Source organism: Grus americana, chromosome 5, assembly GCF_028858705.1.
Source record: "Grus americana isolate bGruAme1 chromosome 5, bGruAme1.mat, whole genome shotgun sequence".
In the NCBI taxonomy this organism is placed as follows: domain Eukaryota; kingdom Metazoa; phylum Chordata; class Aves; order Gruiformes; family Gruidae; genus Grus; species Grus americana.
The window spans coordinates 50349982-50494160 of NC_072856.1; the positions used below are offsets into that span (position 1 = coordinate 50349982).

The 144179-nt window shown below is 37.0% G+C and overlaps 1 long non-coding RNA gene across 3 annotated transcripts; it reads right to left on the reverse strand.

Moving 5' to 3' along the window:
* Window positions 1–990: 990 nt before the first annotated feature.
* On the reverse strand, window positions 991–104340 carry LOC129207013 (uncharacterized). Of its 3 annotated transcripts, none has more exons than XR_008577347.1 (4): window positions 104221–104340; window positions 91892–91976; window positions 66959–67226; window positions 991–2273 (listed from the first exon to the last, which is right to left on the reverse strand). It is a non-coding gene; the product is annotated as an uncharacterized LOC129207013 (long non-coding RNA). The 3 variants fall into 3 exon arrangements; XR_008577346.1 differs by lacking the exon at window positions 991–2273 and adding an exon at window positions 5960–6211; XR_008577345.1 differs by lacking the exons at window positions 991–2273; window positions 66959–67226 and adding an exon at window positions 90070–90851.
* Window positions 104341–144179: the final 39839 nt, after the last annotated feature.

A 144179-nucleotide genomic window follows, 5' to 3' on the forward strand; every position in this document is an offset into this window, starting at 1 on the left:
CAAACCACCTTGCCAGGAATAGGTCCTGATGATTTAAAGATTATATGACTGAATCATCTAAGCTGGTTAGAGTTTATTTTAAAATTAGACTGGATGGTCTCTTGTACATTAGAACTAGAAGAGAGGTGTTAAGATTGGTAAATTAGGAATAAATAGACATTAGAAGACTTTATACCGACATCTTTTATACAAGAAGTGGAATGTATTTCCCAGAGAGGCAGTGGAATTGAGCAGTGCAGTTATTTCAGTAAAAATAATATGACCACAGCATATTTCATTAGGTAAGTTAAATATATACCAGTCTACTTTTTGCTTGGGAACTGCTCTGTTGGAAGCATGTGCAGATTTTTTTTTTAGATTACACCAAGACTGAATATGTTACTGTGGTTTCTTAGATAACTTAAGGGCACTTTTTGCTCCATTTGGCATGGGGGAGGGAGGCGAGAAGCGTAAAAATAAAGCTTAAAAGTTGAAATATAGAGGATAGCATCAAAGAGCACAAGATATTAGAAATGCATTGTTTCCTTCTGGTCTTCTAGAATGGTGCAAATCTGAGCCACTTAAACCAGCTTATCATTTGAATTTAATACATTATAAATGGTATTTTGTCTATGCTCTATATCCTTTTTTCTCACACTGAACACAAAAAATATCGTGTTTTTTAAAAAGGGAGGTGGAATGCTCTGAGAATTACAGTCTGTCCTTCTGTTTTCCAAATGACAATATTAACCAAGTTTATTTTGGTAAAATTCAAACTAAAAAAGTTGTATTTTGTCATGGTTTAAGCCCAACCAGTAACTAAGCACCACCCAGCCACTCGCTCACCCCTCCACGCCAAGGGTATGGGGAGAAGAATGGAAAAAAAACCCTTGTGGGTTGAAATAAAGACAGTTTAATAGGATAACAAAGGGAGATAATAATAATAATAGTAATAATAATAATAATAATGCACAAATGCTCACCACATGCAGAAGGAAAAAAAACCCCAAACAACCCATTGCCCAGCCTGTTTCTGAGCAGCGATCCCACCTCCCAGCTACATTCCCCAGTTGCATACAGGGAGCACGACGTTCTATGGCAGGGAATGTCCCTCTGGCCAGTCTGGGCCAGCTGTCCTGGCTGTGCTCTCCCAGCTTCTTGTGCACCTGGCAGGGCGTGGGAAGCTGAAAAGTCCTTGACTTAGTGCAGACACTACAACTACCTAGCAACGACTGAAACCATCAGTGTGTTATCAACATTATTCTCGTGCTAAATCCAAACCACAGCACTGTACGAACTACTAGAAAGAAAATTAACTCTATCTCAGCCAAAACCAGGACATAGTTAAAGCAGTCTGGGTACATCAATTTAGTCCTCAAGTACATTTCTGAATAAAAAATAAGTTTGGTGGTTTTTTTTTTTTGTTTTGTTTTTTTTTTTTTTAAGCAGAAAACATCCTCTCCCATTCACTGGAACATTCACTCTGGAAGACTAAACCATTAATTTATTTGTGAAATGTCTTCAACTTAAAACTGAATATATTATTTTTCTCAAAAGTTCCATATTGTTATTGAATAAATGGTTAGAATAAGTGATTTGAGTGACTAATTGTAAATTACTTTGAAACATCTATCAATTACCAGGTCAAATACTCACTGTGAACAACATCATAACTTACTTTTGCAGATTGTTTGATTGTTACTGATTTTATGTTAACTACATATAGTGCCATGGATAAGCTGGTCACTGTTATTAAAGGCAATGCAATTTATTTCCTTAAAAATTTGACAAAAACAAAGATTTCATTCTCTTCTGTTCTAGTTATACACTATAGTCTATGTTGTACTGAGATACTCTTTTTACAGCTATCACTACTTCAATGTCTTCATTTTCCAAAACAAGTTATCAATCAGTGAGGTTGTCCCTTTCTCTGTTTTGTAACACAGTGATGGCATAGTTAGGCATAGTGTGTAAGCATTTTACATACGCATGTAAACAATGTGACCACAAAGGACACAAAGAGGGATATAGTTGCACACACAAGTGATGAAAGTTACAGAAAAAAACCCAAACAAGATAAGTCCAAGGAGCTGCAAATAAGTTAAAGGTTGATAACGTTGGTAGGGAAGGGAGAATTTTGAAATATGTTAAACTCCAAGGAAGTGGAGCGATGATAACGATGTGATGCGATATAAAAGCTGATTTATAGTCCAGCTTGTTCTTTCCCTTGAATGTGAGATGTGGAGTATATCAAATTCCTGGCCAAAATGTTTAGCTGAGCAGTGATGAGTCATCTAGAAAGAGGTAGAGATTTGGATGAAATTATTTTGAGATTAGTAGACAAAGTGCAGTTTGATTATGTTTCTTTCACTAATATTTTCATAAACTTTTGCAACTGTTATTATGAAATCTATTTACGTAATTTATTGATTGATTTTGTAAGAATTTTAATGCAACTTAAATAGAGGATGTTTTGGCTGGGAGACATCAAAGCACACCATTCCAGAAAATGACGACAAGCCTAAAATAAGAGTAAAAGTGCACTCTGATACTATCCAGCATCCCATTACATGTTATGAGCTGTGAATAAAAAAGTTAATTAAGCATAAGTAAATAGTAAATGCAAGCGATTGCACACATTTCTCTAAGACAGAAAACAGTGAGTGTCCTTACTATCCTTCCACATTAGAAAAACAATGAATGAGATTCTTTCCATTAACACCTGAAACACTTGATGTTTGGGATGAGGAAAACTCTTCCTAAAAATACAATTAATTTTGCTTTCACTAGGTACTTGTAAATCATGATTGAGACTCCATAAGCTCAGTAAAATGGTACATTAGTAATGTCTGTGTCATAATTCCACTGTGCTTATCTGTTCATCACCAAGGTAGGCCAGTGCTGGAGGTAGCAATACTAAAGGAAGTGTTAAAAAAATAAAAGCATAGCAGCAGTGCACAAAGAAGGGCAGGTTAGTTGTTAGTATATCAGATCTGGAAGAGAGGCCATTTAGAGAATTATCACAGAATTCAGAAGCTAAAGTTTAATTTTGTTCCATGTAAATATATGATTCAAGAAATGCATCTATGCAAAGTGTCATGGTTAAAAATTAATTTATCTGTAATGATAAAATTCACATGCTTTTTTTTTTAACATTGTATTGAAGCTTTTTTTCTGTCACTGAACTGCAGCAATTTTCTGGAAAATAACCATTTTTTTCTGTCTCCACTTGCCTGTATCTATAGGGAAGATTGTTGGGGAAGATAAAATTCAGTGGAATCGTCATTGCCATATAACAACCTGTGCTGTTTTGGGCTGGGATAGAGTTAATTTTCTTCATACTAGCTAGTCTGGGGCTATGGTTTGGATTTGTGCTGGAAACAGTGTTGATGATAACACAGGGATGTTTTCGTTAGTGCTGAGCAGAGCTTACACAGAGCCAAGGCCTTTGCTCCTCACCCCACCGCACCAGTGAGTAGGCTGGGGGTGCACAAGAAGTTGGGAGGGGACATAGCTGGGACTGCTGACCCCAACTGACCAAAGGGATATTCCATACCATATGATGTCATGCTCAGCATATAGAGCTGGGGGACGAAGAAGGGAGGGACGTTTGGAGTGATGGCGTTTGTCTTCCCAAGTAATCATTACGTGTGACAGAGCCCTGCTGTCCTGGGGATGGCTGAACACCTGCCTGCCCATGGGAAGCAGGGAATGAATTCCTTGCTTTGCTTTGCTTGCGTGCGCGGCCTTTGCTTTCCCTATTAAACTGTCTTTATCTCAACCCACGAGTTTTCTCACTTTTACCCTTCCAATTGTCTCCCCCATCTCACCGTGGGGAGGGTGAGCGAGCAGCTGTGTGGTACTTAGTTGCTGGCTGGGGTTAAACCACAACACAACCATAACTATAGCTGGCTGAAAAGTGGAACTTCCAGTTCACTAAAGATAAAGGAAAGGGGTTTTTTTATTGGTTTTCAATATGTCACATTAGTGCCCACAGGATGAAAACTCCAAAATTATAGATCCTCATGAATAGAAGGATTAAAAAACTGTGAATAAACCCGCCAGAACTGTCAGTTTCCAGGAGGTAATGGGCTTGCCAGGCTCTGTAGCTTTTTGGTGAAGCTGTTTTTCTCTTCAGTCTCATGGTTGATGTGCTTTGAAAGTGACAGGCCAATTTCACTGTGCATTAGCATTCCCTTCTTCCCTGCTCCTCTCCCCTATCACCCTGTATGCAATGAAAAGACTGCCACAGGAACTGCTCAGATTTGGATTTTCAGCCCTTCCATGATACCTAGATTTACTGCAGACCCATCTGGCAACTTGTTCTGTGTATCTGCTCTATAGAGGACCCTTGGCTTCCTTCTCCCTCTGTCTGTGGGCTCCATTCCAGACCCGGTGACCTTAGAAAGACTGTGCCCTGGCAGAGATATCAAACCGCTTGGCCTAGACTACCAGGATGGAAAAGAGCGTTTCTTTGGAAATCTACCTGGCAGTGAACATAAACTTTATGGACCCAAGATGTCTGAGTATATAACTTTTCACTTAAACAACTCAGTCTTTTTTCGTGATGGAACTTTGACAGAAAATATGCCACACATTCTAATTACAGTAATGATGCCAAGGTAACAGGCAATTTTCACAACCCATAATAATAATATTTTTTCTTCAGAAAACATCTATGAGTAGATCAGTCAAGCAAAACCCAAGTGGAACTACTCGGCTGGTTCATTTCTCTTTCTATGCTGTTTATTATTTTCTTACAGTAATGTAGTTAATCATTGAAAAATCTCCTCTCCTCTCCTCTCCTCTCCTCTCCTCTCCTCTCCTCTCCTCTTCTTTTTCTCCTTTTCCTACTTATACTGTGTGAATGTATTGTTATATATTCACCCTCACTAGCACCATTTGCTTTTCATTCTTGGAAAAGATGTAGAGTTCAGTTGCAGAGAGTACTACAAAATGCAATATACCCAACTCCTGTTAATTTATGGAGAAACGCAGTCCTTAAGTATGATTACTTGCTATTTTGAGAAGCTTTGATGTGACATTTTGTCACCTCTTAAATATTTCCAAACAACAGTTTGATTATCTTGAAAATTATTAAACTAAGTACCCTTTTATTCAGAAATATGGCTGAATTTTGATTATAGTATAAAATGTTGCTTTACATTATAAGTCCAGATAAAGAGCAGAGCAACTGTAACAATAGATGCAACATAAAATTTCAGCTTACTTTACAAAGATGCTTACCATGTGACTGCATATTTGAATGGCATGTTTATAGAAGATTTATTGTTGGTTTTGTGGGTTGGATAGCTCAGGCAATATAGTAATTTTAAGCTATAGCTAGCCAGGATATGTATATGCTGACCATAATGTACAGGATGACAATATATGTAGGGGCATGTACAGAGAGAAAGAGACAGAGAGAGAAAGGAGGAGGGCACGTATGCTAAGCTGAAACAACCTGGATGGGAAAAAAAGCATTGGAAAAGCAGTAATGAAAAACTTATATAATCCCCCCAGCAGGTTTTCTATTTTTACTAATGTGTTATTTTCATGACATTGTATTTAATGAGCCCTTAATGAGGTCAATGAAGTTACCTTGACATGGCACCACCATTAAATGAGATGAGAATTAGTTTTTTCCAAATGTGGTAAGAAAGGCCCTATTTCTCATAGGTATTTGAAAGCATAAGGTATTTGCTAATTAATGAAGAACTAGACTGAAAGAATTGCCCAAAATCCCTAGTACTGGTTCTAAGTATTTTTATATATTCAGCAAAGTGCTTACTGCATGGATTTTTAAGTGATAATAATATGGAAATATCACTAAAATTCCAGATTTAATTTACTAATCAGCAGTGCCTATTCTCCCAGTTAAAAATCAAGTCTTATGTCACAGAAAAAGGAGAAGCAAAGCTAACATGATAATGAAGGACCCTGAATGCCCACAGCTTAGTGGTCCATCAAACATGTAGTATACCTCAACTCAAATTTGCTAATGGTGTGAAAACAAAATAATTAAATGCTCCATTCTCCAGCCAATTTGCTTCTCTGTGTGATTGATAGCCATTTGAAACAAGCAAATTGCAGCATTTGCACTAGGAAGGAAAAAAAAAAAAAGTATTTCAAGAGTATTTATGAACAGGTTGAAATATCTTCCAGGTGCTCTCTTAGCCGAGGTCATCTCACTGTGGACTTGACAGGTCCATTTATGATCTGCTTCTACTGCCTGAATGAAAGTAGAAAACAGAAGGTTGGTTAGGGTTATGTCTGAGCTTGATGGATCAACTCCTCCCATCCTCACCTCCCCCTAAACTGACACAGTTGAATTCCTGATGAGGCGGCTCATTCTCTCTCCACGGCTGCTCAGGGAATCGAGTACTCAAGTTTAACTCATTGTGACAGGCTGTGTGCCATGTGCCCTTGTGATGTTTACATCTTCATAATTGTACTGCACTAATGTTGAGCAGCCAAGAGTGAAAAGCAAATTATTCAGAAGTTTCAAGGTTAAAAGTCTCCTGCATTCTCATTCATTCCCCACAACACTTTCATTCCAGACCTTCTCCCCCCTAACAAAAAGAAACTAAGAGAACTGTATTGTAATTTGGCTGACAGAGAATATCATATTAGAGCTTGTTCCCAATACACACAATATGCCAATATTTCTGTTCATTCCTTTTTAATTTATCCCATTATCCTGTGTAAGCAGAATTAAATCTATTAAAACAGGTTTCTCCCTTTCTTCTTTAACCCAGGAATTCCAACCATGCAACAGTGAGCTGTATATAAACAGCTGTATTATGTTCTCCTAATTCTTTTACACAACATGTTTGTTATATCTTTTGCTTTCTTCATGTTGGTTCTTCTAGGGGATATTTCATATCCCCTTTCAAGATTGTTTTTCTTTTATCCAGTGATGGCTTAAAAGAAAAGGATTCCATGAACCATCTAGGAAGCATAGCTACAAATTCCACATATACACAACATTACCAAATAATGTCCTAATTCCTAGGGCAGAACCAAGTTTTCCTTTCTTCTGCATGGTCTCATGACTTGAATTTCTGACTGTACAGTGGCTGCATTTTTTTAAAGGGGTCCATCAAATCGTCTTGATCTGATAATAGCTAATACAGAAGCCCTAAAGGTTTCTCTCAGACAGAATTATAAGTAGAATCTGTGTTGTTAACTTTCTGGAGTTTCTAACTCCAAAACTTTATGCAAAAATATGTATGTCATCATCATGACATCATCAGATGTAGTTTTATGTAGGCCCAGCCTTTTATATCATATGGGGTTTTTTTCACATGATTTAAGGAAAATTTGAAGCTGAACAGGATTACAGCAGGGGAAGACTTACACTCATCTCACCTGAATACATATTTTTGTACATGGACAAGCAACTGAAGAACCCAAATTAAATAAAGGGGCACCAGTTGAATGGAGACGCCTACAGAGATGGACGGAGTCATTGTCTTGGTCTTAAGCTAACTTCGAATGTCTAAGTCCCACTTAGGTGATTCTTTATTATGATGTTTTAAATAATGAGACAATCAATGACATGGAAAGAAACGTTCCAGTCACAAAAGCAAAGGGCTGCCAGAACAATGAAGATGTGGATGGTGGAAGACAAGGGAAGGTGCAGACTATTGTTAGTTGAGCAGATAAAACTGTGAGAAGTCTGGTAGAGGAAAACTTTCTTAGCAAGAACAGTATAGAGAATGACATTGAAAAGACAAAACACTGAGAACACATATCTCCAGATTAAGGCTTCCAATACATGTATTATGGCTGCTGCAGCCTCCTCTAGAGCATTAATGTTTGCATTGCTGGTTAATATAACGTCCTAATGATTAGAACAGCTTCTTCTCCTCTATTCCATTCGCTGAGTGTAAGAGAGGAAGTACAATACCTTTCTTTGTTTGCTGTCACTAATCTCAGGGTGGTTTCTTTAACCACTGAATTGGTAAATACCGTAACTAGATTGGAAGGATTACACAGATCATTTGTGCAGATGGATTGGTGTGAGAATGTTTACCACACTGAGCTACCTCTGAGGCAATAGAAAAGCCCCTAATTTGTTGATTGCGATGGGAAATAATTTAAGATAGTCACAATGCTGAGAAGCACTGTGAAAATTCAAGCAAGCGTGACACTTGGTTTATCTACAGGAAAAATGTAGGTGTCTCTAGAGTTTGCATCAGATGAAAAGGTTTCAGAAATCTTACATTTGGACTTAGGTATTTAAATCAGCGCTGAAGCTGTACTTTGGATTCCACGTACTTCATTAGATTTAGCTTGAGAAGGCTATCATATTAATTTACTTTCCAATGTACTAATCATTGGTCAGCTCACAACAAAAAAGGACTACTAATCCTACTTTCAGAATTAGGAGCAAGGAGATAATTAAAAATTATATACAGAAAGAAGGGGAAAAGGCTAGTTTTGTTTTCGTTGGAAAAGGGAAACTTTGTTGTGACTGAAAAGAACATTTCTGAACTCTCAGAGAAGACTGAGGAGATTAACCTCAATAAAATTAGGACACAAATTTAGGAGATGGTAGAGAACTCGTCTAAATAGTATGAAAATGAGTAGCTGAAAAAGAAATGTGAGTAAAAGAAAACATTGAAAGGGAGTCTTTTGCGCATTAAGCTACATATTGATAGTGTAAATTGAAACACCAGCTATTAAGCAGTTTTTGGATCATGACATTGGGCTTCTCCAGCAGAACAAAGGTGTTCTGTGCAATGTTTGCTGAGGAGAGGCTGGCCCTGACCACATCTCAGACAGAATTCAGGACTGATCTATCAGGAAGAATATACAGCATGCCAGAGTTTCTAGTAAGGTGCATCATGTAGACAGTGACTTGCATTGGCTGCTTGCCATTAGTATAGAATTATGTTTCTCTCCACTGGAAGTAAAATTCCATGTGTAAAGCTTGTGTATGTATTCATTTTTGTGTGTGTCTGTAAGAGAGAAAAACTGAGGGGGAAAGTGTGTATGTGCATATGAACAGGTAGATAAACTATGCTATGATTAGCATTAGGCTTGACAGGACTATGATTTGGAAAGTGTCAGCTAAACCACTGAAGATAATGTATTAACATCAGGAAAAAAGAATGGTGACCTTTGGGCCAACGCAAAATGCAGCGAGTTTAGTACATCTTAAAGGCATTCTGATTTACCACTGTAGGTTGCTGCCACCAATACTTTCTAAGTCCTTACTCAGACTTAGCCAAAATGCCTAGTAATATGTTATCATCCTAATGTCATTTTACATATGTAAAAGAGTACTAAATGAACAAATATATTCACATTTTGATTAGTGGACTGACTTTAATCCACTACCACAGGTCTTCTCCAATCACAGTTTGGAAATCTGTAGTGGCAGAGAAGTGTAAGAGCTGTAGTAATCAGATATATCCTACACTAAAAGGGTCAGATTCAGCTTTCCACACTGAGGGATCTTACTAAAATGCTCACTGTGAGATAACAACAGTATCACAATCCCATCTATAATTATATTTTATGGAGTCTAAATATTTCTCTCGTGGACAAAGAGGTATAATTTATGAAAGAACCCAGTGAGGTATGTCTTGCAAAGCCAAGAATTTTCTTATGGGATATTAAGACTTCAGTTTGCAAGAAGAATTGAAAGAACGAATGTTCAGCACTACAATGACAAACTTTTAGATTTCCTAATGGAGAGTGGAATTGCCAACCCCAGGTTAGGCACTTTGTATTTATAAAGTCTTGTATGACATTCAAACTCATGTGCAGCTCAGAATGGCTGCAATCCAGAGGTGCTAAACTGCTGTTGGACACAGTGGAAGGAAATAAATTGCACGTAGTCATTGGTCTGACTGCATGGTCTGTGCTTTCTGTAGATGCGTAAACATGGTTAGGTATTGACTGACAGCACGTGGAGCAGATAGAAGCATGTTCTCTGAGAAATGCTGAGGAAATCGAAGGAAGTACTGTGGGATCATCCCCAAAGGGAATTATCACCTAGCAGAGGGTAGAGAAATGCCTGTCACATTTAGGCTTCACAGTGATGAACAGCATCACAGAATTAGCAACCTATGTGAGGTCATTTCTTTCTTGAAATATCAAAGGCTCCTGGCAGCCTTTTACCAAGCATTTCAGTGGCCAGCACAGTCATCTGGAATACAGGAAATTGGTATCGGTGTCCTCTTTGCAGATATGCAGTAGGGATTTGTGCTCTCCCATCACTCAGGAAAAAGTTTTCACAGCAGGACTATTAAATACTCTCAGGTGGGTCTCTGTCAGTTGGTCCCACTGAAGCTGCTTCGCTTTCTGTAACTGACTGAATGATAACCAGAGAAAGGATTTGAGCCTGACTCTCCCACATGAATGCCTTTACTGCCAAGCTATGCAGCTGGTCGTTCTTTTCTACCACTGACTATTGAATACTAAAAAAAAATTGTGCAAAGCAGAAATTGGGGAAGAAAGAAAGACACTTATTCCAGGATCCCAGCTGCTCAGTTATTCAAGAACTTTATTGAAAAAATGGAAGATCCCAGCTGAAATCCTTCCTTCATATCATATATGGAGAATTTTGATCCTGTATGAACAAAACAAGCTGGGCAAAACAAACTGTTCTTCACCTATTATCAAGTGTTCTCTCAATATGTCTACCAGCTAAGGTCTAGCAGGGAAATACCTGCCTTGCAAATTTTGCTAGGACTTGATGTAATGCAGCTCTTAGCTGTTACACGGTTCTGCATACAGCCAGCAGCAGAAATGCAGGTGCTGAGGGAAGTAGCCCCTTTTTGACATTGTGATGTATTGGGCATTCAGCTTTTAGAGAGATAGTTTGGTGCCTAAGTTCCCTTTGAGCATCTAGCCCAAGCACTGTACTTTTACTCTATTTCAGCATAAGCTTTTCTTATGCTTTCAATAATTGCTGTGGAGAAGTGTGTGCATTTTGTGATTTTTCCTGAAGGGAAGCAGCTTTCTGTGGGGAATAAAGAGGATAAATTTCATGCAACCCTATTACCTGCAGTTCCTGTCACTTCAGTTTCTGCTGAGCAATCTGGCACATTTGCAGTTTGTATTAGCTAGTGACACAATCTTCATTGACAGGCTATGAACGCTGATGGATTTCTCTCTCCCTTATGCAGTGAAATTAAATAGCGTCTCCAACTCCATCAGGAAAGCTGACAATACCATCTACGTAAGAAAACAGGCCAGGCGACAACGTCGAGGTGCCAAATGTTGGCAAAGGTTTGTCATACATTAATGCTTTCTTTGAAGAATGCCTGGGGGCTGCCAGGAGAATTCTCTGAGCAGGACATAGCTATCATCTTCACTTGATTAATGCCCTGTTGTGGACAAGGAGTAAAAGTTCTAATAGCTAAATTACCTCTAACTTCATAAATGAGCTAAAACATAACACAGATTACCCCTGCACAGCCTGAGGTATCACAGCCCGTGTGAGCAAAGTGAAGTGCAATTCTTACTGGCACACCTTAGAGCTGTACAGATAGCCACCCCGATTAGGCATTCCTCTGTCTGTGTAGTGGCCTGGTAGTCTTCACAATCACATCTGCTGAGCTGGTTTTGTGTATGTGTTGGTTTCTGTTCAACAAGGTCAACAGGCAAAAGTATTGATCTCCCAAATGCATTCTTTCTTAAGGGAATGCTGGTGAGAATTTTTAGAATCGTAAGCTCATCAGAGACAGGCTCATCACACTGATAGAATGGCAGATACTGTGCAAGAAGCGTGATCGGTAGTCGTTAACTTTTAAGACTCCTTTAGAGTGTCCTTTCCACCTTGAACAAGGAAAAGAGAGGACTTGTAAGCTCACAAGAAAAAAGTTTGTCAAAAGCAACATGAACTTCTGTAAATAAATTGCAAAAAACTTCATTGTTATTTGATAGTGTTTTTTTCCTCAGCCAATGGCTATAGGAGGAATCAGCTGACTTGAATTTAAGAAACAGCTACTACCCAAAGACAGGAGAAGTTAACACTGAAGAAGAAAAAAAAAAAAAAAAAAGGATTATCCTGATTATCCTTAAATATACACAAGTTTTGAAATTTCTCTCTCCTGTTTAAGAGGATGCTTCTCGGACTTGTCAGACAGATTTATTTTAGTTGTGTCATGTCTCCAGAAAGAGGACTCACTATAAATGTTCATATTATTCTGTAGGTAACTACAGAATACATTTTTTCTGTATGTTGTGTATTTGAATGTGTAAATAGGGTGTGGTGAAGAAGAATCAGGCATCAGGCCTGATGGACACATTCTGGTGGCCACATCAGAATCAAGGGCCACATAATGGAATATGTGGCTGTTGGCAGGAAGTCTACCAGGTGGTAGGAGAAGTTACTGCTACTTCAACCTCCAATCTTTTAAAACCACTCTACTATTTCAGAGATGACTAAAAATATTACTTTTTTGTTGGTTTGGGGTTTTTTTTCTTCTTTTTTGGATAAAGAAGACGCATGGAACTGAGAAGCCTACTGTTGCTCTTGTGTATTGAAGAAATATTATATATTATCTCAGCTAAAATCCTTCTTTACCCATTCTCACTTGTCTATTTCTTTTTCTGCTGCCTTGAGCACTCTCCGAATCCCAGCAACAGGCCCCTGGTTTGTGATACAGAGAGTGAAATTCTCAAGCTGATGAAAAACTCCCATTGAGTTCCACATTGTGATGGTGAGAACATCACATATATCCTTCCAACAATTGTTTTATGTAGAGCTTCAATTTGTTCCTCTTGAATTTAAAACCACTGATATACTTCTTCCGTATTGCTTTGATGCTTCTTTATGCTTTCTTTCTTCACTCAAGTTTCATGCTATCTAAAAACTGCGTTCCCGTGTCTCTCTGCCTCATTGACCTACCATTTCATTGCAATTCTCAACTGAAAATACATAGTTTCTCTGCTACCTAAGCAGGGCCTGATTCTAATCTCTGAGTAATTCTATATCAATGTAAAACATATTGATTTGAGTAGTGTTACTTTCAATTTACACCACTGAAAGAGAGTTGTGACTGTGGACATTATTTCTCTGTTTCCATTATTATTATTATCTTACTCTGGAAGAGTATTATTTACTTCCGTAAAGCCTTTGGGATGCAATTTGTATGAACTACACTATACATAATAAAGTTGAATTGTTATGTTTTGACTTGTTCTAAAGATAAAGCACTAGATTTTCATCCCAGTCTTAACTAGATCTTTCCCTTTGTATTGATTTGTTTAGACAGCCAAGTGTGAAGAATGTGGGAGATGCCTGTAATAGTTTATTAATATTATATGGTCTGTTTGTTTCCCTGATTATGATAGTTGTGTTTTTCCTACAGATTACAAGGTGGTTAATTCAAGCAAAGAGTCCTTTCAGAAGGTGGGTAACAGAGTTTATTTCCAAACTTAAAGAGGCAGCGCAGGTTCTACAAAGCATTAGATTTACCTGTAACTACTCCACATTTAGTAATCTGGTTTATAAATTGAAGACATGTTATAGACAGGAAAGAGAAACTAGAAAATCTCAAGAGGAAGCAGCTGAAGGACAGAAGATAGATAAGGAAACTCTTAAGGAATAAACTGAACACAAATCTGTGTGGTCCTTGGAGAAGTCAGAACTTTGTAAATATTCATGTAGGTTTCATACAAAATTAGAAAGAACACACACTTACCCTTTTTATTTTTACTGTTTTGCTAAAACTGAGCTCAAATAATACCTTATCAAAAAAATTTAGCTTACTACATTTGCTATCACTCTGTTGATGCTTTATATCAGATATAAGACACCTTGTTTCTTGATCATCTCATTTCTATGGACATCTGTCCTACTGTCTGTTCCTGACTCGGCCATATATCAATGGCTACTATTGCTTCTGTTCCTCCTTCCCTACCTTCTTAGGTTCATCCATTACTTGCAGCCACTAGAGAAGGGTTTGGGTTTTTTTCCCCACAATATTATTCTCTTTGTTTTCCACCCTCCCTTGTAATGAAGTGTAAGGCTTATTAGATCATAGGTCCTGGGAAAAAAGTTCTGTAAATGTATGAACCCTGTGGGATTCACTAAATTCTCCCATGTCTCCCTGTACCACTGAGACCACCTGAAAGCAGGACAATCACTCAGTCTTAATTCAGAGTGGAGGAAATAGAGGACTACAGTCAGAGAGAATGGGGATAACAGACTGAAAGCAGCTTTGATTTGTAGGACTGCAAAAGGTAACTAGGAATTTTGAAGTATTTATTATCAGTATTAGCCATTATTAATTTATGTTATGCCATTATTAGTGAATCATTCATGAGCTGATTTGGAGGGATTTTTTTGTATTATCTTTGACGTTCAGAGGTACTCGCTGAGAGGTATGAAAGAATAATTTTCACTGGAGCTTATTTGTAAACTGCTGGCTTTGTTTATTCACTTTTTCGTATTTGCTATTCACAGCATGCAACAGATCATCTAAGCCTAATGGTGTTGTTTCTGCACCCTGACTAGGTGACTGCAAATTTATAAGCAGAAGACTAACCAAGGCTATATAATGAGATTTTCATATCAAGATAAATCAAGCTAAAATTCAAGAAAATTTCAATACATTATCCATGAATATAAGATAGATGTCCAGTTACTCATGAAGGAATGAGAGAGACCTACATAGATACACAGTCAGAAGTATATGCACAACCTCCCCAAATCACACTGTGTTTTATTATCAAAATGGCTTTTAAGTAACTGAAATTGTGTCAGTTAATTCCAGTCCCTATCTACTGATATTAAAGGAACACAGTTTTAAACTATAGCAAAGGCACTGGGAAGTAAAGTTAGTTTTATAATTTACCTAGTGTGTGGTACCTCTACTGATCAATGTTTAATATTTATTTTAATGGCTTTTTGGTTTTAAATAGCTATAAAAGACCAGGTTGAGCTAATATTAGTTTTATTTCTTAAATGTCTGTCCATCCATCTATTCATAGTATTTTACATACAATACAAGAACATCATACTAAAACATAAAACCAGAAAATATAAAATGTAAAATCAGAAAATCAAATTAAAAATATAAAAGCAGAAAATTAAATCAATGCACTATGCACAAAGCTTTTAGAATTGGAAATTTTCAAAAATTCATTTTAAAGGAAAGTTAATCCAATAAACTCAGATTTCTAAATTCAAGAGGGTGGACCTGCTCTAAAAGTAGGCAGAACTAAGATTGTAATGGTATTCTCCTTTCCATATCTCAAAAATTCTTAAGGAGCTCTTACAGTTCAACTCCCTTATTCCAGGCTTAACCAAATGAAGAACCTCATAAATATGAAAAGTCCCTTCCTTTCTACATAAATTTATTTTAGTACATGGCAGGGATGATACATAACAAGATAAGGACTTTGAGCCCTGCTTCACTGAAGTAAATGGAAAATTTTCTGTTTACTTCCACAGTCTCTGACAGTGAGGTGCTGGAACCTTAGCAACAGCACGGAAATGCATAAAATTAAGATTTTGTATGCTACAACTGCAGATGAAAGAACTTTGTGAAAGTTTGCTATTTATAGAGCAGATGATAGAAAAAAAAATCTGCTATTAATATTGCAGGGAGAAGGCTGGAAAAAAGCTGGACTTTATTTAATCTCTGGCAATTGTAATTTGAATTACCAATAAAGACAACAATGAAATAGTTAAGTTTGTATTATATAGTGTGTTTTCAATATTCTTTTTGATGAAGGTAGAAAACTAAACTTGATGACCTAGAGATATTGATATTTCCTCTTAATAACTCTCATGTAGGGAAAAGCTGTAGAGAATATAGATTAAACCAACATAACATTACAAATGTTTATAAAATATTGCAAGAATCATTTATAGAATGCATTTACAGAAAAAAATAAGACCATTTAAATTGAATTTTTGAACCATTCTATAATTTTGGAGTAGGGCTGTCACTTTTACATTAATTTTTTAGGTTTGCTAAAAATTCTTTATTCGGTACTATTTGTGGTGTTTATATTCTACAGAACTATTGAATGATAAGATTTCAGAGCAGAAAGTCTGTCACAAACCACTCATTTACTCCAAACTATTTTTGATTGAGTGTGAGGGTATATTACTTAGAAGCTAATAGGATATCTGCTTTAAGAACAAATAAGCAGTGAGTTAGTGCTGCTTTTAATCAACTTTGGGTGACATGTACAGTATTGTAAGGCATACTATGTCACAGTTACCTGAAGCAGCATGGAGCAGCATCAGAGATTTATGCATGCCTTATTCTTTCTAGGGTGCGTCCCTGCTGTCTACCTATACATGGTTTGACATTTTGATGGATACAGGTCAGGCAGTCACTGCTGGTCAATAATTTCATTTATCCATAGGTGGTTTCAACCATGACTAATTTATTATTTTGCACATCTATGTAGATGCTATTGCCCTCTGCTCTTAGTCCCCTCACAAAAATATCTCTGGGGAAAGTAGGCATTGTAAAAAATACGGACAAGCAAAAAAAAAAAAAAAAGGACATATCTGGTGTCATTGTAATAATCAGCTTTATTGCTCAGTTCAGTTGAGGTTGTTCCTACATGTGAAATAAGTTACAAGGTGCAAGTATCTCTCTTGCTTATAATACCCTTACCACTATAACGAGTGCTCTAATGCATCTAAACTCCCTGCCTCTGTGAGTTGAAGAACTATTGTTACCTTCACCTTGCAAACGAGAAACTCCAGCAAAATCAGATATGAAATCTGCTGCTTAACCAGGAACCATAACTGGAACTCTCATGTCTCGGAACACCATTCAGATACTTGTATGATTGTGTGCCTCTGTTTAGGTATATTACTCTTCTTCTAGCATACATAATTAGTTATTTTGTATTAACTCAAACATGGTTTCTCTGGAGCAAGAATTATGAACGACTTTTTCAAGGAACTCCAGAGATCAATAAGGCTAATGAGATAGGTGCAGATGAGATTCTAATAAGTACTAAGCAGAATGATGGAGAGAAAGCTAAACTCGTAACTGACTTTCAGAAAATATAGCGATGGAGCAGATAGGTTTAACACTTTGATTGTGGACAATTTGGGCCAAAATGAGCAATGGTGAGAGATGTTTTCTCCAATGCTGTCCTTAGAGCCACTGGTCCAATTCCAACCTTGTGCTTTTCAGAAAACATATTCAGCATTGCAAGATTTTGAAGAACATGTGGAAAAAAATTAAAGAAGCAGTTTGTACCTCTCAAACATCATTGATTTTTAAGGTAAAAGGCATAAAGGCTTTCCAAATACATAAGTCACTCCCAAGTAGTAAAAAATCCAAACCTGACACTAAAATTTGCTTTCTTGATAACTAATTTTGAAGTACATCAGGACTAGAATAAGTTATTTAATGGTATAACCCTACAGTAGAATAATGGTATTGACTGCAAAGACTGTAAGTCTTCTGGTTTTCAAGCCCCTACATAAGTTCTCTTCATTCCACCTCTATCTTCTGTTTTTTCATAGTGTTTCCCAGAAATTAATAAAGTAGCTAAAATTTCTTAAATGTGACCAGATGAGGTGCAAGAACATTACTGTCTTTTTAATAACTCATGAACAAGCAGAACTGTGCTCTGGAGGACTAATATCTGATAAGATGCTTTCTCAGATAAGGTAACTTGATGAGATAACTGATTTTCTAAACAAGTGAAATGAAGTAGATCTAATCTTTTTGGACTTCAGGAAAGCATTTGATATGCTTCCTTGCTATTGTAGGCCAAATACCTTCACGCATAGGGAAACTGGACACTGAAAACAAAGTAAAAATCTTCCTTGGACTTCAAAATCTTATTTTGTCTTTAGCCATACTGCCTATCAGTCTGGTAAGACAGAAAATTTCATTTCTTTTCACTGACTTACTCCTTTTTAAACTACTAAACTGCCATTAATTACTTCTGTGGACATAACCAGACTGAGATGGAGAGTTTGTTTTCACTAAGTTCTGATAGATCTATTCCCTCTTAATTAAATCCCTCTTTTACAGAAAAGAAGGCAGTGGACATTTTGCTTGATAAAGTAATAATGTATCACTTTCAGAAATTTTGAATTTAATTAATTTAAATATGTGTAGAAGACACAGGGAAAAATCCTCATCCTAGTTCTACTTTGGAAAATAGGAAGCATGGTTCTGCTCTGGAAGGGAAGGTGAGGTGTGAGCTGAGCATGACAATAGTGCCAGCAGGAGCAGTGACCTCACCAACAAAGATGCAGGTTGCGGAGACACAGATCTGGGTCAGGACCAAGTCCAGAGACTGATCAGAAAATCTACAGCGGTGTGGCAGGTCTAAGGCCAAGCCATGAAGAAAAACCATCAAGTCTGGGTCAGATTCACTGGGGTATGAGACTGGTCACAGACATAGCTGCTCCACAGCTCCAATATAGCTCGGGTTGGGGCAGCACTAAATTCTCAGTTTAAAAGCATCTCCCAAGGGAAAGGAGGGGCAGACCCACACCTCTAGCTTTCTTCACAACAGCTCTTATAAGCAAAAGAGTCGACCTTGGAGTCAGCCAGCTGAACTCTGTAATGTCTCCAACTCAATTCCTAGAAGGGGATGTGCGCCAGGACCTGACAGTTGGAATGCAGGAAGGCTTGGAAACAATCACAAGACAAGTATGAGCCTAACTGACCTCTGGGAAACAAGTTATTTCATCTAAAATTCTGAAAAATGTAGCACTTCCTCCAGAGTATACAGAATTTCCAAATACAGCCTGTGCCAATATTGTAACTGCTTCATTAAGGAAACATTTATTCCATCATATTGAAAGCTTATTGTAAAGAAGGAGAATAATATAAAGGTGACAGATGACAGTGATATATTAGTGGATAAAGGGTTAAATCCCAAGGAAAGGCTGTCAGTTTGCAATGGAAAGATTATGGAACAGAAATTGCAGGAATGCACAAGTGGAACAGGATGCACATGTGAGAGTAAGAACCATGGGCTGGGAGTGTTTGGTTAGCAATTGGCTACCACATACAAGGAAAGAATAGAGAACATACAGTTTTTCCTTTGGGCCATTGTGATTGTTAAGTGGAACAGAATGGCTAATAGTATATGTTTTGCTTAATAGCACTTGAGAGAGTAAGAAAACCCTGGTTACTATTAAATTATAATGGGACCCCCCCCCAAAAAAAAAAAAAAAACCACTTTATGTCACTGCTTAATTGCTTATCTTTAAACTATAATTTGGGTTGATTGCTCCTCCTGAAAAAATACATCCATTCCTCTAATACAGGCTGATGTGATCATTTGCCATCTCAAATTTAGCCTTTCTATACAATGGTGGTTTTCTTCTGACAACTAGAAACAGATTATTTATTCAACAAGTGGGTTTAAATATCTGTTGCCTTCTGCCTAAATCTGCCTTTGGCCATGCAAATTGCTCTTTGTACTGGGACCTCCACAGCCCTCCATCTACACCCTCTCCTGAATTCTTGGAAAGGCAAAGGAGCATATTAGGGATGTCTGCATGTGCTCCTGACTCTCTCCTCCGAACTGCTCAGTGTTAGAAGAAAGCAGTCAGTGCACTTCCTCTTTTGCATTTGTTTTCTCTCTAGGCTCTACTTCTCAGTGAGTCAGAGACAAGACAGAAAAGCCCACCACTATAAAGTTATCATTAGAAGTGAAAGAAAACTCCAACAGGAGTTTTCATCCCCTCCTTTTATCCCTTACAGGTTTTGTTTGCATGGACTTTGTCATGGGGTTTTTTTGAAAGATAGGTGGAAAAAGTAATTCAGTCTCATATCTGCACATGAAAGGAAGCTTTCAAAAGGCTAATGAAATGGAGAAATTTTTTCAGATCAGTCTATTCCTGCAAAAACAGGACCACCTGTAACAGTGCTAAAGCCAGTGAAACTAGGGACCTGCTGCAGAAGTTGGCTGCATTGCTCAAAAACTCTTCATGGTCTGTTTTATTAGGTTTGTATAAGCTAACATTAGATATGCAGTTCACGGCTTATGTTTGGAATTACAGGAACAGTCACATTAAAATGCCACAGACCAGACTGCTCTTCAGGACTGTACTGAAGAATTGAAGTGGTCTTGAAGTACTTTTGTGCCTGCCCAGAAATCTGTCAGCATCAACCTCTCATCCAGGCGGCAGATCCTTTGCACAGTCTCCTTATTGTGGTTTAGAAAATCCATGAAATAAGAAAAGATTTTTTTCAAAATCAACATGCTTGGAGCCTGAGGACTGAAACAATTTCCTTCCCATAGACACATTTTGTCTCTAGCCTTAGGAAAAGGGATTGCTCTGTTCATCACACTAACGAACAGTGTATATGCACAGAGAAAAGCATCAGCACCGTGGCTGGAGTAACATAAACACGGGAAGGTTTCCTGAAGTTCAAAGCATCCTTGTCACTTTGACGCTGTGCCTCTGTGATGGGAAGCCACCCAGTCCCTGCTCTCCATAGCCCCAGTCTAGATGCCTTAGACAGCACCCAAGGGGAGGGTGCCAGGGCTCACTGTTGGCCTCTGTAGGGATCCCCAGGAGGGGGCAGGGCAGGGCCCGGCAGCCAGGGCCCATCCCACCACCCCAGCCAGGAGCAGGGCACCTGGGGACACTGGGGGCAGCCCCAGCCCCGGACATCGGGCACCTCCCTGGGGACAGGGACGGATGAGGCCAGGATGGTCTGCGGGCCCGGCTCAGGGGGGCCCATGGCCGGGCAGGGCAGAGCTGTGGGGAGCTGGAGACCGGGCATTGCTGGAGCAGGGGCTGACGGCCCTGAGGGGCTGACCTGGGGTCCTGGCCGTGGGCAGGGTCGGGGAGATGCTGAGGAGGCTGGCAGGGGCAGCCATCAGTGCCCTCAGCCAGAACCATCAGTGCCCTCAGGGCCCTGGCGAGGGAATGCCAGTTGTGCTCGGCTCTCTGAAATCTCCTCACTCGATTTCTGCACTCTTACTGCTTTATAAAATCTTTGAATCCCATACTCAATGTTTGGTTTTTGTGGTTGATTATTTTATGGCTAGCAAGCTTTTTTCCAGGAATGCTTGTGGGGAACACGCAGAAGGACAGTCAAATAAAACTTCTATGTAAAATTGAGTAAGTATCTGTAGAAAATGTTTTTCAGCATTCACCCTGTCCTAATAAAAGCAAAACCATTTTTTTCCAGAGTTAATTTACTGCAGAAACAGAATTGCACAGAGCCTACACAAAAGGATAGAACAGAATGTGGAGATGAAAGATGATAAAGACAAGATATATATTCTAAGTTTTAAGGTAAATGAACAGAAGTTCAGACAAATGTGATACTTTCAAACACAGAATGTTCAAAAGACATTATATTGAGATATGACACAGTTATGATACTTCAGTTATTCAAATATATCAAATCAAATTTATGAATCTCATATGTATCTTTAGGGCTGACTAGAGACTATCTGCCTACTTTAACAGGTAAGTGCTTCTTAAAGGAACCAGTGTGAGTGAAAGGTAATTAGGAAAAATCACTAGCACAATTAATATTTCTGTAAGCTCCTAATATCTCTGTAAGCTATATACATAGGAATGCATGCATGCTTAACCACACGTACATTTTGCTGTCCTAACAAAACAGCATTTAGGGGTTTGACCTGTTTCAAGGAGACTAGTATGTAAGGGAGTGCTGTAACACAAACCAAATAAACTGATTTATGATGAAAAGTCAGAATACAATGATGCAAAGACCGAAAGATAGAGCCATATGCAAGGAATTTTAGCTGCATCAGACCAGTGGTTGCTGGGTAAGCAACTACAAATTCTTTCATATTTTAAGATAATATTTTTTACATTATTAGATAGCTCATAGGAAAAAGAGTAATGAGCAAACCTGCCAGATACATTAGATACCTATAGTGCAAAGTGTATGGAAAGCAAACAGGAACAACTAGTAATCTTAGTGCACAAACAAAGCTTAATTGGCCTCTTAGAGATTTGATGGCCTAAATCAGAGATACAGAAAGAAAAGTAGGGAGAAAAGAAAGCTTTTTACTGTATGACGAAAATATTTATGTTTTTTCTGAAGCTCAGAAGGAAGTGAGAACCAGGCCTGTTAAAAGCCTTCTAATAAGGATGAAAAGGGGAGTAGAACAAAATAATATCATTGTAAGAGAGAATAAGACTGATGCACCTTATTTCAGGTGTCTAATACCTGAAGGACGTGGCCTTCTGATAAAAGGAAAATGCCTGCTGAAGGAGCATTATAAACAGGCACAGCCTACTAATAAATTATTGAGGACAATACTGAAAAGCTTTTTTTTTTTTTTTTTAATAAACACTAAGAGACTTAGTCTGTCCTATGTGAAAGATGAATCTGAGTAAAGGGAAGGAAACATTTGTAAATAGGTATATGGTTGAAACTCTCAAATAGTGTCAAGTTAATAATTGTCTGCAAATTAATGTAAAAATGATGCAGAATCATAGCAATAGATTAAAAATGCAAACTTCAGCCAGGAAGATGGTCTTCCATAAAGAGGATTTCTAAAGAGAGGAAGCAGACTGCAAATCAGAAGGACTTATTCTACAACTGGGATGTGTTTTTATAACAACAAGCAGATAAACTGGAAAAAGTACAGAGGAGAAAAAACAAGAGTGATGAATGGCTTACAAGTTAGACTTATGAAGAACTGCTGAAAGAAGTTGAATTGTTCCAGAAAAAAATCTGGTAAAGAGTAGTTAAATCTTCAAGTACATAAGTTTTCTCTAAAAAAGGATGTGTGATGAGTTCCTTTTCATGTCTACAAAGGGTAGACTAAAAAGTGACCTGCTTAATTTGTGATGGGAAGATTCAGATAGATGTTAGTTAATCATTTAGGTATTACATGGTAAGACATTAGAGAATGATTTTAACATTTAAGTTTGGGGACAATTTTTCTCACTAGATTGTGTAACCCTAATCACTTCAGGATTAGCGAATAAAATTGATAAATTAATTTTATTATGTCAGGGATAACCTCCCATCTTTTCCTGCATCCGGAAAACAGATGACTTTATATTGTGGGTTTTTTGGTTTGTTTGTTGATTTTGGGGTTTTTTTGGCAATATTTGCTCCATTAAAGCTGGACAGTAGAAGATAAAAATTCTAATTTCTCTGTTGGAAGAGTATAATTTGGTTTGTATCAAAATCAGACATTCTAAGACAGTCTTAGTCAATTCTTGAATTCTGAAATACAAATTTTTGATCTCAGCAGAAAGCCAGATATGAATCACATCTATGGAAAGTGTGATAGCAAAAGGCTTGAAAATGACGGAGTCATTTGAATGGAGATATGAGAAGGATAGTGCAGTTGATTATATTCTCATTTACTGTAAATCAGCGTATTGCCACAGAAGAAAATTTACTCCAAGAATCTGGTTCAGACATACATCCTTATTTTTTGTCAAATTAAAAAATAATAATAATTTAGTAAAGCAAGTCTTTGGTCATAATTCACGTAGAAGATATTCAGATTCTATTTGGATGTGCTTCTAGTAATATATATTTATGTATTATATGATATAAATAAACCCACTGTGCCCCACTCCCTTGCATATCACACCTTTGTTTTCCTTTTCTTTCTATAATCTGCTTTTTCTGTTTCCCTGTCTTTCACATGCACATACACACCTATGCACTCTCTCTCTCTCTGGCTCACTCTCACATGTATATATTTCTGGCATCAAAATTATTTTTGAATGGAAGAAGAAACAACAAGACCCCGAGGGCTGTACCCACACTGCAGCTACCCAGAGAATTATAAATTCCTGAGTCATGACACTGACAATGTTTGCTAGCACCAAATGCACTTAAAATTATTAATAGAAACTGAAAATGTGCCATGGTTGTATTTGGCACAGTCTTTAAGAAGGAGACTTACACAAGTGCTAGCATTTTAGATGAAATCCTGTCTTTCAGTCAGAAGTGTCAGACAGTAGATGAAGACTTGAATGTTGTCACATTTGCCTTTACCTTTGTAAAACTACTGAAGTGTGCAAGCGTTGTAGTATTTCTGCTTGGCTTCTACATGTATAAGCACTGCCTCATTCTCAACACTTAACTGTTCTCAAATAGCTTTTAAGATAGATTTTAACATTATAACTTTGATTGCTTCTTGATTTCCATAGAACATTGTATTTTTATTCCTCATGATTCACAGATCAGAAAGTGATTCACATATCAGAAAATTATTTGTGATGAACCTTTCCCTTGAATCATAGTGAATTAAGATGAATAAAAAATTTTGGATCCCAGAAGGCTCTTCTGAAAATGAAATATTTCTAATTAGATTCATCTCAAGCTGCAGTCTATATTTTAAATTGACATCTTTTGCATACTCATGTGAGCAGTACATTTGAATACAACAGGGATTTAGTAAGCATTCTCACGATTTTCTTTCCCATCTGAAATTCTCTCACTGTTTAATTTTGTATTCCTAGAGAATAATCAACACTAGCAACCTCATTTAAGATTCAAAATACTTTGACTTGCATTATGCTGTAAAAATTAATGAAACTTGGAAACAGAAATGACTGCTAGCCATCATTCTGGTCTGAACTTTAATGTACAACTCAATTCAGTACTAACTGTAGATCTACAAGTAGTATATCCATCATTATGTGCTAGGACTTGTGCTGTTCATGTTGGTTTGTTTCACTTCTGAGAAAAATATAAATCATATTGGGGAAAAATAAAGAATGATTTGTAAGATTGTCACTTCATCTTCAAAGAGTTTTTGAAGAATATGAGATGTGGGTAAGTAGATATTTCTAGTCATCCTACATTTGGTTAATATGAATAACTATCTCAGGTAGAAACTATGTTCCAAAATCTTCCACCGCATATAAAGTCAATGAGATATAGACACCTGACTTTGTCTAGTATTTATGTAATTTTCCCAATGGCAGCCAATCATATATCAAGATGACTTTCAAAAACATTCAGTGTGTGCATAACTCTTGCTTCTCAAAATTTTTCTTAGCTAGTTTAAAATAAGAGGAAATTAGATTTTTTGTTGATGGTTAGTGGTTCATCATCTTTCTGCTCAAATGAAGATATTGCTTCAACTTCTTCATAAATTTTTTCGTTGTCAGCTACAGCATTTCCAAGCCATTTTTTTCTATCTATTTTAAATTAGCTTCAAGTTTTATTAGAGTCCCAGACTAACCATGATTAAGTATTTTGAAAATATATCAAAGATTTGATCACATTCTAAATAATATTAGCCAAGGGAGAGAACTTTTTTCTTGCTTTGTGGTAAACAACTTATCATGGTTCAACCCCAGTGGGTAACTGAGCACCACCCAGTCACTCGCTCACCCCTCCTCCACAAGGGCATGCGGAGGAGAATGGAAAAAAACCCTTGCGGGTTGAGATGAAAGCAGTTCAATAAGATAACAAGGGAAGAGAATAATAACAACAACAACAGTAGTAATAATAATAATAACAATGACGACAACAACAACAACAACAACATCAATAATAAAATCAAGTCACGCACAAATTCAATTGCTTACCACATGCAGGAAATAAACCCAAACCCAGATGCCCAATCTGTTTTCGAGTATCAATCCCACCTCCCCACTATCTTCCCCATGTATATCTGGAGCATGACGTTCTATGGTAGGGAATGTCCCTCTGGCCAGTCTGGGCCAGCTGTCCTGGCTGTGCTCTCCCAGCTTCTTGTGCACCTGGCAGGGCGTGGGAAGCTGAAAAGTCCTTGACTTAGTGCAGACACTGCAACTACCTAGCAACGCTAAAAACGTCAGTGTGTTATCAACATTATTCTCATATTAAATCCAAACCACAGCACTATGCTAGCTACTAGAATGACAATTAACTCTATCTATCTCAGCCAAAACCAGGACACAACTAAACCCTGATTTTTTTTTCCTGAAATCCCTTTGTATGCCATTGTAGAATTGTGTACATAGATGGAGATAGACAGAGAGAAACAGATAATCTTTTCTAAAAGAGAAAGTATTTAAAAAAATTACATTATGACCCTGATTTATATTAGAGTAATAAATAAATTTTAATATGGTAGAATACACTTAGTGGGGTAATTCTGAAGTGAGACTCAACGTTAAGTGAAAGAAAACATTGAGTGAAAGAAAACCATGGAAAAATGCTTCCTTCAAAAATATTCTGGAAAGACAAATCACAAGATTTCTGTTTTTCAACTAGATTAATTTTTTTAAAAACATCTGCCTTTGAAAAAGCTTTTTCTTCTTTAGATTCAAACATGGTTTAGTTTGCAAAAATATCTAATTTGCTAGATTTGAAACTGTATCTAAGGGCAGAACACCAATTATAGTGGTGATGAGGTTATAGTTCAAACTGCTATCTCAAATTCTCAAAGCTACCCACATAATCTAGAAGGCAGTAGAAATGCTAAATGCAAAGTCACAGTTCTTACTATTTATGACACTTGTATATATATATTTTTTTTTCCAAATTGCTATGCAGTATGTAATTCCTTCAGGCAGACTTCCCCTTCTAGATATTTTGATTTGAGCTAGATTAATGTCCTCCTATTTCTGTTGCTGACATTCTATATCACTTATCTTGTATTCAGTGTCAGGTACCTAATTAGTCATCTACCTCCTTCAAAACTTGTCTGAAAACCCTGTTGCATTCCAGATAGACAAAAAAAAAAGACAAAAAAAAAAAAAGACAAAGGGAACGTTCAAAGCACCTTTCCTGAATCAGTTCTGAAGGTACAACCACTTGAGAGGAAAAGTCTTTGTCTGAATCATGGCACAGGAACAATTATTCCATTTGAAGAAGAAATGTTTTTTGAATGAAGTGGCACATATCAAACAAACAATTTCCTTAATCTATGGAGAAAATCATGGCTCCATTTAGTTCTTAAGTGATGAGCTATATAATCTGACAAGACAGTATGTAATAAAATTAAAATTTAAACAAAGGTATGAAGAATTATATGCAGTAGAAAAGAAAGACAACGTTGGAAAAATCTTGTCCGTTCTATCTATTGCTAAAGTCAAAGCTTTAGGAACTAACCAGCCTTGTACAGAACTGATGGAACTAATATGATTTCATACCTATTTTCTGATTTTGTTGTGGCAAGACTAAATTAGATCAAATCTGAGCTGAAAAATTATTTGAGCCAAAAAGTATTTTTGGCTTTGGAAATATCTTTTTAGTAATACTCTTCGCTCATTCTTTTTCTTTAAATTATCCATATGAGTTTGAAGGTGATAAATACTTTGACGTGTATTAAATTGCTAGCCAGTACCACAGTGCCAGAAATCCTGTAAAAGTGCTTTTCAGAGTAGGCTCTCAGCCCAATATTGTCCGTCAAAACAACTAGCATGATTTGATTTTTTTTTTTTCTTTCTGAAATTCAACTTCAAGCCATGCCCGGAAAAAGTATGACTTACGGGTCTCTGGTTGCTCCCTGCTGTTCATCACCCAGTGGTTTGTTTTTTAAAAGATTATTAGTACTTTTTCAATTTAACTCACTTTTTTGTCCCTATATAAGGATTCAGGGTTGAGAAGAAAGTTAGACATGCGTGTCTGACTGTCCATAATAAAAATATGCAGAAAAAAAACCATTGCTCAATGAAACATTACTGGTTTATCAAATAGTTGTATCTGATCGAATTCCAATCAGAAAGAAATGGTCTCCTTGCAACCACAGAAGAGACATGGCTCTCATTTGTTGAGAGAACAAGGAATGTAGCTTTCACTGAGTCAGAACAGAATTTGAATCTGAATTTCTGACACCACTGGTGGACATGATCATTCCTTGGCAATCAGCTACCCTAGGCTATGTGGGTTTTTGTTTTGTTTCTGCTTCCTCAATCTCACTCATGCTGGTTTTCCACAGAAAATACCACAGAGACTGAAAAATGCCATCAGAAAGTTTTAGTGAAACTCATACATTTTCTTTTTTTTTTTTTTAATGAATTTAACTATTTGATCAAGTGTAGGATTTTCTTTGGTTAGAACTAGCATATGTGTTTAAACTATGAAAAATCTAGTCATCTTCTATAAACTGGCAAACTAGTAAGGATCTAGAGCAAAAAACCTCCAAATGGCATTAGCTGTAGTTGTCTAAGAAAGATATGGATCCACAACTTTGGGATATAGTTATAAAGTGAGTGACTGGACAATGTCCTCCATGTCTTTGGAAATATTCAGTTCAAATCCGATTTCTTGGAAGTTTTGCTCCTATATTAAGCAAAAGAAACCCTCTAATCCTTTTGAGAGTTGCATTTTCACTGGTATTAGCTGATCAAGTGCATGTTGACCCATGTAAATGAAAATTCTTGGATACAATGTATACTGCTGTGTAGACATTTATTAAATACACATGCAATGATGAATTTTGCTGCATCATGTTAAGAGGGAAAAAAGAAAGAAAAGTGCTGTCAGCTTTGAGGGGTATTAGGTCCCACAAAGGTGTCTTGAATTTGACAAGAGTAGTGTTGATAAACACAAAAAGATTGGCTCCCAAGTATGTAAAATAGGAAACAGACAAGTACAGAAAGTTGTGGATTGGTTTTTTGTTGCTTTGGTTTGTTGGGTTGTTTTGGTTTTGTTTTTGTTTTTTCCTTAACGTAATGCTCAGCATCACTGGAATATTTTTTGCAAACTCAGAGTAAGATCAGCAACATTCCAGAGGTGTAACATGTCTTTGGGTAAATTGTGATAACCATCCATGGGCATTATTCTGGCTGGAGTAGAACCATGAAACTAGTCACAGTGCTCAGGAAGGACAGCAGCTGCAGAAGGATGCAAATGAGTATAAGGACTTTTCATAAAGGGGTGTCAAAATTTAGTGCTGCTGAACTATTGCTAAGTGTCTGTTCAGAGAGTTGATGTTTATTCCATTCAGTAATCTTATGTCCCAAAGGAGTATACTAAGAGGACAATGGGAAGAAAAGTCTGCATTGTAATTTAGTGGTGAAACAAGATAATTTATTGTTTGAATAACCTCTTATAAAAGTACTACATTTCTCTTCTCCATACAGGTCATGAGGAGGAAAAAGCAGACAGATTTCATGTTCAATAAACAAAATACGTATTGCAGACAGAAAAAAAGTGCTTATTTGCTTTGTTTTTAAACAGATGCCCTTATGAAACCTACACAGGTCCTTTACTGAGATCCCTGAACTGAAACTTTGCTGACGTTCAAAGCCATTTCCATCCATGAGGATTAAAAAAAGCCCTGCTTAGTTCAGTTCATTCACTTCTGCATCTGCTGCTTTCTGCTAACTTCAGAGAAACAATTTTCTGAAACATCAAGAAGTATATCTTTCAGCCTTATCCTAAGATTTTAGTGTATCAGGAACTCTGGACTGATTTTATCTGAAATTGCCCTGCCCTCTGAAATTAAAAGGAAGTTGTTTCAGACTTCCTTTTGCCTAAATTTCTGTACGAAAACTCCCTGTTATAAGGTAACAGGCATTCACCATTCCCTGCTCTGTTCATATATTCAAATGATTCATAATGGGTTTGGCCACATCATCTTTACAAAGCTAGAAAAAGGAGAAAGCTACTGTGGATAAAATTCCTGGTGTAAATCCTCCTGTTGCTTCCTAAAAAAGATCCAGCATTCAGCACTCAGCCTGCCTTGGAGCCAGCTGAACGTCAGCTGCCAGCACTTCTGTCAAAGCACAACTCGAGACGAGCTGGTCTGAAGGCCACACTTGGAATATGCTGCTTTTTTAATAAACGTGACCAGGAACAGAAATCACCTATTTTGGGAGATAATTTATAGAGGCCAGACTTTTATTTTGCATAATGAAGAAAAACTGAATTAAACTTTATTATACTGATTTTTTTTTTTCTTAATTAAAAATGAGGGTGGGAAAAAGAGGAAAAGTTTTAAGCTTTATACACTTTCATATGAAAAATATTTTAGTGTTATTTTCACAGTTCTAATATTAATTCCATGTTGACTGACAAAAACAGACTTAAAATAAAAGATTATTTTTTGTCAAAATTGCATAATCTATAATTAAAATCCACAATTAACCCCCCCATAAATCTTGATGACATACAGTAAAAATAACTTTAGTTTTATATAATATTGATATTGTATTTATATTTATATTATTTTAGCTTTAAAATTGATTTATTTGAGTTTTGATGAGGGGGTTATTGATTGTTTTCTCTCTTTAAAAGAAATGTGGTCTGCATTAGTTACTCCCAGTTTGTGGGAGTTTATTAGGTAGTGCTGTTAGAAATAAACCAATTAATTTTGTATTTTTAATAATACTTTTCTATTCAGTCTCATTTTGTTTATTCAGCTCTGGAAGTTTTAGCCTGTTATCTCATATTTGTTAAAATCCAACTACTTGTTACCTCAGAGAAGGTTTAAGTCATGATTTTCTTGTGAACTGATAGATACGACAATGTGCTTTATGACTAAGACCCTCCTCAAATGGCATCAGAACAGATAATGCTAAAAAAAAATAAAATAGAGCAAACAGCATTATTCATAGAAATGTCATTACTTATTGGTTCTGTTAGTGTAACCGTAATTGTGCCTTTTCTTGAACCTTATTAAATATTTATAATTATTTAAAATTTTATTATGTTTAGTTAATATATTCACATAGCTATAGTTTCATTTTGTTGGTGAGAGCGGAGATGTTTTTTTTGGTACGTTAATTGTTTATTCTAATTATTGAAGTCACTGCTGAATGTTCCTGGAAAATATCTGTTCCTGGTTTCTTTCAAGTATCAAAAGTATCACAGAAGATAACATAAAAAGATATTTATTCATTCAGTGCGTATATATTCAACTTGAAAAATATCTTACAAGCTACTTTTTTCCTTTAGCATTTTTAGCATATTTTTAGCATATTTTTATTCTATGTGTTAAAATGTACATATAAATATTAGTTATATTGATTTTTGTCTTTTATTTAGTATCTTGTAGTAGTCCTTTACTGTAATTTGTAAGAGTACAAATTATACATTGTATATACAAGAACCATTTGATGAAAGGGTAGATAAGCTATGAAAGAGTATTGTGACAATAACTAAATCTCTCTCCTTATACAAGACTAATCGGGTAGTCTTACCTTTGCCAGGTATTTACAATTTCAAAAGGATCTCCTCAATTAAAGGAGTGTAATAAAAGTGGTTTGAGGAAGTGATTTCACAGCTAGAAATTAAATTATCTAATGAATATGCCTTTAGTCTCTTCAAAAAAAAAAAGAAGTAAAAAAAAAAGTAAAAAAAAAGTAAAAAAAAAAAGAGGGGGGAGTCTTTGGTAAAAGCTCACAGAAATATTTCTAAAAATAATCTAATGTCATAATTCTTTCACCACTGATTTTCTATGCCTTGTATTTTACAAGGACAGGGAATATTTTGCTTTTTAAGTGATTTTTGCTCTTTAGGTATACATACTTTCTGTCTATGTGCTGAAGCACTGCAAAATTAATAGCTTGAAATATTTTTATGTGCAAGTATAACAACATTATTTGATACCTGGGAGAGAGTGAACACATGCACCTAAGGAAATATAGGCAGGTGGCTCCAATTAATCCTCATTACTGGAAGAGGATTGTGGCATGAGACATATCGAAGAACACTGAAAACCAGATCCAGCTCTTCCTAGAGGAAGAAGGGGTGTTTTTCCAGATGGAACTATTTTTAAGATATGTGAGACGTTAAATTAAAATCTTGAGAGGAAGGTAATGTACTTGAGGATAAAATGGGTATTGACTGGGGCTTTTCTAGAACACCTTGGAAATGGCGGACAATTAAAAAGAATATGAGTGTGTGGGTGTAAATAAGTGTTTGTGTTGGGAAAACTTGATATTTTGTTAGTTTTATGTCATATCCTGCCTGAAGAAGATTTTGAAGAAAGGAAGCTGTGAGCAGGTGATGATTTTTTGCTTGGTTTCTGTTTGACCAAGATCAAATCCCTTAGTTAAAATCTCTTCTTCGTAACATCACTGGAGAGATTTAAAAAAGAAAACCAAACCCCAAATCTACTAAGGAAGAAAGTAAGCAATTCCCATCCTTAATTTAATTTTAAATTTAGCTTGACCTTTGTCATTGGACTCACACTGTCCAAATCATTAAAATGAATCCACCACTGAGGCCTGAGGCAAATCTATTTACAGTGTCCAGAGCAGTTGGTCTTTTTCTTCCTAATCCACCAAATGTGCCACACATTAGACCAACTCTTGTAGGTTTCATGCATTTAAAAAGGTATAGAACTATTTTTATTTGTGTGGATAAAATGGTAACCAGATGTGTTGTATGTATACTCTAGTTCACAGGCGTCAGCAAATATGAACCAGGTTATCTTTGTCGTCTTTCAGAAAAAAGAACATTTTTCCTTTTTTGTTGTGTTGTTGACTCCAATAAAAGTGGATCCTTCTGCTCTGCCAGCATGTTCAAAAGATCAGAGGTCATAGTGGCAAGGCTATGAACATGTATTTCTGTAACTGAGCATGCCAAGCATATGACATGGAAGCAACGGTTGTTCAAATCCAGAGTAGGGAAGACATTCTTCTCATGAATCCCTGATTTATCCCAGTGCTGTAGCTCTATTATCTCACTTGGGATTCTAGACACCATTCCTATTATCCACTCAGCTTATACAGCCTTGTTAGCGTGCTTCTGCTGTTGTTAGCTGTCACTGAATTGGTGATGTGTAAGTTGCAGAGATTTCACAGCAAATCCTAGACATGAATGTTTAGGTAAACAATTTTGTTTTGTTTTGTTTTGTTTTGTTTTTCCTTAACATGAACACAGAATCTCCCCATTGCATAAGCACCACAGGCTCTGCTCAAACTGCAGATTCTGATGACACTGAAAGAATAATAGATTGCCCCCAGATGTGCTTCTCAATAAATTCCTCACCACCACCACCCCTTTTATGCTTATTGATAGAATATATATCATTGTATGACTGCATTTAGAGCTTGATATAGCATGTTGGTTTTGTGATCAACAGGTTGTTTTCATGTCATCATCTATTTAATGATGTAAAATTGTGAAGACAAGAAGCTATCTGCAACTCAGCATTAAACCATATTCTCATGGGTTGTTTCATTTTTACCTATGACAGGTGTGTCATGATTAAAGATATTCTCCTGAATATGTTAAAACCAACAACTTGAGAATCACAGTTGCAAGTGTGTGTCCTGTTTCTATTTCCCACTTCTGAATGCTTCAGAAGAAAGAACTGGAAGATAACAAACCCTGTCATTTTGATGTTATGTGTGTCCCAAGAATCCACTGAAGAGGAGCAATATTTAATTAGTTTTTCTCCCTCCCTCCATTTTGTTTCTATTTTGGTGTGCCTCTCTAATTATTTGGAACTTTGTTTCTTCAGGCTTACTCTCTAGAAAGAAAGCTAAATTAATTAAACACCAGGTACCTTTAGACTTCTATCTGGATTAATAGAGCAGAATGGATTTTAAACTAAACAGGCATCCCATGTTTCCACTTGGTCAATCACCGAGAATTTGTCTAACAAGCTGTTTAAACAAAAAAAGAAAAAAAAAGCAGTCACAGGATTCTCATTCTGTGCTGATGGCTCTTGTCCAATGTCTTCCTTCTGATTACAAAGAAAGGTCTGTGTGACCATTTCTGGTGATTCTTCTCCTTGTCACATCAGAAAAAGATGTTCCTATCCTCAAATCTCAGAGGTTGACTGTACAGTTGTACGGGGTTTGTGTGGCAAGGTTTTGGTAGCGGGGGGGCTACAGGGGTGGCTTCTGTGAGAAGCTGCCAGAAGCTTCCCCCATGTCTGACAGAGCCAATGCCAGCCGGCTCCAAGACGGACCCGCCACTGGCCAAGGCTGAGGCCATCAGCCACAGTGGCAGTGCCTCTGGGGTAACAGAGTGAAGAAGGGAGGGGGGGAAACCTGCACAAGTGTAGCCAGAAAAAGGAGTGAGAATATGTGAGAGGAACAACTCTGCAGACACCAAGGTCAGTGCAGAAGGAGGGGGAGGAGGTGCTCCAGGCACCAGAGCAGAGATCCCCCTGCAGCCTGTGGTGAAGACCACGGTGAAGCAGGCTGTCCCCCTGCAGCCCATGAGGAAGGATGGGGGGCGTAGAGATTCCACCTGCAGCCCATGGAGGACCCCACGTTGCAGCAGGTGGAGGCACCTGAAGGAGGCTGTGGCCCATGGGAAGCCCACACTGGAGCAAGCTCCTGGCAGGACCTGTGGACCCGTGAAGAGAGGAGCCCACGCCAGAGCAGGTTTGCTGGCAGGACTTGTGACCCTGTGGGGGACCCACGCTGGAGCAGTTTGCTCCTGAAGGTCTGCACCCCGTGAGAGGGACTCCATGTTGGAGAAGGGGAACGATGAGAGGAGTCCTCCCCCTGAGGATGAAGAAGCGGCAGAGACAACGTGTGATGAACTGACGGTAACCCCCATTCCCCGTCCCCCTGTGCCGCTGAGGGGGGGAAGGTTGAAGCCGGGAATGAAGTCGAGCCCGGGAAGATGGGAGGGGTGGGGGGAGGTGTTTTAAGAGTTGATTTTATTTCTCATTGTCCTACTCTGATTTGATTGGTAATAAATTAAACTAATTTCCCCAATTCAAGTCTGGTTTGCCCATGATGGTAATTAGTGAATGATCTCTCCCTGTCCTTATCTCAACCCATGGGCCTTTCATTACATTTTCTCCCCTCCCTGTCCAGCTGAGGAGGGGAATGATAGAGCAGCTTTGGTGGGAACCTAGTGTCCAGCCAGGGTCAACCCATCACAAAACTTTTGCCCCTGATCTCAGCAAACTCCCTGTCTCTCACTGAAGAGAAAATAATATTAGCTTTGGAGAAATGCAGCCTCCATAAATACCTGAATCTGTTTACTTAAAAAGCCTAATCTCCACCAAAATAGTAAAAAAAATCATATATGAGGTGAAGCCACTTTAGATATTAGAGCATTTTACATCTTTACATTTTATGGTATAAATAGCACCATTTATTTCATCCCATGTTTTTCTTGTGGCACTGGCAAGTCATAAGCACTTAATAATCCATCATTCTCCGCTGCTCATTAGAAGTCCCTAAGATTAAGTTTCAGGATTATTGTCCAATCATTTGCAGATAGACATCACACATCAAACTTGGAAAACTGAATAATTTGATAGCACTCATAAAGATGTCTCAGCCATACATTACATGTTTTAAACTAATGCTCGTCCCTGAAGAAGTGAGCCTTCCAGTTTTGGACTGAGCCATTTCATCAGAAGTAGGAGGCTGCTCTGGTGGCAGCAATTCAGAAAATTATTTTGATCTGCAGAACTGTTGTTCTGATATGTCCTACAAACAGGAAACTGCCTTTTAAAAGATTTTCTTAAATGGTTCAACATTTTTGTAACCTTTGAGTAGTTCATATTTCACTTGTACCTGCTGACCAGAAAGAGGAGTGGAGAAAAGTACTGTCTGGGCAGACATTTGAAGCTCTCACACTATAACTCTTTCCATATAATTCAAAATAGTTGATGGCTAGTGATCTTCAAAAAAGCCTCTTCACTACTAACAACTTCAGCTTGGCCAGGCTGTAGTTTTCATGTGGGTCTACCACCTCTTCTATGGCTGACGGGAGCGACTGAGGGTAAAAAGGGAAGACTACAACTGATGTTACATGTTTTTTCCTACCTGACCACCCACTGCAATTCAGCTACAGATTTTCCAAGGCTGATGATAGAAAAAGATTTGGAAACAGATTTAACTGCTGATAAAGAGCCTATCTACATATGGGCCAGGGCATCAATTTTCTGTAATTAGTATGAGGAAGAAACACTGGTTGAAGAGACAGAGATACACCTGAATGACACAGAAGCTGTTACCTTCCCTCATAAAAGGCAATTTATTGAAAGTTTGTGTCAGGTCCTCTGTGCTTTAAGTATAGGCTTGAACTTCATCTGGAGAATGACTGGGGAGAATTTATTAATGGATTTTTGTTTTTTATTTCTTCCCGTTATACACAATATAATTAAGTACCTTTTGGCTGAGGACCACTCCTGCTGTGTTGTTCTGCACAGAGTTTGGAAGTGAGAAGGAAAAAAGTAATCTTTCATAATTGGCTTTTTATAAAGCTTTCCCTCATCAATTTACTGAAGGTAATCTAAATAGATTTTGATGCCTTGATTTACAAGATACATCTACCCTTTGCTTGAGCTTCCAGGAGCTGTCAGTGCCTTGACTGTTGATTTGCAAAACTCGTCTTACAGAAACTGATAAATGTTTAGTGTAAGAGTGGAAGGGGCCACTATTAGAATAGAGAAGGTAGTCAATACTATTACAAAATAAAGATTACTTCAAGGACATTCAGAGTGCAATAAAGATTTATTTTTAAAATCAGTACTAATAAAGCTACAGGCCTGTAAACTACTGATTAGCTCTTATAACTGGTGCAAAGTTACATTTCTTTCCTCAGCTCCTTACTTCTGCAGGTAAAACTTTTTCCCAGAAAGATCACTCTCTAGAGACAGGTCTCCATTTTTACCTTTCCATGAGTGAAATTTTAAAATTTTATTTCTTTTAGACATTTCTAATATTTCAAGGCTTCCCTGCTGAACTGAGGAGGAAAAAGATTGGTATATGAATTTATTTTTTTTTAATAGAAGTAGAAAGTTACTGTTCAGAAATCTTGACAATTTTAATGGTACTAAAATGTCGTATTCCAGCTTGATTTCAGATTGAAGTATTGGCTCATGTTATCCTAGTGCTTTATGGAATCTGGAATAATGGTCCCTCCTCTCCTTATTTCTGATTCAGCCTGTTATATCTCCTAGGATATTTAAAAATCATAGGTTGTTTTTTTTTTATTCAGCTCTTCCATAGGAGAATAAGAACCTGATGATGCACAATAACAGAGACAATGAAAAATCCACTTTTTAAAGTTCTTTGAAGCAACAAGACAACTCAGATATATAGGTTAGTGCCTGATCCATCCCTAACAAAAGATCTCGATTCAACCCACTGTAAGTCTCCTGATGTGAAACAAAATATTTCATTTTTATTTTAGTGCTGAAGATAAATAATAATAATGAAGAAAAAAATGTTTTCCCTGGGGAAGATCTTGTAAAAACTGCATCTTTCATAAGTGAAACCCTTCTAATGCAAATTTTTCAGGCATCTCAAGCCATAATTGGGGGAAAAAAGACAGCAGTCACTTCAGATGAAATGGAATTCTGTTTTTCAGTTTTGTGATGAAGTGTAAAAAAATTCTTGCTTAATAAATTCCATGTTTTATTTTGGATTTCTTCTAAGTATGACTACTTCTAATATTTTGTCTGACAGCTCCTTTAGATAGACATCTGCATTTTCTTGAAGTATGGAAGACTTATTTTCTCTGCATGAGAGTACTTAAACTCACAGCTTCTGCCTCTCAGGAACAGCCCAAAGTTATTGGGTGTGTTTGGAACAAGTGTCCGAGCTACAATGTTTTATACCTGTTTCCCTAGAAGAAACACATAATTAAGTTGGTACTAAAATAAAGTCGTCCCGAGTGAGAATTTTAACCATAAAGGGAGCAATATTTTTTTTTCTTTGTCTACCAAATGACAATTTATAAATTGTGGATTGTGGAGGGGAAAAAAATCAACGGATTAGAATTACCTGAACAGCAAACTCTGATGAGAGACTCCTTCAGGTTGGAAGGGACATCAGGAGGTCTCTAGTTCAGCCTCCTGGTCACAGCAGCAGCAGCACTGAGCCAGACCAGGTTCAGTCACACCAGGATGCTCAGGGCTATGTCCAGCCGTGTATTGAAAACCCCAAGTATGAGGACTGCACCACCTTTCTGTGCAACCTGTTCCAATATTTATGCAGTTATTGATGGTGGTATTTTTTTTTCTCCCTTAATCCTGTCCTGATTTCTATCCTTACCCATCTTCCTTCCATGTCTTATTAAATTTCCTATGGACTGCTGACTGTTACAGTCTTCTATAAAATTAGACATGGGAGTACAAGTTTCTTAAGGTAGAAGAAGCTTTCAGGTGATTTAGGAAAGAATTTAGGCAAATGTTTGACATATGGTATAGAAAGGAATTCCCTTCTCTTCTGAATCCAGAACTGGAAAACTTCTATGTCAAAATGTTCATCAGTTTGACCTGAATATCCAGATGATCAAAACTCACAGCTTTTCACTGAATTAATACAGATCTTCTGTTCTGTGACTGCAGAACAGATTTAAGTTCTCTTTAAAATGTAACATTTTAAAACTTTTTTTCTCTTTTCTGTTTTATTTCCCCTCCACAGAACATCAGGCTTAGCAGAATGACCTGTTATGCAAGTAGATACCTTGGACAGATTTCTGGGAGGAAATAATGCAAGCCATAGATGCTAATGAACATGACATGTAGTGCCTTGCATACCAGAACAAATGGTGGAAGTATTCAGAAATCTGTGACCTTTATTTTGCTCAGGAGATGAAAAAATATAGAAATCATATTCCCAGTGAATATCAGTTGTTGGGTGAAATTTACAACAGGGAGCGGTGGAAATAATCCATACCACTGTCCTTCTCTGCCTAAGTCGTTTGGAAATTATATCCACACCCAAAAGGTCATTTCCCAGCTAGACAAATACAACTTACCTCTACTAATTTCAGAACATAGCTATTGCAGAAGTCATTCATACAGTAGTCATCTTCCACATTATTTTAAGGCTATAATTTATGAACTTCCACGAGTTTTCTGTTTAGGGCTGAGATAGAGTTATTTTTCTTTCTAGTAGCCGGTACAGTCCTGTGGTTTGGATTTAGCATGAGAACAATGTTGATAACACACTGATGGTTTCAGTTGTTGCTAGGTAGTTGCAGTGTCTGCGCTAAGTCAAGGACTTTTCAGCTTCCCACGCCCTGCCAGGTGCACAAGAAGCTGGGAGAGCACAGCCAGGACAGCTGGCCCAGACTGGCCAGAGGGACATTCCCTGCCATAGAACGTCGTGCTCCGTGTGTAACTGGGGAAGGTAGCCGGGAGGTGGGATCGCTGCTCGGAAACAGACCAGGTGTTGGATTTTTTTCTTCCTTCCACATATAGTGAGCAATTGCATGTGTGCATCACTTGTATTATTGTTATTATTATTATTTTGATTACCCTCTTCCTTTGTTATCCTATTAAAGTGTCTTTATATCAATCCACAAGGTTTTTTCTATTGTCCTTCCCATCCCCTTAGGGAGGAGGGGTGAGCGAGCGGCTGCATGGTGCTTAGTTACCAGCTGGGGTTAAACCACAACAGCAAGGAAATGTGAGAGTGACTAGCTCTCTTCTGTCTTCTGCCTCTTAATACTGTCTGTGTAAAAGGATACGTCACAGGCTGTTAAGTTCACAGATGGCAAAAGGCGGTTGGAAAGAGAACAGAATGCATCACTTATGCCACTGGAAGTGCGGCAAGCAATCCTGCTGTAATCCACTGCTGCATTTCCTGTACTTGCCTACAACTGTGTGAAACTATTATGAAAATAACATTCAACTCATGATGGGGATGTATGCATTTTCTCCATCCTTAATTAGAAGTTGCCTAGCAAACTGAAGAGAGGGTAGCTTTGGAAACTACATTTAGATAAATTTCTGCAGTGTTTTAATACAATGTATAGTACATAAACAAATTGTCCCATTGATTCAAATGGATTACTTGTGTGAGTATGTTACTGGTATGACTGTTGTTGACTCACGGCTTTTAGTTTTCTTGTGGCCTCAAGCATGACTCTCTACCTTAATAGCAGAGAATTTGTTCTAAATAACTACTTACCACAACAGAAAATCTGTAGGAAATATTTTGTTACATTTGATTTGCAATAAAAGTAAATCCTTTATGCATACCAATTGCATTCTTATTTTCTCTCATTTCCAGTATTAATTATTAAAACAAAAATTGGGGAAACAAAATCAGACCTAGTTCTTACAGTTTATTTGCTCCTATTTCTTGAACCTCCAGCTAAAATAATTAAGGAAATTATTAAATGCTTTGAGCAAAATTAAAATATTTTAAATATTTGCCTTAAACTGTTTTTTAATTGACATTCACAGAAGAGCAATTATTGTTTTCCCTTGGCACTTGTATTGCAGAACTGCCTGTGCATTTTTAGATTTCTCAACATAGAAGCATGAATATAAAGTACAATACACTAAGAGTGCTGGTGATTTGATTCAAGGCAAAAAATAAATCAGACAAAGAAAGCGTGTGGTAGAGAATGTGTAGAACTGGGTTTGAGGTGACCCATGTTCCAGTCCAAGCTTCCATTTTTTTGCACAATATTCAAGGCAGTCTGTGGGCAATTTCATCATCTTGTGAAAAGGGTGATGAAATTGCCCCCTTTTGTCGCAGTTCATGTATGCTGTTATGGAATGAGGAACATGGAAGCTGTCTACATTTCATTTTTAATAACGAGTTCAAGCACAGTTTGAGGACAAAAATCCCAGTCAGCCTGAATGTTCATTGGCAGATAAGTGTTCAGGCTCAGAGTTCTGCATCAACGCAGATGTTTTACAGGAATCTTATGTCGTTGATGTTTGGGCCCAGAATAGCGAGGAACTGTCTCCATGCCACCTTTCTAAAGGGCTTCATGAACTGCATGTTATTAAATAAGTTTTTATCTTCTGTATTTTCTGGATTGCAGAAGGTAATTGGTAGAGATAAACAATGGAGGGAAAATGATGGAAGGTGTGTTTTAGGTTTTAGATAGTGCTACAGACAGAACAGATATGAACATCTTTAAGAAGTCCGGTCAAATTAAAGGAGCATTACATTGTAGTCTTTCATCTGGACAGATTTACTGTCATCTAATGAATGATGCTTATATAATCTTCCTTATTAGATAGTTTGTATAGCTATTTTTAGAAGAACGATGTTTATGGATAAGGTAATGTTGAAAGAAGCAATGAATGGAGACAACTGGAATAATATACTGCTTAATTACTCAAGTGATTAAAAGACACTCATTTGGACTCTTTGTTTCAAGAGACAATGTCTTAATTCAATAGCAGAAAAGAAATGCACATTTTGTAGGATCTATCCCAAGATTAAATGCAATTATGTAAAATACTTCCTCGCAGATACTGCTTCAGTTTTAAAGCTGGCTTCCTTGAAAAGCCTGAAAGGTGTGATTAATCACCTCACCTCCCATTCTCCTTTCTCTATGCACTTGATTTTCAGTGTGTTTGGTTTTTAATTATTATTATTTTCCTGAAATGAGAAAATTTAAAATACAGAGAATGTAGCTCTTTCATTACCTTCATCCAATTTCTTTTCTCTAGGCTGCATTAGACTCTCCATTAGACTAAACATATTTACAAGTGTTGCCAAAACAAGTTCAGTTCTTTTGGAACAAAGATTTGGGCTGTGTTAGTACACTTTCAGTATATTCCCTTGCTATTATGAGACAACAGTGTCTAAAACCACTTTAGCATCAACAAACACACAATGTCTCTTTTCCTAATTCAGAGCTGACAGGCCTGGTAGACTCAATACTGAAGACTTGTTTTTATTAAGAAGGGCTTTATCTAGTGGGGTCAAGTGATGATATTTGTGCTCATTTCCAGTCTTGTGACAATTTTTCAACGTTATCCTTGAACGTTCACAGTTTTGCACTATGTGTAAACTTTTGAAGACAAACTCAGACATAGCTTTTAAAAAATTTGGAAAAGCAGTGTTTTGAAAATAAATCTTTTGTTAATTATAAAGACTGAGCAGAAAAATTTTGAACCGATGCTGTATTTTGAGTATCCCAAGTATCTGTTGGTTTGACCCCAGGTTTCTCTTTGAATTTGCATGTACCCTATTTTAAGTGAACATAGAAAAGCTATTTCTAAAAGTTCTTACTATTGAAATAACAAAAGCTAAGTAAATGCAGGGGTTGGGCTTTGGTTTTGAGGTTTCTTTGTTCCTTTTTTTTTACTTAGTCACAAAAGTAAAATGTAGAATATTCAAGAAGGTAAATACAGCTGAAAAATAAATGAAAGATGGACATTAAATGAACTGGTAAATGACCTAGTATAAAAGTATCTAGCCAAAAGAATACTGTTCCTAATAACAGTAATAATGAGCTCTTAAATACCACTTGTTATCTATTGACTTCAAAACAGTATCCTGCTCTCTCTACTACAGGTGGAAAAAGTGCCTTTTCATTCTAACTGACAATGCAAGTAAAACAGTCATCAAATCATAACTTTATAAAAATAGATGTATATCCACAATACTGAGTCAGAATGGATGATATCTGGGTACAGATGCAAAGCAAAGGAAAAACACATATCTGTACAGGCATGCTTTATAGCCCTTTCTGCCACCTCCTTCCTAGAGCTCCATAAATTTCTGTTAAACAGTGGTATAATGATAAGGTAGCTGATACTTTACTCTTAAAGAGAAATATTAAAAAAGAAACAATAGAAATGTAGACAGAGTGAATAAATCCACACTTAGCAATGGGAATCTAAGGAGCAAAAAACAACAACAACAAAAAAAAGCTGCCTGTCACAATGGAGCTACTGAGGTGAGCACTGTGTTGGGTGGTGTTTGTTGGGCTTCATTTTTCCTTCATTTTTCCCTTTTGAATTGCGGTGAAGTTAGAAATATTTTGCATTAAAGTGAAACACACAGTCCATTCCCAAGTTCATTAGCAGCAAAATAGCTAGTTGGCTTAGAAATTAAAATTAGGGAACTGCTACACCTCCAAAATACAGCTGGATAAAGATATATTCAGCTTCACAGGCACAGCAGCACCGAAGGCTCTCTTAGGCTGCTGAAACTCCATCGCTGACATAGTAGATGATTGTGATGGTCCTTGAGACTTTAAAAACGTTGACTATTCACTCTGTCTTTTAAAACTGACAGGAGAGGAACTGCTAGGGATGAGAAGGCATTGAGTCTCCATTTATACCCTTCAGCTTAACCCTGTACGCAGTTTTCTTTTTCATGCCACTCAGTAATATTCCTTATTAAGGTTAGAATAAACACTGTTTTCTTCTTGTGCCCCTGTTTTACAGTGTTTACACAAAGACTGAAGACTCATTGTCAATAAGTAAACTGGAAAGGACAATTTAAATAATTTATTCAGAATAAGGGTCCAAATGATTGCAAAAGGATACCAAATATTTCTGAAATATAATGTATAAAATGCAACATTAACATTGAATTTTCTCCTTTTTAAGTACTGAATCTTATCCACAAGGATTTGTTGAGGAGAAAATCAGTATATAAAGAAATTTGGAAAAGCAAATTATTTTTGTCTTTGAATTAAGTGTAATAATACCCCATTTCCCATTACATGTTCTCTACTTTAACTAAGAACTCATGAGCTGATCTTCTGACTCCCAATTATCTCCCAATATTCTCCACTTTTTGTTCATCTTAAGACTTAGTGCTACTTTGTAGGTTTTAATGACTCTACTGTCTGTCATATTTTCTACCAGAAATTTGTCATCCATACTGTCTCATAATACTGAACATTTACATGATTTACAAACAATACCAGTATAAGGCTGAAATGTCCCATCTCAGTGGAAGATGTCATACACAGATAATGAGAAAATGAAGGACCAATCTGAAAAATTCTATGCTCTGGAGACTGAAATTCTGATTTTTTATAATATCATAAGATATATTTAAACAGCAGCTAAGTACATGTGGCCTCAATTTCAACTGTTTTTTTTAAGTGAATCTCTAAAGAAAACAACAAAAAAGGATATTCAGTTTATAGATATTTATAAAGAACACTTTGCAAGAAATTATATGAAAATATTCATCATAAATAATTCTTGTTAGATTTCTTGGGCAAGATTATAATCTAATTATACAAAAAAAGGGTGTTGAGATATGATCGTACTGTGAAAATATAACTTTTCTCTATTCCATTTTATTTAATATCAAAAATCAATCAATTGTGAAATCCTGAATTTAAAACTTGGACTATAGGCACATTTTGCAGGAGATTAAAATTAGCTATAGAGAGATTTTTAGTTAGTGATTAATGATCATTTGGGATTGGGAATACAAAAACCTTCTGTAAAATCAGTTGCTGGGCAATACTATTCGATATTTTATCAGTAATATAAGTGTGAGTATAAGATTTTTTTTTAGGGCTTACAAGGTAGACTGCTCTGAGCATACGTAAGTAGAGTACACAAAGAGGACAGAACTTGAATGATGGAAAACTAAAAGATCACAGCTGAACAAACTTCTCTACTTATATAGCCACAGTCAAAATAGCTCATCTTGGAATAAAAAAAAAAAAAAATAATACCTAACTGCACAGTTTGGGACACTCTGTACTAGAAATCCAGGGCTGAGAGAAGAGGTTCAAGGGCTCTTTTAAGCACATCTTCCTACCCCTAATGCCTGCTTTACGTCTCTACTGATTGTTTGCATGCTGACTGAAGATGGGCTGTGCATGCACTCCTGGCAAAGGTAATCCAGCAGATAGGATTTAGTCCCGCGTGTTTCAGCAAGACCTAAATTTGCACTCTTTGATTCTCCATTTACATGACAGGTTAATCTGACCACATGTTAAATTTTCAGTATAGAACAGGAAGCCCAGTGACATGGGGGCTGGCAGTAAACATTTAATCATAAGCTTTTAAGATAACAGGTAAATTAAGATCACAGGAGATGAGAAAGGAACATATCAGGTAGCAACAGGAAATCAGTTTTCTTCTGTATGTAGCCTTTGATAAGACAGCAACTAGCCCAGTTCTATAAGAATATGAAAATACTAGAATTCACTAAAAGGTCATGAAAATATCTGGGAAAAAATACAACCTTGGAGCATACATATATGTGTGTGTGTATATACGTATATCCATTGTCTGTACAAGTTCACACTTAAAATACAAGTCTTGGAAAAACAGTCTTAAATTTTGGAAATTATGGCATGGCATGTCAGGAACCTGTGGCAGTCGTAGATACTGGAGAGTCATGCTGTGTATTTTCTGTAAGAAATTCTATATTGTCTACATACAGCAAATCAGACTGAAACAGAGTATTAATCAGGTCTTGGCACCTATGAAGGACCAGGAAAACTAATTCTAACTTGCTAGGATTATTTTGTAGCTAACAGAAAGTAATAGCTAGTATCCTATAAAGAAAGGGAGAGGAGAAGAGTTGCTGATTTTAGATCCATATATCTTTTTGTAATTGCCTGATACGCTTTAATATAGTCAACTTTTTTTTTTTTAGTAAAAGCAATATATTTTCTTGCTTGCTTGCTTGCTTGCTTTCCATATTTTAATAAAAGCACCAGATAAATGCATTCGTTTTTTACAAGTTAATATAATAACTGTGGTGTGTCATTCTTGTGCTGCTTTGCTACTATGCCACATTAAACCCTTGAACACAAGAATAAAGTACTATTTCATTAGTAGATACATTAATAATTACTTTACATTAATGTGTATGTTAGTCTTTGCCTAAGCAGACTCTAGTCATCTCTTTTGTAAAATAAGTCTCACTGTGTTTATATCTGGCTGAAAAGAAACATTAAAATGTCATTTGTTAAGGAAGTATATAGTTTTTGTGTACCAGGAATTGCTAAATTGCTACAATCATGCTAGTCAGCTTATTCATTCTTATGTTTTTATTATTAATTTATCAGCTCTTTTTTCCAAGTATTTAACTTGCACATTTTTTTAGTTCAAGCATTAAATTTGAGTTGATGAAAATTTTACCTATTTTATGGATACTGCATAAATTTCAAACTGTATCAAGTGGGCTCATAAATTAAAAATATAAAATTACAGGCAGATATCAGTCTATGAAATATTTTCAGTCAGATTCAATGTATTTCAGGATTCAAACAGATGGGTAACAGCATTCCAAAAGTGCAATGTCAAGCAACACATTTCTAGAGCATGTATCTCTGAAAAAAGTATCTCTGCTGATTTCTCTTTACAACAGAAGTATATCTAATGCTATTTGTGAACAGTCAAAAATAATCTGTCAAAAAATTAAAGCTCACAGCATCACCAGTGAAAGGTCTGCAATTCATTCACTGGAGGAGATCAGTCCACTTTCCATTAATATAATGCTGCCATAAAACCCTTTAATGAACTGGTAATCTAAAAGAGAGAGGTTTAAAATGTCTTATTTTAGGTTGAAGATTCATTTACAGTATTATCTGACAAACAAGTTTCTGCTAAGTAAATCGATGTGAATTTTAATGACTCATTTACTTATAGTGGATTCCCCAGAGAATAATCATAACTTGTGGGAGTCTACTCTCGGTTCAGGGTTGCTGGTATCACAGTGTTAAGACCACGCACACACAGTTGCTACTTTAACTTACTTACATTAACTTTTTTATTTGCCCAAACCCAGATTAGCTCATAATTGCATTTTAGTTCCTATATCTCTAAGCCAGACAAAGCTCTTTTCTTTTTTCCCTTTAGTCTTTATTATTAAAATGGGCATTAATTTTGTACTATACTATTTTTAACTGATTATAATTATTAAAGTAATACCAAAACCTGGAGTTTATGGAATATTCATTTTTTGTACTTGGTCCTGGAGATATAGAATCGTTGTTAGTTCAAGAAGAATAATTTTTATTTAATTACACGTAGTATCTGTAGAAGTAGAGCAAACAAAATGATAAAATCAAATGTCTTGAGTTCCTCGCATATAATGGAGGGGGAGAATGGCAAGACTTAAATTAAATTGCATTAGGGTCAAGAAAAAGCTTGCTTTATTTAAGACTTTCTTTTGGCCATACAGGGTATAACAAAAATGTAAATAAAGATGACATTGTATAATGAATAACTTGCAAAGCTAGCTACAGAAATCTGTTTCTGTGGAACCATATGTCAGCTTCATAGATCTCCTGCCAAGACAGGTAGGATGGAGTCAGTATAGATTTACTCAGAGACTGCTTTTTACTAATGACTGTGTCCTGGCATTACACAGGAGAGCCAGAAAGGTTCTTCACTCTGAAAGTGGTCTCCGAAAAACTGTGACAACTAGGGTTGCCGAGTATCTCAGGTAACGTGAGTTTTCTTTTTCTGTTGCTGTCTTCACACTTCTAAAGTGTCTCCTCAAGGGAGAGAGGATGTAATGTTACAATATGTTTGCTGTGTGACCTCGAATATGGTAGTAGGCTCACAGGGTATTTTTAGGTTTCGTGGCTTGCTAGAGTTGTTCTGAAGGTCTCCGTACAGTAGAAAAAAATTAGACTTGATATGACCTTATCTATGTAGCCTCTTGGAGTTCATCACCCTCTGGATCATGGTTAGCCATCATTGTGGAAGGACAATCCTAGACATGAACTAATAGATATGCGGCCTGGAAATTAATAGATCAGGGAGCAAAGAGGCAAGTTATTTGCCAGTGCAAACTTGAACCGTGTGGTTGGTGCCATATCCTATGTGAAAGGCTGATAGGATACAGCTATGCCTCTGGATTCGTGACGACTGCCTGTTTAAAAAATGCTTAGCAACCAGTAGGAAAAATGGCAGCCGTGCATGAAGAGATAAATGGAGTCTACACAGTTGACTTGCATATGTAGGGAACAATTTCATGTAGCACATTAAGTGAGCTCAGTGCCTTGGATTTCCTGGGTATACAAAAGCTGAGCACGCATGATTTATTTGGCTATGACCATCATAGATATCAACACTTAAAATGAATGCTGGCTATTAATTGCCTATGTATGTAGTATTCCATAATCACTGGTCATTCTCAAATAAGCGTGAAGGAATGTGAAGTCATTTTTACAGAATGCATTATGCCATGCACATGACAGATGACATAATGACTACGAAGGCAGATTTTATAAAGGAATAAGTGCTAATTTCTTCAGGGACAGAGGAAATAATTCATTTTATTAAATGGCTTGTTAAACCTAGTCTGCCAATGCTTTTATCTGTTTCATTGGTTTGGAAGTAGAGTATACTAAAAACACATCTAGACAGGGTTTTAAATAAGAGCTGGATTTTGCTACTTTAATACGTTCAAAGGAATGCCTTCCACTTCAAATACTCCTATTGCTTACACTGACCCTTTTCATGGAGAGACTTGCTACACAGCTCTTGTAAGTAGATTACCATATGGCCTTAAATTAATGAAAAATGGGGACTCTGATAGGAGTGGGTGAAACTCAAATGTTCGGACTTTTGTAAGTACCTAAATCCGACAGTGAGAAGTTAACACTATTCAAATATTGTCTGATTTAAATACTAGAAGAATAAGATTTCTCTGGTTCCTTCTTCCAGTATCAATAACGGTAATATATTTGTCTTTAAGCTGCATAGCAAAGGAAAAACAGACAAGTAAAATTTATCCTTCTCAGGAAAAAATTCACACCTGAAGACATTACTGTGCTAAAAAAATTATTATGCATACATAGGACAATATGAATGCTAAAATGATGTGTTATAGAGATACCTGAATCATTATTTTTTCAATAATGCATACATATTCTAGTGAATATGATCCACTGTAAAATCAAGCTACTGAAGAGTAAAGGTGTGAATGATTCCTAAGCGTAAAAATGTTTACCAGCTTTACAGTTTGGTGGCATTGACCTGATTTTGCATACAGCTCTCCATTTAAAAACACAAAAAAGTCAGCTGCTTTTGGAACCTGGACCTCCTATAAGAAGTAATTTTAAGGATCTTTGGAGAAAATATTCTTATTTCTTCTTTCTCTCTCTCTCCTTTTTTTTTTAAATTTTATTTTTTTACTTTTGGAACAGTAATCCTAAGGAGTATTGATCCACTAAGTGAGGTAATAAATTCGGTTGTGGATACAAGGACTACAGCACTCAGCTGATCAGGTCTGAATCCTGCCAATAGAGTGCAGCAGGTTTCCCACCAACTTGACTGTATTAAGATATTCAATTTGCTCATTCTGAAATTCTTATGCTTATATATGCATGCTTATATAATACTCATTAACCTCAGTAACATCCCGCACAATATTCCTACTTCATGCGCATCTTGAATATGTAATTCATCACAAAATTATCCCTTGCTAGAGCAATATAATCAGATTACAGACAATAGCATCCCAGGAAACACTGCAAAGGTAAAGCTACAAATTGCCACTAAAAATGGCATGTTAGAGTTATCTATTTATAGATATGGGGTTTTCTGAGAATGCAATAAATTTTCATCTCAAGACCTAGTTTTAAGATTCTTATTTCTCATGTCCAAAAGACCAGAATGCCTAAAAAACCTCAAATAGTTTTAATGCACAGGGAATGTCAGTCCTTGATAGAAAACTGTCCTTAGACAAGCTAATCAATCTTCTAATAGGACACCAGTGACTACAGGGTATTTCCTTGTATGTATTAATAATGATATCCATCTTGCCAATACTGATTTTTATGAACAAATATTGAAGTCCTTTGCAAAAGATATCAGTGTCATTAATCCATTTTGCAGGTAAAAAAGTGCTAGCCAATACACTAGAAAAATTATTTGCCATGGCCACAAAGCAACTGCAAAGATACAACTGGAACTTAGTCCTGGTCCACTGCAGAGAGCACTGAACTCTGCTCATTTCTTGTGTTTTCACTGACCTTTCAGCTAGGAGACATGTATGTTTACTGCACTACAGATACTTCTAGAAGGAGAAATTAGTCCAGAAGGAGAAAACATTATCCCAAAGTGGATTCAAGATGACAGCTGGATTGCATTCTTCCAATGCACATTTCCTGATGATAATCAGTTTAGCATGTGGGCACACTGTTTTTCAAATGACTGTGAAGCTAGTTCTCTATGCATGTGTTTCAAGACCGGCTCCATCGGCCAGTCCTGCCCTTCAGTGTTACTTCCAGAAATGCTGAGCCTGAACCATTGGGTTTGAAAATGGCTTATCTGGAAATTATTATTGTGAGGTGAATAGAACTAAATTAATACCATCATCACTGCTTGGAAAGAATGTGGCAGTGCTTAATAACTGCAGTACTGCCTTCCAAATTCTCTCACAAATTGTTCCAACCAGTAGCTGCTACTATTACTATAATTGCAAAATAGGTTCACTGTTCCATTAGTGGTATTTCAATGTCACTTTGGAATGACATGAAATGGCGTAGGATAGAATGAGTCAGTAACACTATATTATTGATTTTAGTACAGCCTTTTTTTCCTTTCAGTAGCATAATAAAGAATTAGGAGACATTGAGTCAGATCGTCTGAATTATATTTAACAGAAAAAAGGTTAGAGATTACAAACATTCTTTAAATACATCACTGTAGCTACTGAATTTCATGCGTATTTACTGACACTCTCAGAATGAGTTGAGTGTAGGTTTGACTTAAATGTATAGTATCAACCCTGAAATAAAAATGAGATGGTAGAAACAGCAGTAGCGTACTGGGAAGGAACAGGGAAATGTAACAGCCACTGGCACAGTTCTAGTTCAGAGTCCTCTTCCTGGAAGCAGTCAGTGTCTTTGAAAGATGTATGTTTGGGGTAACTAGAATCAGATGCATTAGCTCAAGCCTCGTTACTGAACTAAGTAAACTTTCCAGATGTGGCTTGAAGCAGTAATGTTCACGGACATCTCTCCATCAGCAATAGTGTGGGAGAAAGAGAACTTTTCACAGAGGAATGGATAGCAAGCTGAAGGTTGTTAATATCTTCAACCGGAACAGCTGTTTACAGAATGAACCTGCCTATAGCCTCCTCTTCCAAAATTTTACAGTAATGAAGAAACAGTTAACTTGGTTTTAGTGTGATTTTAGACAACAGCAGGAAAAGCAAAGCCCAGCTTCTTTTAAAATCAGGAGGATGAAATTTTTGCTCCAGCTCATGGAGGGCTTTTGGAAAAGATACTGAAATCTTGCATTTAGTTTCTGTAGCTGTGCTGTTCACCTTTTTCACAAGCTGGCTGGTTTAGCAGGTAAACCTGGACTTGTTAGTTTTCTTTCCAATTTATTTGTAGATGAGAACTAATACCAACTGTAAACTACTTCCTATTTATTATCAAATTATGATCACTTTCTTTTTTAATTGCATAATATGTCCTAATTTCAAAGTCTCCCAGAATAACACAGAGTGCTTTTAGAGGGAGCTTTATTTTTATGTGTATTCCAGCCACAGGCACATCATGTAGTATTGATGAGAATAAAAAACATCCTGCACCTTAAAATGTATTAGTCACTTGATTGAAGAAACTGGAATCTGGATGGCAATGATAAAATCTTCCTTAAGAAAATTATCTATCTACAAAGTAAGCAATATCTCATGGAACAGTAGGGTAAATCAATGTCCTTATCCAGTGGGAAAAAGCATCTCATTATTTAATCAGTAAAACAGATGCCTGGTATTTCCAAGCCTACTGAAATCAGAATAGAAGAATGTTTGACTATGTCAACCTTTCATCATGTTGTTGTTGTGAATCAGGGTGTTACTGCTACCTTTCACTGTCCAAAAGTTGCTGAGAAACGTAGATGTTCAAAAGAGATGGGACTCTGTGTTATGCCAAATATTAGCAGTTGACTTTTATTTTCCTTTTTTCTTTTTCTTCTTTTGGGAGGAAGGGGAGGAAAATGGAGATAATTATTTCTTTTTCCTTTAAGCAGATCCTTTATCTGAAAGGAGATCCAGTTCCTTCCATTCAGACCAATGAACTGACATAATCATCTCACTATCATTATGGGTTCTGGCTTTCTTAGTAGTTGTGAAAAAAACATTACTAGCTGCATTCCTTCCTACAAAATAATTCTGGACTGCTTTATTTAAAAAAGTCTTTTAGGACAAGATTTTTTAAAAATTGCTAGTGACGTTGTTGGGTTTTTTTAAGATAATTAATTGGTGGGTTAGCTTGATATGCAATTTTAACTTGTAAAAATACAAAACTACAAACCAGAAGCTGCCTTTAAGTAGCCTGCTTTTAGACTTTCTTTTTCCTTGATTCAAGAATTTTGCCATAGAATCATAGAATGGTTTGGGTTGGAAAGAATCTTAAAGATCATCTAGTTCCAACCCCCCTGCCATGGGCAGGGACACCCTCCACTAGACCTAGAACACTTCCGGGGAGGGCATCCATAACTTTTCTGGGCGACCTGTGCCAGTGCCTCATCACCCTCACAATGAAGAATTTCTTCCCAATATCTAATCTAAATCGACCCTCCTTCAGCTTAAACCCATTACCCCTTGTCCTGTCACTCCATGCCCTTGTAAACAGTCCCTCTCCAGCTTTCCTGTAGGCCCCTTTAGGTACTGGAAGGCTGCTATAAGGTCTCCCCGGAGCCGCCTTTTCTCCAGGCTGAACAACCCCAACTCTCTCAGCCTGTCCTCACAGGAGAGGTGCTCCAGCCCTCTGATCAGCTTCGTGGCCTCCTCTGGACTCGCTCCAGCAATTTTACATTAATGACATTATATTTGCACACCCTCCTTTGAAGAAGTCTCTGATGTTCCTAATTGGGAAGCCCGAGGAGACTCAAACTGTTGTTGTGAGGTCATTCTGGTGCATATTGCTCTTCTGAGGTGGGTAGAATCATTTCAGCCATTCCCTATCGATGCCTTTTGTTTAATATTAATGTTAAGGATCAATTTCTGTATAGCTTCTCTTTTTTCTTCAGTTTTGGCAAACAAAGTGAAGGTTTATGGTACACATGTGAGATCGTTTATGGAGCGTTATAAGAAGCACATTCTGCATGTAATATGACACAGAGGCTACTATGGTAGATACATTTTGATTTAAAGTGGTAAATAAGCATGGTAAAACCCACATAACTTGTCGGTGTGTAAGTTAAGCTGCTTGGGAACTAGACAAGGATCAACACTGGGCTATTCAGGTTTTTTTTTGTATTGAACTGGTAAATTAGCATGTGAAAATCCACATAACCTGTCAGCGTGTGGGTTAAAACTACTTGCGAACTGGTCTATGATACACACTGGGCTATTTAAGTTATTTTTAAAAATTGTGTTGGTAACGGACAACTCTATTTTGTACACTGGAGCTGTTGTCTCCTTATCCTGTTGACTTTGGCTCCTTTCCTCTCGCATTACCCAGCCCAGGCTGTGTGATGAAGGAGCTAGCACTCTCTGAAGGCAAATGAATCATAGGAGGGGTTATTCATGTTATTCAAGACCCCACATTTGAAGTTGAAGGTGACTTAAAGAAGGAACTACATTCAACTTCTTTCTGTGTAAGAAAGCTTGAGTCCATGTATCTTGTTGCTTTCCTTAATTTTCTTTAGAATTTGCTTTATGCATTAATTAAATTACTAAATGAATGTAATGTCCTCATAGTTTTTATCACCCATATCATCAAATAAAATTTCTGTCCTTATGATTATAGGATTGGACTCTGAATACAGCATGACTGCACTTTAATTAGAGATTTAACTACCTTTAACTGGGCTTTGAGTTTTTAACTCCTTTCATCCTCCTATGAAGCAGCTATTTCCCTTTATTATTTTTTTTTCCTCTTTTCTGTTTTATAGCAGATTTATGATTCAGCAAAAATCCAAGACTGATAAGCCTTTGGGGAAGAAGAAGTAAAAGTATGTACAGCACAGAAGGAGTAACTCAAGTCTCTCCAGCAGCTCCCCTACCGGAACAGTTCACGTGTGACCTGCTTGAGATCACCTTAGGGTTACCGTGATCTCTCTGCTGAGACAATCAAACCCTGCTTGTTTGACAGGCTCCTTTTTTCAGTGTGATGAGGATGCAGCTTCACATCTGCGAGCTAAGCCACTGTCTCATTCAACACAATCCACTGCACAGTCAGGTTGATAGAAATTATGTTTAATCATTAACAACCCAGGCTAGAGTTGATTAATTAACAGTGATAAAACTTTTTATCCCGGTCAGCTCTCTACTCCCTTACCCCAACTTTTCACCTCAAATTTTATGGAACACCTGTCTTATTTAGTTGTTTTTCTTTCATAAAGTGTCTGTATTTTTTTCCGAGCAATTCTGTACAAGAATTTGGCGCAGACCTGCACAGATGGCAAGGGTATTCTGGATAGACTGCAGTTGATGAGTAGGTGGCTCTGGACTCTACATCACACATGTGGTGAGGTCAGCATGTCCAAGATGCCCACAGAGAGTGGTCGTTTCCCCATGACTTTCATACATCTGTTGTTTTCATTGGAGCTGCTGGTACTGTTTCTGCAGGAATGTTAGATACCAGAAAACCTAGCCAAATTCACTCTTTACTACGCACACAAAACTGTCAGGCCAAAATGAGGAAATAATCAGAATACATGGTAGTGCAGTCTGAAATGTTAGATATGGGCACAGGTCTAGCTAGCACTTTGAAGGATTTACTCAGTGCTATGAGAAAACTATGTGTTGTAGCACCAGATGTCTTCTCACTATTCTTTTCTTACTTCATCTGATAAAAACAATTTCTGTTTTACTCATCACATAAGGTTTCCTTATCCTAGCTTTGACACCGCATTGATGATGAAGTGTCTTTGATTTCCTGCCTTCCTACCCCAACATCTTTCAGCTTTTAAAGTCACAGTACATGCACTATTTCCTCCTGATGTTTAGAGAAGGCTAGAAACGGTTTTAAAAACACCTCTCTTGATCTATTTATAGAACTCACACAAAATACACTTCACTTGCTATTGATGAGTTATACCTATAAACCTTCATGTCAATTCACCTCATGGCCTCTTGTTATCTACTGAAGGTTAATGGTGCTTGAGGGAGACAAGCTAAAACCATGGAGGAGCATATAGGCACACAGCTACCAATCCTGCTCTGCACAGGAAAAATACTTCTTCTTTCCTTCTTATTTTGATGTGCGTCCAGTGCATTAGAAACAGTCAAGTCATCTGCTGAATTTCTCATGTCCTGATTCTCAGCTTAAGTTTAGTGAATCCTCTTCGGCCTGCCAAATGTGGCAACAGTATTTATTCATTCATTTGTTCATTCATACATTCAATCGTATGTATGTACTGCGGAGGGTCTTAGTCCGAAGTACTTACTGTTCAAGTAAATATAACGTAGCTGATGCTCAATTACTGAGGGAGGTTGGTTATTTTCATTGGATATTACCATCACAGAGTTTGCATCAGTTCAGGTTTCTAATATGAATGTTCTCATTTCTGAATTTTTGCTTTCTCTATACATAGTTTGCTGCCAAACCTATCAGCAGGAACATAAATACTTCTCTTCATTTCAAAGAACTGTCTTGATGAGACCCCAAATGCAGCTTTTTTAAAGACAACTTTTCATTTAGCATGCGCAAATTGTGACAAAAGGGTACAAATTTCAGCTTGGGGAAAATAACTTTACATAAAGCAGTGGAATATTTGACTCCTAATATTTTTTTTAAAAGAACACTTGGAACAGGAATTCCGGAAGAGGGGAAAATTGGCCTAACCTAAACATTTCTCTCAGTGGTGGTGTTGTAAGTACCCTGGGGATGCTCCCGTTTTCTTCTTGTGCGTTTGTGAGCCCTAGTCATGCCAGTGCATAGGACAAATGATTCCCATGGGGTTAATTACATCCTTTTCCTTTTGGCCTTCTAGCTTGTATCTTCTATCACTTCTGCCATCTTGTACCAACCATATTTGGCACTGTCATTTAGCCACCTCAGAATCCTTGTATGTGTGCACTGCTCTTTGTTTGTCGAGCAGGGTCTCAACATGCCTGTAAGAAGCTTCAAACTTTCAAAGTGGGAGTCTTCTGTCTGATATCTAGGCCAGTGGGGTTTTTGTTGTTTTAATTTTTTCATTCGGATAGTCTCAGCATTTCTTTTCAAATGTCCAAAAAGGACATAAAAATGAAATCTTGGTCATCTGAAATGCAAAGCTGACAGAAGTGGGTAGAGAATTTCGAGCCCTTCATGTTCACAAGAAATTTCATCAATTCTGCCAATTTTATGCTTGTTTTGGCATTATTTATTTATAGTATAATATATTTTTTACGTGGAACAAAATATCATGCAATCAACAGCTGATACAAATCCTTCCTTACCCCTGGCCAATACTCTGGGGTAATCTATGATCTCACCTTTCAGCTGTTTGTAGGAGGGAGATCCAAAGGGAAATGAACTGCACACTAACTGGTAGATGGGACACTAGACTAGGAAGTATTTGGGTACAGACTGTATTACCAGCCTATAGGCTGGGCTTGGTCCTTTGTTTCATTTCCTTACCTGTTAAGTATGGAATACGTTACCTATCACCTCTACAAGCTGCAGAAATTTCCATATGAAATGTTTTATATTATTAGTGTGAATATAAAAATAAAAGGTTTCCATTTGTTTGGCTAAAACCAATGCCAACATTTAAAACTGGTCAACTGTATACCTGAAAAAATTAAACCTCTTTTTTCCTGTTTAGTAGAAGGGGAGGGGGAAACTCAGGCAAGAAGGAGGGTCAGAAGAATGTGCTCTGCAGAACACAAAGACCCTTATGTAGGTATTTGCAGTAAAAGCTCTCCTTTATTCTCCAAGCAAAACATCAAACTCCCCATAAATATCCCTGTAGCAGCAGCAGCCAGGTCCATTTTTCCCTCTTCTCCCATTGAGTGGTGCTCTTCCAATTTCACTCATAAAAATATTATTATAGGAAAGTGTAAAATCAGTTCCAATTTCAGGGTCTCTAATTCCAAGGCTGAAAAAGACTATCCGAATATTACATGTTTCAGTTTAGTCCAAAAAGCAAAGCTTGCAAATCCACCTGGGTTTTTTTTGTTTCTACTCTCTGGCTGAGATTGATGAAAGCATAAAACAAGAGAAAGAAAAAATCAAGGAGAAAATAATAAAACTGGAGTAATCTTATTATTAAATTCTCCTATGGAATGCCATGACAGGGAATTACATATACCTATATCACTTAGACGTCAGTAGTGCTTCTTAAAACAGTTTTGGTATATATTTCAGTATTATCTGTGTTAAAATTAGACAAATAAAACCTACAACCATGTGAACTTCAAACTCTAATTTCAGTAGAGGGGAGTGATGTCATAAATTCTGAGCATAAACCTAAAGACTAAATTACAACCTTTACACTAATCTAGCAGTTTACGTGTGTGTGTGTGTGTGTGTGCACGTGCATGTATATGTGAGTTTGTAGGTGTATATATAAGCATGTTCACATATAAAAATGTAGCAATCAGCTGTCACCCCTTGCTGTTTAACACACAGCATTAAGAAAGCAGTCTTGTAGCTACATGTAGTGCTAATATATGATCATAGTCAGGACATTTTAAAGTCATAAAGAGAAATGCTAATGAAAACGGTGCTAAATCGCCATTTTGGAATTCTTAAAGCTAAAAATGACCCACAAAATATCACAGTAGAGGAAAAAATTAAAAATTAATTTTAGGAAATTCAGACTGATCTATTTCAAGAACGTCAGTCAGATGGAAGAATTATGCACTTTTTAGTAGAGAAATATAATCTTTATTAAAGAAAAGAGATTTTTTTTCCAAAGGTCTTTTCAAAATAATTGATGAGAAAGAAAGTTCAGTGGATTTTTTTTCTGACAGAAAAAATGGTGAGAAAACTCCAATCTGAACAGTAAACCAGAAATATTTTTAAAAAGAACATGTCTCGGGCAGGCCATAGTGTTTCTAATTTGCTAGCCTAATCTTGCAGTTGAAGTTGATCACCTTGATCCAGAGGGGCCAAACAGTGTAAATCTCTCTCTTACAGAGTCCTGACCTTGTCCTGACACTAGCTTATCACCAGCTGACAGTTAAGTCCTTTAAGTGGTAGCTGAAGTTTATCCTTTTGTTTTTACTGTAACATTTGATTAAAGTAAGCACAAGTGTGAGGTTTTTCGCAAGACATCCAGCATTTTCTTTATAGGTAGAAATGAAATTAATCTTCACACTGGAAAAAAAAATAATATAAAAAAAAAAATCAATGAACCTTATCGAATGACTCCATGATGTAGACATCTGAGAGAAAATTATTCCAGTACCAGACAGATATTTGACTGCAAGATCAGGTCTTGCAGAAAACAATAAAGTTGTCTGGAACTAAATGTGATAGTTTCAAAACAAAAATTAAGAAACGTTTGAAAGTTTCATCATATTTCTCTGATCACATTCATTGCTTGCTTTACATGGCTAAGATATAAGAAAGTTTGCAGCACAAAAGTTTCTCCTCTAAGTTGCACATACACACAGGTAAATATTGATTTTTTTTTTTTTCTAACTATAAAATTCACAGAAGATGCTGGGGTTTTAAAAATACTGAAACCCTGGTTGGTCACCGTTATTTGGGTATACATATCATATTGGCAATAGCAGAAATGAAGCAGACAGATCCATAATATTTGCTGACAAAACTACAAAAGTTTAATTCTTGGAGAGTTTTCTCACTCGTATTTTAAAAATCACTGTCATCCAAACTGGGGAAACTAAAATGCTCTCTGTGAAATGGTAACATGGTGGAAATGGCAAGAAAAACTTCCTATTGCTTCTGTCAAACAGCCCAGAGATTAAGGAGTCCTTGGACAAAGCCTGCTGCTCTGGGTAACACAGATATTGAATTTGAATCTTGGCTCTAGCCTGATCATAAACCACGAAGCACATTTCATCTGAGGATCAACCCAAGCTCTACGGGCAAAGAGTCTAGTCTCAGTGGCTTTAAAGTGACACTCAACGGCAGACTGATGATAGCTGATTAACTTAATGTGACTGTAATTTTTGATTCATTTCCCTCTCTCCTTTCTTTTGAAAAAAAAGGGCATATAAACAACCTCATTTATTAATCTGATGGTAAATCTATTTTACTGTAAATATAATAGCAAACAGGTTTCTAAAATTTCCTCAGACTGGGGAAAAGTGCTTAATTTGTGGATGTAAATTCATAACAGGATTTTGGCACCTAAGGGACATTTTACCACTAAGTCCAAGAAATAGTCATCACCACTATCACCATTATCATCAGGATATTGATGATACATCTGTTACTAAAGCTCCTACTCTGCCTGAGTAAAGAATTATTTTTTTTTTTCTAAAACACAAAACTTCTGTAGCTATTAAAGTGCAAATGAGACAAAACCCTCCTGGTTTTGTGTGATTTCACATTAAAACACTCTTTGTTCCTCTTTTTCTGCCACTTGATTATTCAGTCACGAAAAAATAAGCAAAAAGAAATCTTACAGATATAAAAAAGAGTCAAATGTTTGCACCTGCTGAAGTGCTGTTTTGTTTTTTTTTCTAGAGGGAAAATTGCTGATTCTTTGTCCATTGAATTGTCTCATAAAACAAATGCACAGCCACAAATATTCATACCATAACAACAACATTTGTGCTTCTAATTTATTTATTAAAGGGCTTTTAGTAAATACTGTCAAATGAATCCAGACTGTTGTTTACATCTCTGAAGAGTAATAAACAGGAGACAATTAACTGCTAATTATTTCCACCTGGTGAACTCTATTTTGAGAAGTTTTGATTAATTAACAGTGGGGATCTATCATCATCATCTGCTGGTGAGAAGGGAAAAAAATAACAATTTACATCAAATTAACATTAATCTGAAGAGAGGTCTTTGTCCATTGTCTGGGTCATTGCCACTAAACTCATTATAGAAATAATTGGAAAATGCAGCCACTGTTAATCAATATAACAATATGATTTCCTTTATGAAGCTGGTGGCAATTATGAAGAAGTCTGAAAAGAAACTTTAAAGAAGGAGAAGTAGAGATGTATTTTCTCTAACCATTAATATGGCCTTACTATCAGCCAGTCACGGAGTACAGAAAACTAGCTTTTCTTTCCTTTCAAAGTAGAAAAACTTTTTATTTAAAAGGAAAATTAGTAAACACTGGGGATCTTTTTTCAGCGCTGCTCATTTCCTCTTAATCTGGTGCCTACTCATTTCATGGAAAAAAAAATCTGTAGAAAGATTTGAGGCTACAGTATTTCTCTGGTCTTTCAGATAGCATCCAAGTTGTCTCTCAGTTTCCCAGGACCAATGCCTAAAAAATTATCAGTTGTGCCAGGGTTTCATTTGGCAGCGTGCCATAATCCAACCCATTTAACCCTCAGTAACGCATCTTACCCACCCTACATCTTCCTCCGAACCCATCTCACTCTTTCACTTCAGATCACGAAGAGACGTACGTCAGCCAGCCCCACAGGACATTTGTTTATGATCCTCAGGGGGATTTTTTTCAGGAGGTTAATTAACTTGTTTGTAGTATTTACACTGCTGAGGGGTGAGTTGGTTTGAACACAGGGATAATTGACAGAAATGTTAGTTAGTATATATTTAATTATGCTGAGAGTGCCCAGGGCATTAGATGAACACACTTTTATAGCAGAGCAGAAAAAATCAATATAAAAATATAGCATAAATATGTGTAAATAAAAGGGGGGGGGAACACTTTTCCCCCCTATTCTTCCCAATGTACTCTTTTTCTTAGCCTTCTCAGTTATTTTCAGCTCTCAGCTTTCTGACCTTCAGCTGTACACATGTGAAATTTAGCCCTGTATCTACTGACTTGGTTATCTACTGCTACTATTTAAAACATATTTGCTCTTGAGCATATGTGGGTGCCAGACAGTGCCTGTTTGCTGTTCTACCAATCAAGATTTGAGGTGAAAGCACTAGATAATTCTTCCCTTGGTTTTTTTTTTTGCTTTTATATGCAGTTAATTAATATAGCAGAGAGGTAATGGAGATATATGGAGGGCATACTGTTCTTAGGACATTCTTTGTTCTGTTAAAAACAAAAATAATGATGTAACATCATCCGTGGCATTTTGCAAGAAACACCTATGTTCCCGTTTTTGTCTATTGTGCAAAAAGGTCTTTCTGCTTCAGCAAAATAGCACCCAAAAGATACTTTATGTGATGAGCTTCGCCTGAAAAGCAAATTCTACTGTCAAATATCCTCTAAGGCAGCTCTTTTTTTTTTCCCCCTAGTATCTTTAGCTGTTTAAAATTATGAGTGATTTTCTTAATTACACATTTTAACTACTAGAAACAAGGTGTGGACACTCAGGATTTGGAATGAGGAGTCTGTATTAATGAATTGCCATGGTAGAAAAATTAAGGAGATTTATGACATATTGCTAATTGTTTGTTCTTCTTTCATTATTATTCATAGAGGAATATTTTGGAATTGCAACGTTCTACACAGGATTCAGTCCTTTTCGCTCTTTTTGCTGTAAGACAAGACTGTGATAATCATATGAAAAAACTCATATTAGAACTTTTTGCCTATATTAAAAAGTTTCACAATAATTTCCTGCCTCTACTGTTAAGAATGATTGATGTTAAGTTAATAGCTTTGTTTTGGAGAAGAAAAAGAGAAATGGAATGAGAAATCTTAATCCTTTTTTTTTTTTACCACTTTCTTTTTCTTTAAAAAACTAATTTTCCACCCATAATTTTCTGATACTCTTCACAAGTTTCCTACCTAACAAGGCAAATACTACTGGTTAGGTGGGTTATTTCGTACAATGAGATTAAGAAACCAAGAAAAAGTAGAACAGTGTGTGCATTAACAGCAGCCAGTGTACTCTAGGTTTAATTCCCATCCAGAATTCATACTAGGACAGCTAATTGTCTCTGTTGCTCTGTAAGATCTCTGACCCAATCTCAATTATTGAGCTAATGGATAATTTTCATGTTTCAAACAAAATATGACAGATTGGTTACAATAAATACATTGTCACTATTCATAACAATGCCTCAAATAACATAATTTAATATTTTTTTGTTAATAGGTAAAATGCAAATTCTAGTTTCTGATAGGGTTCAGATCAAGGAGATACTTGTAAAGTTTACTTATTTGACGTCTGGAATGTACAGATTTACCTGCACAGAAATGTTTCCATTTACTGTAAGTTTCAGATTTCTAGTGCATGTTCCTGACCCTTTTCTCACTCTCAGTGATCTTGAAATGCAACAATCCAAATGTGACTATTCAACAAGTTTAGTTGTATTAATCATCAGCAGGGTTTGGTACTAGGGAAATTGTTAGATGCGGTCGTGATCTGTAACGCAAAGGAAACACAGAAACACAAATACTGTACAGATGTTTGATTATCCATGTATATTTAAAGTGTTAAAAAAAAAAAAAAAAGAGAATTGAGACATTAATATTTGTCCACATGGGTGTGTAAATGTGCCTCAATTTTTTTAAAAGCAAAGCAAACTGTCTGACCTGTAATCTGAACCAGCTGTATTCCAGCGTCCTGAATCCAGATCAAACATTTTCAGTGTTCTTTTTGGAAGTTTGATAAGATGCGATGGTGATTACATTACAGAAGTTGTCAAATCATATTACTGTCTCTGGCCAGGTACAAGCTGGGATACACTCCATATACCAGAATCTGAGCATTGCCTTTATATTGCCTGACTTGCTGATGTTTTGATGAGTTACTAAAATAATTAGGAAATTTCAGCCTAGTCACAAAGACAACTTTCTTATTTATCGCATCTACCATGTATTATGAAATACCTCAGCCTATGGTTTCTATCCATATTTTCTAATTTAAAAAAAAGAAATGTCAGAGTTTACTTGATGTAATCTTTTAACTAACATGGTTATTTACATGTTAAAAGAATCCGGTAGAACATAAAATACTGTGTCACCTCCCAGTTCAGGATAGAGTGCACTGAAGGAGTAGATCAGATTTTTCAGGGGGTTTTAATGCCTTAAAGACCTTTAAGTCCACCAAATATAATGCTTTAAGAATTATGTCTGAGAAAAAAAGGACTTTTTCACTTAGCATTCAGGATCAAGATCAGGAACAGCTGGTTCAGCCCTTGAGTTAACCCTGTTAGAAAGCATATCAACTTTTGGTGTAGAATCCCCCTTTATTTCAACATATCTTTAGCCTCGATCCTAATGATATCCTACCACCTACAAAAAGTGCTGGTAGGGAAGGAAGAAACTGTGCATGGAGCGGGGCTTGCCACAACACACGCAGCATTGCTAACACAGAAGAGTTGAAATAGGGTTTTGCAGCTCTTTTTAGTGAGTTGGTAAGCATATACTCTATGTTAAGATCAAGCTCTCGTCACGCACAGATATAGGAAAAAAAAAGGGAGAGAGAGAGAGATGTCAGGCCTAACTCAAGTTACATGACTGTAAGCTGAAGAATTAAGGAGAGAAATGTGACCGCACTTTCTGTAACTACAATCAAGATTAATTCCCCTTTGCGAACAAAAGGCAGAGAAGTGTCTCAAAGAAAGATAAAATTGAAGAAAATGCGTGTCAAAATTTTTGACTGACTTTGCGTTGTTCCTTCACCGCTACCACACACACGCACGCACACGCGTGCACACAGACACAGAGTTATTCTCTGCAGCTCAGTTATTCCAGGAAAAAGTGTTCAGGGACCGATTCTCATTTTAGCTTAAACCCTTTTACATGACTTTGGCAATGGAGAGCACCAATGGAATCTGTCCCTTCCTCTTGCCTAAGACAGAAGGCTTCCCAGTGTAATAAGGCAAAATGCACGCTGTGCAGCTACTGAAGAAGAAGGGATTAGATCAGCCACATGTTGGGTGGAATGTAGCAGCTATTTACCAAAACACAGCAACTCTCTACAACATGCTAGGAAAGGAAATTAAGAAAGCTGTCTCCATCTGAAACTGCAGGGGGAATTTAGAGAGGCAGAATATAATTAACCTAATTGAAATTTGTCAGAGTACAGGATTTCTGCAGAGTCTTACTGTTTAGAATGACTTTATCATGAAACAAATGAGCCACTGTCACAGACATTCACTTTTAGCAAAGCAGCAGCTTTGATCTTTTGATTATATCTACACTAAACTCCAGACTGTTCATGCACTGAGCATTCAGTCCTCTGTACTGTTTGTTCTTGGCAAACAAACAATAAAATCCAGTTTGTGTGGCAGGACATCTTGAACAAACAGTCTATAATTGTAAACATTTTCACTAGTGACATAACTGAAAGAAACTGATTATTTTCGGGGTCTTGCAAAACCGAAGGAGATGTTGATATTGCTGCTGTAAAGCAGAGACACTCTACAGAAGAAAAAAAAAAGAAATTAGCAGTACATCACCTATACATTTTTCAAAGGTTCACCTGCAAACAAGGTGCATTCATTTTAATATGAATAACTACTGGACCGGAAAGATCACTGTACTCACTAGCTGCATCACCTTTTGGATGTACGGCATTTCCTCTTCACCTCACTCCTCTTCAGTAGGAAAAGACTGGGAATATTTTAATATACTTGTTGTTAGATAGATAAACTGAGATGTATGATGGAGTTAGTGACTTCTAAAATTAATACAGCATTTCAGCAGCAGAGACGAGAATGCTGAAGCCTGCTTTAAATATTTCTTTCACTAGTTTCCTAGATGTGCAGTACTGAACAATGCAGTTTGGATAAAAAAAAAAAGAAAAAAAAAAACCACAAGCCAACTATTTTGAATTAATTTCAGTCCTGATTTCTCCAACCACACATGCAACTCAAAGATTTACCTACAAAATCTTCCAGGTCCATTTTTGGAGCCGTGGATAGAGCAATACTGTGGTTCTATTTAACATATTCTCAGTTTCAATTCCTTGCCCCTAGGCTAATAATTTTACCGTTCCCTAACTCATACTTTTCTGCTTACTGCTCTAGCCACCTTACTAAAAAACTTAAACCTTACTGACTCTAGTTGCCTTGTTCTTTTTTTCTTAATACATCTCTGGTCTTGATATTGTTGGACACTATAATATGTTAGTGGAGGAGGAAAAAAAGGCCACTATTATTGTATACACAGGTTCCCATGAGAGATTCATTTGTGTTCTGTAACTTTGCTATCCAATAAAGTATGGTCTCTAAGGCATAAAAAGAATCCTTCATGTCACACAGTGAACAAGAATGGGTAGGAAATCAGCAGTAAAGCATTATATTACAAAGGGTTTGGAACAGAAATGTTTTTACCAGAAATTTTGCGACGGTCAGATCATTGGATTTTAAAAGAGTTCAATTAAACATGTCATAATGTATAAGGTGCAGATGTTAACAACATCTGTATCTTTAAAAAAGTAAGTTAATTCCTCCCAAGAAGGTAGGCTACTAAATGACAGTGGGGAAGAGGAGCAAGAGGTACCACGCTCCAGAAGGCAGCACGGAGGCAAAGGCCTCCCGCTCATCCCATGGTGACTGGAAGGGATTGGCAAAGAGTTCGTTACTGCATGCAAAACTTTCCACAATGGGAAAAGGAATAGAAATCTTAAAGAGAACATTTCCTTCCAGCAGTTATCTCATAGTCCTGCCCATAGAGATTTCTACAGAAATTAGTCATTTGGAACTGGTATGTAGAAATATATAAAAATATACCTGGTAAACCTTGGGACTGAGGATAAACTTGAGACTATAGCTCATATTCTGTGAAGAAGCAGAACCTTTACTGATTCACTGCACTAGTTTAGACTCCTTGATACACTTCTTATCTTATTTAGATGGGAAACTCCAGATGTGATTATGTCCTCTGTGTAAGGGGAGAGCATCCATTTGTCTACATGGCCACAGAAAATAATAATTCAGTTCCATACTGCCTGCAAAATTCTCTGCACTTGGGGAAGAGTTGGTAGGAATAAAAATAAAATTTGAAGCTTGGACCATTGATCTTCAATGCACAAAAGTTCCCTGGCTTTCTTGTACGTCTTTTAGAGAACTAATTATTAGAGTTTGCTATAAGCTGTTATCCACAGTGTACCAACTGCTAGTCATCATGCATGGAAGAAGTGGATTGCATACGCATGTATATCACAGGTCAGGTTACCAATTGCATTAACTTTCAAAGATGCTTTCCTGGGGGCAGTGCAGTTAACAGAACACAGCCTGTGCCCATCGTGTCAGATATCTGGGTTCTAATCAGAGATTATATTGGGGGGTTTGATAAGGTATAAATCTGTGATGCTCAAAAATATCACAAAGGGCATATTATTAATATTAATACAATATTGAATACATGGCTTTCCTGTTTACTGCATTCTTCCTAGTCCAAAATGAGTTAGGAAACAGTTAGATAACAGTTGCTAAATATGAAGTTAGCTTCTCTGTGTCTTTTCTAGAAACTCAGTTGCATGCCATACAGAAGTGAATTCTCAACAACATGCTCAGTTTATATTGAGAAGAGAGTAATTTTAGCCCCATATCTATCTAATCACACTAAAAAAGGACTTTAAATGACAGTTTTGATGGCTGTGAAAATCTGAGTGGAGCTTAATAAGATAAAGAATATTCTATTTCTTCCCTGACCTCCTTGTCAAAATCTGAAGATACTTTGAAAATGATCACAATATCAGGATGTTTCAAAAGTGATCAGACAGAATGAACAACCACAAAATAAACACTGAAAAGTAGAGAATAGGCTTAGTTTCAATGCCACTACTGTGATCCCTGTAGTGCCGCGAAGTTACAAGAAAATTATATGTAGAGCTGAGGTCTGCTACAGTTTTGGAACCCACTGTTTTGGAATTTTAAAAAATAATTGGTTTTAATATCACTTCAGTGATGCTAGTACCGTAAGTGATGAGCTAATCTGTGGAAATACAACATCTGCTAGAGCTATAAAATTAAAATTAATTAGGTACTTAAAGGTTTCTTTTTGAAACAATAGGGTTTGGTTGTTTAAATCCTCTTATCACTTAAACTGCCTATTGTGTATTCAGTCCGTGAGAAGTTTGTTGCTGCAAGTTTGTCAATCATTGTGTTATCAGATCATTTCTTAGCTGAGCTGGGAGATTTGAAAGCAGTGGTATCAACTATTATTCTGTTTCACACGTATCATCCATGAAGAGACATTTAGAATCATTTCCATGTTGTGTAATAGTGCTTTCAAGTTTTACCTTTTGCTTCAGTGTATTAGTACAGTATATTGTATGCTTTTCTGCTTTACCTTCACTCATTTTATGCATAGACGAGAACCCAGCATGTGGCTTCCTCAACAAAATACAGCAAAACAATAGTTCAATGCCAGATGAGACAAATAAAGGATATCCAAATAAAAGAATAAAGTGGTTATATGACAGTATGATTTATACTGTGATATTGTTCTAATTACAGGAAATACTTTTCAGGTTTTAAAAGAAATCTCGACTTTGCAGAATTTAGAGATAGCAAAAGCCTGGTCAACCAAAAATCTAAATAAAACATCAGGTATACTGTTGCTCATGTATGTTCTTCATGGTCTTTATTACCCCTGCCCTTACCTCCTCCTCTCAGCAACTGTACCGTATCTCGGGCTGCAGGGAAAGAATCCTTCTTGTAGCAGAAAGAATCATCAGGACTCCATGGGATCACTGCATCCCTCACCAGAGGGGAAATTTCATTACATTTTACAGCTCTCCCCTGGAAGTTGGAAAGAACCTCCTCTCCTCTCCACGGGCATGCTGCAGGAAGGCACCGTGCTGCTTGCAGGCATTCTTCTTGTGATTGGTTTGTACTAAGAACACTGTTCTCGCAGGACTTCTCCATTATCTTAAGAAAAGAAAAGAAATAGTGAAGTTTCACAGAACAAAAAAAGTCGTTTTGGAAGAACAGGCACTAATAGAGAATGACTGGACATGTAATTTTCCCTCTGTCCTGTTTTGAAGGACTAGGGAAAAGTAGATAGAGTTTCATATTTTTTCACTAGTACATCCAAATGTCTTAAGTCCTGACATTTGTGAGACACTTGGAATCTCCTGCTCAGGGAGGGAAGACTTCTAACCTTCCATTTTTGTTTTATTTTTAGATCGATGTATGATGTAGTAGTTTCTAACCCAAAAAAGATCTGCTTTTGTACATTATTTGCTTGATGTCTAGCATTCTTGATGAGCAGAACTGAATTGCATGGAGATGTATTGCTAGGAAGCAGAAGCACTAATTTGTAAATGCAATGCTAAATTAGTAATGCTAAGGAAAGCTATCTGCTCCTGCAGCTTTACAGATTAGGAGATGTCGTTTCCTCTGTTGTTTCTGGTTGAACCTCATAAAGAACAGAGAAACTGGGAAACAGAGAATTAAGCTTAATTTCAAATGCTTGCCCTGCAGTGGGACACAACTAATTTGGTTTATGGAGGTGGCAGAAATTATCAGAAGCTTGATCCATGTAGATTTTAGTTAAAGTTGTTACACTGTAAAATGGTTGTTTTTAAAGATATCATTTACATTGTAGCTGTAACTTACTTCTATTTCAAAATATATGAAAGCAATTTCAGAAATTGTTATTTAAATTCTATTTTTGCTTTTAAGAGTGTCTTAAAATGCCACTTTTTCTCCTTATTCCAGCTTTTGAACCAAATGGGAAAAGCTTCTGGGAGAGCAGAAAAGGAAGGAAAGCCGATGGTTTCTGTATGCATTTACAATGCTGATAATCAAACCAGAAAAGCAGATGCCGTTAAAGCGCAGTTTTTATAACATACGTTCAGTTCAGACTTCTAATCCCCTGGAATTTGTTTTCAAAATATACTTTTGATCCTAGATAAGCAACACTTGAGTCAAGTGGGATTTGCTTTTTTCTCAGTCTGAAGTTTTCTACAATTTCATCCTTGCTTAAAGATAGCAAAGACTACCAAAAACTCGGGTATGACTTTGTTGTTGTTGTTGTTGTTAATTACAGCAACCATGATATTTTAAGTCTTGTATTTAGCTAAATAATTGGCATTGGCAAAAATCATTCCCATTCTCAGAGATTATTCTTTTGATGTATCTAGAGTCTGAGGTCCATTCGATGATACAAAGTGACTGATACGTGCTAAACCCATTGACTGCACGGGGAATCATGTTTCAGAGAAGGTCAGAACATTTCTGTCTATCTGATGGGGTTTTCATTTATTTCTGTAGTCATTACCAAGGCTCATTGGTTTGATTCAGGCTGAGGGACTGGAAGAAGTTTGAGTAGGATCATCCGTTACTTTGACAGGCTCCTGTCAGAGTCAATTATCTGTTCAGAAAAAAAAAATAAATAAAAATAAAAAAGAGCAAAATATGTACCAGTTATTGGAACACACACGCCCTGGCATTTGTCTTTATGAAAGCATGATGGGGTAGACAAATATGGCCACCGAATAGAAAATCTTAGCTTTTTGAAAACTGGACAAAAGTATGACACTGTAAATAAATATATGGAAGAGCTGAGGTGGATTTATTTGGGATTGTGATGTGGGGTGGCTCTTCCCCTTTCCCTAAGTCCACTGTTAATCACCAGACAGGGAAGCAGCTGCCTGCTGCCTGGGCAGCTGCGTGCAGCCTTGGGAAAGGTAAGCTCAGATAAAAGGATGCTTATGCAGGTGAATGGAAACTGCTTCACACCATCTTTTGTACCTTTTTTTTTTTTTTTTTCCCCTTGGAATTTAGCATTGACGTGCCAGACTGAGAAAGAACTGCTCCCTTATACATCCACCGTTGTGACTAAAGCCAGGACAAAAATCACCTATAAAGCTGCTGATTAAAAATTAGTTCCCTCATTCTCTTGGGGCTAGATTTTCAACTTCAAAAGACATTACTTCATTCATCTGAGGATTATATAGTTTAAGAGAAACACCCAAAAGGAGAATTAACTCATATTAAACTAATATAGCAGGCAATAGAAATCAAATCAGTTTAAAGATCACAGTTACTTTGAAAACAATTAGCATTAACACAGATCCCATTAAATATTATATATTACTCGCCTAGAGGGTCTAAATCAGGAAACAGAAGAGGGAAACAAAGGAAACTTCAATGAAAATTAAGTAAATTGATTCGTTTCATAAAGACTGGTGTATATTTTTCATTACTTATGTTTTAGCATTCATTTTCCCGGTTCACATAAACACTGCTGTGATGTTCATACGTCACGGGCTGATTCTCTTTGCCTTGCAGCAATGTGACTTTTGCTTCAGGCCAATATACTGTAATGGAGAGGACGATCCATTTGTTTGGTTTGCTCTCGGGTATTCCTCCCTTCACCCCCCACGCCCTCTGCCACTAACATAGTTTTGTGTTACTTCCCAGATTAAAAAGGATTCTGAAGATCCTAATGTTTTCGGCTCTAAGCCAGACTGCCATTTGAAGGTGGTGACGGTAAGTAATAGCCTATACCGGTTTAATTCATTCTTCTTTGTTTATTGCTTGTTAAATAAAGGAAGTTCTTCACTGAAGATTTCCTTTAGACACAATATAATAGTCTGCAATATTTAAAATTCTGAAAATAATTGTGTTAGACTTCTTTTATTCCTTCCAACCACCAGACATAGCCGAGGCTGACAAGCTCTTCAGTCTTTCTGTCACCTTCTTACTTAGCTTTAAAAAACTCACTTGAGTGCATTTGCCACCTTTTTTGCCTTCCATTTGACAGTGAAGGTTATCATGCTCTCTCTGGATTTATATTTTTAAAGTGTCATCTTGCAGTGATCAGTATGACAGCATGTTTCGTACAGCGGCCCATAAAACCTTTGGAGAAAACCCAAAAGAGGATTAGAGCTTGTGAAAGACAAAGTTGGGGGAGGGAAGGAACTGAAGGATTCTTTTTTTATTTTGTATTTCATACAGGGGAAAAAAAAAAAAAAAGGACAAATCCTCCTCTTCCCCCTTGGAGTTTATTTGATGATTGGTGCCACTTGCAGTACTTCTATAATCCCCTAGATAGCACAACTTTTCAATCAGAGTGAAATATAATATCATTTTATTGCACATAAGCTTAAACCCTTTAGACAGACAGACACTGCTGCTTTGTATAAAGAAATCTGAAATGAATATGAATTGCTTGGATTAATGGGACAGAAGACATTGGTAAATAATTTTATTGGAGATTAAACAGTACCAAAGCCCTTTAGCTGGTAATGCTTGCTATATGATGATACAGCAAGTACAATGCAGGCTGGATATTTGACACTGAGATGTATCATATCATAAAACACAATATTTGGTTTTCATAGGCTACTGCAAACTCATTTGTGTACTATCTGTAGACATAATACACTACATTATATAAAAAAATAAATATAGTTTCTTTCATTATGGGAAACTGCAAAAAGCACCTTAAGAAGAGTTAAATTAGTCATTGCTTTCTGACACATGGGCTTTATTGCATTTGACCTCTGTGGGCATTATTCTGCAACGGTCACCATGGTTATTGCCAGGATTAAGTAGCAGGAGCAGGCATACAGAAATTCAATATGTATTTTCTAATACTTGAGCCTCAGTTGCAGATTTTCTATCATTCCTGATGTCTGACGTGTAAATGTCTCCAGGTCAAATTCTGTTCTCTGTTACACCAAAGCCCATCCAGAGTCAACCAGAGTCAGTGGGAGTTGAGGGGCAGAGTTGGGTTAGTTTAGCCTAGCAAAATAGAGAAAAGAATGTTCCCTGATGCCATTAGTGAAAAGATTCATTACACTCCTTTTGTGAGCTGGATGAAGTTCATCACATTTTACAGCTGTTTTCTAGCAGGAAGTTCTAGTTGCCCATTCTGGAATGATAGTTGAGTCAAAGGGAGAAAGGGAATTGAAAGGGTGACAAGTGATGCTACAAGGGACTGTTACTCTGTCAACCTGGCCGAGTAAAAACTGTTGTGAATGAACTGGTGTGGAGGATACATTTTGCTGCAGAATTCCACCACAAAGGTACCAGAAAGAGGGAAAAAAGACTCCACGTCATTGGTAGTTAAGCCAGTTTCTCAGGAATTTCTGTAAGAAACTAGAGCTGACTACTAAGTATCTCACATCCCGACTAACCCGAGAGGTAGATCTCAAATATTACAGAATTGTCTTGGTACTTTTGTATTCTACAGTACCATAAAAAAATCTTTTTTGAATCAATGGGCTTAGTGGTAGAATAAAGTCTGCTCACTGTAAATTTAAAGGGCAAGTTCTCAAGCAATGGCTAATTTTCCAGGCATCTGAAGGAGGCAGCCCGCTGGGTCATTGGGTCTCTCTGCTGAGAACAGCAACAGATGTGAAGAGAATAATGATCAATGCAGAGCTCTCCCAGCCAAAGTACAGCTTAAATAGCTCTACCATTAAACTTAAACTGTTAGTCAGACTCATTCTGTTTTCTGTAGGTTACTCAGCAAACTGTAGCAAATGTTGGCATCCCAGATATAGACAAAGCTTCATAAACAGGATTTTTACTCAATTTTTTGGTAACATCATTCATAAAACCAAAGTTTTCCTCATCTAACAGTGTTATTGTACTGAGCCCACTTGGGCTTTGTCAATCTAATGTCACAGTAGTTCACAAAGGAATTTGTCTTCATATGAGGGAAATAGTTGTATTTTATTTTTAGTGGGAAGGAAATGAGGGATGGAATAATTTCAGGAGAAAACCAATGAAAGAAAATTCTCATCATTTTGTCTCCATGTGTATATTACAGAACATCAGAGATGCTCATATAGTACTTCATTTTTCATTTTAGTCCCTTATAAAGGTGGCATGTCTTTATAAAATCTATTTCTAGTCCTGCATCAGATTTTACCAGTGAAAAGGATAACCATTTATTCATGCTTATGAAATTATAATAGAGTGGAAAAGTCAGGATACAGAAGAAAGCCCTGGTGTGTGACCATCTGTCTTGAGGAAGATTGGCCTCCTATACCTGCAAGTAACAGCTTCCCCTAGATGTCATCACAGATTTGTCTTTCAAAATTTAAAACTTCCGGACGTTTTGAGAAAGGCTTAAAGTAAACTATCTCTGAATCAAGAAGCCTTGTTCTGTAAGATGTGGAAACTGCAACCTTTTCATGAAGGCTTAAGAACTTTTCAATTTTGCATATGTTCTTCCACTTTTTTTGACAGATTAATTAAGATCTTACATGGAAATAGTGTGAAATGGAAAATATGAAGTAATGCATTACTTTTCAAACATGCCTCTTCTCCTAGTATGGTACTTGAATAGTTGCAGGTCAACTGATGAGGACCATTTAATTGCTCAGTTCTGCTTGGAAATGATCAGCATAGGAGCAATAAAGGAAGCAGTCTTACAAATGCAGTTTGCATGGCTTATTGTTTACTGTATATCTTTATGATTATTCTTTTTGTACAAAAAAAAACCCCAACCAACCAACCAAACAAATAAAAAAATGTCTTGTATTATCAGCTAAAAAGAAATTAATAAAATAGTTTAAATTCTTTTTTGAACTCATGAAGGGTGCATAAAACTAGCTGTGATCCAATGACAAAATCTCCTAGATTCAAATTTTATGTGTTTTACTTCCCAGCAAGTGGTTTAAGTATTATGTTATCACATTACGACATCTTCCTTTGGGATTATAAAAATGGACACTTTATGTATTTCAGCCTTTTAAGGGATCTTCCACCACTTACTCACAACACAAAATTTAACCATCTTCTATTGAAATGCTCATAAACATATTTCAGTTTTATGTAATGTAATTTGAACTAGAAAGAACTGAGAGAAATGATCAATGAGCTCCTGTGTCTATTTGTGGCTGCAATAAAGCCACTTTAATATTGCAGACTTGCACAATGCATCACATAATAGAAATGCGATCACCTAACGATGAATGAACACACCAGCAACATTAACACTTCAGGGAAGGGCAACGAAAATTATTAGATTCAAGGGATGCTATTCATGTGGGGAGTTTTCTCATGAGAACAGATTAAAACGGAGGCATCCTCAAAAGGAAATAACTTTGCACATGAGGAAACATTGTGTAGTGCTTGAAATTAAAAGAGCTACTGTTGTAGAAGAGAGCTCAAAGTTCCTCTTCATATGAAAGAACTGAAGTGATGGCCTTTTCTGCTTCAAATGAAGGTACTTTTTCACTGTTTTTAATTCACAGGAAATTACAACTCACATGAGTACAAAGGGTTTGTCTTCTCTGGCTACACAGAGGTGATGCAACTAAATTGTCTTTTTTCTGTCCTTGATGAATGAAGTTGCAAGTGGTTTACTTTCTCTTTTTACTATGAGTGTTGTCCAATCAATTTTCTCCAAGACTGTGGCTTCTAGTAGGTGGGAACCTTGCTTTAGAGAAAACACTGCTTTGACAGTCTGTGTTAAGTCAATATGTAATGTAAAACCTAGCTGGCAAATCAAAAACAGTATTGGGAATTAGATTCTTAAGAAGCAGGAACTCTGCCACTATCTTCCACCTAAAAAAGGGCCTGTGTAAGTGAAAGACAACTGGTGGCCGTGAGGAATAATTCTATACGAACACCAAGATAACACAGAATAAGTTTAGTTTTTCTGAATAAAGATCCAGTGTAAATCAATCTCTTCATATGTTTTAATCAGTTCTTTTGCTAGATTTTAATTGTGAAATTAACATTATTAGAATATGTTCCTTGACTGTGAGGTTATTTCCTTTTTGAGAAATCTGGTTTGGTGAAATTTTTCCATGGAATTTCATTTCTTAAAAAATCACCTTCCATGGAATGGTTTGGCTTAGGCATTCATTTGATGTGAAGTTAAAAATTAATTAATGGTAATACACATCCTGAGATAGAATACTAATGAAAGCTTTTCTGTGAAGCTTTCAATGATTGCCTGATGTGGAAGGAAACAGTCTGTTTAATTTCTGATTGTATTTTCAAATATTATGAGCATAAACAGCTTAATTCCATTTGTGAAATAACAAATAGATTTTATATTTATGTATAGAACAGTTTACATTTAAAATTAATCTCCTGCAGCACCCCTGCAAAGATTCTTGTCCCAATATATAAACCTGATCATCTCAACAGACCTATAGTAGCAAAGCTTTTATGTACATAATACACTGAAGTGTTTCTGTAAGATATTGTGCTGATGTATTTTTATGAAAAATTTTCTGTTGGAATTATTCCTCGAATATAGCTCAGACTTTTCATGTAAATATAAATATTTTCACAATATTTTCCTGAGGAAAAGACTGTTGAATAGAACTTCTGGTCAAAGAGGAAGCCATGCATCCTGTTCCTCTGCGTGTACTCGCATGCATGCATAAATACATCTATAAAGTCACTTGTATCTCTCTCCTGTATAAATGCCATCTACTAGCTATGGCAATTATCTTTTCCGACATGCAATGATTTAATGCTCAAATTCATTCTCCAGTACTACATATACTACATGAATATTCTGAGTTGTCTCATTTTTCACAACCCTTCCTTCTTTTTCCCCCTTTTATTGTTCTTCCTCTTCTTTACCTCCACTGCCATAAAAACCTCACACTGAGAAACAAATTTCCCTGAAGAATTGCTTTGAAAAATGTGCTCTGTTTGGACGTATTGCTGGGAAATAGTTTAGAATTTTCATTATTATTGAAGAATAAATAATTTTGTGGATTGCTCTGGTTGTTCTGCTTTCTTCTGATCATACAAGCCAGCTAAGATTTATGTGCATCTGTGACAAATTTTTAGGAGATATCAAGGAAGAACAGAGACAGAGGCAGTTCAAACTAGTTCAGTGGAAGGGCGTGCTTAAAACATGGCTGAGGAAGTTAGGCAACCAACTTTATGTGAAGGGAAAGTCTCCAGCTTCCATTCCACCTTAGACAACATTATGAATGAGTGAAATAAATCAACTTTTAGAACTGAAGAATTAAAATATTATCTGTGTTTCAAAGCTGATCTCCATTTTGTGAAGCTATAAGAACTGGACATCAGAATTAATTATTCTGATGTAACTCACATTATTCCTTACAATACCCATTGGTACATTGGTTGAAGACATTGCGAAGCTGCTTCTTTTGTGGGGTTTTCTGTTCATTTGTTTTGTTTTGTTGTTGGGTTTGGGTTTGTTGTTTTGTTGTTGTTGGTTTGGTTTTTGTTTTTTGGGGGTTTTTTTGGGGTGTGGGGGAGTTGTGGGTTGTTTTTTGTGAGGGAGTCTTTTTCTTCAGGGAAAGTCATTCCCAGACAGACTGACAAATTCCTACTATGTGCTTTTCTGCTTAAAAGTGAGATAATTTTCTTTCATCTCTCCCAAACTGCTTCAGTTGTCTCATTACACAATTCCTATAATGAAAGTATCAAATATTTAAAAATAAATATTATTAAGGACTGCAACTATAAATCTTCTAAGTCGTGTTGCTGCTGCCCACGCCAGGTCCACCTTTTTTTTCCTTTGCAGTTGTATTTGTGTTCACGCATACAGTCACATGAATGGGACTCAGTAAGTTACACATCACTCACTCACTCTGTAAATCTTAAATAACTACTCTTATTTCCTGTGGAGCAGTTATGAATTCGTACCTGCTAAGTTGAGACAACAATTAGATCCAATTCTGGGGAATACCTCCTGCAGCCAGATAGTCCATCTGAAGATTAAAGAAAACTAACCAATAAAAAAAGATTAATAATGAGGAAATTATTTTGTAGCACACTCTTCCAAGTCCCACTGAAAATTAGATTAGTCTGGCTATAGGTTTCCTACTTCATTATTTCTATTCTCAACAGCACTTTGATCATTTCACTCAGTTTAATTTCATTCTCTTTAAGGTAAAACATTCAGGTTCCTTTGAAGTTTTCCCTGGAGGAAGCTCAAAAGTAGTGGCTCAGTTGACAGCCCATAGAACAAATCCATACCATCAACACATTCCCTCTAGTTCACTGTGTCTTTCTTATGAGCAGGCCATAGTGCAAGACACAGTGGTGGTCACCACCACGGAAGGAAAAGCAAGATACCCATACAGCCCACGTCTAATGAGGTCCCCTCATTCGTCTCTGCACCTAACCCTGCTCCATTGATATTGCTTTACTCTAAGTCAGAAAAGGAGCTGTGGGAGAAAACCAGGAAGGTCTACCTGTACCTCCATGTCCATGTGGTTTTGGTAGGTATTGGCATCAATTTAAAGTATTCTGTCCACTGCAACAAAAATGCTCCTGCTGCTTTGTTCATATGGATTCACCTCACTTTCAAAGGGAAATAGGCGTTGCTAGACTCAATGGCTGAAGTGTTTCACCCTGTGTCTATGCGGGAGAACAGAGTTGGTGGACTGCTTCACTCCTGACCCCACTCGGTAGCTGTGGCTCAGAAGGGCAGTAAATCAGCAAGAACCTGTTCCCCCTACCACAAGACACCTCCACAGGCAGCAGAATGGGAATGTTCCCCATCCTTCCACTCAAAGTGGCAACTTGCGTTTGAATGACTTTTTATTTAAGACCTTCTTCAACAGGTTCATCCCATGCCTTTTTGATGCCAAAAATAATGAATTTTTGATAACTGTCATGAAACCTGCTGAAGATGCTGTCTACCTTCTGACAGGTTAAGTAATGAGAAGGAAATGCCAAAACAAGGATTTTATACCTCTTTCATCCTTAATTTTTATTCTGTTTTGATGATCTTTTTAAGACTTTAATAATTCCATTATTGAATCCAACTTAATAATGACAGTCCATAAAAAATAATCAGTTTGTCAAACTTGTCACTGGAATTCTGATCTGCAGAGAAGTACTTTTATTCCTGCTTTTTTACTGGAGTAGGCAGTGGAATGATATGATAAGGACAGGAAAGCCACGATCTTCATAGCCTAACACTATTTGTTGTTATTTAACGATATACTGCTCAAAGTCTCCCCCCACTATGTATTAGAACTTGTTTAATCTCCAGGTCTCTCTTAATATCTGTATTAGGTGTTGTAAGGTGAAAATGACATTTTCTGCATCCTATTTTACCTATTTCTCTTTAGGTCTGTCAGTTGAATAACATAAGGCTACTGTAATACTTTCATCTCAATCAGATTGTGAATGCCAAATGATTTGCTTTAAAAAAAAAACCAACTAATTAAAATGGAAAATCTACTGATATTAAGAATTGGATGAGACTTTGCCAATATATTGTAATCTGTATCTCACCTTTTCATTATTTTTGATTTTTCTTCTGAAACAAACAAGGATGATATGGTGGTATTTCTGTATTCATGTTTTTCAGTTTTATGACTGCCACATAGAAGTTAATTGCTGTAATCTTATATATTTTTTATTATTTATTGTTAATCAATGTAGTTTTAACAAATTTTCTCTATATGTCTTACTTCAGTCTTTAACTGAGAGCAAATTTAGTCCTGACTTAGACTTTTCTTCATTTGCACACATTCCTGGTTATCTAGGGCTATTGTGTTGTTTATTCTTCAAAAGTGCTTTTTAACTCCTTGGGCCTGATGAAGCTAGTGTCTGATCTCCACAGGCTTGTTTCTCTGCACTCCTGAGCACTCCAGCTCCACTAGACACTGCAACTAAGAACTGATACCAGCTTGCAGGGACACAGAAGATCCTGGACCATGTTGTATCTTATCCTTTCTATAGACATTTTACTCCTGAGAAGAGGATTAGTGCCAGGAATTCTGCACTGTGTGAAACTTAGGTGAAACTTAAGAAAAATTCACAGTATATAAAACAAGAATTGAGGAAGAAATTGCCTTTGTTTAAAGCATAATTTTTCTTATTAAAAAACATATTGTGTTAGAGGACAAAAGAAGAAAGATTCAGTGTTGCATTTGGTAATGTATTATAGCATTTTTAACCTTTAGTGTGCAATATAATTACATTTTTTTTCAATGCGAATTTATATGGCTTTATTTTCCAGCTGTGGGGAAATATCTTTAACACCTTTTTCCCATGAATGTAAATTTACTGTCTGATCAACTAACATATCAGTTCCTTGCCAAATAGAGCACAAAATCTGTTCAAGGTGACTTCTTCCTAGGATAGAGATGGCCATGAGAAAGGGATTAACTGGATTTTTATCTTTTAGTTATATGATCACGCTTCAGTTGTGTTAAAATACAGTTTGTCTGACTTAGATAACTGCGTCGTATAGACTATGTAGTACAACTTCCTTTCTGTCCTTGTTTTTCACCTCAGACAGACTGTATTTATTCAGTTGACCACATGTTCTAGTCCTACTGTATCAGAACTTTTTAATAAAAATGCTATGCTGCATCAAGTTCCAAAATTCTGGTACAACCAATTATTTTTATAATTTAAACTTGTAAACCCAGCACAACACGAAATCAGACCTGTTTGAACACAGTAATTCCTTAAAAAGCGCATGCTGATTTTCATTAACTACATTACTGTATTTCCCTCTATTGTACTTTTTTATTATTTTGCCTCAATTTTATTTCTGGCCAGCCCTGTGAGAGTGCTCAGTCTGTTCAGACTCTGCAAAGAGGTTTTGATTATGATCGGTTGTCTTCTTCAGGGTGCTCCTGAGGTCAGCTTGAGCCAGTCACTTTGCATGGTCTGGAAGGATTGCACAAAACAAACGGTAAATACAACAGGTCCTGGAGGGACTCTGCCGTGTATCAATGACTACTACAAACTGCACAGGCGCGATGAGTTAAGCTGGTAAGTATTTGAACCTGCTTCAATTAGTAGAGGACAGGAAAACATTTCTTCATCTTCACATGACTAAAAATGCAAGAAAAATAATCTGTTGAATGTGTCTTTCTGTCCTGAAATATCAATATTAATATTTAACAATGTTAGCATTTTTTGCTACTGTCTGTAATAAAGGTCTGCTCCATTGCTGAGTTTCCTCTTGGTTTTTTTTCTGTGCTGTCCTCTGAATGGCCAGCACACATATTTTTTCCATTGGATACTGTTATCTTCTCGTATTTATTTTCTGTATAACCTCCATATTTTATGTTTAACATTTTTCTTTAATTGTTTTCTTGTTCTAATTTTTCAGTGAACTTCTATCTCTGAATCTGGATCAGTTTTAAACCAAAAATGGTTATTTTTCCTGATAAAGAAATCATGGCATCTAATAAGTAATTCTTTCTGATTTTTATTTATTTTTCCTACATGATGAGTTTTGTTCGTAATCCCAACTAGCTCTGAGATTTTGCACCCTGAAGTAATATTTTTTTAATAACAGTATAAAAATATTAAAACATTTGTGGACCTCTCTGGGCTTTTTATTTTTAATACAATTGGTCCTTTACTTATCATTGATTCCTGTTTCTAGCCTCAAAATGACTGATTTTTATTAATAATAAGATGCAATATAAAATTATGTATTATTAGTTTATTTTTGAGTTGAAAAAGTATTAGAAGGTCAAGTAACACTTAATTACAAGTTACATAGGCATCCTGCTTACATTTTTCAAATTTCAAATAGCATCTTTGGATTTTTTTTTGTTTACTAACTCTCTCTGTTTATAAATCATCTTCTTTTTTTTTCTCTCCTGCCTCTTAATAGCCAAAATTCAACTATTAGAATTCTTGTGACTGATCACGTTTCCACATGTCAGTATAAATGAGGAGTAATTCAACTACAGTAGTGAAATCAGGACAATAAAAAGTGAAAGAATTTGCATCAGATATCTTTATACCAACTAGATAGTGAAGGAGCTAAGAACTATGCATACCTGTGAATATTCCGTATTGCATATCTGTTGTTCGGTATAACTGAGGCTATAACTTCTTCTGGTCAAAGACTTTGTTTATTCTTTAAATGTTATGCATATCTCTACTCCTTTCTACCCTTACCAATTTACAGTATTTGCTGTAAGCAGTTAGTGATACCATATAATAAACAGGAAAAGGAAATACTTTTGTGAAAGAGCAGTGATTAAATAATTTAAGGTACCTTAAACTATATGCACTTAAAAACACTGTAAGTAGTAAGTGAGACATATCTACTTAAGAAAATAATTAAATTTTGGAGTTTTTTTCAGACTAACAATTGTTACTAAGAGAAAGATAAATGTACTTTTACAGTAATATACCATGAAACCAGTAAATAGGAGGATAAGCAGGTCACATACAGTCATTAAGAGGATTTTTAAATGTTCGGAAGAAAATAAAAATCAGATTCAGGAACAGACAACATGAGACATGAAAGACGGGGGTTTATTCAAATTTGGTCATATAGTGTGTAGATCCAGAAGAATGGGATCCTCCCGGCTCTGCTTTCAGATAAAGGCTGGAGATTTGAACAGCTGAGGCACGTGCATACAGTATTAAAAACTAAAGGACTGCTCAAGAGCTGACATGTGCCTGTTGCAATTATCTAAGAGCAGGAGTCTTTAAATGGTCCGTATGGGTCTACAGTGGTTTGCCATGAGGGCCTGTGCTCAACCACCGCCACAGAACTACTGCTCTTGTTTTGTCGATGCCAAATGCAGCTCAGTAAAGATTCAAGAAAAATAACTTGTCTGCATCAAGTAATAAAATGAGTTGCTGCTAAATAGGAAAGTGCTGAAGCATAATGACCCCAAAACAGATTCAAGAAATATTGCCCTCAAAATGTCTCTGAAGAATTCAGCCAAAATTGAAGTTACTTTGAAGAAAGCAAATAAGATATAAGAAGGACACATTTCTGGAGTGGTGACCAACAATATAGATGTAAACCAATGTATTAAATTACACAGGATGATTTGTTTTCAATCTAGAATACATAGTATTGCAAAACGGATGATGACATATCAGACAGCATGCAGTTAGAGCCAATGGCTAAGAAAATAGATCATCAGCTTCAAAGACAAATGTCTCAAGTGGGAAAGAAAAAGGTCTGGTTCCTATTTTTTTTTTTTTTAAATAGCATCTGATGGCACAGCAGCTGACAACCAGCAAGGTCACACATGGAGGGAAATGTGTGCCTATATTCAGCAGTGAATAAGACCCGCTGCAAAGACAAGTGCCAAAAGCAAGGACTAGAGCTTGTCATCAAAGGGAAGGAACATCAAATGGCACGGCACTGCTCACCACCATTTATCCACCATTAAGTGGATCAAGCAAGGGGTGTCTCTCTCTCTCTCTCACACACACACACACTCTCTCACTCACTCTCACACACACAGTTACTGCTCCAGTGCATCGGCACAGACCAGCCTGGGAGACGTGAGAGTCAGACCAGGTCTGTGCAGTAGCTTGGCACGCACACATCCTCTGTTTCTGCACCGTGGCAGATATCTGCCTAGTAATGTTCCCCCAGTTACTGGGGAGTTTATAGCTGGATCTCTGCACAGGCTGCCAATCAAACCCGTTACTTGCACCATCCTGTCTGTCAGTCATGGCTCATGGCGTGCAGCTACTCAGCTCTCGATCAAGGCAAGGTTGTGTTGTTCCCACGACACAACCCAAGCTCACTTTCTCCCAAAGCAGTGGAATAGGGCCACATTCCCTTTTTTTCCCTTTTGCGTTTTGTTAGTTTTTGTGCATCTTTCTGAACAGGTTGGGTAGGTGAAGAGAAGGCTCTCCTCTCCACCCTCACCCCCCCTCGCCCCCCAGCCACCACAGACACATACACAGCCCCATAGACTACAGCTGTAACAGTATTTTGTTATGAATCATAGGCACGTGTGAGTGCACCTTAACTGGTGAAGACAAATGAAGAAAAGGAATTTCCAAATACAGGTTAGATTTAGGCATACCAAGCTGCTGAAACTGATGATATGCAGAAGTACCCAGTGAGCTGTGCCGAATGCTAAGAATGTGCAGAAGCAGTCAGGCACGATGTTTCCTGGGGAGTTTAGGAGCTCTAAGGCTTGAGCAGAAGCTGGATATATATTACTAGATTACATTTTATGATTTAGATATCTAAATTACTGCTTTGGCTGGCTAGATCCTTAGGGACAGAAGGCATTAAGGCTACTGGTAACTCCAATTTGTACTTTTTTTTCTCTTGTAATTGGAGGGCCTTCACACAGACGTGTATTCCCACTTCAGCCTCAATGTAGCAAGATGCTCAAACATATGTTTATCTTTCAAGTGGTCATTGACTTCATTAAGAAGTACTCTCATCATTAAAACAAATAATTTATGCAAGTTACTTGCTAAACTGGAAAAGAAAGAAAGGCTTGTCAATCAATGGATGCTAGATTGAGTGTCCATCCTTATTTCTCCTAAAATCTGGCAGTCATCTTCTCCTATATGCTCACAGAGGTTTGAAAGGAATCAGGTTGCTTTGGGTTCTCCAGTACTGATTCATACTGGATTTCCTCATTGTGATGCATAGTAGCTTTACCAGCTGAAAAAAAGAGTGGATATTTTTTATGTAGAGAAGGTAAGAGCTGGAATTTGAGGAAATTCTATTAAAAAAAATCAGAGCACTTAAAGAATCAGATTTTTTTTTTTCCCCCAAAAGAATCTATGCCAAGCATTTCCAACTTTTCGTAAGTATACAATTTTATTTTACTATTCAATCCTTGCTAATATACCAACTAAAACTGCTAGGTAATGCATCCTGAATGGTTTAAAGTATTTTTAAAATTAGATTTATTCAAAAATTCTGGTAGAGCTTTTGTAGGACAAGTATTTCATACTTACAAAGGTTGTTCAGTGTAGATATGCTAAAGTTAAATTGTGTTATCATTCAGATTTTAAAAAAAAAAAATAGAAATTTTCTCTGAGATACACATCAACATTTAAAAGATTTCAGTAAAAACTGTAAAACAACTTTGAGGAGAGTAGTGCTCCAAAAGGGGTAGATAGCCCTTTGATTTGTGTCTGCATATTTCTCTTGTTCAGGCATCCCTGGAAAAAACTGTATTTGCATGTTCAGGTAATGCCATGTTTAGATAATTGACTGGGACATGGAGAATTCAGGTAACTCCAATTAATCTTCCTAAAGGCTGCATGGGATGGAAGGACTCAAGTCTGTATAAACTGGAGCTATTTACTTTGAGTTTGGCATTCTACATCATTAAAAGGAGGGGTTTTTTCAGGAGAGAATGGAGGAAAAAGTGTCTAAGGAAAAAGATATTGAACTGAACACAGAAGAGAGGGAAGGCATGCTTGAACAGTAAGAGAAATAAGAGGGAAATGGCCTTTGAGTAACACTGATGATCAATTCGATGTTGATCATCTCCTTTTTAAGATCTGCTGTCCTTATTTGACCTCATCCTTCCTTCCCAGCGATGCCTGATTTGTATTGGCTCACAGGGCTACCACTTCTAATGTATCTAACATCCTTTTTACTAAACTTTCCATTAACAAGTTTTCTGTTGAAAAGCAGGTGGTGACTTATATGGAAAATTATAAATTCCTGACTCCCTTTATTGATGATCAGCTGAGATCTCAGACAGCTCCAAAGGCAAATAATGCTAAAGAAGCCCAAGTAACAAAAAACATAGGACTTCTTAAAACAAAGACATACAATGTCGCCCATGAAATATTCTGTTTAAGTGGACTGACACAATTTGTTTGCTACATGAGAAATAAGATTTACCCACCCAAATGGAAAATGATGGTATTCCTGAAGATTTCGCATTCTTCTTATGTCTTAGCATCCCTACCTTTAGAAAAGCTAACTGTGATGTTTTGTCCTGGCTGGCACCCAAGCACCCACTCTGCCACTCCTTCCTTTCTTCCCCACAGGATGTGGAGGAGAGAAAAGTAAGAGTGAAAGATAAAGACAGTTAAAGTCAAGATAAAGACAAGGAGATTGCTCAACATTGTTGTCCCAGGCAAAACGGACTTGACTTGGGGAAGTTAACTTTTTTATATATATATATATATACTGATTGAGTATTAGAAAACAAAACCAAAATAGAAGCAAACATTTATACACTTACGGAAAACACCTTTCTTCCCCTTTTTCCAAGCTCAACTTCACTCCAGTCACCTCTCCTCCTGCCCTGTTATCACCACAGCTTTCTCTCAGTCCCTTCAGTGCGGCAACAAGTGGTGCAGGGGTTGGGGTCAGGACACTGGTTTCTCTCTGCCTCTCCTTCCTTCTCACTCTTCTCTGCTGTGGCACGGGTCCTCCGTGGGCTGCAGGCCCTTTGAAAATATCTTTCCTGTTACGTAGCACCTCTTCTGACCTTAGTGTTCCCTCTGCTTTTTCTCACTCTTTTCCCCCACCTCCTCTTCCTCTGCCTGTCGAGCATTTCTCTCTTTCTTAAATATGCTTTCCCAGAGGCACCACCAGCTTGGCTGATGGTGTCCTGCGGGGGGTCATTGGAGCCATTTGGAACCAGCAGTGTCTGTCATGAGACAGTCCTTGGACTCTTCTCATGGAGGCCATCCAGTAGCTGCACCACTGCCAATACCTTGACACCTATATCACATATATTAACCTACTTCTTTCTACTTTCAGTTTTAAATCTTCTACTGCTTATTCTGTGTGACAGGGCTTGGGTAACAGATCTTTTCTGTCAGCCTTCTCAAGCGACTGAAGACTGCTATAATTCCCTTCTTCATAGAATCATAGAATCATAGAATAGTTTGGGTTGGAAGGGACCTTAAAGATCACCTAGTTCCAACCCCCCTGCTGCAGGCAGGGACACCCTCCACTAGACCATGTTGCCCAAAGCCCCATCCAGCCTGGCCTTGAACACTTCCAGGGATGGGGCCTCCACAACCTCTCTGGGCAACCTGTTCCAGTGCCTCACCACCCTCACAGTAAAGTATTTCTTTCTAACATCTAATCTAAATCGACCCTCCTTCAGCTTAAACCCATTACCCCTTGTCCTGTCACTGCACTTCTTAATCCTTCTTCTTTAATTTAGCAAGAGCAATTCAAGGTTTTTTTTACAATTCTTTCATGGTTTTAGTCTCTTTTTATTTAGCCTTTAACTATGGTATCCCAAACTGGACATAGTACTCCAGATGACATATTAGGAAATCTAAAGTGTAGGCATAATTGGGGCTGTTGCTGGTGGCGTTGGTTGGTTAGTTGGTTGTTTTTTTCCTGATTTTTTCTTTAAATGCATTGCAAAGGGCTGTGTTAAAAGGCTCTTCAAGAAATGGGGATGTCATGAAATAGAACATATGTCTTGGAGTTACCTACCTAAAAGATCTAAACAAACAGTAGAAGCAAGTGCTTGGTTTTAACATGGGAAGAAGGTCAATGTAGGCTGTAATAACCTGTGTTATTCAACTTATAAACTATATGAAATAAGAGATACATAGTGAAATGACAAGGTTTGCTACTCATTAAAAATTAGAAATTATTCAGGATAGCTACCAGTTGACTACCAGTTCCAGAATGTTCTCTCAATTTTAAGTGGAACTCATTCTATCACAGTCAATGTTGATAAACACAAAATAATATACATGTAGTAAAATATATTCTTACAGAAATCTAAATTATTTATTTGGAAAAAATATTGAAATTATTGTAGGCAATTTTTTGCATAAGTCAAAACAGGAAGGTAAAATAAAAAATTGAGATTCATTAGAACTGAAGTGAAAGCAAACTACAGAGTATTATTGTATGACTCTATACTGAATATTGTGTGCAGTTGTATTGAAAACATTTTAGAAAAACAAAACTGGAATAACTTCAAAAAAATGGGATGACTGAAGAATAAACAAAATGGGTAGGACTTTTCAGTCTCAAAGAAATGGCTGAGGAACATAGCAAAGCCTTAAACCCATGAATTTTCTGGAAAAAAAAAAAAAAAAAAAGAACATTTATTCACTTTTGCCATAAAACAAACTCTTCAAATTATTACACAGGACATTTCAGCAAAAAGTGACATTTTTTCCATGCCCTACATATTTAACTTATAACAATTGTTTCTCAAGTGTCTTTCAGCATATACCTGTGTTCAGAAAGAGATTGACTGAGCTTGCTGTTTGACTTTCATATTTTCTTAGACCGGCCTTCAGCTGTGGCCCAGGACTGTAATACTTTCTGTTGTAGGCAATGCTGTACTGCAATTTCCTATCTGACTCTCATTCTTTTTGTTTATCTTGTAGTTATTTGACTTTATACTTGACATGTTTCAAACAGTTATTTTAGTTCCTCCATACTTATGATACGTTGCCTTTAATAGTACTGTTTCTAATTCACAATAGTAATGTTACTTTCATGAATTTTCACTTAGCAGTGAAGTGTAAGGTTTGTGATCCATAAAAAATGTATACTTTTAACAATATCTGTGTTTGTCATGAAGATACGTCTTTTAACTCCCTTCTTGACAGTGCTGTTGGTTCTGATCTGTTTCCTAGATACGTAATAGTCTGATTACTTCACTACTGCTACATTTCAACATATTATGTTGTCCTTTTTGCCAGTATAACAACTTCATTTTATCATGTATTTGTCAGTGCAAGCTAGCAAAATATTTTCTAGAACTGTCATTGCAATTAAAATGTCAATGATGTTGTTTTTATAAAGTAGGTAATTAAACTCTTCCATCCTATTACATAGTTCATAAGCATTCAAATTTAAGCAAATAATTAAAAGATGGCAATTCCTTAATCCCTTTTCTTATATTTTGTTTGAGATAATATTTTGCTTTCCAAGTATTCTTACAATACAGCATAACAGTTCTGCAGATATCTTATAAGTAACTTGTATGCTTTTATTACTTCATAAAATACTCTTCAAATGTATCCAAGCTCAATGGAAAGAAGAAATTTTTTTGAAACTTGTTTTCTTTTTCCCCACTGACTTTGGAACCTCAGTACTTTATCAATGCCCCTTCAGACGGATAGGAAATAGTGATATTACTAATCGAACAATACTTTTTTGTGTGATTTTGCCCCATGCTGCCACCAAAAAAAACAAACAAACAAAAAAAAAAGATTCTATCTATATATTCCTTCCTGGAACCTGAAACTTTCTTCAGTCTGCTGTTTTTTCACAATTTAGCCATTTTACCGACAGTTTTTCCATCTATCCCATTTTTAGCTGCACTGCTGTTCTTTCTTTTTCTTCTTCTGCAGTGATGTTTTTGGTGAGCGTGCCCAATGCTACACGCCTGTAGTGCAGACTGGCGTTCAGCAGTCTGTCCAAGTGCTGTCTCTATACTACCATCCCCCCTTCACATTTATGGACAAAAAAGGGTAATTTTGCAGTTAATATAAGGGGAGAGTCCTTTTATCTTCCCGGGAGAAGTGAAACATTTACAGTGGGAATAGACAAACACATGGGCTTAAAATGGCCCTTCAACCATGTGGCAGCCACATTAAAATGAAGCAGGGAAGGAAGGGGTGCTTGAAAAGGACCTTTCAGGGTCACTTTTCCTTTGCATGTTATGCTTAGCTGAGTTTAATGTGATCTCAAGCATGCAACCAGTGTGGTACAAAGGAATAACTGGCAGACTTTAAGCAGTGAAAATATTCACATAGGCAGTTACTATGACTGGTTTCTGACAAGGCTTTCTTTTGAGGTCATAGTTGTGGGTGTAAGGAGTGATTACAGTTTTGCACGTCTAGCAATCTTTACTTGTTGAAACCTCTCCATGAACTTGGACTTGCTTCAGACTTTTTAACTCTTGGATCTGTAAGAGACACTGATTTAAAGGAGTTATCCTTGTTTACTAAAATATATTTGTATTCTTCTGCATAAAGAAGTGATTGTGGAACAATGTACCATTTGCTAACAATTACTTTAGAAACATATCTTCTTCCACATTTATTTTTTTTTTCCATTTTAAAGGGAAATTCATACACAGCTATCACTTTACAGCTACAGATTCTAAGAGTCCATCAAGTCAGTCACAGGTTGGTCTGATATGATTCCCATAGATAGGTGAATGTATGCTGCAAATTGGAGGGTCGATACATAGAGTGAAAACCTGGTGTACCTGACTAAAGGTAAGGTAAGAGTCTTTAAAGGGTTGTCTTGCTAAAAAGAATGTATCAGCTGAGCAATATAATTAGTATGATGCTCAGAAATTAGATGTGCAACATTTGCATGTTCCCTGTGAGAAAACTTGCAAAGAATAGAATTAGAGGCAGGAGGCAATCAATAGAAAAATACCACCTCCATGTATGACAAAAATCCAGAAACTGTAGTTCTACTGAATAAATAAACTACAGAGGAACTTAAAATACTAGCATGATGGAGGGCAATGTTTTATCAAAGCTGTGTACGGCAAACTATCCTGAAGGAGAAGCTAAATGTAATACTAAATACAGTGTTCCTGGTGTCCCCACTAAAATGAGAGAGATGAGAAACTAGTGCTAGAAGGAAGAAACCATAGGGTACAGGATATTTGTAATCAATTGATTAATCCTTTCTTTGCTATAAGATAACTTGGCCAAACATATAAGCTACTAAGCTCTAAAGTAGACTTGGGTACATCTTCCTTTTCTGCTTCCTTTCCACCCTCCATAGGCATTACCACTGCATGCATTTCACAAGATATGACATTAAAGCGTGCCATATTTTTAGGACAGGACAAAACTTGTGTTGCTACAGATATGTAGGTTTGGCTATTGATCTAGTCAGGAAAATAAGACAGACTGTAGGAGAAAGGTAAATAGTTTATTAATGTCATTGAGCCTTTATACAAAATTATCAGTTACAGGTCAAAATGTACATTGTCACTTATTCCTAACCCCCTGGACTGGAGAATGGAGAATTGTATTTGAAACGAAGAGTGGCTTATTGACTTTGGCAGTCAGTTGAAGGTCTTATAAAAATCCATCTACAGACAAGGACAGCAGAAATGTAAAAAACAGAAGAGGAAAAGGAAATGCAATTGCAAATTGAACTCAAATGAAGAATGATTATTATTTTTTTTTTACATAATCAAATAAGACCTTCCTTTCATAGTTGTCCTAAAAGAATTTATATGTGTTTTATATAATTTCTTTTATATTTAGCTTCATTAAAATGACATGACTTGCAGAATAAGATTTATTTAAACTCATACATTTCAAAGTGTCACAGAAACAATTAATACAACAGAGTAAAAATTGCCTTTATTAGTGGGGATCTATTTAATAAAACGTTCTTACAAACATGTCTATTGTTTATTTTAACACTCCTGTCAATCAGTCTAGTTGGTTGTCTCCTGCATATGCATGTCCAAAGCTTTGAATATGTAAAATGTATTGAAACTGCTGGATGAAATGAGTCAATAAACAGAAAGTAGTGCAGAAGTATTTGCAGTTTGGGGTTTTTTTGTTTGTTTGTTTGTTTTGGTTTGTTTTTTTTTTTTAAATTAAACTTAGTAAATAAGTTAGGAAATTAAATCCCCTCAGGAAAAAATAAAGTCAACTAAATTTTCTCCTGTCATTGAAAGCTGAACCCCCTGTATACATACAATGTTGCAATTCATTCAAGATGCTGTAGAAAGTACCTGCAAAGAGAATCCTACCAGCTTCTCAGTTGCAAGTCTTCACCAAATTTAAGTTCTGGAGGTTTCTCTCTTCAGAAATCAGGATTATAAATTGAAATCCACTTTGGAAATGCTCTCCAGAAATAGCATGCTTTGAAAAGTCATTAGATATTCTCTTACTTCATGACTTTTCTGAAGACATAAATAATATTATAATGGTGCCCTGGAATACTATTGCACCACTCACCATAATGTCTACATATTGGTCTGCCCTCAGCCTCATCTGGTGTTGTCATCCTGTGATATAACAGAAATCTACTGCACGCTTGGATCATCCTCTTCCGTGCAAAACAGATGCAACTCTGCCGGGTCTGGTTCCCACTGACTTTTCCTGTATCTTTCCTTTGGAACTTTCTGTCAGCTACAAATCAACACATACACACTTCACCTATCTTCATCTCTGTACATAAAATTTCATATGAGAAAATACCAATTTTAGCACTTTGCTGTGCCACCCTGGCAGGAGCTCAGAGGGGATTAATAAGGTTCTGTTGAAACTTTCTGGGCTCATAGGGTTCCAAAAGGTTATAGCAGCAGTCAGTGCCAACTTAAACTTAGACTAAAAGCTGCCCATGTCTATGCCATTGAGAGAAACCAGGCTTCAAGGGCTGCTTGTTATACATATCACAATTATAAATAATATCATGTATAAAATATATAGATGGAAAGCAATCAGCCAGCTTTGTTGTTTTACTAGCTTTTATGGTCAGTGCCAATATTCCAGATTTATCAGTCAACATTTCAACTCTATTCTAGGAAGTTTCCTTGTTGATAAAATGTTCTCTTTCAAAAAGATTTGCAGAGATAAAAAATAATTTTATTGAGCAGTTGATCATGCAGAGAAGAAAGAGAAAGAGAAAGAAAGGAAACAAAACGAAACAGTACATGACTGCTGGATGCTTCCCTGTGGGACAACATTACACCGACACCTTTCACAGCTTCCCTGTCTGCCAAGATAGGCACTGTTAAATCTGCTCAGGACAGGAGATGGATAATCTCATTCAGTTCCAGATAAGAGGAGTTAGTGTTGATAGGCACTCTGATTATAGTATGTCCACTAGTACAAGACATTTTCTATAGGTTTTTGCCAATATACTTAGCTTCTGATAGAGAGATGGTACCTGAGACCGCCATTTGCAGTGGATTTTGCATCACAGGACAAGCTCTGAAAGGGAGACAGTTGAAGAAGATAGGCAAGTGTAAGGAGAGAGTAGCAATGGGTTACGCAAAAGTGTCATGCAAATCCCTATTCTTTCACTTCTGGGGATGGTTCTGAGACATTTGGTGACATAATGCTGATAGGTATCGTTTTACTAGTGATATCTTATTCCTTTGTAGAAAAAGGAGATGAGCTACCCATTTGAAGAGGACAGATATAGGACTTAGGTAGCTAGTGGTACTCAAACGATGAGGAAGCATGTTTCTCCTTTCCACTGACAGTTGCTGGTGTGCTGGAAAGAGGACCTGATGAGGGTGTAATGCTTATCTAGCTCAATACAGCTGTCAGAGCATGAAGCACACTTTCCTCCTCCTTTAGGAGTAAAGCTGGCTGCACAAGAACAGCTGGTGGGAAGAGCCATTGTCAGGAAAGAGCTGGAAGATGGGTCTCCCTTCTCTTTTGCTTGGAAGCTTTGTTTAAGCTGGGGTTCCCTCTCAGTCCTCACCTGACCACACTACAGCTGCATTAATGTCATGTCCATGCCTTGGCTTCTACCCCACTGATCCAGATGCTGACCCAGAGCCATGTGTTTATGAAACAAGGATAGAGACACTGAGCTTTGGACAAACAATGCTACACAGGCTAGGCTGGGTGTACAAGACAGGTGCTGTGTATGATTGGTGACCTAATGTGGTGAGATAAAAAGTGTTATGTTCTTCTCCTGGAGTGCAATATGGCTATGATGCAAAAGGCTTCCTGAGTTAAAGCTACAATCCTTTCTCAGGAGCTAGTTTCTTTCAGCACACTAGTGTAAAAGTCAATGATTTTACAGATGTAACCACAAAAAAAATATATATATAATTTCAAAAAAATTATGATAGACTATTTTCAGGGATGGTTTTCCTTTATTCAGAGAAATAATATTTCACCAAATTATTCAGAAAAGAAAGATTTTTTAGTAATCTTAGTCAGCTGAAAGCCCCAAAGTGGAGGGAGGAGTGAGACACATTAACAACTTTAATTTCTTGACTAATTTTTTGCCTCACCTGATTCTCAGTAATGAAAGTTCCTAATTATAACTTTCCTTCTCCTGCTTTTTTCTTCCCATCATTTCAGTCCTCCTTCCAGATACTAAAAATAAAATAAAATAAAAAATTATCAGTCTTCCAAGGTGGGGAAACAGTTAGGCAGATCCAAAAACTGAAATCAGAACGTGTAGCTTTGCATGTTATGCCAGGAGTCTGAACCATGTGAGATTTCTCCTTCTTGAGTAATAATATTTACTTTTAAATTATAAAATACATCCAACAGCTGTGCTATAAAATATCAGGGTGGAGAGGAAGAATACTAAAGGGGAGAGCATTCTTTAGAAGAACATAAAAAGATGAACTGTGTAATCTGCTATGAGAAGATATTAATCTGTGAGCTCTGAATTGGCCCCTCATTTTATAGAATATCCACTGAGCCAAAACAAAATTCTTCTTAAGCATGGAAGTTTCAGAGCTGTCTAAAATGAGGACTTGCTGTGAGTTCTGTATTTAATAGCTTCAGCAGACTGGTGCCATTTAGACTGGCTTTTAACATGTTCTTAAATTGCTGTTTTATTACTCTTGCTGACATTCCAGAGTCATGAAATTATGAAATCACATTAAGGAGACAATAGGTGGAGGGAGGAAACTAGTTAAATAACACCATACAGGCCAAAAAATTAAGTCCTCGTCTTTAACTTTCAAGGACACGCTTATTTAAAAAAAGAAAATTCATGTTAAATTTTTTAAACACTGTAAATGTAAATAACTGAAGATTCCTTTATGATATGAGGTAATTTGTCTATAGAGATTGACCTTGATTTGAAGGGGGAGTTTTTTCTTCTTTGTGGGTATATTTATATACATAAATCTATCTCTACATATGCATATATGAAAAATACATAGGAAAGACTTTACTTATATAGTGATTTCTCTAGTGACACAAATAACATTGCTAAAGACAGTGGTTCATTTGAACATGCTCAATGTTGGTATAAACCTTTACCTGCTGAATTTCATTAGCATATTCTCAATAACTGAAATGAGAGTATTTCTCATAATTTATGGAAACTTCAGCTTCATAACAAAAGCAGAGATGGATATTGCAATATATTACATGAAGATAAATCATCAAGTCGTGATGGCTCAAGTCCTTATTCTGTAAAATGATTCTCAAGTTTCTTGGGTTTAAGTAGTTTCAAGAAAATCTATTACTGAAAAATCTATTACTGAATCAAACTAGATAATGAGATAGAAAAAATAACTTATAAAGCAAGTTGCAAAAAAGAATCAAAATCCTAGAATGGTTTGGGTTGGAAGAGACCATCAAAGATCATCTAGGCCAGCCTCCCTGCCATAGGCAGGGACATCTTTCACTACATCGGGTTCCTCAAAGCCCCATCCAACCTGGCCTTGAACACTTCCAATGATGGGGCATCCACAACTTCTCTGGACAACTTGTTCCAGTGCCTCAACACCCTCATGTCATAAAAAATTTCTTTAGAGAATTCCTATGGTAGAATCATAACAGAATTTCTCTCCAAATATCAGATTATTTTGCAAGCTATCAAATGCAGTAATGCAACAACATACATGTTCCTGGAAGTGCAATAAGTCACCACATATTTGCTTGAATCCATATATTTTAAAGACTCAGCAATTAGTAAGTATGAGGCAAATTCAAGATGAATCATAAGCAGTATATGCTTGACCATGTGCTATAATCACAGGTTATCTTTCTCCTGAATTTACGGGCCTCTCCTCAAGTCCTAGTTGTTCAATCAAAAGCATGTATGTCTCCTCTTTCTCTTTTTTTGCCTCCATCAATGCAAAAAAAAAATTTTATTATCCTAACCTGCTATAAGGGAGTTAAATGGTTGGTTTTGAAATATAAACAATTTTCATAGAAGAGCATGTACAATACAAAAACTTACAGCTAGTCATCTCTTACTACTCTAAAAGAATTACACCGCCCACCTCATTTTAGCAGGCTTGTGTACCACTCTTCCCAGATAAAATCAGTATCTCCTTTTAAAAGCACTTTCAGTATGCTTCAAGTTTCCACAATATCCCTGGGTTAATCAATAGAAACTGCCAGTATGTTACTAAATCTGCAGTTACAATATAATGAATTTTGAATGAGAAATGATTTCTTTTAAGTGTTGCTGAGTGTTACATCCACACTGTGCAAGGGTACGTACAGTAAACACTTATCTCCAAGTTCTGGACCTTGACTTGTCTCCTCTGATTTACTGGGTTTTGTTAATGTAAATTTATTACACCTTTATTGCACATTCTGTTCAAGAGAGACTTACATCTTATAGGCTGCAACATTATTGAGCAAAGAGCAAGAAGGAGGGGACTCAGAAGATGGAAGATGGTGAAGAGAAGATATAAAATGGATGAAATATATAAACTCATAACATGAGGCATAAAATTAATTTTTTTCTCATATTTATTTCTGCATTTTTATGGTGAATTAAGTAAATTTTAGATAGAAGGACATGAAAAATCATGATGAATATCAAATATCCTTCTTTTTGGAGAAGCGTCTTCATTTTATTGGAGAGGGTGGGTGTTTGCAAAGATAATGATATTTCACCTAGTGATAGAATAAGCCATAAAAATAGATGGAAAGATCGTGTGCTGGGTCCTCTCTTTGGAGTCAAGAGGAGCATAGAAGACTTCTTTACAGATAGCATGTACATTGTTAACAAGGACAATTTCTGACTGTTGAGTACTTAATCGAAATGCATATTGAGTTTTACAATCTGTTTACATAACTAAATTATCAACAAGATTGTTTTTAGCTTTTTGTGACTGTAAGGATGGAATATCATGTAGTTTATATCCACCAAACTTTCCTGTGTCTCAGGGTGTCCATATCCCAAGCAACTAGCATTTATTCAGCCCAGCCTATTCTCTGTATAACTTCCACTTTTCAAGATAATTTATACCTGGATATAAAACACAACCACTCTTTAGGTAAAACTTTATAAATGTGGAATAAATTATTTGTGAGGAATGGATGTTTACATGCAGACCTCATTTTTTCAGTCCTAATTCAGGGTAATTAATATTGGAACATAGACAGCCATGTCTCCTCAACATAGACTGCGCAGATGCCAAATAAAATCTCAACTTTCTATTAACAGCATTCCCAGCTATATAGCTGTTCAAGAAAATATTTTTATAATAGACTAATATTTTTATAACAAAAAATGATATATTTTTAATCCTCATCATGTGTAAAAATGGTTGGACAATTTGCATTCAGTCTTTCCAAACAAATTCAGATTCGGTCAAGTGCCCTGGGGGCAAAAGATACAACCAAGTAAAATAGAGAATGTTTACAATCAAAGCTATTATGAATTTTTAATTAAATGCAGCTGCTGCCTTTTCCTTCACCAGAAATGACATCGTGCAGATCTTCGTTTAGAGACTTACCCTGATGGGAAACATACTCAAAGACTCATCAGCTAAATGTTAAAGCTGGCTTGTTATCATCTACAGATTCTGTTACTTATTCTCCACCATATTTTTAAATGATGATGATGTCATGTATCAGTGTTAAAAGGCAGCAATTAGCTGCACTCAGAAACACATGCTTAAAGCAGTCACACCTTGAAGTTCAGATCTAAGACAGAAGCACGAGAGGGCTAGACGCTGCACAGAGACACGCTAAAATCCAAACCCCAGAAGCCTGCATGTGTGGAAGGGAGATATTTGCTCTCTGTGTATGTGTTTGGAAACAGCTAGGAATATCTCCACTCTTAGTTTAATGATGCTTTTATATACTAGAGTGTCCTATATGTGGTGCATCTCAATATACTTGGGGAAAAAAACCACAAAAGGTACTTAGGAGTTGGAAGGTTACATCGGTGGGAAGAGACCCTAGTTAAGCAGTGACTATTTGGTTACTCAGTAGCAATTTGATTTCACAGCTCTTCCCCGAGGCTGTAGCTGGTGGCGATGACAGCCTCATCAGCGGTAGATGTGTGCCCTGGTTGAATCACTGAGTTACCAGGTGAGGGATGCGGTAAGCACACTCCACAGCATAAGGGGAATGAATGGAAGATTAAAAGTTTTTTTGCAAAGACTCGGGGTGGCAGAGGGAGAGGAGGAATCCAAGCTCCACCACCCACAAGAATAGGGACTGCCAGAAGCTGCAGTCAAGATAGGTGCATTTCCTCAATGGTGGAAGCTGAAAGATGGTAGCTTCTGGCTACTGGAAGACTGTTTCTCCACCCACAGATGTGGGAAAATTATAGGGCTCTGGCAACATGAGTGACAGAGCAAGTTCTGGCAGGGCAAGTGTCTGGGAGAGCCACACCTATCTGATGAATCAGCCCTGGTGCCACAGGAGAAGAAGCCACAAGTCATAGCAGTCAAGTACACTCTTCTGTTATAGAAGCTAGGGACAGTCATCTGACAATGACAGCTGCTGTCCTAAAAGGCTTGCTGATTGCCTTCCACACTGGTGCTTCTGCTTAGTCTTCCATTGAGCATGGAGTTCATCAGATGCAAAGCCCTACACCTGGGACAGAATGGCTCCTGGCATTAGTACAGGCTGAAGAATGGTTGGACAGGGAACTGCTCTGCAGAAAGGGATCAAGCAGTCCTGGTGAACAGCAAGCTGAGCAAAAGCCAGCAGTACACTTTTGCTAACGGCACACGGACCTGTGTTTGCAGTATTTTAGTAAGTTGAGGGAAGTGCCTATTCCCCTCTATTCAGCATGCATGAGGGCCTTCCCCAAGTACAACAGAGATATTGTCAAACTGGAGACAATCAAGTGGAGGATCATTAACATGTTTAAGAGCTAAGTGTACTGGATTTGTTTAAGCAGGAGAAGACGACAACACTACAGAGAAGTTGTAGAGAAGAAGGAAAGGAAGAAACGTTTTCCTGGGAAGTGACAGGACAAGAGAAGTGTACAGTGAAAGGACAAGAGGAAACTGTCATCAGTTACACTAATGGGAACTTACATGTAGCTGAATCTGGTGGATATCTGGAGGCAGAGGATTTCTCCTTGCCAGACAGCTAAAGCCAGTTTTGGTGGGCTGTAAGACCCAGGGGTTATTCCCACCCTGTCATTGTTCCTCTGACCCTCGCTGAGTATTTCTGTTTAACTTGATTATCTTTTAGTCAGATGAAAATCTGTTGAACATAAGAATAAAAATCTTCACAATGAGAGTGGTTAAGCACTGGAAACAGTAGTCCAGAGAAATTATGAAATCTTCCTCCTTGGAGATCCTCAAAATTTGGCTGGAGAAGAACCTGAGCAAGCTGGTCTAAATTTGAAGCTAGCACTAGTTTGAGTAGGAGGTCTGACTACCTGACCTCCAAAGGTCTCTTCCAAACTCTCATTTTTTAATCTCTGCAAAAAGAGGCTGTTTGTAGCAGTGACTGTGTGCTGAAAGGGAAGCACTTGAATTATACCGTATCTTTTCAACTCTATTGAATCACTCCTAGAATATAATAAACTGCAGTTAAGTGCAAACCTGTAGTGCCTGAACTCTTTATTACCTGATTTCATAGTACTACAGTCACTCTCTCAAAAAAGTGGACTCATCAGTCAAACAATAATGTTTACCAGTGCATAGCATGCTGTCGAGCTCTAATGGTCTTTAAGTATCAAAAAAGCCATAAAAGATAGTATTCCTATTATCATTGAGGCACAATATTGGGAGAGGCTGCATTACCGAGAGGTGAACGTAGGCTTCCTCTTTATCGCTTCCCTGGATATAAACTGAGCAATCTATCACAATTTAAATGAATAATTTCAAAATGTACTAGTGTCTAAAATGATTTAATGTCAATGAGCTAATAGTGGAATCAACTTGGCTCTCACATTCATGTGCAGTCTATGGTCTGCGTGCTGTACACACAGCTGTGCTTATGTTGCTCTTCAGCCACTGGCATTACACTGAGAATGCTGAACCAGAAGCTCCCAGCAATACAGGTGTGAAGACCAAGTACCAAGCTCTTTTTCTTTTTGACTGCTGAACAGTTGGAAATCCTAACGAAAACTGAGAGCTCCTTCTTTTTTGTTTTCGTTTTTGTTTTTACCAATTGCAGGACAATAAAGCTCCTTAACCACGCCTCAGCTGCATCATGCTCTACTAACACACACCACTCTGACATTTGCTTCTATCCAGGAAAAAGAAAAAATGAAACATTCTTTTGGAGCAGCTAAATATAGTTCATCTGGCTAAAGCAAAATGTTGCACAAGCTCTTATTTAGTTCAACAAGGCCAAGTGCAAGGTCCTGCATGTGGTTTGGTGCAATCCCAAGCACGACTATAGGCTGGGCAAGGAATGGATTGAAAGTAGCCCTGAGGAGAAGGACTTGGGGGTATTGATTGATGAGAAGCTCAACATGAGCCGGCAGTGTGCGCTTGCAGCCCAGAAAGCCAACCATGTCCTGGGCTGCATCAAAAGAGGTGTGACCAGCAGGTCGAGGGAGGTGATCCTGCCCCTCTGCTCCGCTCTTGTGAGACCCCACCTGGAGTACTGCGTCCAGCTCTGGGGGCCCCAGTACAGGAGAGACATCGAGCTGTTGGAGTGAGTCCAGAGGAGGCCACGAAGCTGATCAGTGGGCTGGAGCACCTCTGCTATGAGGACAGGCTGAGAGAGTTGGGGTTGTTCAGCCTGGAGAAAAGGCGGCTCCAGGGAGATCTAATTGCGGCCTTCCAGTACCTGAAGGGGCCTACAGGAAAGATGGTGAGGGACTGGTTATCAGGGAGTGTAGTGACAGGACAAAGGGTAATGGGTTTAAGCTGAAGGAGGGTCGATTTAGATTAGATGTTAGAAAGAAATTCTTTACTGTGAGGGTGGTGAGGCACTGGAACAGGTTGCCCAGAGAGGTTGTGGAGGCCCCCTCCCTGGAAGTGTTCAAGGCCAGGCTGGATGAGGCTTTGGGCAACGTGGTCTAGTGGAGGGTGTCCCTGCCTGCAGCAGGGGGGTTGGAACTAGATGATCTTTGAGGTACCTTCCAATCCAAACCATTCTATGATTCTATGATTCTTATTTCTTTGGTTTGGTTTGCTTTGGTTTTCTTCATTTGGGGGCAAATAAAGTTTGTTTTAGGTTTTTTTTTTCGGTTGGTTGTTTTTTTAATTCCTGGCATTTCTTTCCCTTCTCTGTTGGAAATAGCCAAAATTCAAAAATTTTTTTTGTCCTCTTTTCCTCGAATATTTTGTGGGTTTGTGACTGTGTGTTTGGGCATGCATGAATTTATTCTTAAAGAGAAAACCACTAGCTTTTTTCTTAACTGGTTTTCCCTATTTCCTCATCCCCCCTCACCTGGCCCCCATCACTTAGATGCTGCATTTTTATTCCCTTGTTATTGTTTCTCTCCTATGCTTCTTTGGAATTACAAAGGAATTGATGAATTGTTTAGGTCCCACCAAGTGATTTTGTTTTACCTAAATGCTTGTTTCTTAGATACTAGGAAAATCAAGGACAAGACTATTGCAGATTCTGGGATTGTTTTAGAACCACATCAAATTTTTGAAAGACAAAAGTTGAATGAGTTTATTCAGTGGTTCTAACCAAATTCTAACACAAACAAAAACAGTGAATGAAAGTATTTCAAAATGATACAGATTTACAGATGGGGAAGCCCAGTAAATATTCAGTGTTGAAAGGAAGACAGAAAAGGAGCACATGAAGCATGAGTCAGAGTTATTTGTAAACAAACAACAAGGGTAAATGTAACCTTCCTCCTGTTGTGGGAACATTTACATTTCTTTGTTTCTGTTTAGATTTTTTTCTAAGGTAGTTATAAACCTATCACTTCATTTCAGACAGGCACTGGCAGTTGCCTACTGTCATTCCTGTCTGGCCCAGCTTATTGGCAGCACCGAACCGATTCTTTTCTTGTTCTCTCAAGGTCTTTGATCTGGGCTCTCTGATTGCAGGCAAAGTGCAGGAGCTTCGGTCTTTTTCTGGAAACTTCCACAGCACGGCTTCTCAGCAGCTGCAGTTCTCCTGCCAGATAGTAAATCTTCACACCTCACTTTCAGAAAGACCATGATGAACGATAACTAAACGGCTATCCTTTCATTGCCTCTAGCACTGTATTTTTCTCTTAATTAATATTCAACATTTCTGGCAAAAAAATCTTCCAGAAGTTAATGCATCTTTCCATAGTCAGTGGCCCTGAACTACAGGTAGAGTGTGTACAGAGATTCGTACTTCCTTGAACTCTGGTACATATAAATATAGCTATAGAAGCTATTTTACCTGTTATTGAAAAAATACTAACACTTTTTTTGCATTACCAGATGGAAAAGTGTTCACTATGCTTACTTAATCTAATATTAGCTCTGAATCCGTTACCATTAAGCAACAAGTTTCAAATACTTATCTCATAAGCTCTATTTAAATTTGAAATCTTTAAATTCTTAGTGTGGTAATTGCTGTGATTTTCAAATTCTGAAGACCACTAGAGGAGTAATCATCAAAATGAAGTGAATTATGGACAATAGAGTGTCCTTGAACAGTGACCATAGTTATTAAATATTAATAAATAATTAAATATTAAAACTAGAATCAAATATCAACACTGGGAAACAGAAATGCAGATTTCTCTGATTTGAAATTACCATTTTTATGTAGACTTTTATCCACTGATAAAAGCAAGGCAATTCAAGTTAGCATAGCTCTCAGCATTGCTTAGCTATCCCTGTATCCTTCTGTGCTGTTTCCAGAAAGAAAACCAGATCCTTACTCACCACTGTTATTAAAAGACAGAAGTAAATCTTGGAAAGTCTTTCTTTTCACACTGTTTCCTAAGGATATTTATTGCTTTGCTAGTTGGCATTGTCCATGGGAAATTCTCAAATTTTAATTAAAAGAAATTGAAAGAATGGAAAGAATGGAAATAATATCTGTAGCACAAAATGAAGGGCTGTTTAATAATTCCAGATTTACACGTCTTACAAATTTACTAGAGAAAGGGTCTTCATATCAGTCATAGAAAATACCTGACATTCTTGCCAAAACCCAGCTTCTCTCATCCACTGAGAAAGCAGCTGGTTGAAAAAAATTTTGGAAATTCCTGAAGATAATGGTTCTGCCCGTCCCCTTTAGAAGCTCTCGCATAGGCCTAAACTGCTCCGTTCTGAAATAATTCAGTAAAAGACTGTTCACTTTGGTAAAGTTAGTGGTACAGACTACAGATCATAAGTACTGCTTCAACATTTATTAAGCAAATGACAGGAAAACAGGAAAGAGAGAGGTTAAAAAATAATCTATGAACTCTCAGGAAGGACAATGCACTTTGAAAAGAGCTTGCTGTCTCTCACTGAACAACTGATAGACTAACAAGCATCTGATCAATGTATTTCAGACCAAATATAGTAACAATAACACCTTTAAAAGAAAGAGGGATAGGACTTTCTTCAAAACTATTTCAATTCCCATTCCAAACTGCTTTCTGCACTGACCTGAACTCCCAGAGTTTCGTTAGTGTAAAAAGACTTTCAGCTTCTCCTTTTCTCTGTGAACCTACTGAAATTTTTAAGATCTCCTTTTTTGTTTCTCTCTAAGAGCTGATAAAAAAAATATTTTTACCACACCACTATAGAAGGAAATGAAGACCAAGATACAGATCTTAAGTTGACTTTCTGGAATAAGAAAGTGCAGTGCAACAAATTACTTTATAAAGAGTTTTCTTACTTCAAAAGTGCTCATGAGTCACCAGTTTACAAATATTTCATTTATTCACTTGCATAAATGCATCAAGGAGACTCCACATGAAAACTTTATTTCATGTCTGTTTCTCTCCCTCTTCTCCATCATGCTGTTTTCTGATGCAGTACAAGCCCTGACCCAAAACAACTTGACAAATGAGATAGAAGAAGGAGTTGTATTTCATGCCATAAAGATAGCCCTCCCAAAAGGAATGGGAAACACATATTTAATCCTATGTTTTACAGAGATTTGTGATTATTTGCATCTCTTCTATAAATAGGTCCTTTAGCTCTGAGAATAAAAAATGGCAGGTTCAACTGATGTTAACTAATTGTTTCTAAGTTATACCACTATAAAATATAGGTCATTGAGAAGACTTCAGTAGACACAGGTCTCTGTAGAAGGCTAGATGTAAGAAGGAATTTATTCCTCATTTATGTACAGATGCTGGTATCTGTGGTGAGGATCACTAAAAGGATCCAATATATATAACAGTTGGCTATGGAAACAATAATATTTGTCTATATCAGAAGGTTGTCTAAAATTACGCACAAAGTTCAACCACATTGCCCAGAAAATAGAATATCAGAAAATATATTTTAATTGCTAAGAAACTGAGTCATTAAAAAAGATAGCTCTTCTGGTTAGAAACTGCTTTGATGCTTAGCATTACCTGTGTTCTCCAAGAGGGCTTAGCAGAAATGACAGCCAACCGTTAGTGTCATCCTGCCCCTAGGAATCTTCAGAATACTTTTCACTTTTTTAAATATTGACAGCATGACTTCATTTATTATAAATTCTTTCAACTTTTTATTTAGATAATTGTCAGTTACCCTCAAAGGAGTTTTAGCAGGAGTAGGCCATTGTTATGCAGGCAGTGATTTTCATCTTGTGCAGCTTCTTAGTGTTGTTTAAGTATGCATTGCACCACCAGCCTCTTAATGACATGTGGCAAGAACCATGAAACTTTATTCTACTTGTAATTTAATTTGCCAGTTCTTTCTGCAGCTTGAAGATTCTCCAGACTTATTTCATTAACATCTTGAAGTTTTAGTTTCATTTGGATTTAAAAAAAAAATAAAAATATCAATTTCCATTGTTTTTTGGTTTTGTAAGGACCAGACTGTCTTGGTACACATAACTTTTTAAAGGCAATTCTTGCTTTATATTTACATTCTTTATCTTAGATCAGGCCCAGTGTGAGATGTCTCTTTTTTCTGTGTGTTTTGTAAGAACCAGACTGGCTATTCTTGTTTCATACCTATACTCTTGATCTTTGATCAGGCTCAGTATGAGATGTATTTCTTCTCTGGTTCTTGTACTAATATCCATCTCTGCAATAGCCTATTTCCCATCTGCACCAGTAAGATCTTGTCAAACAAGCCAACAGGAGGCTGCAATAGCTGCAGGCACCCTCATCGCATCCTGTCTTTCTCCATTTTTCTTTAAGCAGCAGGAGCAAATTCTCTGAAAATGAACAAACACCTTTTAAATTTGAAACTATCACCAAAGGCTAATTGAAAGAACAGAGTCTCAAAAAGAATTATGTATTCCCTCTTTAGATAGGAGAACAAAATTATAAATCATTCAAGGCTAGAAAGTAAGGAATAAATTGTAATGCAATCAGATGTCAGAATTAATGATGGTTCCAAGTTTTTTTTCTCTTATATCACCTTAAATGTTTTGGGCCATCTAGAATAATAGCTTTGTCTTAATCAAAATTAGAACTGGTTTTGCAAAAGAATGTAAACTCTAGAGAGATGGTCATTAAAATACTCTAGTTGCCATTATCCATAACATCTTAGAAAGGTTTTTATCTAGATGACAAAGCACAGAAAGCTACCTTGTTGTCTTTAAAACACTGCTTTCCATAAACATTCTATGTCACTTTGATTTGTAATGAGTATGGCTCATTTCAGTCATTTGCCAGGTGTCTTTTTCAATGAGGTCTGATTTGAACAAATCTTGGTTACCAGTTCGTATTACAATGTACAGGGAGCTACAGACAAATTGAACTTGTTCAACAGTCAACTGCTGGGATTGTTCTCTGTGCTACACCAATATCAATTATTCATTTGATCCCTGTATCTGATTTTTCCCAGAGTCAGCTTGAGTGCTACATGAAATCAGTGGCAGATGTTTTAATATTCCTGACAATACTAGTGTTAAGAAATAACATTAAAATACCACCAGATTCTCATCCCACCAGTCAGCTAAACTTGAATACGGATGGTCATTATCAGGTGATTCCTGTGGATGATTCCCATAGAATCATTTCCTATCTTTGTTTTTGTCATTGATTCCTTTCTTCCTGCACTTTATAAGTTTAAAAGATAAAGTAGAAAGCTACACATATTCTAAATAGGCTGAACTCCCTTCCCCCTACATACTCTGCAATGTGCCAAATACATGTGTGGTCTCTGTAGAAAAGGTATTAATAAAGGCTATACACAGTAACCATAATTGCTTAGAGGCTTTCTAGAAAAAAGTTTGACTGTTTATCTTATGCTTCCGAAGCTGCTGATATTCCCGTCAACGCTGTCCAGCCTGATCCCTAAACCTAACCGAGCTCAGTGCCATAATAAAGCTCTTTATCTCTAACAGCACACTCTATATGGAATAAATAGCATGAAGGAGAAATACTTACATTACAATAGACTGGTATGCAGAATCTGTTGAGGCATAAAGTTATTGTTAATTCAGTCCAGCTCTCCTCTCTGTACTGAAAAACAAGAGGGAAAAAGCATTGGTAGGTGGTTGATCTGCATCAGAAAACAGTGTTATGGATTCAAAGGGAAATAATCTCATCAGTTTGGAATGTGTTGATTTAACAGTAACAAAGGTAGATGAAGTTCCTGGAAGAATTGGTTGTTATCATCTTTATCTGTTGATGCTTACCAATTTCATAATGCTAGAGAAGCAATCCATTTTGAGTTCTTTTGGAATTTTTAAATAACATTAAAAAAATCCAACAAACAAACAAACAACCCCAAACACCAAAGCGCGCGCGCGCGCACACACACAACCTCCCCCCCAAAAAAACCTAAAAACCCAAACAACCCCAAACAAAACAACAAAACCCCCAGCAACAACTAACAACTAACAACCAAGCTTTCAGTATAATGTAATTGTAAAGCCTTTTTTTCCCTTTTGACCTTTTAAACCAAAACTGCTCTGTTTTAGAAGCAATAACTACATTTTCACTGCTGTATTTCCTATTTCATAAAGCAAAAGATGAAGACCTACATTATCAACACACATGGATTTACATTCTTCATTTCTTTCGGTTTATTTTTACAACTCTAGGTACCTGAAGAAGGCTGATTTTGTTAATTACTTACAACGATATTTTTTTTTCCCCTCAAAGTTAGGATGCTTTAAGAATGATCAAATGCCTTTGTGTAGTGATTAGCAATGAACTGAGGAAGGAAGAAACGAGTAGAGGAATAGAAAGAACTGTTGCTAGAGCTCTATCCTCAGCGTGTTGTTGTTCTGGTGTTTTGGTTTTTTTTTTTAGACTGTATATGGGATGGAAATGAATTTACTCAAATGTGTTTGAGTTAAAAAAGAATTGATAAAATTTTTCTTCCTTTTTTGTCTTCATATTTTTCTGTAAAGTAACAGTGAAAGAAGTAAGATTTATTTGGAAGAAATTTAAAAACTGAGTTACTCGATGAGAGAAAAAAATCTGTATGGAAAGAATAGGCCAAAAGTAGAAGCTAAAAGAAAAAAATTTGGTCTTACTGACATTATGAAATATTGGGAATGCCACTAGAGGGAAATGCTGTCATTTTCATATTTCAGGGCTTTCATTTCACTTTGATGAAAATTGAATAATATCCAATTTTCCCAATATTGTAAAGCTTTTCACACATCTTTGTCATTTTCAAGCGACAAGTAATTTCAAAAGTCAACAAGTTTAAAGCTGATATTTGACAGAGAGGGTAGTTGTGTAAAAATTGAAGAGTGGTCCAATGACTACAGCGGTATCCTGGGATTTAGAGTTCATAGTTTCACCATAGACTGTCTGTCTGATCGTGGACAAGGCATTTGATCTTTATGCTGCATTTCCTCATCTGTAAAATGGGAAAATGTAGCATTTGCCAGTCTCAGAGGAAACTGCGAGGATAAATACATCGATTGTCAAGAAGAAAGTTCAGAAAAAAAAGTTTTCATTTAGGCATACAAAATTGCGTATTTGAAATGTCTTTGAGGTTCAACAGTCGAAAGAATTGGTCTTAGATGCTTAATGCAGTGTCTTAACTGGCTTTAAGTCATTAGAACTGCAAATAACTACAAAAAGCTAAGAAAAATCTTCAGACCTCATAAAGCTCTAATAGAGAATTTTCCAGTTATCAAATTTCCACTACAAACTATACTGAGATTAAAAAAAAATCCCAGAATATTATTACGTATGTTCAAAATCTCCAAGTGGGATTGAATAATGTGTTAATATACTAATACCTCTGAATACAGAGATTATATAAAATGAGGGAAGGTCTCTTTAGATAAAGTAAAATAAAACTTGCTTTAAGAGTTTGTTGTTTTTCTGGTTTCAGTACACTTGTGAAACATGCACATTTTCTACAAGTAACTAGATCCCACAATTTTTGATAAATTTTATAATATCCATCAAAATGTGCACCATGAATTCTAGTCACATGTTAGGTCATGGATTATGAAGGCCTGGTGGGGTTTTGTAGAAGCCAGGTGATGAAACATGGCTTTCCATACCTACAGTAAATACCCCAAATAGCAACGTTCTGGAAGATTATGTAGAAGAACTGTACACTTGCTAAGGTTATGCACTAGTCAGAGAACTATATGTCAGGAAAGAAGAAACAAACCAGCTATCTAGCATGAAAGTGTTCAGCAGCCCTGCCTGTTTCTCAGGTCGTGTGTTTGTCCTCTATATAGCCCACACTGTTTCTATTAGAGCTAGGAGCACTCTTATTTTTGCATCCATGTCCATGCCTGTACTCGCTTTTTGCCAGCTAATGTTAAAATACAGCTGTGTTGACCAGAAGTTAATCTTGGAAGATTTTGGCACAAAGTAGTTTAAGTTAAGCACCTCAGTTTCATGTCATTCTTTGTGGAATTATGTGAGCTCTAAATGTACAGTACCGAGGTGGGGGAATTTAGCCTTGCACAATGATGAAACATATTTATGGTCATAAAAAGTAATCCAGAGCAATTTCTTCTTATTTCATATCTACTGCATCCATTTTTGAGCTCCTTAGTTCACCTCCAACTTGAAAAGTTTTCTGGTGCCAGTGTGAAGGCACACACATCACCTGTTCAAAAGCAGTCTGGATTCAGTTCTACCCTCTGCATCACTGGGCGGCTTTGCCAGGCAGATGTTCTTATTCACTCTGTACTCTTTACGATTCTGGATGCAGAAAACCTGCTTTATCCCCGTTGGTTGAACATGGCATGGATGGTAATCACTAAATTGTACTCTAAAAAAATCAAGGTAATTTTTAAAGTTTGCCTAAAAGAAAGAGGTGGCGTGTGTAAATTAAAAAGTATCATTGCATGATACTTTTAGCTTAATACTGTAAAAATAAATAGTTAAGTATTGAAAATTATACTTTTGTACAAACATCTTTGTTCCCATGGTATTAAGGTTCATGACTGTCCAGTGATTTTAAATTACAAAAATTCATGATTAAAAATATGTGTTTCAAGACACAAAAGAGAGGATTTGCAACAGGTCATGAACAATTGAGCAAGAAATATGTATAGGCCTAACAGTATTTCAACAAGCATCTACTTTGCCTGTTATTGTAAAAGGCCAAGAATACATGGAGCATACTGCATTGAAATTTGCTTCAGCCTGATCAGGACACTTAATGTGAGGTAGATCTCTAGCCAGGGCTGACAGGAAGTAATACTGTAACTTTTATCTACTACCTCTTTTCCCTCTGCGAGCTTGTAATCCCACTCACATGATATTATCTGCAAATGTGCTTTCAACTTTGGCTTGATCATAAGGCCCAGGAACAGCGTGGTTGTAATGCTGCAAGTTCTTTCTGCATGAAATAAAAGTATATGCACTAAACTAATTTTAAAATCAAGTCTTGTTTCTCTACCTGTGAACTGGAAAATGCCTATTGTGTGTCAGCCAGTACTTCCTACTGCATAGGACAGACACAATAAATATGTGCTGGGATCAAATGCAGAGATAGGTTAAAACTTGTATTGTCATTACTGGTGTCCTAGTTCAGCCCAAAGGCTGAGTTTATATAGGGAATCTGACAAGGCACAGGAGTCCCTGTTGCCTACGTTTTGTTGCCATTAACACACCGATACATCATTATTACATTGATAAGCAGTGCAGCTATGAGCATAGAGTGGTGACACTGGGATTTGTTCTAGCAGCTTATGCATTAGTTCATTTTCACGTGCCTGATTCTCTTCTGCCTCTGGAAAACATAGTTTGCTCTGTGGCCCATTGACTTCTTGGCTGCTAATGAGCTGAGCCAAAGCTTCACATGTGTTATCAAAAACAGATGCTAAGTTTCTGTGGCAGAGATAAAGCAATTATACGAATGTGAGTGACATCTTGTCTTTTAAGCCACTTGTGTCCTCTGAACATCCAGTTTCAAACATTAATTTACATAATATATGTACTACCTATAAAACAGAAGCAGAGCATCTTTAGAAGTGGAAGTTGCAGTAAAGATTTTTTAAGAGACATTATCATCTTAATAATCTCTATTGCTCTTTCCACTCTCTGAAAATGTAAGCTTTTCATTTTGCCATCATGTTGGAGAAGGAAAACAAACCAGACCTGACATATTTTCATTGTTTCTGGCATAGTTCATTTCAAGATGTCTATCTGAACTCTCAGTATGCTCCTTTGCCTGGTTTAGCATCTCCTTCTGCTCTCTGTCCTGTGGATTGTGAATGCCATTTATGTGCATAATATAGCATGGTTTCATGTTTTGTAACTGTCTGTGCCTTCCTCATCCGGCTTTAAAAGAACTGGGTACTCTTTGCTGTTATTTGTTCTGTATTTAAGTTATCATATCTGTGTTTAATCAAGCCACTTAATTTTGTACTTGTCCGTTCCTATTCTAGCATGGCATTTTCCATTACTTTTACCTAGCTCAGCTGTCCAAAAATCTTTTCATATTTAACTTTGTCTCTTATGGAAAAGGGGACTTTTCAAGTTAAATACTGATGACATCTAGAATCAGTGAGGAAACTCTGATAAGTTCCATGGTTTTCATTACTTGTAGTTCCAAGTTTTTGCTTATTTGCTCCAGGTTCTTTCTTATATGCTTATTTATAATTATTAAATTTGTTTATTTTAGTTCCCCTTCACCAAATGCCACATTCACCCATCTTTTGGTCACTTACATATTTCAAATGATGCTTCAGCTGTCCTGCTTATTAGGTAGGAATAGATGAAAACATGTTATTTCCAAAAAACTACATGCCACCTAAGTTCAAGAAGCCCCTCTTCTCCACGTTTTCCTTGTAATTGGCACTAAGAGGTGGAACGGATACTGAAAAGATTTAAATGTGGTTTTTCCTGTCCATAATTCTATTATTGCTGGCTTTTGACTCTATTTGTGTCTATATTCAGGCTGTGTGACTTTGAATATTTTACTCTTTTATGCTGATAAACTGGTTGCATATGATAGTGACCAGTGTGCTGTTTTATTCCATTGCAATTCAACACCGCATGTTGACACGAACTGACCAAAAGCAGTAATTTTGCCCTTTAATTTCTATATTCATGCTTCCTTGTGCTTTTGTTTCACTCTTTTCTGCCCTTTTTTCTTAGCAATAAGACTCAGTTTCCCATATAGCTAATATCTTAAAAACATTTTTTCTTTAACTTACATTTATTCCATCATTTTGTCACACATGGCTCTAATTTCAGGATGCTATTTCCACTTGACTCAAGCCTTTTGTTTATTTTCCCTGATTGTATCCATTCATTGTATATTTTATGTTTCTGCCTTTCAATTTTCATCTAGGAAATTCCCACATCCTTTTTATTTATAATTTTTTCTTCTTTAATTTTTCATCTTAAAGATGTGACGTGACCTTCCCGATCTCAGTTCCTGTGATCTGGGTACTGAATTTTTTCTGCACCGATTTCTACTTTGTTTTATGGCTTTTGTCACTTAATTTTGTCCTTAATTTTCTTGCACCAGCTAAACATTCAGGCTAATTACTAAACTAAGGTCAAGCTACTTAACTAATTCAAGCTAGTTAACTAATTTTGATCCAAACTACATCCCCATCTTCTTTTACTTTAGAGAATGCATACACCATTATAGATCTTGAATTCTTTGCCCTACAGTTCATAGATTTACAAGACAGAACAGAAAGTTATTTTGTCTATCGTTTCCCACCGCCATTAATTTGGCATTGGAGAATTATCTAAAAAGCAAATAAGGCACACTAGGTTTTTATAACATAAATAACAGCAGATTAACTGTAATGAAAGACAAGAAATAAACTATATTTCTGGCTTACTCACAGTTGGACTGATGTAATTTACTGTCTTCTCAAGAATAAGTGTGTGAATTTCCTGAAGAAGCGTAAGGGTAGACCCCATGTTGCCAGAAACCAGCCTAGCTCGACTGATGGAAGGACAGACCACCTTTTCTGTCAAGCTGACACCTTGCAAAGGATGAGCTCAGACCTCAGTTTGTATCCAGGAGCAGCCTCAACCTCAAATTTACTGTTTAAACTTGAGAAGACACAACACCATGTAGTTTCCTGCCTTTGAAAAGGAGATAGCACTGCTCTTCAGGACAAATACATTTCAAAGTCAAGCTCCATTTCTATTTGAGGGGCTCAGATGCTACTGACTGAGTAGCTGCAGACTGAACATCCACAGTTTAGAAAGAATAAAAGAAAAAAAATCAACAGTGTTTGATCTCATTATTCACTTGATCTTATGCTGGTATTTTATTTTATTCCTTGGGTTTTGGTTTTGGTTTTGTTTTTGGTTTTTGTTTTTTTTTTTTCCTTCTCGGTTGTTTCATTGTAAGTTCAATTCACATTAACATAAATGAGAGTAGGATCTGGCTTTTTGAATTATTTTCCACCTGCTTTTCAAAGTCCCAGAGGCTATTTTAATGTCTTCCAAACAATGAAAATGCCTATAAGTTTAAAGATGTCTGTAGGGTAAAACAAATGCTGTTAGATCAATTTAGAATAATAATCAAAATTCTTCTATAAAGATTAGATAATTCAACATTTTTGAAATATTGACATTAAATTTTTTGGTGTGTTAAACACGTTGGATTCTAAATAAATGTTCAGGAAGCCAAAGCATCTCTGTGAGAAGGAAAACTATCAAGAGGCAACCAAACCTTAATTTTATAGTTTTATTTTGACATATAAAGGAAAGAGATAGCATTCAATATAGATTACATAAAATGGAGTTGTATACAATGTATTTCTGTACTCCTAATTTTCTACTTCAGTCCTGTAGTCTGACAGCATCACCAGTCTCTCTATTAATTAAAATTCCATAAATGATGTCAGTCAAACCTCAGATTCTACTGTTTATATCAACCATAATTTGCTCCAGATTTTGTTTTGTTTTTATGCCAAAGACCACACAAAAGCTTTCTTAGATTTGGTTTGGCTTTTTTTTTTCCCCAAGGCTTCTGTTGTTCAGTACATTTTAGATAAGAAAAATTACATTTAACAGCTGATATCATTTCCCACTGAATAATAACTTATCTTACCATGATAATAGTTGTTTTCTTCCTCTTGTGGGTAAGATACTTAACCAAAGTATCACACTTCAGAGGTTACATGCACACTGTCCCTTTTTCCAGTCTTTATTCCAGCTACTTTTTAAAAAAGGGCATATCTCAGCATTTCTCCACCATTTCTTATTTGTATAATCACAATAATCACAGCTCATCAAATATGACTTTTCACTGATTTGATATCCTTTATGTTCTGGTAATTATGTAGAGAGCATAATGTAAAACTGCAATTGAAAACAGTGGTAGTATCTATCCTGTTTAATGAAAATTGTCCAGGGCAGGGGGGATGTGGAAAGTTACCAAAGTGATCTTTTCAGTCATATTGTTAGAGGCTGAGGAAAGGCATGAAACAATTAAAAATTTATGCGCAAAAGCTGAGATACCCAAAGTTATCCAAGTTTGTGGAACTAATGAATAATAGTTTTTAGATATAATCATGTAAGTGGTATTCAGTTTTCAGTTGCAATAAATTCCAAATATTTGTGTATTTTGATCAAGGCTTAGATGAAAAATATTTTTGATTTAGGTAAAAGAGAATGGAATGCATATATAGACTGTAGTCTATATAAGTAGACTGTAAGTAGGTTATAAGAAGACAACGCTAAGTAGAGTGACTTCTTCTGAGTTGTGTACTTATAAGCTCTTTGAGACACAAATAAGTGGACTTTAATATTAAGAAAGATATGAGACAATCCGATGGAGTGCAGAAGAATCATTTTCTTATTCAGGCAATAGCTGTTTTCCCATTAATTAGAAAAGTAAATTGGAGAAGTCTTTTTTTAAATACGATCAGAAATCTCATGAAAGTAGATGGTGGGTGTTTCTATTGCAAGATGAAACCCAAAATCTAAATCAAATTAGATTTAAAAATAGTTGAAATCAAGCAGATTATAGTCATTGAAATTACTGGAATTTGGATACATGAGGTCTGTTTTCTCCACTGAGAGGTTAAATTAGAAGAATCTCATTCAAATTTGGGATTTTGGCTTTCCCCAGTCATAGCCACAAGACCAAAAGCTGAGCCAAGGCCATTATTCCTTGAGAATCACAATTTCCAAACAAGTTTTGAAGAAAATATTTCTCTGAAAAAAATTTTGAATATTTGACTAACCCTAGCTGCTGATACTGGTTGGGAGTGGTATGTTTCAGAGGCCATGAATAATGTTCATACCTACAACCAAGAACGGACCGATGATAACATTGAGCAAACGGACTAAAAAGACAAATTAATTCAGATCTTATCCAAGACAGTTCAACCAACTCATATTTGACTACTGCCTGAAGCTCATGATTTAGGATAATCTAAAAATTAAATTTTAATCTAAAACAGAACAGGGCTATCTGTATTATTATATCTTTCAGTACCTTTCTGCTAGCCAAACTCATTGCTTGGCTTTATCCATCACTTCCAGACAAATTTTATTTAAGATATGAGGGAAGGTCAACCTCAGAAAGTTTTGAGTTTTACATGTGTGGTAGACTTTGAATTTCACTAGTGTTCTGACATGTTGAAGGCAAATTTCCATGGAAACCATAACTCCATCCATGGAACCAGTCTTTCTCATAGCAGATGTAGCCCTTAACTTGTAGCTAAATTACCCACTACAAACATTAATAATAAAATGCAGCAACACAAAAGACTGCTGAAGCCAGAGACTCCTGCATAACTTGGTCATCGGTCCCTTAAACGGTGGAGGAATTCTGTCCCTGGAACTGGATCAGCTCTACTGTACTTAGGAGCATTTGTCATGGGCAGAAGAAATTTATTGCAAAGACTTTAGAGGGCAGAGAAGCAAATCAGTCTCCCAAACACCATCCTTTATCTCTGGAAAATGCATCTAAATGTCTTGTTTCCAAACTAAGCGGAGGTTTTTAATCTGTTAGGAGATTCCTCTCTACCCCTTCCTCTTCTAAAAATACTATGCCAGTATTCTGAGGTTTTTCACTCTTTGGTGGGCTAAAAGATGAAACATCTATTTGTCATAACAAATGGGCCCCTTCAAATCATTAACATTGTAAGATACAAAAACAAATGTAAGTGTGTTTTCCTCCCTTCCCCCATGTTGCTTCTTCCCCCTTTTTTGTGCCCGCTTTTCATTCTGAGAGGTATGTAGTGCTCAGAATATTATAATCCCTTCTGGCAACGGAACAGAAACATGGTTTCCATTACAGTTTATTACTTTTTTCCTTTTTAATTTTTTTTTATCAATCCGTATGAATCCCAAAGGACTCAAGCTTTTGTTAGAAACTGTAGACAAGATATATTGTGAGTCTTGTTCTCCCATATTTCTATATGACTTAGACTGTGTATTTAGTTCCCTAGTGCATAATTAAAAGTAAAATCTAAGTACAATATGTATCCATTTAGTATTCTGACAATGAATACTTTTTGTTCTATTGATGTCTATTAAAATACTACCCTCTCTAGGTTTGTTATCGAGCATGTTTAGAAGAGTTCTAAGATGGAGAAAAAAAAATATTTCTCTCCTTTTCATTAAGAAATCTATTTTTATACAAAAAATGTAATGTTTTCAAGCAAGTCTTTTCAGCTATTCTATACAGGCATCTTTAGGGTGGTTTCTACTCCCCTCTAGCTCAGGCCAGTCAGTGAGGTGCCATCTGTAATCAATAGAGGCAGGCAACCTACTGCATCTTACGCTGTAATTTCACAATCAGTTCGCAGCGGCAGCATCTGGCACGGATGCCAAGAGAACTGTTCCTATCACTCCCCTTTCACCTCCCTGCCATCTTCCCCCTCCTGGGGAAGTTTTGTACAGCTGCAGAGCGAAACAGGTCAGAGAAATTATCTTGTTTAAAAGTAACATGGCAAAAACCCCAACTGTTTAGTTTCAACTGGAAGGTAAATGTTTGTGCTGACACAAGGGAGAAATAGAACTGCAGAAGAACTATGGGGCCAATTCTGTCTGCAGTCCCGCCAGCTTAATCTGGTTTAAACTGATTGTGAAACAACAGCATCGCATACCTAGCTTTGAAAATGGGTAATTGCCTTTGAATATGCTCATTTTTATCCTCTGTCAAAGGTGCTTGAATGAGTGCTTCAGCCTTTTAAGAGTTAGGCAGCTAAGGAAATCGGTTCCCCCAAAATGTTTTACACAAAGATAGTAAGGGTTGGCACTCCTTAATTCTCTTCATGGTGTCAGTGACTGTGTCGGGAGACTGAAGGAGAAGGTCCACATTTTAATCAGCTCACCTGCATCACTTGTGTTGCCATATTTACTTTTATTTCTGCATTTGCTGTAAGACAAAAACAGAGAACGTGGTTCAGTCGTACATACTTAGCTGCATTTTTAATCTGCTCTTTACTGCCTCCAACTGTAGATTTCACTATAGTATTATCTAATTCTAATATTTGAAAGATGAACAATCCTCCTAAAATACCATTTCCATAGCTCCCTCATAACATTGGTTTGACCAGTTAACATCTGGTACTTCTAGTAAGGTGTTGAACAGTGTAAGTCCCAGATGTCTTTCACTTTCCTAGGAAAGAAAAAGAGTAGTTAATCAGTTCAGAGATTTAAAGAATCAAAAGTAGTTGGTTCTGGTAAAGGTCATAAAAAAGTTAAACTAGACCTAAACGAGAACAATAGGCATTGTGAAAGTCCTCATCTTAGCATGCCCATATCAATTCTTACCTTAATAAGGGTGAGACAGGATCAATAGCTAAATAACTATGTACGTCAACAGAATGGCATTTCCAAAGTGTTTTATGAACCCAGTATGAAAGACAACGCGTGTGGGTGAAGTATTCTATATTTCTTACTTGAAGTCAAGAAAGGAAATGAGAGTAGTCTTAAATAATTTGACGTGAAGCATGGATCACAATGCAGCAAATCTTGATTTTGAATTCTTTATTGAGCAAAGAAATTAGAAAAAGTAGTATGAAAATAAGTGCTTAAAAGGAGGTTTTAGGCTGATAATTAATGCAGTGAGTCACGGAGGTTAAGGAAAGCAGCCTACTAGTCTACTAGGAAAGACTGTGAGTGAGGGCTAATAATCCGATGTACCTCGTTTATATTTAAGCATTTAACACACCTTCAGCAGCCAGCAGTGGAGGTACCATGGATTCACACTGTCTTATTCAAAGTAATTCCAAAGGTTGTTTAAAATTCTAGAGATGCTTGTAGGGATCTAATCATTTGACTCTTAAGTTAAACAGTATAGTTAAACACTGAATATTTGTCAGGTTTCTTCTGGGTCTTCGGGCCATGAAGCTATTCCCTCAAAGCAAAATTTCCACTATTTAAGAAAAAAAAATGTTCAGGAAGAAGTCTTAAAAATTCAATTTCTTATCCCAATATTGGAATTGAAGATTTTGTTTATTCCCAGAATATGTTGCACTGTGTTGGAGTACACCCTTACTTTTTACCTCATGTTCTTTATCTTTCACTATTTATAACTACTGACTCCCAGAAGAATGATATAAAATATGGTCAGAATTTTGTAAAGTTTTGGTTTGGATTGAGGGGGAAAGATGAAATGGGATAGCAGGCACTGATTTTATGGTAAGTATATGTTAAAAGTATATGAAAATGTAATTTACACCAATTCTGGTCTCTTATTTACATGGCTGAAGAGTTGAACTAATAAAAAAATCTGTCACAGAGACATTCTCCTTTATGTCCTCCTTCCCCAAAATAGCATTCATATCTTGGAACAAGCAGCCATACCTCTCTAAAGAAGTTAGGCAAGCAAACACTGTCATATCACATGGATTGCTGTAGGTTTAGAACTGTAATTCCAGTTTGGGATTAATTCTCAACAAATGCACAATTATAGTACAATAAATCATGCTGATAAGTATTATTAGTACAGTAAGATTCATGCCAGCCTTTGCCTCTCTGCAGTACGGCATTGTCAAATACAAACTCTTTCATATTACAATCATTAGAGAAGGAATGGATTTGGTAGGAGAATGGTTACAAGCAGTTAAGTGTCTAATAGAGAAGCTCCTACAAAACCACAGTTTGCTTTAGAATGTGCAAAATGTATTGGTTTCTGAAGTGTTTTCCAGGGAGCATCACAGAAGAAGTTCATTGCTGTTGTTCAATCTTTGGAAGTGCATTTGATCTGAATACCTGTGGAATCTTTTGGTCTCTCTTTCCCATACTGAGCCTATGGCTCTCCATGTGTGTTTCTGGTGGGCAAATTTCATGTCACAGCAAAGATCTGTGGTGCTCTTTGATTCCCACCTTCAGTACAGCCTAGCTCTGTAACCCGGAGTCTAGATGAGGGACTACAGAATGGTGTATTGACTTCTATGCCAAAAAATGAAGTCAGGAAAACTGCACGTGCTGATGAATCCTAAACAGCAAGAGGTGTTTCTTTTCTTTTATTAAGCTAATGATCTAGCCCAGAAGAGAGGGCTTAGACTTGAGATTTGTGAGGTTTTTAATTGTTGTTTTGTAACTCATCTAACCCTAGTGACAATCATCTGACTTCCACATACTCGGTATTATTTACTCTCCACAGTAAAGAAATAGTCCAAGAGAAATAGTCCCTGAGGTGCCTCAGACTAATATTAAATAAATTAGGCTAGATCCCACTCTCTACACCTGAGGGCAAAGGCCACAGTTCATGCTCAGGCAGGTAATGCTGTTGCCCTTCCTTGATTTTTCCCAGCTTATGTAGCCTCACCCAAACTGGGTGCCAGGAGCAAGCTGTGTCCCAGCTCTCCCTTGAACCATTCCCAGGTATCATCAGATGAAGCTGAAATGGAGCCCTAGGGCTGGGGCAGAGGGTGTGGGGAAAGTCCTGGGGACTCACCCAGGGCAGTCAGGCCCTATGGGTGCCCTCAGGGCCCTGACAGCCCTAAAGAGGCAGAGGAAGGTCTCTTCTTTGTCTTCCAGTCTACATTGCCTATGAAGATCTATTGTAAGGTTTTGATCGGTCTTTTCTTAGAAATGCTTGGGGTAGTAGGGTTTTCCATGATGATTTGCTGTGTGATAAAAAGAGAAAATTAGCCCCTGAAACTCCTAGTGCATCAGAAAGGAGGACACTTCCCATGGGTCACTAGTTGGTTTTGATCTTTGGATTGGAGGGCAGATAAATGAGCTCTAAAATAAATAATGTAAAAAATCTTACTTCCCTGCTTTATCTTGCTTTGAGGAGCTTGGGTTTTTTCTTCATTAAGATGTTCCATCTTCTACAGAAGAAAGCCTGTTGACAAGATCTGTTAATTTTAGCCATAAATTCAGAAGGTTTTGTATGTTTTTTCCTTGCTGGTTTGGTTTTGGTTTTGTTTTTGTTTTTTTTTTTTCAGAAAGATACACTTCCAATTAACATGTTTCATCATCAAGTGACACCAGAATGAAAACTGATAGTACAGTGTTGTTTAATGATCCTTTTTTGCTACAGAAGACTTTATTTTTCATTTCTTTACTTGCATAAGTTGAAGTCAAAATTTTGTTATTTAAAAAGTTTTTAAAATTTAATTACAGATCACTCACTCCAGAGCCTTTTAAACAAAAAATTATCTTGGAGAAATAATTATTGACTATTTTGTCCAAAAAATGGGGGAAAAAAGTCCAATATCTGAAGTTTCTATGTCAACACTTCAAATTATAAATATTCCAGTTCAGAAACAGAAAGATTTACTGGTTTAAAACTGACTTTCATTTTTATTTTTAATTTAAAACTGTATTTGAATTTAAATAGTATTCCAAAAGAACAGTGTATTAACAACAGTATTTTGTTAGTTTATAGGAAATAATTTGTGATTTTCAAAATAAAATTCCCATTTTGATTCACAGAAAAAGCGAACCAGAAAATAACTTTTTCACTATTGTCGGGTACATACTTTTTGCAGTTTCTTCCTTTTTTCTTCTTCTCCATTTTAATGTTCTTTATCCACAATTAGAAAGAATGCTATTGCCATTCAGGTTAGAAAAAAAGCTAATTTCCTAGCCATTTATTTATACGTACTTATTAAAAAAACCTATTATTCTGAAAATACAAAATTTTGTGGGTTTTTTTTAAAAGCTATTTAATAAAGCCTTTTAACAAAGAAAACTGTACCTTTTTTAGCAGACAGAATTCATATATTAAAACTAAATTCAATGTAGTCAGTTGAGAAAGTTATAAATAGCGATAACTTTAAGTTCAATAAGTGCAGCTTCTATCATTCCACTAAGATGTAGATTTATTTATAACTTAAGGGTAATGGTAACATTAACAAGTAATCACCTGGTAACTTGTATTGTTGCTCTATTTATATTAAATGTGGGATATGTTTCCTAATATAAAAGGACTTTTATACTTCCGCATAGTTGTTAAATTGATCTCTAGATGTACGCTTAATTAGTTATTATTTTTGACAGACTAATATATGAGTACTTGCATTGTTGTAGGAAAGAAGTTTTGCAGAGATAGGTTTCTACTCAGGTTATACTCACACAAAAGTGAAATTTTATTTTAGAGCTGATTGGGCAGCATACTGCGCATTTTTTAATTCTATCCATGCCTTTTATATTGAATTACACAGTGAAATCATCAAGGTTATAATCAAAAATATTAAAGTAAAATTAAGCTGTCAAATAACTTGGTCAATAAATTGAAATAACCTCATAATTCTGAAATGTTTTTTTAATCCTTACAGTTTATTTTAAAACTACCATTAATAGGATAAGAAGTTTGAAGTGGAACTGCTTTGAATTGAAGATTAAAATTTCTAATTTCTCTACTCCATTTGCTTCTTTTCACTGTCTTCTTTCAAAGATTTTTCAAAATCTTAGTCTTTTGAATGAAACAAAACAGCCTTTTTCTGTGCAGGAGAAGAATGAGTAGAAATAATATTCCCAGATAGTTCTCCTTTATATTAATATGTACAGAAGACCTGCAAGGGGATCGGGAGGACAATGGAAAAAAAATCTTGTGGGTTGAGATAAAAACACTTTAATAGGATACGAAAGGAAAACAGTAGCAATAATAACAAAACCAAGAAGTAACAAATATAAAACAAGTGATACACAAATGCAATTGCTCACCACATGCAGGAAGAAAAAAACCCCAAACCTGATGCCCAGCCTGTTTCCGAGCAGCGATCCCACCTCCCGGCTACCTTCCCCAGTTACACACGGAGCACGACGTTCTATGGCAGGGAATGTCCCTCTGGCCAGCCTGGGCCAGCTGTCCTGGCTGTGCTCTCCCAGCTTCTTGTGCACCTGGCAGGGCGTGGGAAGCTGAAAAGTCCTTGACTTAGTGCAGACACTGCAACTACCTAGCAACGACTGAAACCATCAGTGTGTTATCAACATCGTTCTTGTGCTAAACCCAAACCACAGTGCTATACCGGCTACTAGAAAGAAAATTAACTCCATCTCAGCCAAAACCAGGACAGTTTCCAAAAAAAGTCTTGTTTTAGTGAAAGCATTTGATTGTTTTTTTTCCCTTTTATGTTTGCTTTTTGTTTTGAGAAAACTCAGTCTTTACTGAAAAATCATCTTTGAACTTTCATTACTGACAATAAATAGTTCTATTTTAGGATTCAAATTATTTGATGTTTTCATAATGCCTCTTAGCTTTCAGACAATATATAAAGTATAATTTTATTAAAAAACCCAACACATATAGTAAGAAAAGCTGAGAATCTGAAAATAGTCTTTCCAAAATCACAATATATGTATATAAATATGTATATTTATATATATTTAAAAAAGAAATTAAAATATAAATATAAAATATACCATTAAATATACAGTTAAAATGATAACATAACATTTCTGGTATAAAATATGTATTTAAAAGTTAATAAAATAATTGTGCATGTATAAAGATGCACAAATTTTTTAATCCTTCCTGCAGACATATATTGTCATGTTAGAACACTGCAATGTCATGTCAAAGAAAAAAAATTTCACTTAATCAGGAAAAAAACCCTGGAATTAAAGAAAGGAGAGAAAATTTAGAGACATTAATGAAGATGATGAAATTCAAAGAAAAATATTTTTTAATACTAAACCAATATTGCATATGAGCAATAAATTTTCCTCATGTTTCATAGAGAAATTTCATCTTTGCAGTGTCACTTTAAAAAAAAAAAAAAAGAAATAATCAAGTCAGGCTTCTTTCTACTTTTTATATCCTTTCATAGGACACAGGTCATTTGCCAGGAGCAGAACATTAGTTTAATGAATCACAAGTAGCCTCAGCAATATGTAACTTTTAAAACTATTTTGGAACTTGAATAGATAAAGAACAGAATGTCACACACACTGATTTTGTGTTTTCAAAATGTATCTTAAATCAAGCCTGGAAACGAGGTGAGAAGACTGTTGAATGATACACTGATTAGGATGATATCATGCATGCCGGCCACAGAAAAAGCACATGTAACTGTGCTGACTTCATTTTCTCTTGGCGTACAGTAATAACTGTCAACCTGCAGAACATCTGATAACGGTGCGATAGGGGAAACAATGGCTGAGCATGCTGGACCTGAATGCAAAATAGCAGGCTTTGAAGTCAAAATGTAGATTTAGGCAATGAGAAAAGAAATTTGTGCCTCAAACGACAGAAATATATAGGTTGCTAAAAGTGACTTTAAGAGGCTTTCCTTTTGAGAATTGTAAATATACTTGTTTAGTTTAGCAAACGTGAGCTGAGAATTTTGTAGTATGTGCTAACAGTTTAAATTTTGTGGTTTGGGGAAGAAATCTGCTTGTTAATAATGGAATACTGTAGGAAAAGAAGGTTGAGTTATCTACTGGGAAAATGTGTGGTGCTTTCTGGTTGTTTTAGAAAACGAATTACATTATTGCAGAGCTATGCATCTTTTGTGTTTGGATAACTTCATGGTTATTCACATAACACAGACCTTGCAAAGAGAAAATGTTGAAAACACTGAGCCTTACCTGACTGGAAAAAAAAGAACTTGTGTGTTTCCTGCTGCTCAGCCAGAAATCCTACTTTTTGGTTCTCTCTGAGACTTTGGAAAGACGAGAAGAGAGAGTAATTGAACTCATTTACACAAACCCTCCGTGCTACTTAGGCAAACCCTGCAGAGGATCTCTGCATTAAAATGCAAGCAATGCAGTCACTGGGGGAGGCAAGGGCAGTGGCAGACGGATGCCGAAGTGTTCGTGTGGATCTGAGCATTCAAAGCGAGCACACATCCCTGAGCCTGTGCAGAGCACTCGTTATTGCAGCACTGCGCATGTCCCCCCAGCCAACACTTTTTTGTCAGATTTCTACAAAGTGCCAGAACTGAGCTCTACTTTTCTTCAGCAGTAAAAGAATAGACCAGTTGGGACCCAAATCCAGTCTGTGCTTTTTCAGTTACAGCGTTCAGTGCTTATTATGGTAGAAGCACTGTGGAATCTGTTATTTCAATATTCATCCTCAAAATATTTAAACTAAAATTTAAGCTTCCCATGTTGCAGATACAGCTGTCTTTATGGATATTAAAACCTGCCTGCATCCACACATCACAGTGTGTTAACAATCTGACTTACGGCTCATCAGTCTGGAAAATAAAAGATATTATTATTGATGAGTCTGTTTATCTATTCACGCCTCATTCCTTTGACCTTTAGGGGGAAGTCTAAAACAGACGGCATCAATCTGATGTCATGCCAGCTTGTTGACCGCACCATTGTTGAATCACCAGGCAAAGTTGTGAAACTTTTATTTAAAACCAAATAAATGAGAAAGATCACCATTGATTAAGGAGGACCTCTGATCTCTCCAGGTATTTGCAGTTTACAATGTAGAGAGAAGAGGCTTGCTCACCCGCAGCAGGAAGCGCTGTCACGTTGTCTGCTGGAGGAAAGATTTAATGTTCTCCTCACTAAACCCAGGAGTATCTGTTGTGTTCAAGTTAGGTGGCCACTGCAGAACATGCAGAGTGAACTGACTTAAGTGGCTTTAGGGGAGTCGCAGATGTTCAGGTCCCAGCCTCTCCCAGCACAATAATCACTCAGAGGATGCAGAGCATAAAAGACCCTCAATGTACACAGAAAAATGCCGGAGGTAACTGTGACTGTTGCTAATGAGTGGTAGAAGGATAATTCTTCTGGTCTATGGGTATGTGAGTGTGTATGTGTGTGTTTTCCTTCCTCCTTAAAACAAATCACAGCAGTAACTTGCAACCTAATAACCTTTATAAAAACTCCATGGTGACTAATTATAAGAGAACTAGGAGCATCTACAATTAGCAGAAATAAGATTGTTATTCAATAACCTTGGGAGGTTGCAGGTCCATTGATGCTCTGAATCCGTAGTTATTAGATGGCGGGGGGTGGGGTGTCTAGTGAAGGTTGTTTCAGATTGCTGCTGGCATCTTGCTGCTGAGCTCTGTATATTCAATGCCACAATGTCAGCAGCTTGAAATTCCCTGTCTGGATTTTATGCAGCTAATAATCTTCAATTTAGTAGTGTTTGCAAAGAAAGAGAATGAGAATGAGGTATTTTCAAGGTAGGGGCAGTCTCTGCAGCTCTCTGTCTAGGGGCAGTACATTCTCAGGCACTGCTCGCCTGCAGCGATGAGTCGTGTACCGAAAAAACAATTTGTTTAAGCTCCTGTGATGTGTACTGATGTTGATTAACAGAATGCAGACATTTGAAATTGCCTCTGTATTGTATACGTGGCGTTGTTTGAACAAAAGGTAGCAACAAGTAAAGAAGAACTGGTGGCATGCCTGCCAGAGATTTAGACGCATCCAGATCTTCGCCTCCTCCCACTCTGTGAAAGCAGGAACACCAGTGGATTTCAGCATCCCTGAAGCAGGGAGGCTGTGTTTCATTTTCACGCTGCGTGGATGTTGATGAGGGAAGAAAAAACCAGCAAACAAGAAAACAGATTAGTCTTTACAGAGAGCAGTCTTCAGGGCACTGGTTTAATTCCATTTCAGAGGGTGACAAACAAAGCCACAAAATTAATTTCCAGTCCCAACATCTGTGTTTTTGTAATAAGAGACTTACAACTCCCAGATGATTCTTGGACAAATGACTTTGAAAGGCTGTTTTCACTGGAAAGAGAAGCCAGCCTTGTCCTTTCTTCCACAGTTGTTCTGCTCCATGAGCAGTAAGTTGCTTCACCAGTAGTTTCTTTAAAATTTGGTTGTTGGAAGAAGACTAGATAGATTTAGGGATTGTTATTGGTAGCAAGTGCACCAATTACAACATATGTCAACCTCATTAGGAATCTGTACTTAAGTTAGAAAAGGAAGATGAGGGCCAAACAAAAGTTAGAGACCCATTTTCTCAGAGAGCAGAGACCCTTTTTCACATAATAGTGATGGGTTTACCACGGTTTGGGCATAGCACTGTTCTGAGCAGGTGTGAAAATGTAGAATCTGCCTTGTCCCATCCATCCAGAAAGGCTTCAGTATGATTTCAGGGAGGTTTCTTCAGTCCAGTGCATATTCTCTGGCAGTTTTTAAAAATCTGCCCCTATGTTGCCCTGTAGGCAGTCAGACTTGTTTCACTGGAAACTGATCTTCTCAGCTTGCAAGCAGAGGTTAGGACCTGCTTTAGGATTTGCTTCTCTCACAAACTATTTTCCTTATCTTTTCTGTCTTTAGACAGAATCAGCAATTCAGAACAATTCTTCGGAGATCTTCATATTCGCACTTGCACCCTTTCTTTTTTGTTTGTTTTGTTTTTAAATTGAACAGTCATACCATCATCATACCCCATTTTTAAGAAGGGTAAAAAGGAAGACCCGGGGAACTACAGGCCGGTCAGTCTCACCTTCGTGCCTGGCAAGATTATGGGGCAGACCCTCCTGGAGGCTATGCTCAGGCACATGGAAAATAAGGAGGTGATTGGTGACAGCCAACACAGCTTCACGAGGGGCAAATCATGCCTGACAAACTTCGTGGCCTTCTATGATGGGGTGACAGCGTTGGTGGATAAGGGAAGGGCAACTAACATCATCTACCTGGACTTGTACAAGGCATGTGACACTGTGCTGCATGACATCCTTGTCTCTAAATTGGAGAGACATGGATTCGATGGATGGACCACTCAGTGGATAAGGAATTGGCTGGATGGTCACACTCAAAGGGTTGTGGTCAATGGCTTGATGTCCAAGTGGAGAACAGTGACGAGTGGCGTTCCTCAGGGGTCGGTACTGGGACCGGCACTGTTCAACATCTTTGTCGGCGACATGGACAGTGGGATCGAGTGCACCCTCAGCAAGTTTGCCGACGACACCAAGCTGAGTGGTGTGGTCGACACGCTGGAGGGAAGGGATGTCATCCAGAGGGGCCTTGACAGGCTGGAGAGGTGGGCCCGTGCGAACTCCATGAAGTTCAACAAGGCCAAGTGCAAGGTCCTGCATGTGGTTTGGTGCAATCCCAAGCACGACTATAGGCTGGGCGAAAAATGCATTGAAAGCAGCCCCGAGGAGAAGGACTTGGGGGTATTGATTGATGAGAAGCTCAACATGAGCTGGCAGTGTGCGCTTGCAGCCCAGAAAGCCAACCGTGTCCTGGGCTGCAGCAAAAGAGGTGTGACCAGCAGGTCGAGGGAGGTGATCCTGCCCCTCTACTCCGCTCTGGTGAGACCCCACCTGGAGTACTGCGTCCAGCTCTGGGGGCCCCAGTACAGGAGAGACATGGAGCTGTTGGAGAGAGTCCAGGGGAGGGCCACGAAGCTGATCAGGGGGCTGGAGCACCTCTCCTATGAGGACAGGCTGAGAGAGTTGGGATTGTTCAGCCTGGAGAAAAGAAGGCTCCAGGGAGATCTAATTGCGGCCTTCCAGTACCTGAAGGGGCCTACAGGAAAGCTGGTGAGGGACTGTTTATCAGGGAGTGTAGTGACAGGACGAGGGTTAATGGGTTTAAGCTGAAGGAGGGTCGATTTAGATTAGATGTTAGAAAGAAATTCCTTACTGTGAGGGTGGTGAGGCACTGGAACAGGTTGCCCAGAGAGGTTGTGGATGCCCCATCCCTGGAAGTGTTCAAGGCCAGGTTGGATGAGGCTTTGGGCAACGTGGTCTAGTGGAGGGTGTCCCTGCCCACAGTAGGGGTGTTGGAATTGGATGATCTTTGAGGTCCCTTCCAACCCAAACCATTCTGTGATTCTATGATTGTGCACTGTCGTGGTTTTACCCCAGCCGGCAGCTGAGCACCACGCAGCTGCTCACTCACTCCCCTCCATCGGGATGGGGGAGACAATTGGAAAAGTTAAAGTGAGAAAACTCGTGGGTTGAGATAAAAACAGTTTAATAGGTAAAGCAAAAGCCGCGTGCACAAGCAAAGCAAAGCAAGGAATTCATTCACCACTTCCCATGGGCAGGCAGGAGTTCAGCCATCCCCAGGAAAAGCAGGGCTCCGTCATGTGTAACGGTTACTTGGAAAGACAAATGCCATCACTCCAAACGCCGACACCCCCCCCAGTCCCTCTTCCCCCAAGCTCCTTATAAACTGAGCATGACGTCATATGGTTTGGAATATCCCTCTGGTCAGTTTGGGTCACCTGTCTGTGTCTCCTCCCAACTTCTTGTGCACCCCCAGCCATCCTGCTGGCAGGGCAGCGCGAGAAGCAGAAAAGGCCTTGGCTCTGTGTAAGCACTGCTCAACAATAGGTCCATAGAACAAAAACATCTCTGTATTATCAACACGGCTTCCAGCACAAATCCAAACCATATCCTCATACTAGCTACTAGGAAGAAAATTAACCCTCTCAGCTGAAACCAGGACAAACATATAGAAACAAAAGCTGGATTTTTATACAATTTTAAACCTGGTTTAAAATTGCCAAGCTTTTTCATTTTTCTGCTATGAAATTATCTTTCATTAATGCTTCCTAAATAGACAAAAAACTCTTATATGTAACTGGAGTTGAAAAACTATTCTTCATTTAAATCTGTTAACACAGATCATTAAAATCATACAATGATGTCAGAAGTACTTAGCGTAATGCCTCCCACTATGGCTTGTTACAAGATATTGTTCATAACTTGACAGAAGAAATAGAAATGTATAAATACTAAAAATATATATAATACTAATTCACTTACCTAAGGAAGCAAAGCAGCCTTCTTCTGATCATGTCTACAGAGCTTTCAAGCATAACTCTCAGCCCATTCTCAAGTCTGGACTAATCCAGTATCCAAACTGCTTGGAGGCAAACCCACATTTTGGCATGGGGAACACTCGAGATTCAGAGGATGCTGATACTTGATCCGCTACTTCTAATACAGACCAACACAGCCCACCCTGCACTGTGAGCAGATGGAAAACTGGGGCTACACAACTGAGATATACAAAATGATGCTTTTACTTCCTGTGTTTACTATAGGTACTGGCACAGGTAAAATCTATTTCACGGTATATTGCAGAATGGAAAGCTAATTCCTCATGCAAAACTGAAATAATGTCCCAGCTCTCAAATATTTGGATTTTATACCTAACTTACAAGCTGAATCTGAATTAATGAATGTTTCTTTTCGTGAAAAAGTACAATACAAGCTTGAATTCAGTGAGATTAATCTGACTTGGAAAACTGCACTTGCTGCAGAAATTCGAAGCTATTAGTTTAGTTCTGATCAAATTAGCCTGTTTTCAAACCAATGTGTTACTAGCCTGTTTCTTTCCAGCTGTGCCATGATATTTGGTAATCTTCTGTTTCTATGCATGTGTTGTTCTATAAAATGTTCCAATCAAAAATTAATCAGTATATTTTACCTTCAATATGACAGCTTTTAAGAATGTATTTAAAATAGTTTGCTTTTACTTTATTTCTTATTTCATTTGGATCTGTAGCACACTTTTGCAGCTGACTGAAATAAGAGCACAATTCCAAGATATCTTTGCAATTCTAATTAAACTGTTAATTGGTACGGGTGACTTTTCATACCTGACATTTAGCATCAGTGAATAACAACATAGTAAACAGCAGCAATAAAACTGGCATTATTTTTCCCTTGCAAAACTCTGAAACCAATTCTGCTTTAAATTTTGCAAGCTCATTTGATGTCAGTGTTAAAGCATAATTTGTTCAAAAGTCTCCAGCACTCTGTGGGAGGAGAACTGTGATCGTAATTAGATATTGCTGCAGGTAGCAAGTGCATATCATATACTGCCACACAAACAAACTCTAAATAGGATATGCTGAGTAAAGAACAATACCGAATTTGATAGTTTAGCCATGAAGCTAAATGCCACCCCTGTGACTGAATTCAGAAAGCGTGAAAATAACAACGTGCAGCAATAATGTGAAAAAGCAGATAAAGAGTAGCAGACCTAAAGTCAAGAAAACCTCTCTTTACCAAACAAGAATAAATACTGTTTGCTAACATCTCTCTCTCCCTGCTAAACTGAAGATTGGTGTAAAGAAATACGGGTGTGCTGAATATGCAAAAAATGTCAGCATCTAATCCATCCTTGAATCAACTATGGGGCATATGAGACCTAGTCCTACCGAATAATCTCATTGTGTAGTTTTTCTTACAGTTGCTGATATCAGTGAAGAGAATTTGTTCTTCCAGGATGCGAAAGGAGATCCTTTCTTGCAGAAACTTTTTCTATTTATCATTCTCATTTTGGGTTTGAATTGAAAATGCAAATGAATGTCTGTTAATATTGTTTATGACAAAATGTAGAATGCAAAAACATTTTTTTTCTCCATTTTATTTTGAGGAAAAACATTATGATTTGTTTCAAGATGGTAAATACAGATATATAACAAAAAAAATGGAATAGCCCAAAAGAAGAAAATAATATGTTGATACCTGTCCTAATCCCAGACTGCACATTATTACATCTGATCATTTAGGATCTGATGAATCGACCTCAGGATGGACAAATTTAGATCCAGCTAGTTCCTTCTCTTTGGAAATTATCATGTGATTTTTATTAAATGCACCTTATGCTGTAGCCTCATGTAATGCTAAAAATTATGAACTGAGATGTTCTACCAAGCCTGTCATCTTCAAAGAAATAGTTGCTGGAATCTCATCTTGTGCCCTCTCATTTAAGCAGACCTTCGCAAGACCCTGGCGTTGCTCAAGTAGCCAAAGGTTACTTGACTAAGAAAAATTTGCAGAGTTTTGAAATTATTTATTAATAACATGCATGTTTACCTCATTCAATACAGCTGCATGTTTTACTTTTCTTGAATGATCGCAATGCATTTCCATAACTTAAAAAAACAATTTGGTTATATTTTCTAGTCAGATAGTTCTCTGCATAAAGCTCACTGAAAGCTTATATTGCATTTAAAGTTCTTTTCCGCTCTGAATTTGGCAAGCAGTTTTTTAATACAGGAAAAATTACATTTAAATTATCCATGCTAAATGACAGATTTTAATTGCACTTTATACTTTTCTTTCCTCTTTTACATATAGGTGATTTGGAATATTAAGTAAGCATGTTAAATCCCTGACATGTAACAAGTCTTCATTTAAAAGTTAAATGGTACTGGATTGGAATATGCCTACTGTTTCAATCAAAGTCTGTTGTCCTGTTCTGGCAGGGCTCAATCCTGCATGGTACTTCATAGTCATAAATGTGTTTGACTGAGTTTGCAGAACTTTCAAACTAAGCTTTTAAAGGACAGAGCCATAATGCTTATTTACACATTGATTTCAACTTACTCACTAGAGTGACGAAGGACTGTTTACACAGGTAGGATGTTACCAGACCAAATTTGTTTCATTTAACATATCAAAAAATCAAAGACAGACGAAATATTGAACAGAACTGTTTTTCAGCTCCTGTCTAAAACTCCTTACTAATTCTGGTAACAAATTCCTTGATATTTTAAATCTTGCTTTTCCCCTGCTTTATTTTAGGATAGAGAAAGAACTTTTCAGCTATTTTATTCTCAAACAGTAAAAAGGCAGGAAGGTAAATGGAGAAATGAGTTTCATAGAGCAAATGAGATATGTAATGGTCTGAAGTACTGCATCTTGGGGAGAGAAAAAGAAAGATAAGGAAATGAAGGAGGGGTAGCTACCATTTTACTAACATCACAGGAATCTGCTGTATTAAAAATCAAGTGACCTTAAATGCCACAGGGCCATTAAAAGTAATGGGATGTGATCTCAAGCCAGTGAGTGATGTGAAGTCAATTCCTTCTCAGGGGCTCAAGCTGTAACATCCACATTAATGTATTAGTATCAGTAGATGAAACATAACGAATCCTACATCTCATTTACATAATGGATGAGACTAGGGAAGCAGTTCCAGATGGCTGATGAGCACCTTGAGCCAAAAGAGGAAATTTCTTTCTTTTTTTTTTTTTTTTTTTTGGCATATCAGCATCCACAAATCTGAAGTGCTGAGATTAGATCAGGCTGATGCCAATATGGACTTTGAGTGATTTGTTCCCCTAAAATTTGAGGAAAGGTAAAATATCCCTCAAGAACAACAGCATTCCATGCAGCTTTGGGACCTTCTCTGCTTATTCTTGTCATTTGCTCATAGCTGTCTCAGGTTCAATGGAAATTAGAGGTGTAAACTTCAGGAAAATTCTTATTCTCTGAACAGTCCTACTGAACATGTCTTCGAAGAGTCAACTCACGTGTTCAAAGTCAAAGTCATATTTATGCATTGTACTTGGTTTGTACCTTAATGCACACAGTACATTGTGTGGAAGTGCTGGACTATTCATGAACTCAGTGCAACACTCAAACGTTCAAACAGTTTAAAGACAAATGAGAATGCAATGTCCTTTTTTACAACCATAGGCTTGCTTTATAAATGATCTGTCCAAGCCTGGCATAGGTATAAATTCAAATGCATTGGATCGGCTTTATCAGTGCATTGAATTATGTGTTACTGGAAGAAGGAGTCTGTTTTGCCACTGAAAGAAGGAACTGATGTCCTTGATGACTTCTTATTCTTGGAGAAGGCTGGTTTTTGTGAATGAGCTCAATTAGGGCAAGAAATATTTTGACTGAGTCATGAACACTGTAGGTGTTTCAAGAATCCCAGTCAGTCCATAGGCAAGATATTTCTGTGTACCTGCTAGTACTGAAAAATCTCAACTGGGCTGATTGGTGTGTTTTGCTCACTATGTTAGAATTATATTATGGTTAAACCTACTTTTATTAAACTAATATTATGTCAGAGTAAGACCCATTTCCAGATTTGCAGTCAGGAAAAAAGTCGTCTTACCCTTTTCCCTCTCCCTGGTTAGACTGGTGATGACATTATAGCCGTTCTGCCTTTGTCTGTAGCAGACAGTGAAGTCTACTTCCTAGGATAACTGTGGCAATTTAAATCAGTGTCTTTGCTGTTTCAGAAGGCTAAGCCACTGACAACATTATTTTCTGGGACACATGAAATTATTCTAATATTTTGCTCTCATGTATTAAAGATACTGAGTATAAAAGAGTATTTTAAGGAGTGATTTAGTCATTGTGAAGAGGTAGAGGTGAGACAGAGAAGATGTACTTATTGAGCCTTACAGCTTTCACATGGCGGCCTGACGCTAACTCAGTATCTGGAAGGGCCTAGCTAGATTTCTGTTTCATAGCTTCTTCTATCTTAAGTAAATATTGGAACAAAAAATATAAAAGAGACTTGGAGAATGTTAATTGAAACATTATAGATGTGCGTGTGACTGTGTGTGTGCGTGCGTGCACACTTTAAATATATATATTTGCAGGAGCAAGGGGTGGGAAGGAGTTATGTAGACCTTTTGGTAAAAAGTCATTTCTTATTTGGAGAATAAGCTCAGAAAGTTTGTCAACAGTTTTTGGATTCAAAAAGCTTATCAACACCTGATCTTTCTCAAACATTGGTTTGATTTTTGGTATTCCGAAAAAAGTTGCCAGCAAATTCCCACCAAGATATTCCAGGAGGAAATATTTCTGACTACAGGAAAACTTCATGTGGAATTTCCAGTCCTCAGAGGCCCACGCAGGTGAAATGCTGCTGTGTGAAATTCAGGGCATTTGCTGCCTTGCAGGATTATGCTGTACAGTGAACAAGATGCAGAGAGGGCTATTGGATTTGGGAGGCTAGGAAAGATAGAGTGCTTGTTTTCAATGTTAGTTGACTTTGTTTCTGCTGTGGTTCTAAGATTTTCAGAATCATAAATATCTATGTTTAAAAAGTTTTGAGTTTGGGGTTTTTTTTAACATTGACCCTAATGAACTTTGTGTTACAGCTTGACAAGAAATCAAAATAGAAGAATACATAGAGTTATGTCTCTAGTTCTCAGTCATCCCTAATACGCTAACAGAGACTATTGGAGGAAAGTTACCAGCAAGGGGGAAAAAATTAAATACAAATCTTAAAGCACTGAATTTAAATTATATCAGAATGTAACTCTATAAAGAGATATTTTACTACACCATACAGCATTTTTTTTTTATGAAACAACCTTTCAATAATCTTAAAATTAAAAATTGCTAATGGAATTCTATAAAGAAGGTTTTCTTTTTACTTCCCCTCCCGCGCCCCCCCCCCCGCCTCCCCCCATTCTTTTCCTTTCTTAAAAATCAGTAACAAAATTGCTGTTAACTTGATGTATTTTCCCTTGCCTCTGGTCCGTGAGCACAATTATGGGCTGTGTATCACTGGAAACAGGATAAAAAGTCATCACAATGATAACAATGTTGGGAGGTGAGGTGAAATGAGGAAGGTATGATGCAAACGCATCCCTTTGTGCTATGTGAAGCATAAAATGAAAGCATTCTTCATTGCAGTGAAGCGGCTATGAAACACATTTGAGAATAGCAGCTAGATTTATGTTGACTTAATATTAAGTTAATATTGATTGAGATGAAACAGCCAAAACATGAATAGATACACTAATTCATATTATTATGTACTTTTGGCAGCTCTATTTTTTTGTAAGCTTAATGAAAGATATAGTCAAACTAATTCATCCCTAGAGGTTTGCCTTATTTAGAGATCTCATACTGTCTGCTTTGTCTGTCTTCTCTTAATTTGTTCAAACAAACACTTTTTCGATCCTTAAATTAAGGTGGCTTTTTGCTTCTCCCTCAAGACAATTGCACATCATTAGAGAGGTGGTGGAACAAGTACAATTGCAAACATCTGCTACTGTGGTACAGTGATGCCGTAAGCTGATCTGCAGTCATTGTGACTGTCAGGGCTTCGAGTTTATGTAAAGGTCACATTGTTTGATTGTGGATAAACGACCCTGGGATTTCATGCCATCATTAAGGGCCTATAAACCCATTTTGATTATTCGGTACATTCGTTATGTGAAGGGAGAAACTATATGAAGTCAAGTAAGTGTCCAGAACTGGGGTTTTTTGTATGCTTTTTTATTACTTATGAAATATTCTTGATCTTTTGTATCACATGGTATTTCCAGTGCTGATACCTAGACCTTTGCAGATGGGAGAAAATAGTTCTGTAATAGTATGATATAATGAATTATTAAATTGTACTGCTGCTAGGCATGGCTATTTAAGTTCATACAGAATGTGAATACTGCACATGAACAGACATTTTTCTGATCAGTTTAAAACTCAGGATTGGTTGTTTGTTTCTTGTTTTTGTTTTTTGTTTTGTTTGGGGTTTTTGTTTGCTTTTTGTTTTTCTTTTTACTGTCAATATAGGAAAAAGTGACTTATTTAAAATTGCTAGCATCTTATCTTTTGTAGCCTGGCAACTTGTGTATGATCCTACAAGGATAGCTTTCCCTAACAGATGGAAATAAGATTTCACCACCAATTACAGCAGCTGTACAAATGAGCCACCTCTGCCTAAATCCTAAAATGTTCTCACACTCCTAGCTATCACTGTAGTCAGAGAATCTATGTAGCTACTTCCCTTTAGGGATCAGATTCTTCATTTTGTTTGGACAAATCTTCAGTTAGTGTAAATTAGAATTGCTTCATTGCCTTCAGAAGGGTGGTAACAATTTATTCCAATTCAAAATGTGGTGCTTAATCTCAGGACTGAGAGAGGAAGGTGAAAAAAAGGAACACGCCATATCAACTTAGGAAAAAAAAAGCCTCTGGTCTTAACTCAAGACAATGGCAAATTTAATGCAAGTTATAAATAGGGCCATTAATTTGATATACAGTGCTCTGGCAGCATACTCTGTTAAGCATCCATATTTACTTAGCTGCTACTGTGCTACCAACATGACATAGCAAAGTTGCTATGTGAAACCCTTCAATCATATCATATTAGTTATATGTTTCAGACTTGGTTAAAATGCATATAGCAGTACAATTAAGTTTCTAGATTTGCCGAGTCCCCACTTGTTATCATAATACTTTGTGTTAAAACAGGAATGAAGAAATCTCTTATGTCTGATTCTGAATCTACTTGGTCTATGTGAGTTTAGAAACTTAAATATTATTAAATTTAAATTCTATTTTGGCTTGAAAAACATGAAAAACTTGTGTGAAAAACATGGAATTGATTAGAAAACCTTTGCTAAAACTCAAATTAAAAACAAGGAGATGAACACATGAAAAATCAGTCCACAGGGAAGTGGAAAAAAAAATCAAATGATAGGGTTCAATGATTGTTTAATGAAGATAAATTGAGTTTCAGTCTCAGACAAGGGCCGAAGGCATGAGCACCCTTCCCACTGTTGTGATCAAAGAGACTGACACAAAATATAAGACTTGCAAGAACCTCCAAGGTCAGTGAATCCAATTCCCATAAAAGCAGGCAATTATTTCATAGTGCCTTATACATGTAATTCATAATGTCACATTATACTGCCTACAGATGGTTTGGGAGAGGGGGTTGTTCTCTATTCTTTCCTATTAGAAGATGATTCAGACCTTTATTTCTTTTGTGACAAGAAACAACTTCTAATTACTATCCTAAATTTATTAATTTCAGTCCTTCCTAAAATTTCCAGGTCTCCAGATTTACCCTACTTTCTTCTCAGTTCAGTAAACAATACACAAGGGTCTGTGTCAAGGAATATCAATGTAAAATTGTATACCAAGTGCAGAGGCAATCAGATTAGATTCTGCAGTGGTCCCTCCTGGTCTGTTTTCACTTTTCCCATTGATCAGCTCAATAGCAGCAGTTGTACAGAAAGTAGACTTGAAATAGCACAAAGAGCTGTGATAACAACTTCACAGTTAACTTGCCCAATACCTTTCCCTCCATCTCACTAAGGATTTAATAAACTGTTATTTGCTGTTTCATGCGGTTTGGAGTTTTTTGGTTTGTTGTGGGCTTTTTTTTCTTTTTTAAAACAGTTTTATTTCTCTTGATCATCTTTCATTCATTGAGTTTCCATGAAAAAAAGGCCATTGTCCAGCTAAAGAAGCATCTTCTGTTCCTAGGGAAGAATGAGTTGCCTGACAGGCAATATAAAGAATCTTGCCTTGCTGTTTCTGGAGTCTTTAACTTTTATGTAGTTAAGTAAACTAGACGGCTTCAGTCAATAATACACATTACATTCACATAAATATATTTTTAATACTTAAAGAAATATGGATATATTAGGAACATCTCCAACAGATCCATAGAATAGAATAGAATAGAATAGAATGGAATGGAATGGAATGGAACAGAATAGACTATTTCCATTGGAAGGGACCTACAATGATCATCTAGTCCAACTGTCTTGACTAATTCAGGGCTGGCTGACCAAAAGTTAAAAGCATGTCCAAATGCCTCTTGAACACTTACAAGTTTGCAACATCGACCACCTGTCTAGGAAGCCTGTTCCAGGGTTTGACTACCCTCTCAGTAAAGAAGTGCTTCCTAATGTCCAGTCTAAATGTCCCCTGATGCAGCTTTGAACCATTCCTATGTGTCCTATCACTGGATACCAGGGAGAAGAGATCAGCACCTTCCTCTCCACTTCCCCTCATCAGGAAGCTGTAGAGAGCAATGAGGTCTTACACATAGTTAAGAGCATAAGCATTTTTACATATAAGATTTAGGTGCATATAATTTACTTATCTTTCTGTAGATGCAACTTTAATTCATCCAAAGACTGGAAGAGAGTTGTGGTTTGTTGCAATCCGTGAAAGTAATTAAAATGCTGTTGATGAAAGATAGGCATGTTCTGACTAGCAGTAGCCTTGATTATAGTAAGAATCAAAACTCTGGGTATGCTACCTATACCTCGGAAGAATAAATTAATTTGATCTAAAGGAGAAATTTATTGAGGAGATATTTTACATTCAGTACATCTTTTGTGATACAGTTTCAATCACATAATTTCAGATTTTACCCTGAACATTTCTGTACCAAGATCAACTCTGTCTAGCCATTACAGGGTTTTGTTCTCATAACCACATGCTATACTTTATATACTGATATTTGATGACAATAAGATCATGTTGTCGCAGATATGTGGAAATATTTGATGGAAAAATGTCAAAGCCAAATGGATAATAGCATGTCTCTTGTGGTGACTAAGAGAAACTGCAGTTCCTTTGCTCTACTTTTTTCTACATTTTGCTTTCTTCTTGCAAGTTCTCCCAAACCACTAATCAATTTCCTAGTCCTTAATGTTCCATCCAAGACAAATAGAAAGGGAGGAAAATAGCATTTCTTATATTAAATGGTCACTGAAACATTTTTCAGTGAACCATCAAAACAGTTCACGTCCACTGTTTCAGGAGACCATGATTTATTCAATGTTTCAAAACCTGTCTCCAGAGGTGTTTGTTCTTCACACTCAGTATCCCTTAAGGATATAGTGAAGTCATTGAATCCATTGCCAGATTTCAACCATAAGAAAAATCACACTCTTTCCTCCTTCTCTAATTTAGATATTCCAATTATTTAAAATCTCTTAATTTGTATGTAGAAGAAAGAATACAGACATGCAAAGAAAAGCACATAATATCTATATTCTTCCACCTATTCCACTAACAAGAAGTAATGACAATCAAAGTTCCCAGCTTTAAGGAGCAAAAGAATCACTTTAAAGTGGTGCACAATGCTTTGAGGTTTTCTTGAATGCGTATCAGTAAATCCTGTTTTTAAGAGAATCTCAGTGATCTAGAAATCACTCTGAATAAGTTGCCATTCTTTGAATGCTGTCTCACTCTTTGGTGTATCATAGTTGAACTAATAGAAAGCTTTATTCAATCTTAGTGAAACTTAACTCAGCTTGAAATTAGGTTTTGATCATAATTCCTGCTTGGAGAAATCAATATGAAGCTAGTGAGCATTGTGTCCATTCCACAAGGTTTTTAAATGCTGTATTCCTACTGTATAATAGCCTATTTCATATCAATATAATCAGTCCTACAAAGAGTCAATTAATTCCAGTTTGGATAATGAAGGTATGTTCTGAAGACTTCAGAGCTATCAGCCAGACACAGAACGTTTGAATGCAGTTATGTTGCCAAGACTTTCTGAATGCTCAAGGGTCTAGGAAATAGATGAAAGTTGCAGAGCAAACAAATAATAAAATCAAAGCTAAAAGTGGGGGCTGAAGTGGTAAATCAGCTGTATGCCCTTTATCTCTGAATATTAGTGCTCCAATTCTGCATTAGGACCCATAGTGAAAATAATTTTAATGGCTTCAATCTGATCCCCTGGGTGCAGTTTATCCACATTACAGATTTCACTATACCATTAAGAATGACACATATTTTTCTCCTAAAGAAAGGTGTGGAACAGGAATAACAGGGGACACTTCACAGACCAGGATTGATGTATGTTGGCAAAGCAATGTGTGAAAACTCTAGGCCTGTAATAGCCAAGGGATTAAGTACGGATTAAGGTGCACTGAAAGGGGCTATTGAGAACTCTGTATGACCTCTGTCTGCACAACGGTGCTAATATTCAGACCTTAGCTTCATGAACACCATTTTCATCAGTATAGTTATTAACTATAATAAATTAATGTATATCTGAAGATCAGGAGCCTATGGTAGCTTATGTCCTACAAGGCTGGGTGCTGCAAATCATAAAAATACTGCACTTTCCACTTATCCTGATCTAGAAGTGTAATAAAAATGAGAGTGGGCTACATTTTAGAAATATTGCAATGATAATAGCAAACTAATACAGTTGTAGGGTTTATTCAGTATTTGTTGTGGAAGATGTACAAAGCTGAGGCTCATAAACATGAGGACCAGCTTGATTTATCACAGGTAATAATCTAAATACTTTTAGGAGCGTATTCTTGATCAGTGTTTTATACTTCACAAAGTGGTTTTGGAGCATATTTCTCCTTTGTTCTGTTTTGGCATTTAGTTCAAGTTTAATCTTCTTGTGCCAGCTCTTTCACTCCCACGGGCTATTTCTGTTGTTCTTCAGATATTCATTTGTGTAGCTGTCCTCTACAATTACGTTAACTCTCAATGCATCTGGGATCTTCTAAACGATAGAGTTGATCCATTTATAAATGTAACTATAGGAATTCCCAGAGGCTGAATTTTTTAAAGCAGCTGCCTCCAAGCTGGTCCCTCAGATGTCACTGGTACCATGTTGCCCAAGAGACCTTCTGACATTGCATGCAGCTAGAAGCAATAAAAAAAGTTAAAACCTGATGCTGGAAGCAAGAGCAACCTTGTGATATTGCCTATGGTGTATCAGCTACTCACTGTCATTTCTGGCCCTTCCATGCCTGAAGGATTTCTTGGGTGCTCCAGAAATGCTCTGCTGGTCAAAACTGCAGCAGTGAAGCACTGAATGTCCCTCTCCCAAGTCCAGATTGTGCCTTACATCAGCTAGAAAATTATTCTTGATGGAGCACAAAGGGAAACAGGGAGAGCTGTAGCAAGTTCCCACTACTGTTATGTCCAGCCTGGACTTTCTATGCCAGTTAGCTTCCAGAAGATTCTTAACTAGATAACAACAGTTTGCAAATACTTGCAGAAGCCTTAATTTTTCACATTTCTTGCAAGGAATAACATATCCTATACAATGGATTCCATAGAAAAAACCAAACTCTCTTTTGGTTTTTCTACCAAAAAGCTTCAGAAGTCTTGAGAGATCACCTCCATGTGCAGGGAAAAACATTTTTGGTATATTTACTATTCGGCCATAAACTCAGAGTGAAATACCAACCCTACACAAAGCAATCGAGTTCTAACACTGGCCTCCATAGTGTCAACAGTTCGTGCCCTGAAAGCTGGAGCTCTTGGTACCATAACTGCTAAGCTGGAGCACTGACTAAAGAATAATTTGAGTGGAAGCTTTCTCATATCCCACCTCACCCACCACTCTGAAGCATCACTAGTTTCAACTTGGAAAAGATTCAAAGAATGAATCTTGTTTGCTTTTGATAGGCAAACAAGATATAACACAAGAGAGGCAGCACTGCAGTGGATTTGGAATAGAGAGGATCAGGGGAAGAGATGGGAGGAAGGACTGGACAGGAGGAAGGGGGACTATTGATTTCCAAGTTCAGCACGTGCTGATATTTGATGAATTTGGCCATAAGCAACAAAAGTTGATCTTTTCCATGTCCTTTGACTTCTACGCCCAATGTGCTCCTCCTTTTAGAAAAGAAAAACAATTTACCTGAGGGAAAAAAAAAGATGAATTGAGCAAGTCTGTTAAAGGAATCACTTTCTTCCTTATACGCTTAAAACCAAAATATTCTCTGTAAACTCTTCTGTACTCTGAAACAAACATCCGATAAAGAGAAAAAGCTGTTAAAATGAAGCATTTTCCTTGGCACAAGGTTTCGCACTGAGTGTGATTCTGCTGAAATACCAGCTGTGAAATCTTTTGCATGAAGTCAAGAGAAAGCCTTAATCTTCCAGTTGTTGGCATTCTGCTTATGCATTCAGCCTATGTTATTCTTCCTGTTGTTATTATAGAACATGGTTTAAAAACTAGCTTTGTCTTTGTTCAATGACAATGGTTACGAACAAATTAGAGTTTGAAAATGCATTTTCCTCTCTTCTTTGAGATTCAAAGACACAATCTTTCATACAATGAGAGATTTCAGATGGTACTTGGAAAAAGTGTAGAAAAATACAGTAATAAAAATATGATAGTATGATTTTTTTAATATATGCTCTGATTATTCTCAGTAGATTGCTGTAAATGTTCATAATGCAAACTTAGGGTAACATGAATTTTGCTCTAAGCACAAAATGCAGCAGAAGCTATTGAAGGGCAAAAATGTGGATCTTCTTTTTGCTAATCCCAGGCTGATGTATGCGTTCACATGAAAACCACAGGAAGCTTGAGGAATTGACGTTAAACCACGGGAAACTTTGTGGATTTTGACTGGCCTTGTATTCTTTCCATCTTGAAACTTAAAGTAAGACGTGGCAGTTTTACTCCTAAGCCCAAATTCATCCTCAATGCAGATCTACGTAGGTCAGAGATCAGTTATCTGTGATAAATTAGATTACTAGGACCTCATGTTATATTCCACAGGGAATTCAGTACCTTTGTGTATGAAGTTGCTTTCATGATTCTTCCATTACGAAGTAAGAATGCAAAGAGGTTTTTCCCACATTCAGTGCAATATCCTACACTTGTCTGAAGCATTAGAATTAGAAATTGTCATGGAATTTTTGCTCCTGATGATGAGATAAAAATATATCAGAATGGCTCATCTGTGGTAGGGCTTTTCTCTAATGACGGCATAAGATGCAAAGTCAGTTTACTGTCCTGTGCACAGATGTGAGTTGGAACACTGTGGCCCCTAACTGTGAGAAAGGCTGCTTCCCAATGTAACTCGGGTGACATCAGGTTTAGGCGATTACAGATAGCTCATAATAAAATCTATTACTGCAAGATTTCAAGCAACCTTTGCAGTCTTATAGAATCTACTTAGTTACAAATGCCCTCCAGTCAGATAATGGACATACTTCAGTGCTTATGCACACTCCTGCTCCTAACCTATTATAGTTTGTCCTTGAGAAACTACCTAAGCAGGATAACTGTAAGTATTGAGGTGATAAGCAATGAGGTTATATTTCTCAGTTCCACATCCACAGAGAATTTTTTAAAAGGTTATCAAAGTTTGTTCTGTAAAATTTGAAAGATCAGAATCAGATGGGGGGGGGGGAAGTGAATGTGAAATTAACGGTTTTTTTTTTCTTTTTCCCTGCAAGTTGTTATAAGTTTTCTGAAAAAAAAAAAAAAACCCCACACCAAAAAAAAACCCCCAACGAACCAACAACAAAAACCAACAACAACGACGACCACCAAAGCTCAAATTGTACTACACCAAATTAATGAGAGAAAATAAATCTATATAGTTTAGAATATAGAATGGTGGTTTTTATATATATATTCTGACCAACAGCGTGGGCAGTTGGAAATTTCTGTAACCACAGTCATCTCTCTTTATAAGGTTATATGTCTCCACTGCTACAATGTTTCATCAGAAATAATTTTAGGATAGGAAAGTTTGAGGATATATCCAGGTTTTTATAACCTCTTTGTCACTGATTCTGTGGGAAAAAAAAAGTCTGCTTAAGTTTACAATTGTTTCAGCATTCTCCAAGTTTGTTGTAGCTGCATGGACTCTTGAATCAACTGTCAGGCTTCAAAGTATGTTGTAACATGCGTTGCATCTACCTGTAAGAACGCGTTTGTGCCTGTGCAGACATGAAGGTTAAGTAACGGTGGTCAAGGTGACATCCACTGCTGCGGGTTTGCATCCCGGTCCTGTGCTTCATTGCTCAGTATCCGGAGGAGGTGTTGTTATTCTAGTGCTAATTAACTACTTCTCCTTCCTCCCTATTGCCATAGCAAATTGGTTACAGACCTTCTAAATAGTCTTTTTATAACAAAAGGAAACAAATATGTACAAATATCTGCAAAACATTTAAAATATAAATTTTTTTGGGGGGAAAGATGTCAAAATTGTTGCAGAAAATAGGTTCGGTTGCTGTGAACTTGTCCCATCTGCCAGCATTTTCACTCATTGCTTGTAACAGACAGACTCTGAGGTGCAAGGGACAGGCAGATCAAGGAGGAAAGGGGAGTGTTGTTCACAAGTCATTTAATTCACTGCTTTTAAGAAGAGGAACAGCAGTGACTACTGCCTGACTGACTTTCATGTGATTAGGGAAGATTCTTACTCAAGATGCAGCTCTTGGATATGGGCTTTCATATGAGCTGAAGCTTGATTACTCTTTATGTCCAGCTGGCACGACACAAAATCTGCTTGGAGGCCAGCTTAGCACAGAGTAAACTGTATGATGCAGAGGCAAACTTGAAAAACTGTAACTGAGATCAGGAGTTGAGTAATATGGCTGTGTAGTCATAGTCAGCATCTTTCCAAAGAAAGAGAAAGGTATTTACATGGTTTAGTTTCAGACATGCAAATGCAAGCACTTATCTCAAGAGATTTATTTCCCTAGGTGTTCTGTAATCAATGGAGCTAAATAGATCCACAGCAGAAGGATTAACTTCATAGCTAGCGTAGCACAACCAGGTTTCACAGAGGTGGGTTTCTCCCGCCTCAAGGTGGAGTTTGCTCCAGTCTCCTCTATGTAAAATTCCTTGATTTTACATTGATCTCCCACAATTTCTTCCTATTGTTGTCCTTCCGGCTGTGTTATGTCTCCTTCAAAGAGCATTTGCTAGCTTAGCGTAGCAGGAATGCCATGTGCATCCCTGCTTGTATCATTTGTAAAAGTAGTTGTCTTTCTTTCATATGCTTTAAAAATGTAAAAAGTGATAATGTAAATGTAATATTCATGGGACTAAGGGAAACTTCTAAAAGAATTTCTGAGTAGATGCCTGTATATTGCCAACAGAAATAAAGAAAATTATAACACTAAAGAAAAAAAGAAATCACATCTGTGCAAGGACAACACTATATCAAGGAAGAATAATTCACTTTGTCCTGCCTTGGGGTTAAATGCTCACTGCTGCTTGGGAAAGCTTGTGTTTCTTTTGTGCTGTGTATGTCTGTGAATGTTTTATGAATCTAACTGAGCTTAGGAATCAAGTTTCTTAGACAGACACAGTTTATTCAGAAGAATAAAGATACAGCAGAAAGTTATTGATTTTTGAGGAATCTACGTCTTGTGAAAAATTAACCAGACGTTCCTTCCAAATCAATACCATTACCCTTGCTGTTTCAGGACTTCTTAATCTGACCCATAGAGTGTTTCCAGTGCAAAATAGTTTGTACCTTCATTCCTTTCATAAAAGCTGATTTCTGCTGCCTTGTTTGTCTGTGTTCATATCTCCCACTAGTCTTTCTGGGTATGCATACATGCATGTCTCTGTATAGGAGTACTGGTGTTCATGAGAAACAAAGAGGTTGTCCTCCCACGTTTAACAAATTTAGAGGTGTGACAAATGCAAGAATCTTTGTCAAAATACCAAGTCTTCTTTTACTGATGGAACTGAAAACACAAATATTATACTTTTCCGTGATGCTTAAATGCTGTTTTGGAAGAAACATTACTAAGAAATTAAAGTTCCTTCGGTCTCCATTCCCAAGGGTTTCTCTTCTGAAACCATCATTAAAGCTCACAACTACGAGTACTAAATCTTGCCATATACAAAGCAGAAACATGCTGCAGTTGCCCATCCACTAAAGAAATTTTAGTTAGCATCTGACAGATATACAGCTTGTAGTCAGGGAAGTTGCTTTACAGAACTTGAGCAATTATTTCCCTGCTGTTCATGAACATTCTTCTATAACTGGTCCCCTGTTCCAAATTGGCTTCTTTTAAAAACTGCTTTTATTTTATTTTCCCTCACAGTCATTCAGTGTTAGCTTTCCTGAACTTGAGAAAGCCTGAATGTTGTTGTTTTTGAGATAACTTCATCAAACTGACAAGAGTAAATTTTTCATGAAAAGACTTTGCTAACTTTCCTTCTTGTTTAATACCTTCTGTACCTGTGCAGTAGGAGTTTTATATATCCTCATTTGTCACTTTTCTAAGACTAGTGATGCACTTTTTTATTTTTTTTAATATACATTGAATAAAACCTCTCTAATGAAAGAAATGGATAGAATTACTAGTGGCTATCAATGATGTAGAAATGATCAGAAAAAAAATATTCTTTTTTTGCAGCTTTTTCTGTTTTAATTTTCTAATCATGAATGGATTTGCTTCCATGTATTAGCCATTACCATGACACAAATTTCTGAGACCATATTGGGGACTGGTTCTTCTACTGGATGTTGCATAACAGAAATTTAATGTAAAAGTGAACTGAATCTAACTTCTACAGGAGCCTACGGGTCTTGGCCTGGGTAAAAATAAGCATTTGTGACTATCCCTTGGTACATAACACCAGCAGGAACACATGTAACCTATGAAAAGACAAACTCTTGGCAAAACATGCTTACCCGCACTTTTTAGGAACATACCCCTGTCAGAGCTCATGAGCCAAAAAAAAAAAAAAACAAACCAACCAAACCCGCCTGCTTACACCATGAATGATAAACTTCTAAAGATGGTCAGGTTCCTTTTGAGAGATGACAGAAGTTCCCAGCGGAGGTTTCACATTTACAGTGGGAGAAGTCCAGTCTGACAGGACACATATTTATCCTAGGTGACGACTTGGGTATTGAAATTTTTACAGAAATTTTGGAAGGGGCTGTTTGAATTAAATTCCTTCTTATTTAGTTCAACATCTATTTTGACAAACTTGATTTATATTCCATATCTGTAATTTGGTATGTAGTTTAAATGGTTAGCAAGAGCTGAACCATTCCACTCATGAATGGCTGAGTGTTCCTGTTAGACATAATTTGTGCTTTGGAATCTATCTGGACGAAAGTTGCTCTGTTAATGGAAATTATTGTAATAATAAACAATGGGAATTTTAGATGCAAATGAGAGAGAGAGAGAGAGAGAGAGAGTGTGTGTGTTTGAAGAGTCTCTAAACTACTATAGAAAATAAATTACCTTGTGACATGAGAGTATAGTTCTTGGTCAGGAAAGGCCAGAAAGATCCAGGAGAGTGCGGCTGAACTGTAAAGTTCTGATTTTCCTGGACTGGCAAGTTGTATGTCAGGACCCGAGGAATTCGCTTAATCTGTCTGCAGTACTTTTATTGTATATACATAATGTATGCAT